The sequence below is a fragment of the Eleutherodactylus coqui genome, chromosome 1 (assembly GCF_035609145.1).
Source record: "Eleutherodactylus coqui strain aEleCoq1 chromosome 1, aEleCoq1.hap1, whole genome shotgun sequence".
Lineage (NCBI taxonomy): Eukaryota > Metazoa > Chordata > Amphibia > Anura > Eleutherodactylidae > Eleutherodactylus > Eleutherodactylus coqui.
The window spans coordinates 225,435,758-225,579,936 of NC_089837.1; the positions used below are offsets into that span (position 1 = coordinate 225,435,758).

Here is a 144,179-nt window from a genome sequence, read left to right on the forward strand (position 1 = left end):
CCACTCCACGCACATCAGGGACTATACAACTGTAAGCGAGACACCCATCTACAACCAAAAATGTAATATTGAGCTTGGTCTCCTTAGGCCATTTCCTGCCAGACTCCCCCCAACATTATCAATTCCCCCCTTACCTTTAACTTTATAAACTATGATGAACATCAAAAATTCCAACCAGCAGCTTCACTTTATCATTAACTCTTTCCCGCTACAACCTGCTGTTTTTCTTTCAATTTAATTTCTTAAATTCTAACATTTTTTTTTTCAGTTACATAGCTACATGACAGCTTTGTTTTGCAGGATGAGTTGTATTTTTCAACGGTACAAGTTAACATACTTTATAATGTGTTGGAAACATTTTTAAAGATTCTATGTGGGGTGCAATGAGAAAAAACACAATTGCTCCCTTTTTGGGGATGTTTTATTTTTACGGCATTCATGATACAGTATAAAGGGCATGTTATCTTTATTCTGTGGGTCAGTGGACTTACGGCAATATCAAATTTCTTAATTTTTTTTTTATGTAGTACTGCTTAAAAAACCCAAACCTTTTTTTGCCTTCCTTCAGGGATGTGAGGCCGACACATCCAGGAGCTTCTACATGTTCTCAATTGAAAACAGTGGGAGAACATCACGATCCCCTCTCGCGGCTGTGACAGCTGCGGCGGGAATGAAGGGAACCCCCACAGGGATACAAGGTTGTTTCCATGTGAAAACACTTCGCATCCAGGGGTTTTCAGAAGGATGGCGAGGGCAATATCAAGCCATGAAACACAGCCTGATATCACCTTAGCCAGTGTGAAAAAGCCCAGAGAGATTTCCCCATGGCAGGGAGAGAGAGAGTGGGGCTATGGGGGATTAACCCATAGCCCACTCTCTCTCTCCCTAATATGGGTTAATCCTTCATAGCCCCACTCTCTATTTCCCTGCTCTGTGGATCCCTGAGGAATATCCCCATAGCGCAGAGAGAGGGACAGACCTAGAGAGAGGGGGTGGGGCTAGAGATAGGGGTATGGCTATAGGGTTTTTCACAGAGATTCCCCATAGCAAAGAGAGGGGGTGGGGCTAGAGGGCAGATCACTCTAGCACCCTTCTCCCACCACGCGCTCAGGGAAGCCCTGTAACCCCACACCACTCTTGGGAAATCCCTTGGGGAGGTGAAGCAAGTCCCCCTACTGCCCTCACTGCTGGGGAATTGCTGCCCAGAAGCACATTTTAAATGTGCCACTGTAAATTTCTGTTAGTCCCCGTGGGAATTAAGGGAATTCTTGGGGCTTCTCCTCACCCCCGTGGCGACTAACAGGAGTTTTCAGCGGGACATTTAAAATTTGCTTCTGGGTGTAGTGGCGCCACTGAAGTTGGAAATTCCCTCGGTTGGCAGAAATTCTTCAGAAATGAATTTTCTTTTCCTGCACAGGAGTTTCCATAGACTTCTGCTCCCATAGGAGGCAGTGAAAACTCTTGCACAGCTCGCACCAAAGATAGGTCAGGTCTTATCTTTTCTTGCACCACGGACTTTAGATGCGGGCATTGTAGCCATGCATGTCCTATCTTTTGAAGGTGCGAGTTTTTTTTTGTGGTTCTACTGTAAACCATTGGTTCTATTAGAAGCGTTTTTTTCCCGAGCCTACTATGTGTGAAAACGACACCCATGTGAATGAGGCCTTAAAGCAAGGATAAGGTTTCATAATCACACAATTAAAGACAAGTAGTCTCATTAACTGTGCTTAAGAACTGTTGTAGTCAAGGTCACAATGCAGAACATATGAGAGTTGTTATATTATACTTTCTATGACAATTTAAATATTGTTGCCATTTGGATAATTAAACAGAATCGTCCACTTTTAATTTGTTATTCTAATAATGCCCTGCATGTTCGCAGAGAAACTGTTTTTTGTTTTTCTTTCCCGCATGCTTCCCGGGTTTCAATCCACATAAGTGGATTTTCCTTTTTTCTTTCTGTACCCACCCCAAAATTTATAAATAAAGAATTTATGCAAAAAGAAAACAGAAAAAAATAAATAAAAGGTAACTTCTAATCCCAAAGAGACAGAAGAGTGTGGAAATGCAAATTTAGTACTGTCTTTTTGATACTTTTAATACAGGACTGCATTTGTCCCAAGGATTTATATAATGCTGCAACATCTAAGGAACCTACCGTGTTTCCCTGAAAAAAAGACACTGTCATATTAATTTTTGCCCCAAAAGAGGCGCAGTGTTTTATTTTCAGGGGGGTCTTATTCTCACCTGGCCCGCGGCATCTGCGTGCCTGATGCGCTGGTCCCTGGTGCTGCGGCAGGCAGCCATGTCCTCAGCGTTGGCACAGCACTCTCTTTCTGGTGATGGGGCTTAGAATACCCCACCTCCAGCAAGCGAGTGCTGTGGTTGGATCATGGGCACCACTGGCTCAGCCAATCAGAGCCGGTGCTCGATGAGCCAATCACAGCCATTTAGTGATTGGCTGGCGCTAAATCACAGCTCTGATTGGCTGGCGCTCAATCCAATCACAGCACTCGCTGGCTGGAGACGGGGTAATCAAAGTCCCGTCACCAGAAAGAGACTGCTGTGTCAATGCTGAGGACATGGTAGCCTGCTGCAGCACCAGAGACCAGCGCGAGGGACTCAGACTCTGCCGGCTAGGTGAGTATTGCTGTTTTTTTTGTTTTCATGTAGTGTAGCTAGGGCTTATTTTTTAGACGAGGGTTTATATTTCAAAAGCCATCTCCCCTTAAAAATCGGTGTAGGGCTTATTTTTGGGGAAACACATTAGTCCAGAGACAGTGGGGACACCAAGTCTCTGTTCTAACATTAATTTGCAGATAATAAACTCTTATCTGTGACTTATTAAGCATTTATGGCCCTTTTACACAGGCAAACAGTCATTTAAAAGATTGCACGAGCGCTGAAGTCCCCACTAAGGTTGTTAGTGCTTGTGCAGAGCGTTTACACTGAAAGCCTTATCGTTGGATCGCGGGCTTCTTGCTCAGCGCTATACCTTCTATGCAAAGCATTGATCGGGGAGCATTTACCCAGAACGAGAAGCCAGCTATCCAGCAATAGTTTTTTCGCTGACTGGGAATCAGCAATAATTGACAAGTGAACTAATAGTGATTTGTTTGCATTCACACTGCACGATTATCGCTCAAATTTGTTCTTTTGAGAGATAATCGTTACATGTAAATCATTTTTTTTAAAGTTAATTTACTAAACTGTCTCTGCTCCTTTGCATTGTGTGTATGTATATAATGCTTCTTAAGATACTTTTTTTAAAAGTATGGCTGATGAGCAGATCTAAGTAGTCTCGAAAGCTTGCTGTAACATCAGTCTTTTTTGTTAGCTATTAAAAGGTATTGTATGTCCTACTAGTGATTAACTGTACGAACTTACTACTTAGCCAACCAAATATAATGGTTAGTAAAACTATGTATAGTGAAATCCATCCTGCACAATGTTATTCAGCTTCTCTAATTCAGGATGCACTATCTTGCTGGTTGCTTGGCACCACCTCATATCCCATAGTCTTCTGGACTGTGAGCAATGGAACATGTAGATGTCATCACTGTTTATCTTTTGTGACACAGGGACATAACTTGTGGGTAATTGACTCATTGTCTACGTCATATTGTGCACCCCTCATGCATAACTTGCATAATTATGTTGCTTAGCAAGTTGCACAGTGGGTCTGGAAATGCACAGCATACTACTTCTATTCTGTATATGAAACGGATGTAGTGAGAAACCTATGGTATATGATCAGAGCGATAATAAAAATCCTTTGGCACAATGTTGATGCTCTTTTAGAACAATGATAGGGAAATACACAACATTTAATGACTGCACATTTATGGTGAGAGTATACTGATCTAATCCACCTGCATTGGTGTAGCTGCTTCACATATAGTCTGCTCATTTGTTTCTAAGCCAGTGCAGTAATACAAGCCTAAGCACAGTGCAATACTACCATATGTGCATGGACCTTGCATGGTGGTATATATAGTCCTTATATGGACCCATAGGTACACTATATGCTATCATATGTTGCCTCTATAGACACCATACACTATGTGTTTGAGAAGCTATGCTCCTAGGTAAAAATATCTCCATGGAGCATATTTAGCTGGCAGAGTGAACAGGCTGCGATGAGTACAACGCTGCTGGACTCACAGCATTGTACTCATACACCCTTGTGAACAGGGGCGTAACTTGAAGCTTCTGGGCCCCAATGCAAAACCTGGAACAGGGCCCCCAACTATAATGCTTTACTCATAGTACTGGGTTCCCTATATGGAGAAGAGAGGCCTTATGGGCCCCCTAAGGCTTCTGGGCCCGGGTGCAACCGCATCCCCTGCACCCTCTATAGTTACGCCCCTGCTTGTGAACGAGTCCTAATATGGAACATATTTTAGCAACTTACAGCCTCGTTTTGTAAGTGATTCATACAAAAACCTCTGTAGTCATCTGTATAAAGTCAGAGGTAAACTAAGGTTTAAGTTGCGCCGTAGCAGGCTATGGGCACCCTATTGCAGATTGGCCCAAACAGAGCCATCATGTTGTGATGCGCTCATTTAATTAGCATGTAACTTGCTATTTTCCGTAGCAAGGAAGAAAAAGTGCTGCATGCAAAGTCTTTCTACATGACACAGGGAGGCATCCATCATCAAAACTGATCCATTGGATGCCATGAACTATCCTATAGAAAACAATAGGATCAGTTACGGCACCAGTTTCTGCATCGGCAGAGGGAGACAAAGCCGAACCTCCAGATGAATGAGAACTCAGCCGTCTAAACTTTTTAAGAAAGGTTATGGTTATTGTAAACTATGGAGTTGCTAGAAGTCAATAAATACATATTAGTGGGCCCCATTTCCTCCATAACCACTTTCAGCATCAAGTGGGTATAAGATGTAAAAAGCGTGTGATTATTTTGCTATCTGCTTTGTGCCTTGTGTCTTTTCCCTGTTTTCTTGCTCCCCCAGTGACCTCCTTTCACTTTTTCCTTTCCACATTAATCACCAATTGAACCTAAATTGTCATAAAAGGAGGCCTTCCCCTTCTAGGCCCGTAAAATCTGCTATGCCTGCTACTGTGGTACAAACACCCATTCTAAAGTGTGTTAAAAAAGCCCAAAAGTTTTGTTATCACTCGTTATAGAAAAGGGAAATGTTGGTGCTGAGATATGGTGGTAAGTGATATAAATGAACAAGACTAGTAAATGACATTTAAAAGAAGATTTGGTGTATATTGTACATGGTAAATATGCATATCGTGTAAGCTGAGCTGGTTAATAAAATCAGCTGCAAACCGGGTGATCTTTAACATTCAATGTCTGCTGCAAAGCCGCTAATGCAAAGTTCTAGTTAAACATTGTCTTGCCGTGTGCCTTATACCGTCTGTTGTTTTTACTCTAAAGCCTTAGCAAAGGTTGGAGGTGGTATTGACTTAGTAATTAAACTATTTTAGCTTCAGGATTTTTTGTAATCACTGCATTTAACACCATCTGTTATGGTATAAGGGTCATTTTTGCCAGATGGAACAAAAAATATAGTCCACTATACTTTTATAGCTTATATCAATTTTGTAGCTTTGGTAATTACCTATTACAGTAGGGTGTCTTTAGACCAGATAAATATATTGTATAAACCTAACTTAGAGCTTCTCAGCCCCAATGTAAAATCTGTAACTGAGTCCCCACCTGCCATGTATCACTTAAATGCAGTGTATTTCTATGTAACATAGTATGCAAGGATGAAAAAAGGACAAATGTCCATCCAGTTCAGCCTATTACCTCCCAATGTTTATCCAGAGGAAGACAAAAAACAAACAAAAAACAATTAGGTAGAAGCCAATTTTCCCTATTTAAGGGGAAAAAAAGTCCTTCCTGACTCCAATCTGGCAATCAGAATGATCCCTGGATCAACAACTCTTTTGAAGTTATTAATGATTATAACATATAATATTGAATCGCTCAAGAAAGACGCCAGGCCCCTCTAGAACTCTTTTATCGAATTCACCATCACCACGTTATCAGGCAGAGAGTTCAATAGTTCCATTGCTCTTACAGTAAAGACCCCTCTTGTATGTTGGTGTAGAAACCTTCTTTCCTCTAGACGTAGAGGATGCCCTCTTGTTACCGTCACAGTTCTGGGTATAAACAGATCATGGGCGAGATCCCTGTATTGTCCCCTGATATATTTATACATAGTTATTAGGTTGCCCCTCAAATGTCTTTTTATGCTATTACTAAATTTTTATCATGCACTATGCACTCATATATATCAAATAGGTAGGGAAAAACTGAGGCTTGTGTGATCTCATAGCTTAATGTATTGAGTCCTCAGAAAACTTTAGATATAAATGAATTGAGAGTTTTATTTGATGATATCAGCACATTTCAAGACCATCTTTTCTTCTGGACAAATGGACACCTTAACCCTTCCCTGCCCAAGTCATATCTACTATGTCCTAGCAGAGATGCACTTCAGTAGCCAAGGGTTTATGCTCTTGCTTCAATTTGCCATTAATCAGGCTTTAAAACAAGACCAAAATCAAAGCTCTATCTGCAATACATCCTGAGATACAGTAATTTTAGTTTGACCTTTTATGTTTAAGAGGTATTGTAAGCCTAATTTTCTTCTTTGCTACAGTTTTAGTCACTAAAAAAATAAATAAGGGGGTTTAGTATGATTTTTTATTTTTGTTTACTTAGTTAGAGAGGTGCGCTATGCTACTTATGTAGCGTGCACAGCCAACCAAAGTAATTGGCAGCAGTTGTGCTATGTAAACAACATAGCTGCACCACAAAGCCATAAAAGTTTAGCGCCAAATTTTGATACTGCTACATCTGTATGGACAGCTTCATGCCTTTTTTAAAAAAAAATATATATATATATTTGTGTAAAAATAATTTTTTGAATGAAATCTTTGTACTATTTTTCACCTACGCTTTGCAGTATACAGCTGTGCACTACAAGTTACAGGACTGAATTTCTTGCAAAAACCGTAAGTGAAGTGAGCAGGACATTATTGATTTTGTTTGTCTACTGCACTCTCTGGTGTCTCCACTGACCAGAGATTGGGTTGTTGAGGGGGAAGGATCCAGGCTATGGGCAACAGCTGCAGCAGAGTGAGCTGTCAAAAAATAATCAATAATGTCCTGGGACAGGATATAGCTCACTTCACTTCCATAGATTTTGAAATTAGTTTATCTTCTACTTTACTACTGCTGCGATGCAAATAGACAATGTAATTCTTCCTCTTCAGTTCGGTTAGCAGTTGTAATCTGATCCCTCAGTGAGATGATAATTTGTCTATATTTCTGCTTCTCTAATGATGGATTTTACCAATGAATTGAGAGTGAGTGATCAGTGCATGTGAAAGAAGGTGATGTGTCTGATGCAGAAAGAGGCAATTTCGTCTAAGATATATTTCATGTTTCCTCTATTCATTTATGGGAGAAATTAATTGGAATGACAGTTACTCTTGAAAGGCTCCCACAGAAACACAGTTGGTCCCCATTAAAGTTGACGGGGTCCTTCGGGGCACAGTTTATGTTTGGCATGCACAGCATCCAGTGCGTGTTAGCTGTTTTCGTTGTTGATTTGCTATGATGGAGAAGAATAATAGAAAATCATGATGCAGCTGTAAACAGTGAGAGGAATATAGGGTGTAAATAGTCTAATCATTCTTCCTCTCAAAGCAGGGTTTCAGGTTGAGAACCTCTTCAACTTTGAAACATTTGGAAAGCAACATTCTATCCTATAAAAAATGTCCAGAAATCTTTGCATTTTAATTAGTGTAGTTTTGTAAAGGAATATTAAAACAGGATTATTCTAGGTCTTTTTCATGTCCCTCTGTAACTTTCACACTTTTGAACAGAAACAATAATGAACATAGAAACATTGCAAATTAATCTTGTCGAAATTAACCCTTTGCAATCCAATTTGGATTCAGGGTTTCCTAGGGAGCTTTTTCTTTCTGCCATAATACAATGGCACCATCTGCAGGCTAGAGCCAGTACTGCAGTATGGGACATGCTGGAGAGGCCCCCCGACAACATAGTAACATAGTTCCAAGGCTGAATGAAGACAATGTCCATCTAGTCCAGCCTGTTTAGCCTCCTTTTTTGTTGATCCAGAGGAAGGCAAAAAACCCCAAGAGCAGAAGCCAATTAGCCCTTTTGGGGAAAAAATTCCTTCCCGACTCCCTAATGGCAATCAGACTGTTCCCTGGATCAACCCCTAATAGTTCCTACCTGCCTGTATACCCGGATTAACAAATAACCTTAGATTTATAGCCTGTAATATCCTTCCTCTCCAGAAAGACATCAAGTCCCCTTTTAAACTCCTTCATGGATTTTGCCATCACTACGTCCTCAGATAGAGAGTTCCACAGTCTAGCTGCTCTAACAGTAAAGAACCCTTTTCTATGTTGGTGATGAAACCTGCATTCTTCTAATTGTAGCGGATGCCCTCTTGTTACTGTCGTAGTCCTGGGTATAAACAGATCCTGGGAGAGATCCTTGTATTGTCCGCTCATGTACTTATACATGGTTATTTCGTCGTCCCTTAACCTTCTTTTTTCTAGAGTAAATAGTCCCAATTTGGATAGCCTCTCTGGGTATTCCAGTCCCGTCATTCCATGTGCTAACTTAGTCGCTCTTCTTTGAACCCCCTCCAATACCGTAACATCCTTCTGGAGCACCAGTGACCAGAACTGTACACAGTATTCCATGTGGGGCCTGACAAGTGCCTTATATAATGGAAGGATAATGTTCTCGTCCTTCGACGAGCGGTAATATACAGTAAGAATACCCTGCCGAGCGTCTTCCGACATCGGAGCTGTACAGCCTTCATAATGTCAGACAGTGAATTGGAAAGCAGATTAAATCTTACAATTTCCATACTAGATTAACAAATATTGCAAATTGATGTATGTAATTTTTAATAGGCCATAAATAAGGCATCATCCAAAGATAAAAGAATCCTTTGCAATTTATATTACAGCATTTTTCTGAAATAATATTGCTTCTATTTAAAACATATAATATAATTATTTGCTGTATGCGCATTGATTTTTTTTTCCATTTTTGATGCTAAATAAAATTTTGTGCCATCAGTTTTTTTTTAGATGTTATATTTATTGCTCTGTCAATCTTTGTTGTAGCAACCACGACTGAAGGATGAATGGAACATGTGGTCCATTATTTGAACAAGGATAATAATCAACCAAACCAACAGGAAAGCAAGTCGGTTTTCCGATTTCAGATATTTATTATACTCTTTCACGTATTCTAGAAGTGTATACCCATATGTCCCTTAGAAGGAAAAGCAAAAATATATTGCCAGAAACCATATTTAAACATAGGGAGACAAAATAGAACAGTCTAGCATCATAAGTGTTGAATCGGCATAGATATTGGTAGAAAACTAAGAAGCATCCATACTTAAGAGTGTTTTCATGGACATAAGCATTATGGACTATATTCAGGATAGGCCATTCATGATTAATCATTGGGATTCTGAACCAATTAGCAAAATGAAGGACCAATTTACGGTCTCCATTGTTGTTTAGAGAGGCACAGTAGCTTCTCCATAGTGTAGCTCAGTCCCATCCAACACTCACCTGCATCTACAGTACCATGAAAGGATGTTATTATGAGTTATACCTTCCAAATTTTATTTTCCAGCATTACTACCATTCATTTGAGATCTCTTTGTGGTTCTTTTTGGATGTCACATTGTTCAATAACATTTTTCACATATTATTGCTCATGGTATATTAAGCTATTTATGCTGTCGTATTTAGCTTGTCATATTCTTATTGATTAGCGTGGTTTCATACTTACAACGTATTTTGGCAATCTTCCAGCTGCATATCGTCTTTCCTCCAAAAATAAGACCGATGCCCTATCCCAAAAATAAGCCCTAGCATGATTTTACAGGATTTTCAGGGAGGCTTGAAATATAAGCCCTACCATGAAAATAAGCCTTAGTGACATTACATTAAAAAAAATACATTACCTAGCAGACTCGGTCCAGGTCTCTTCCACTGCCCTCCAGATCTCTGGTGCATTACTGCAATCCTCGGCCGCTCATACAAGATCACTTCCTAGTTACAGGATTCATAAATCCAGCCTCCAGGAAACAATAGCTGTGATTGGTTCTTCGAGGACTGCATTGATTGGTTCTTTGAGCGCTGCGACTCAGCCAATTCATAAATCCTGCCTCCACAATGGTGATTGATTGAGTGCTGCCATCATATTGGTTCATCCAGTGCTGCATTGATTGGCTGAGCAGTGCATAAAGAATCAATCACAGCCATCGCATTGTGGACGAGGGATCTACGAATCGGCTGAGTCACGGCATGCTCCTCTGGGTAATACACAAGAGAAGCATGGATGGCCCTAGGGATCTCCTCACTCACCTTCTTGGTTCTCTCCCTAAGGAGAGATGTTACCCTTCCCGGCCCACGTTACAGGCCTCTCACTGGCCAAGCCAGGATTTTACTGCACACTGATTGGGGCAAGTACCCTGAAATAGCTGTTTGTGTATGGATTCTGGCTTGGTTTTAAATTCCCAATCATTGCTCCACAGACCTGTATAAAGGGTCAAGTATTGATTTTAAAGAATGCTGCAATCCAATAGGTGGTGCTGCACTGGTATTGTTCAATTTTCCTTATTTGCAAATTACCCAGAAGGGCATGGATGGCCTTATAAGTCTGCTCACTCACCTTCTTTGGGCTCTCCTCGAGGAGAGATGTTACCCCTCACTACCCACATCACAGGCCTCTCACTAGCCAAGCTAGGATCCTACTGCACACTGATGAGGGGCAGGAATCCCAAAACTGCTGTGTGTATGGATTCTGGCCTTTATTTTCTTTTCAGTCCCCTAAGGAGACTTAAATTGTGATCATTTGATTGCTTATACAATTGCTATTCTGCAGACAGTCTATTAGGACATACCACTGACGTGGCTTGATAAGCAGAAATGCATGGCAGCCCTGTGGGCCTTCATAAGGAAAACCTCTATGCCCGATTGCTGATTGGAGGTCAAGCAACTTTTGATCAAATATTGATAGCCTATTGTAAGGATAGTATAAGGACAAGCCACCAACATTTAATTCCTGGAGATCCTCTTTAATACTTAGCTGCATTGTGGATCTCAGCTAATGTACATTGTAGAGTGCTGGTCGACTAGCAGAAGCTAATGTGATTTGGGGGATGTGCTCACTGCTGGGACCCCCACGACCCCCATTCCCACCCCCCTTTCCCTAGTCAGCTGTTTTTAGAAGAGAATAGCATATCTTGCAAACCAATCTGATCAACTTCTATGAGGAGGTAAACTCTAGACCGGATTGGGAAGAGTCATTGGATTTCGTGTATGTGCAATTTTCCAAAGCTTTTCATAATGTGCCACATAAAAGGTTGGTAGATAAGAATGCTTGGTTTGGGTGAGAATGTGTGTAAGTGGGTAAGTAACTGGTCAGTGATGGAAAGCAGAGGGTGGTTATAAATGGTACATACTCTGGGTCACCGTTACTAGTGGGGTACCACAGGAGGTGGTCTTGAGCCCTATTCGTTTTAATATATTTATTAATGACCAGATGATTCCACAGTAAAAAAAAAAAAATCTATATTTGCAAATGATACAAAACTATGTAGAGAAATTAACATAAAAGAGGACATAAGGAGATTGTAAGAATCTGAATAAGTTGTGGGCAGAAGTGTGACAAATGAGGTTTAACACTGATAAATGTAAAGTTATGCACATGGGAAGGAAAAATAGATGTCACCATTACACACTAAATGGGAATCTAAACAATAATTGTTCCGTTTAAATGCATGCACTATCTGACTTAAGTATGAGAAGTCTGCTGGCACTGCTCTGAAGCACTTTCGGCTGGCCAGGGATTTAAAAACCCTCTCCTCCTGAAAGTGCTGTGTCCAATCGGCTGAGTGCTCAGCCAATCACAGGCAGTGCTCAGCCATTCATTTAATGACAGCTGAGCACTGCCTGTGACCAGCGCCAGTGGTCACAGCGCTCAGCTAATCAGAGGCAGTGCTTGGCTATCATTGGCTGAGCGCTCAGCCAAATCAGACACAGCCCTTTCAGGAGGTGAAGATTTTTAAATCCCTAGCAGGAGAAGAAGCTTCAGATAAGTGCCAGGGAGATCATACCTACAGTAGCTAGGTATGATTTTTCAGGGAAGGGCTTATATTTCAAGCCCTTCCCTGAAAATCATTGCGGGGTTTGCCTTTCTCCCACTGATTTTAATGGGGCTGGCAGCAGTAGCGCCGGCCCCATTGAAAGCAATAGGATGGCATTGTGGTCCTTTGCCACAGCTGTGGCAGGGGATTCCTTCATCCCTGCAGAAGACCCCTTGTCACTGAACACTGTAGCAGTGCTGTCAGTGTTTAGTGATGAGTGGACTCTCTGCGGTTATTCTTTAAGTGCAACACAGACCTTCCCATCGCAGTGATGTCCTATCTTTTTCAGGTGCGAATATTTTGTGCATGTACAAGATGGGCATGTGAACACACCATAGGAAACAAATGGTTCCATCAAACGTGCTTTTTTTTGCATACATAGGCGTGTGCAAAAAATGCTCATCTGACTTCACCCTTAATGCGGAAAATTGGCTTCTACACTATTGGTGTATTTATTGCCTTCCTCTGGATCGACATTGATGGATAATAGGCTGAACCAGACGGACATATATCTTTTTCCAGCCTTCCGTACTATGTTACTATGTTGCAGCAGAATAAATGGAATGTCAACAGTTACCTTTGCTTTTCACATGGACTGTGCATATGGGCCTGCAGCAAAGAGAGCAGTTCAGACCATTGATCTCGGCATTAGCTAATTCAACGGTGGATACAAATAGCCTTGTGAATACTGGTTATCTACAAGCAGATGCCCCTTTAGGAACCATTATTGGACAATGGTATTTAGATTTACGTTTTTTGGAAAGTGTAGTATCAGAGCTGACATGTACATCTAAAGTGATACTCTATTGCAAACTATCTTTTCAGATTTTTGTAGTGGAGGGGTAAATTTCCAATGAAAGAAAAATCAGCAGAGGCGATAACTACTTCTTGCAGTTTGCATTTCTTTCATCAGTCTGCGTATTCTAGTAATAGTCAGATGTCTTGGCAAATTCAGAAAATAACATGCATCAGATAATCAGCAAGTTTTGAGCACAAACTTTTAATCAACAGAAGTAAAGGTGGACATTTATTGTTAGATAATATTAATCTTGTAAACATTTCCACAGGAGGTAGAATACAATAGGTCCTGACTGTCAGGTAAACTCTAGTAAACGGATACTCTTTAGGAACAATAAATACAAAAGTGATATAATACAGATATTTAAATATGAATCTATATTTACAAATAGACATTTACAAGTATACGATATGTACATCGGAAAAGCAATATTACCATGGTATGATATGGCCAGCTGATACTTCATTTAGTGGAATGTACATCTCAGATATTCACAACGGTTATTTTTTTTTAAAAAAGGCCTGTAAATTCATGGATTAATCTGTTGGATAAAAAACCTATTCCAAATGCGTATGTATTTTTCTTGCCTGGCTTCCAAAACACAATGGGGTGGAGTACAGGACAGGGAAGCAAACAGATAGGGATCTTAATACAGAGATGATAGTCCGATTTGCTGTAGTGCTGCAAATATACTCAAGTTTGGTTGCCCCTTCTGGTTCTCTCTTTATCAGCTCACATATGAAGTCATAGAACATCTTGTTAACTGCAATATCAGCAACTACTATTCATTGGAATTTATTTGGGATGTCACCAAGAATAGTCATAAGAAGTAGTGCTATTATTGAGTATGCTACACATCGGGTTTGTGCAACCTTCAGAAAAAATGTGCTTTTGTTTCTACACTCAAATCCATATAATTCATAGTAGTGAAAACATTTTGACATTTTTATATTAGATTTAATTTCTTTACCTCCGGTGACACACAGTTATTTAAAACAAGACTGGAAGATTTGGAAAGTATCTCAACAGAAAATTGGAATGGTTTTTTGGAAAAATTTCTATTTACCAAGTTTAAACAAAAGTTACAAGCGTGTTCCCAGTCTTTAATAGGCCAAAATTGCTCTGGGAGGTAAGGTAGCTAGAAAACTGTTGGGCATTGTTTATCTGTGTAATGTATTAAGGTTTCAAATCCCCTCCATCCCTGGACTGCTTCCGAAAGTAGAATTTCAGAAACATTTCTCATGAGATCAGAAATTTCTGTTTTGGGTGAAATTCCACTCAACAACAACAAAGCCGATGCATTTGTAATCATAAATCTTATCATTATTCTTTTTCACAATATTTCTGCCTTATTGATCTGCAAGTGTATTACAACGATGCTGAATCATGTGTTTCCTGAAGCAGCTCCCATAAACACTGTGTTGATAGGAGGCAAAGAGGAGACCATTTCCCTGGCTTCACTAGCATCTACAGATCCTTGTGTGGCATACTGTCCAGATGGTCCATACATGCACTGAGATGTGGTGCCTGATACTGCACCCTGATTGCCAGAAGCTGTAGATCAAAGACAGAAGAGATTAAATTAGACAGACTTCATAGGGCGTATTTCCAGAGATTGGAGCATGGGAATATAAGAGTATGATACATAAATCTGAGACATAAAAAGGCAGCAAATAATAATTACTAAACAAATAGAATACCTTTTATGCAGAGTTATGTGCAAGGGTTGATTAAGGTTACAATGGGCCCTGGCCTGTATGAAGATTGTGGGCACCACCAAGATAAGTTTCTTAAATGACCTGACACAACATATATACAGTATCAGAACCAAATGTACTGCATTGATACGGTACCAGAACCAAGTTCACTGCTTAGATACAATATCTAGAACCAAGCTTATGACATAGATTCAGTACCAGAACCAACCTTACTGCATACACTGTTAGAAACAAACTTACTACATAGATACAGTTCAAGAACCAAGCTTACTAGATAAATATCTTACCAGAATTGAGCTTATGTTTGCCTATGTCAAAGAAATAATATCCACTGCCAGTGTAAAAAAACAAAACAAAGTAAAGATGGGTTCATCAAGAGCAGCATACTAGAGACATAAAGAGGGAGATTTATGAAACTGTCTAAAAGAAAAACTGACTTTGTTGCCGATAGCAACGAATCATAGAGCTGTACTGTGATTGGTAGCTATGGTCAACAAAGACGGCTTTTCTTTCTTAGATTTCCCCTATACTTTTTTTTTAAAATCTGTTTTTATTGAGATTTTCTTTTTCAGTAAATTATCGTTCAACACAAACTGTCATACATCACAGGATAGACTATTAACATAGAAAACATGGCAAGCTTTGTATCCTGCTTAACTCATTTAAAGGGGTTGTCCCGCGGCAGCAAGTGGGTCTATACACTTCTGTATGGCCATATTAATGCACTTTGTAATGTACATGGTGCATTAATTATGAGCCATACAGAAGTTATAAGAAGTTTTTCACTTACCTGCTCCGTTGCTAGCGTCCTCGTTTCCATGGAGCCCGTCTAATTTTCGGCGTCTAATGGCCAAATTAGCAGCGCTTGCGCAGTCCGGGTCTTCTTCTTTTCTCAATGGGGCCGCTCGTGCAGGATGCCGGCTCCGTGTAGCTCCGCCCCGTCACGTGCCGATTCCAGCCAATCAGGAGGCTGAAATCGGCAATGGACCGCACAGAAGCCCTGCGGTCCACCGAGGTAGAAGATCCCGGCGGCCATCTTCAGCAGGTAAGTAAGAAGTCACCAGAGCGCGGGGATTCAGGTAAGCGCTGTGCGGTGTTCTGTGCGGGGGGGGGGGGGGGGGGGTTGAAAAAAGAAAACCCGTTTCGGCGCGGGACAACCCCTTTAACAGAATAAATGTTAACTAATTGTCTCTATCATTGGTCCGCTTTTCATTTCTCGCCCTCGATGGGCGACTTAGTATGTTAGCCTATCTGCTTCTGACTAAATGAAAGGAGGACCAATCCTATCTAAGAAAACGAAAAAAGAAAAAAGGGGGGGTGGGGTATGTTGGATGGGGTCAAAAGGAATATTAGGCGAGTAGATTCTGGGTAGTGGGGAGGGGGGGGGGGGGATAATGGGGGTATTTTGGTAGAGAACTGCTCTTCCAGTCGTCCACCTCTTTCTCACCTTGACCATCAGCGACTCGGTCCTCAGTTCGATAATATCATGCCTGCGGGGTTAAACACCTGCATCTCTCATCTATACGCACTTTGTATAAGTACAAATTGCAAGTTGGCATCTGCAAATTACACCTAGGGGATTCTCCTGGGTTTTTCTGAAAGGGGAGGCTCACAGCTCGTCAAACTCCATTCGGGGACTGTGACCTGCATCCCCTTCTCAGTTTCCCCAAGTAGGCCAACGGAATAAACCGTATTCTAGCCGGTGGTCTTATGGGGTCCTAAAGTGCACGCTTCCACAACTCCCATTTTTTGATAAACCTCTCGTGAGTACCTCTTTTCCAGCTGGTCAGTTCTTCCAGGTTATACAAGAGGTCTACCCTTTCCCTCCATTGGCCCAGGAGGGGGGGTCTTTTGTAGCCATAGGGTGGGGATCAGTGATTTAGCTGCATCAAGCATAAGAGCAATCAGACTGTCCTTCATGGGGTGGAAAATATCAGCCGGTCTCCCTAGGAAAATAATTTCAGCTGAGAGGGTAAAGTCTTGTTTAATGCTTTTGATTACCTCCTCCACTCCCTTCCAGAAATGGGTGAGAACAGAGCATTCCAACCAAATATGTCTGTAGGAACCCACCTCTGCGTCACATCAACATCTTTCATGTGTGGCCAGGTTATGTTCATACAGCCACTGTGGAGTCCTATACCACCTGGAAAGTAATTTATAATGACTTTCTTGGAGAAGAACGCAGGGCGAGAACCCAAAGGCGATTCGGAGGATGAGCTTTATTTCCGTCGTCGTGAGGGTGACCTTCAGTTCCCTTTCCCACGACGTGAGAAATGCGGGTTTTGAAACTCTTGGGGGGGGGGGGGGGGGGCAATAAAGTTCCACAGGTTATTTTTGTAATAACTTTTCGAACGCGGTGTGGGGTCTACTCGATCTGAACTTCTTTTGGAAGTTAGCAATCATTTTTGAAGTGTGCGCTTTTTGCAGAAAAGATAGCTTTAGGTCCGGTTTCAGTGCTTGGAACACTTCTGACTCTTTTGTTGGTTAAGTTCTGAATATCCTCTATTTTGAGGTGGGAAGTTTTTCCCAGATGCTTCTGGTTGCCGGATCTAAGGGGATTTTTAGTAGAGCTCCTATCATTTCCACTGGAGCCATCGGAGAGGGGTCAGGCGCCAATGTATTGCCCAGCTTCTCCCAGACCTCGCAGGGGCCCCTCGTCAGTGGGCTTGAGTTTCTAATTTTATTTAGGACTCTTGCAGGGTGCCATAGATCCACCAAAAGTGTCTCCCCATGGGATGTTTTCGCTAGTAGTTGTAAGAGTGGGTCCCGCTTTGGGTTGGCCAGATCAAACCAATAACTAGGCTGGATTGATCTATAGATATCCCGCAAACAGGGTAGATCTATGCCACCCTCCCACCTCCTCTTTATCAATAGGTTCTGAGCTAAACACTGTCTTTTCTGTTTCCATATATATCCTGTGAGATTTCCCCTATACTTTTTACGCAGTATTCCTGGATGTGTTTGAAGGTGTGAATCTAGACAAAATTTGATTGGGTTCGCCCTTACGTTAATATTTCCGTCATCCAGATCCATCATAGGAACTGAATCATGAAAATAACTGAAGGGTTGAAAACGACACTTAACTGATATGGACAGTGCTAGGCAGACCACACCCGCTGCCACCTGCTATTCGGAGAAAATGATAGTAGCCATGGCTCTGTTCCAGATCTGCACCGGAGACCCCAAATGGAGCCTCCAACAGATGTAAACAGAATCTTACGCCTCATTCACACCAGTATATGTGCGATCAGTATTATATGTGTGTTTTTTATGCATGTAATATAGAGAGCTGAAACATCATTGATTTGCATTGGAGGTTTCAGACGTCTTTTTTTATGCACATAGAAAAAAAAGGAAGCATGTCCTAGTTTAGTCTGTATTACAGACCAAAATAACCCATAAAGGCCCATTTACACGGGAGGAGTGTTGGGCAAACAATGTCCGACACTCGTCACTGTGTGTCCTCGCTCCCGTGCTCCTGCATGGGAGCTACTATTGCTGGCTCACTCACAGAGTGGCCGATAGGGGGGCGGGGCAGCTGCAGGAGATTTCTCTCCTCTCGCTCTCCACTGACATAACATAGCGGCCGTTCACTACTGAACGACTGCCATTTACACTGAACAACAAAAAATATATTTTGGAATGCTTCCTTATCTTCATGAGTCAAATCTTACTAATTTTGGGGTGAGAAAAATGAATATGACAAAGAAAAATTTTTATTAGTTCTAGTTTCTGTGATATTCAATAAGTGGAAGCATGTTATTTTAAAGGATTAAGAAAAATGATACATAATTACATATGTTAACAACATTGAAAGTGCATTTGATATTTTTTTTTAATGACAGTTACATTCTAAATTGATGGAAGAATTCCTGGCGGGTGGTTCGGTGTGAAGAGAATCACGTGGTGACTTTATGAGATCGTTTTCTATTGGCTTGCCTCACGTGAGGGAGTTCTGAAGCATCGCTACTAGAGATGAGCGAGCACCAAAATGCTCGAGTGCTCGTTACTCAAGTCGAATTTTCAGTGATGCTCGAGAGTTCGTTTCGAGTAACGAACCCCATTGAAGTCAATGGGCGACTTGAGCATTTTGAGCAACATTGTGTATGACTGGTGCTCCGCTAAGGTTTTCATTTGTGAAAATCTTAGCAAATCACCAAAGTCAAGTAAAAAACACAGAAATGGATAGGGCAGGCGAGGAGCAACATGCAGGGCTGCATTTCGGGCTCCGAGGTCTCACTATTAAGCCACAATAGTGGCAAGAGTGAACCCCCCCCCCCCCCCCCGCACTGTCAGCATAAAGATCGTTCTCTGCCACAGCTGTAAGCCATTCCCTGGAAATGAATTAAAAGTGATTTAAAAAACAAAAAAAATAGATACTCACCTCCCTTCAGCTGCCGGGGCACAGCAGTGTCTTCTCCTGCTGTCCCCTGCACTGTGGTGCTGAACTGTTGATCTATCACCAGCCGGGGATTTAAAATCCCCGCCCGCTGAATGAGCTGCCTCTGATTGGTGAGGCTGTGACCAATCAGAGGCAGCTCATTCAGCAGGCGGTGCTGAATACTACTCAGTGCAGTTCAGAAGAACTGCCGGCCAGACGCGGCTGAACTCCGGCTGCAGCGGAAAGGTGAATATACTTTTTTTTTTTCCCGCGCGCTAACATCGTTCCTCTCTGCCACAGCTGTTACAGCTATGGCAGAGGAGAACGATCTTTATGCTGACATAAATATATATATATTTTTTTTTTTTACACATCTTAGGATGATTTTCAGGTAAGGACTTATATTTTTAAGCCCTTCCCAAAAATTCATCCCGCGCTCGCCGGCAGCCCATTGCTTTCAATGGAGCCGGCTGTATAGCCGGCTCCATTGAATTCAATGGTCAGTGCTTGTTTAATCGAGACGAGTACCGCGTGGTGCTCGTCTCGAGTAACGAGCATCTCGAGCACCCTAATACTCGAACGAGCATCAAGCTCAGACGAGTATGCTCGCTCATCTCTAATCGCTACACACAGACCAGCAATAATCCGCAAGCATTGCTTCATTCCAACGGCCCTGATATCTTTGTTCCATTACAGAAATATCCTGGTGGAATCTGTCTCCATGTTCATCACTGACAGTGCCACAACTAAGAGAAAAAAAGTCTAGGAGGGAGTGGAGAACATGGATTTTAAGGGACATGTTGCATCCGAGTGGATGGTATTTTTCCAGAAGTGCTGTCACCAACTGAGTGTAGTTATCATCTCTTTTGTTGCCTAAGAATCCATGAATAACGCTCTTTAAGGCTTGCCAAGCTTCAGTTTCTTTTCCCTCCAAAACTTGGTCAAACGCAGGATCCTTTACAAGCTGTCGAATTTGTGGGCCAACAAAACTACCTTCCTTGAAGGGGTTGTCCCGCGCCGAAACGGGGTTTTTTTTTTTTTTCCAAACCCCCCCCCCCCCCCCCCCCCCCCCCCGGACTGCGCAAGCGCGGCTAATTTGGCCATCGGAGGGCGAAAATTAGTCGGCTCCATGGGAACGAGGACGCCAGCAACGGAGCAGGTAAGTATAAAACTTTTTATAACTTCTGTATGGCTCATAATTAATGCACAATGTACATTACAAAGTGCATTAATATGGCCATACAGAAGTGTATAGACCCACTTGCTGCCGCGGGACAACCCCTTTAACCTTTGCATCACTCAATCAAAGAAATTTGCCTCTTAAGTACTTAAATGCCTGTCCTTCCTGGTTCATAGCTTTGACAAAAAATTTCATTAAACCCAGCTTTATATGAAGGGGAAAAAGAACAACATCTTTTGGGTGCACGAGATGTTCGGCATTACATATTTCTTGGTAGAGTCAAGATTTCTTGCAGGCCAGTCCACTTGTATATAATCTGATTTCCTATCCTTACTGTCCCACATACATAAAAAGCAACAGTATTTAGTGTACCCCAGTTGCATTCCTAAGAGTACAGCGATGACTTTTAGATCGTCACAGATTTTCAAGCGGTCTGCTCTTTTTTAGTGCTTTTTAATGCCTCTCATCACCCATTACAATGATGAGGTGCATTAAAAAACGCTGGCAAGTGCAATGGAATGCGTTCGAAAATGTGGTTTCAAATGTGCCGTTTTGGTAACGCATGACAGAGCAGCCTAAGAGCAGTCAGCAGATTTTAATAGGGGCAATTTAGGTGGCCATGCTCCCCATATTGCCCCTATTGTAATTCAATATTAACATCAGCTGAAATAGAAGCTCAGCTGCCGTTTTCACTGCACTGTACACAAGCTAATCTTTTAATGTTAACAAATGCCCCTTTTACAAGGAAATTGTTCTTTTTTGTTTCCTAAACAGTAAATCAATATGCATGAGCCTTACCCACTGAATTGCGGCCCAGGATAGGTGGTGATGAATCCGTATAGTAAGGTCCCATTTGTTTTCTTCCACTGTCATCTAATATATGAAGTGGATCTTGGATATCATTAAATGAATGCAGAGGTCGAATGGAACTAACACTACTAATAACCGATACATGCTGATCAATCATAGAACTAAGCCGATGGGATTCGGAATAGTTTAAATGGTTTCCAAAATAACCTGTGAAGAAACAAAAAGGTTTTACAGTTTGGATGTGTTCTATAGAAGCCAATTTTATAAGATAGCTGTGTCAGAGGTTATCCAAAAGGTTTCAAAAACTATATTTAGGTATTCGTTGCATCAGGTTTGTCTGGCCAGACATTTCCCCAACTGCTGCACAGAATGGGCTAATCCATGTGGGATCTGCTACATCATCATGTGCAAATCTGCAGCAGAAGACCATGGTTCAGCCATTGTTTTTCCGTTGCGGATTATGAAGCGGATCCACAGCAGATTTCTTGAGCTACAGATTCCACTGTGTGAACAGGGCAATATACCACAAAGTTAAAACTTGGCTATTTTGGGAAATATCATGGATCATGATATGACTAATTCATAGGTACAAGCTATGCTCCAGGACTGACCTGTCACACACCCATTCTGTCTTTCGACATTGGTAAATGTTTTACTTACCTGTGTCCATGCGCACAAGCACAATTCATAAGTGTCCATATTGAGAGAAATAATGCCAATTTCATAAATACAGCACGTCACTTACAGTAGGTCAATTTTCATTACCCTTTTAATCCAGAGGTTAAGTTACCACATTTTGATAAATGTACCCCAAAGACTTGCTCTCCTGAAACTTTCTTTAGTATACTACTAGTTAATTTACACAACAAATGCAGCACGTTTTCTTCCGGTATTTTGTGCCTTATCTGCGACAGAACCTCCGACCAGAGGTTATGACGCCCATGTCAAACCACCCTCACTTTCCCAATAGGAATGATGTTTTACTGCAATTTAGACTTATTGTACTATTGTTTAAATAAAAAGGTAAATAAAATACAAGGTGTGATAATAATAGGGGAAAAGAAAAAGGTGTCAATATGCATTTTCTGTTTTGTTTGAACGGAAGTTTGCAATAAAAAAAAAAAAAAAAATTTAAAATTTAAATAAAAAAAAAAAAAAAGAAAAAGATTTTCTAAACTACATTTGCCAGAATTACAGCCCAAATTGTGGCATGCCTTGCACCACATGATGTCCTTTAGACACTTTCTGTGTCTTTGGGGCCCTTTTACACAGGACAATTGTTGGGCACTAAAGAGTCAGTAGTCCCAGCAATAATGGATGATCGCTTAGTGAATGTAGGTGGAGGGGGCCGGTGATCACGGTATTATTGTACCTTGATGCCACCAGGAAGTAGTGCTGGAGAGAGAGAGAGCACTGACAGCCTGTGGACGCCACTAGTACCTCATTAGCTGCAAAGATGGCTCCCCTGCAGGTCCTGGAAGGTGAGTATTATTCTCCCCTCTGCTCCCGGCCAAGAGTTGTCATGCCCGTTGCTGCTGTCAGTCTGACTGGCTCCCGGGCCACATGTTAACCTCCCCGATGCTGCGTTCACTTTTCCAGCCTTCCTGGCCATTACATTATCTCCCCTCTGCTGTTCTCCGTTTGCCACCCCTTCCCTGCAGCTGATCCACAAGGTAGGTCTCCCAACCGGTGCCAGCAGCACATGGATCGTATGCTCAGCCAGCGGCAGGAGAGTGGCGCCGCCCCGTTCCTTGTTTCCGCAGCGGCGGCTGCAGCACACATGGACATCATGCTGATGCTGCAGCGGCAGGTCAGTGCAGTCCGGCCCTTCCTGGGTGCTGCTGCTCCCAGGTCTCCATCTGCCTTCTGTCTGGAGCCAGCCCACATGGAAGGGGGACCGCACATTGCAGCATTGTGTTGCAGCACACTGTTTAGAGATTAGTGCTGGCCCTGGACTGTTAGGGTTAGGGGTTATTTTCTAGTGAGGGTTACATTTTTAACTGTAAATACTTGCATGTTACACTTGTAAATAGAAGTGTTTACAACTAATGTTACCCTCCCTGGAAAATAACCCCTAACCCTATCCGCCCAGGGTCAGCAATAATCTCTAAACAGTGTGCTGCCAGGACCTTACTGACGTCAGCCAATCAGGAGCTAGGGGTGTGACAGGGGCGTTCCTGCATGCAAGCCATGTCAAACCCCTAGCTTCCTGGTGGCATGAAGATACAATAATACCGGTGATCACTTCTGGCTGCCCACCTCCATTCACAGTAAATTGGCCTTCGTTCGTAGATGAATGACTGCTTGTTTACATGGGCTGATCACCCTTTGATTTTTATGCCAGCTGAAAACGATCGATTAAGAATAAGTAAACGAATTATCTTTTCGGCGTTCAGTCACTGGCAGCATTAACACTGAACAATTATCGTTCAGATTCTCCTGTTCCAGAATCTGAACGATAAACATACCGTGTAAAAGGACCCTTAAGGGGGGGTTCACACAGGGCGGATTTGCCGCGGAAAAAATGTCAGTTTAAAAAAAGTCAGTTTAAAAGAAAAAGAAAGAATGAATGGATTTCCTTGCTGGATTCATTCTTGGCCCATGAGGTACCATTTAAGTTTCATCGGCTACTATTGGATCCAGGGACTGAAACTCTAAACATTACCCCTGATGCAAAGGATTAGATACGTATACATTAATTTTCAATGTGTTTCTTAGATCCCGCTACATTTTTCTACATTATAGTACTGCTCTATCTAAATCAATGGGGGAAAAGCCAAAGTTTCATTGTGCCGTTTTTTTTTAAGGGGGGAGGGGGGGGGGATTAATAAAAAAAACCTGCATGAATCTGTCATCAAACCGATAAGACATCAGTCTTTCATTCTCCATGGATATATTGTTTGATGTACTTCCACCCACAGTGCCTTCATAGTGACCCAACAACAGTGACACTCACTGTACCCTAGGGTGGCCCAAAAAACTCAACTTTCAACTACAAAGCAAGACGCCCCCTAATTCTTTCCTTTTAGCAAACCTTTATTTGGGGCAGTTTCAGGTTCTTATGTCTACGATAAGGTTCTGCTCAAAGACCATGAATTTTCAGACTTTTTACTAAAGACGAAGAAGAAAAACAACTGTAGCTTCAAGTCGTAGAAGCAAATCGCAAGGCTGTTCCAACACACATTACCAAGAAGTCTGCGGTCCAGTCCTTAAGCGCTGACTGACAAGGATTTGGATCGTCATTTTGATTTTATATATTTGGAGGTATTTTTGGAGGAACAGCACAAATGTGTAGATTGTCAGGACAAATGCCATTGTCAATGTTTTAAAGTATATTGGTTCTATTGCAAAAGCAAATTGTTAATATTAATGCTGTAGCTGGTGTAATGAGAAATCTTGCGCATAAGCGCCATTTCTCATAATATACATCAGTTTAGCAACTTGGGAAGCTGTTTTGCTGTATAGCTGCGACTTTATGTTTTTCCATATCTCTACGGGCCAGCCTGGTGTACCCTCATGTGGCAGTACAGCAATAAAAGTGATATGCACATTTTCACTTTCAACACAGTTGGAAAAAATGCTACTATAGGTAGAATAGGTGACAAGTGACACTGTACCATAGTACCCCATTAAGTGACAAAGTGCCCAGTGCTTGCGTTATACAATTCTGCATAGTGCAGCCTTTATTCACCACACCCAGTAACTTGGTATCCGGCTGGTGGCCTCTCTCTATTTTCAACCGCCTGCAGCTCAGGTAACAGTACCAAGAAATATGGCCTCTTGCCCAGTTGTGGGCACACTTCCAGTCATAATCTTCGATACTAGCCACTCTGCTGTAGGGAAGGACATATGCCAGACGATCGCTCTGGCACTGGCTTCTATCCTGGTGTTACTGCATTACAGTTCTCTCACATCTGTCACACTGTCTCCATCAACTGCACACATTCTTGCCAGCAAAATACCCCTCTAATAGCTGTGCCACAGCTCCACATATATGAACATCCAAAAGAAGAGAAGGGTGGGGCGACTCCTATTAGGGATGTGATCCAAATAGTAAAGTAGTTGTAAGATAGTTAGAATGGTGCTGCCAGTCCAATTACCATCACCATGCTTAATGGCGCATGAAAATGTAGAGGACTGTCCATCCTGATCAGCAAGTGGATCCTTCTCCCCCAGGCCGCACCCCACCACTTTCCTCTGATATTATGTCTGAGGAAGGGGCTGTCTTCCTGAAACGTGACATATGTGATGGCTGTTAAACAACTGATTAATAAAGAAGAATCAGGTTAATCCCTTTGTCTAAATGTGCCTTACATTATAAGGGTTGTGCCTCTAGTCCATTAACTTCTTTCTCTTATGATTAGCACATATATGGACATGGAGTGCTCACACCCTTATGTGCTCATGCTGGTTCGAGGCTACCACCCTAGTGTCGTATTGGTGAGGACATGGTCACTAATTACAGTCCTGAGAACCACTACAGGTCATAATCCAGCATGGGAGCCTTTTGCATAGCTTCGTAAGATTACATGTGTTAAAAGCAAAAGGCTTTCTCCCGAGCTCCACATACAATATAAATGCATACATAAAGCAAAGCACCGTCATGCAAAACACAGAGTGTACTTGAAGCTGCATGTAAACGTTAGATAGCCGTTTGGCCTATTCCTCCTGGCCTCCACATACACATTCAAGTGTGAATGTGTTCTTCATAGTGTGATTGTTCTCAGCAAGAGAGATGACGTAATCTTGTAGATATGATACCTTTTAATGGCTAACAAAAATACATGATGTAATAATAGCGAGCTTCCGAACCAACGCAGGGTTCTTCTTCAGGCTTATGGATTGGATCTGAAGAGGCATGGATATTTATACACACTTATAACATACATACTTATGACAAGGCACAGATATGGATGGGATTCTGCAACAGGACAGAAACTGAAAGCCAGGATGAGATCTCATCGCCACACGATTAAACACAGAAAAAGAGAATTACCTGTGGCCGAGCACTTCTCTAACCGTGGACATGACATAGGAGATATGAGAGTTTTGATATTGAAGGGTGGTTTCAAGTCACAAAACCACAGAAGAATTTGGGAATATAAATTGATAACAACCTTTGACACGCTGAATACTGGGTTAAATTATTCCCCAGGATTTATGCGTGAATGGGAAGTGTGAGACATTATACAGATAAGACCCCCATCAACAGTAATTCAGGGACCATAAACTTTCACTCCCTTATCAGTGTTTAGCTAAAAATGTCAGTGTACCTCTTGTAGCATTTCTAGCCTGCCCGACCTTTCCCCCCCCCCCCCCCCAACAGTAATTTAGGGACCATAAAACTTTCACTCCGCTATTTAGGGACCATAAAACTTTCACTCCGCTATCAGTGCCTAGACAAAAAAAAGTTTGTTTGCTGTTGCAGAATTCCTTTTAAAGGAGATGTCCCGAGGCAGCAAGTGGGTCTATACACTTCTGTATGGCCATAATAATGCACTTTGTAATGTACATTGTGCATTAATTATGAGCCATACAGAAGTTATAAAAAGTTTTATACTTACCTGCTCCGTTGCTGGCGTCCTCGTCTCCATGGTGCCGACTAATTTTCGCCCTCCGATGGCCAAATTAGCCGCGCTTGCGCAGTCCGGGTCTTCTCCTCTTCTCTATGGGGCTCCGTGTAGCTCCGCCCCGTCACGTGCCGATTCCAGCCAATCAGGAGGCTGAAATCGGCAATGGACCGCACAGAAGCCCTGCGGTCCATGAAGGCAGAGGATCCCGGCGGCCATCTTCAGCAGGTGAGTATGAAGACGCCGGACCGCCGGGATTCAGGTAAGCGCTGTGCGGGTGGTTTTTTTAACCCCTGCATCGGGGTTGTCTCGCGCCGAACGGGGGGGGGGGGGGGGGGGGGGTTTAAAAAAAAAAAAACCCGTTTCGGCGCGGGACATCTCCTTTAAGTGCGAACCAATCACATCCATATCTGTGCCTTGTCATAAGTATGTATGTTATAAGTATGCATAAATATTCACGCCTCTTCAGATCCAATCCATAAGCCTGAAGAAGAACCCTGCATTGGTTCGGAAGCTCGCTATTATTACATTATGTATTTTTGTTAGCCATTAAAAGGTATCATATCTACAAGATTACGTCGTTTCTCTTGCTGAGAACAATCACATTTTGCTCTACTGGCGAACACGGTACCAGATCTTTGTGTTCTTCAAAGAGAAAGGGAAAAAGCACTTTGGTAGCAGCTTATCTCCCTAGAAAACAAAAGGATCGGGTACTGGACAAGTTGAATTTCCACATTTCAATCGACCAACATCATTTTTCAGGGAAGAGTCTGGACACCCCGATAAATATTAGTCAGTTGTTTCTTTTGAAGGGGGTGATCCTACAGTTGTATGGGGCTGGTGCTAAGCTGAAAAGACATAAACATGCTGATGCTAGAGATGTGCAGAGAAGTGGGAGGGACAAAAGTCTAGACTGCAGGGTAGTACCCAAAATATCCAACGTTCTTACTAAATCTAGGATACCCAGAAGTTAAAAAAAGTGATAGGCACTCTTTTCTTATCTTCAGAATATCTTACCTTAAAGAAATAGGATGGTGGCTTGGTATTGTATGTATAAAGTGACCCTCCCCGCTCCTGAACCAACCAAGATGGTTGCACTGCTTCTCCGACTAACTGATGGGCTCTATGCATGGGCAGTCTAAGGCCTCATGTCCACGGGCAAAAGAAGAATTAAAATCTGCAGCGGATTTTAACTCTTCTTCTGCCCGCGGATCCGCACCCCATAGGGATGCATTGACCACCCGCGGGTAGATAAATACCCGTGGATCGTCAATAAAAGGGATTAAAAAAAAAAAAGGAGCATGAAAAAATCTGGACCATGCTCCATTTTCGTGTGAGTCTCCCGCGGGGACAGCTCCCGCGGGCTTCTATTGAAGCCTATGGAAGCCGTCCGGATCCGCGGGAGACCTAAAATATGAATAAATTTACCTCTCGCACGCTCCGGATCTTCCCTTCGCCGCGGCTTCATCTTCTCTCCGTCGCGGACGGATCTTTTTTCTTCAAGCCGGCGCATGCGCGGGGCACGCAACCGACGTGCCCTGCGCATCCGCCGGGCCGAAGAAAGAAGATCCGGCCGCGGCGAAGGGAAGATCCGGAGCGTGCGAGAGGTGAGTTAATTCTTATTTTTATCCCTCATGTCCGCGGGGCAGGAGGGACCCGCTACGGATTCTACATGGAGAATCCGGAGCGGGCCTGATTTTCCCCATGGACATGAGGCCTTAGGCCTCATGTCCATTGGGAAAAGATGATTTTAAATCTGCAGCGGATCACCCGCACGCGGATCCGCACCCCATAGGGATGCATTGACCACCCGCGGTTAGATAAATACACGCGGATGGTCAATAAAAGTGAATTTAAAAAAAAAAAAAATGGAGCATGAAAAAAAATGGACATGCTCCATTTAGGTGCGGGTCTCCCGCAGGCTTCTATTAAAGCCTATGCAAGCCGTCCGGATCTGTGGGAGATCTTCTTTCTTCGGCCCGGCGTGCCGAGCACATCCGCCGGCCAAAGAAAGAAGATCCGGCCGCGAAGAAGAGAAGACCTGCATGGTCCGCTGCGGGTAGGTTTATTCTTATTTTCAGCCCTCATGTCTGCGGGGCAGGAGGGACCCGCTGCAGATTCTCCATGGAGAATCCGTAGCGGGCCTGATTTTCCCCGTGGACATGAGGCCTAAGACACTACATGCGACTCTGATTGGTCAGCGCCACTTTCGTGGACAGGACTAGCCAGTAAGAGCAGCATGTAGTGTCTTAGACTGCTGTACAATATGCATCAGATAGTCAAAGTAGTGGTGCAGCCAACGTAGTTTGTCTAGGCTCGGAGGGTTGCTTTAAAGGGGTTGTCCCGTGACAGCAAGTGAGGTTATGCACTTCTGTATGGCCATATTAATGCACTTTGTAATATACATCGTGCATTAAATATTGGCCATACAGAAGTTATACACTTACCCCCTCCAGGGCTGGCGTCCCCATGGCGACGATGAAGCCTCTTCTCTGGTCGCACGAACAGTTGCGCTTGCGCACTGAAGGATTCCTCTTCTGTCTCCCTCCGGGCTCACGAGCTGCGTCCTGGCTCCTCCCTCTTCTCCACATCATTGTAGCTCCGCCTCCGTCACGTGGTGCCGATCAGCCAATGAAGTGGCTGTAATTGGCAGTGGAACGTAAGACTGGAGAAGAAAATCCACGGTGCACCATGGGAGAAGACCCGCGGTGCACCGTGGGAGAAGACCAGCGGCGCCATCTTTGAAAAAAGAATCTTCAAAGCTGCAGAACGGGGATTCAGGTAAGCGAATTTAAAAAAAAAAAACAACAAATGGATTCCTTTTAACTGTGCACAATGTGGGGGTCTGTTGAAAAAAAATTTTTTGATTTCGGCGCGGGACAACCCCTTTAAGACTTCTTTTAAGTAGCTTGATCTAATACTTATAAATGACTTCTATACAGTATTTTATTGTGCATGCTAGTTGCATCTTCTTTACTTGCCAGTATTCAAAACACTCAGCATTTGCTTGCTACTAACTTGTTAAAATAAATATTATCTTATACAATATGTTAGAAAATTAGGGTGAAAAAAAATCAGCTTTTTATAGAACAGGCACATAAGCATTTAATTACTGATACTAGACCTTATTTCACACTTTACAGGCATATACTCAATTAGGGCCCCCTGCACACGGGTAGGTAGGACCCCGCAAGTGCTTATCCCGCGATACTTCCGCAGTGCTCAATGCAGAAGTGCCATGGGACGGATGGCTTCCATTGACTTCAATGGAAGTCGGTGTGCATAACACGCACAAAATCGCAGCATGCTGTGATTTATTCTCCGCAAGTGGAAAATTGCAATCGATTTCCGCTCGTGGAGATGAAATGGCATTTTGCAATTGAATACTATGGGCTGTATTTGCTGTGGAGTCTGGAGGCGGACGCCCGCCGCGGACTCCGCAATGCATATACGCCCATGTGCAGGAGGCCTAAGCATGGCTCTACTCATAGGGAGGCATGCGGAAGGTTCCTCCCGTTACATTTTGCAAAAGAGACCTTAAAGAGGAAATGAAACCCCCTTGGTGACCAGATGACAAAAAACATGAGAACCAGTATGGCAGATATTGGTAACTGTCCAGCATCCAGCATCTACTTCCTTTGCAAAAAATCTGTAAGACTGCATATTGTAGAAGCACGTGAGCATATGCAAGTACAGTTAAAGAAGTATGCTTTCAATATATACATTCTTCAGGCTCATTCCCCAGAATGTGTGTAAAAAATAGGACCTGCTCTATTTTCCTGCATATTTGCGCACCAAGAGCCCCATAGAAGTATATGCGAGAACACAAAAGCGCATTTATGACACATTTAGACAAGTTATTAATATTAAGAAAATCATTCAAACCAGTGAACCTGCATGATAAATCAGTTTAAACACGTGTGGTTCTCGCTCTTAGCTCAGTCTCAGCGCCCATAAAAACCACCGCCGGCTCGTGCATTTATTGTGCAGTTTAAACACTGATCGTTCAGTCTTTCACATAGGGATGTGAAATACTGAATGAGACGCGAACTTCTGGCTTACCTTCTGACTTTACTACCCGCCTGATCCCTCTGCACTACAAACCGAGACCTCTCGTTGCCGACTCCTGCCTTCCTTTCCAACGTCGCTACCCGCCTCACCCATCTGTACTACAAACTGAGACCTCCAGTTGCTGACTCCTGGCTCTTCCTTGACTACTCTCTAGACCTGCAGCTATTACAGCTTAGGTTCCCCCTTAGTGCCTGAAATCGATACAATCCCCCTGTTTCCTGAAAACATGTAAAAAGTATGTTTAAGAACTTAATATGTTGGGCATCTGAACAGTTTTGACTTGCAAGGCACTGAAAACTAAGAGATTCTCACCTAACAGTATAGAGTTCCTACATTATGGTATATTCTCTACTCATCTGTCTCAGATAACTGAATGTGATGTAGACCAGATCGGGGAAAAATGAACCACATTTGGATGACCTCATGGCTGGCATGCCCGTAACCTCTGATAAATTTGTTAAAAGGAACCTGTTACTCCAGATGTGATAATTCAGGAGCAGCTTCATTTGGAACTTTACATCGTGCCCAGAAATTTATGAATAAATGGGCAACTAGGCATACCTATTTTCTTGTCAACAGTTTATGATTCTACACAGTTTTATATTGCCACCAATTATTGTGCAGTGTCACGCTGTATTTCCTAAGTAGTGTCTGAATAGTTTGTGGTTGCTGGCGAACAACAAATACTGTACAATCTACAAGCCATATAGTACAGACTTTCCTATCAAAGACAGCTGCTAAGCGTCTCCATTCAGAGAACACGATAGCCAAGTAAGGCATTAAAGTATGTGTTAATATCAGCATGTATTCAACAAAAAGTGAACATATCTTCAACATCAGAATTTGGGCATATGCATACAGCTCACAGTATAGAGCCATGATGTGGTACCAGTAGGGGTATATGAAGCAATACTGCAACTTTATACACCTCCTTTGCCATATGAAATCCAATATTCTATATGCTCCATCTTCCATTTAACATCATACTACTGGCAACTAAAAGTCATAGATTTTGGCACACAATACTTTGTGTGCGAGAGTGTGCAACTTTTTGTTATTTTACACCAGCCTTTTCTAATGCTAAGCACTGCCCACTTTTCTAAAACGTGGGAGGGTCTAGGATTAGAGGAAATGACCCCCCACTGCCCATCAGATTAATTTAAATTACGACAGAAACCGGTACAAATAATAGATAAGATCTGCCAGCTGACACATATTTGAGTTCTGACGCATTGGACGGGCCAGAGATAAGTGCAATGTAATAAGAAGCTTATATCTGTTAATACATTTGTTGTAATTCTCTTCTGTGAAGTCTAAGTAAATCTGCCCCAAAGAATAGAGTGTACATAGATCATGAGAATAGTAGAGGACAACCTCCACACTATTTACCTATCAGGTACAACACAAATGCATTGTCAGAAAAATTATTATCTGCATATGTTGCAGTCAAATTAGTGCATTGTGGGAACTTAGATTATCTACCTAACTACATGGTGTTAAATCACATGATTATCTCTGAAACGCAGAAAGACAATTCAGAATTTTGTACTTTAACTTTGGGAGTGAAAGGTGAACCTATCTCTAACTTGTCTAACTAATCATTTCCTCTGGGCTGCTGGGCAATACAATATTACATACCAGCCATTCGAATGGATGGCCAACCAGGTAATATATGGAAGGGCTGGATCCTCCAGAATGTTAGACAATCTAACTTACTGGCTCTTAGCACGGGCTTTCTGGCTATAGGAAATCACAAATAGTATTCAGGTGTGGTGTATTAAGATTTTGTCATGATTGGCGGATCTAATTATTTCTATTTTTTTGTCCGATTAGTTAAAAAAATATATAGTAAAGAAATATAATTTCACAGGTGCGCAAAACTATTCCCCCATCATTTAAGGTTACAGTGGGTAAACTTAAAGGGGTTGTCCCGCGGCAGCAAGTGGGTCTATACACTTCTGTATGGCCATAATAATGCACTTTGTAATGTACATTGTGCATTAATTATGAGCCATACAGAAGTTATAAAAAGTTTTATACTTACCTGCTCCGTTGCTGGCGTCCTCGTCTCCATGGTGCCGACTAATTTTCGCCCTCCGATGGCCAAATTAGCCGCGCTTGCGCAGTCCGGGTCTTCTTCTTTTCTGAATGGGGCTCCGTGTAGCTCCGCCCCGTCACGTGCCGATTCCAGCCAATCAGGAGGCTGGAATCGGCAATGGACCGCACAGAAGCCCTGCGGTCCATGAAGACAGAGGATCCCGGCGGCCATCTTCAGCAGGTGAGTATGAAGACGCCGGACCGCCGGGATTCAGGTGAGCGCTGTGCGGGTGGTTTTTTTAACCCCTGCATCGGGGTTGTCTCGCGCCGAACGGGGGGGGGAGGGGTTAAAAAAAAAAAAAAAAAAAACGTTTCGGCGCGGGACAACCCCTTTAACATAATTGCGGGACCTCAAAGCAATATGACATTCAATGTGTGCCAGTATATAACAATTTTTTCTGTAGTTTTTATTGGTACCAATTTGACTGCATATGACTTTTTGCAGGTTATGCAATATTTTAGTAGTTCAAACTTTTATGGATACCAATTATATAACTTTCTATGGCAATGTATTGATACCCTTGTGGGAAGAACAATGGGACACCACAGGAGACACCCATCTAAAAGCTTGGCTTTTAAGTGATTAAATGGCCATGAGCAGAACTTCCCAGGTCATGGCTATTGCTGACAGGGGTATGTAATGACTGCAACTTAGACCTAAGCAATGTCAAAGATAGCTAAACTTGGTGACGAGGGGCATACAAGTATGTCCTTGGTCATGAAGGGGTTACATTAAATAGTCAAATAACATTTCTCCATTAGCAGATAGACTTTTAAGTCTAAACTCCCCCACCTCCCTCATTGTCAGGCAGCCATAGGTTGTCTATGGTGTCTCCTCACCCCCCATTGACAGCAGTCATGCCTTGCGTCCTCCCTTACCCTCTTTTTCTCATCTGCTAATGGGCTGAGGCTGGGTAATGGGGCAACAGCATTAGCTGAGGTAGTTGTGAACTTCCAAACCAGGGCAAGCATCAGTATTATCCTGGCAAAGGTGTTTAGAAGGCGCTTTGCATCATGTTAGCAGAGATCCCCACAGAGGGGAGCATGAAAGCCTCACTTTATAACCCAGTCTGATAAACACCTGATGCAGGGAGGGGAGCCGCAGGAATGGGCAGTGGAGGATGGCCCCTCCTTAAATGTTGTCCCTCGGACTGGAACCTCCAAGACTGTGGGCCACTGTGGTTGCCATGGCAGTAGTTCTGCCACTGGATGGAGGGTGACTGGCAATGTGTGGCTATCTCTCTGCGGCACATTATCTACACATAAAGCTAGGCTGAACTCCATGTGACATACAACAGTCTGTATAGGCATGGAAGAGGGACAGCCAGCGTTCCAGGACTTCATCATCACATAAACTTCCTATCACACAGATTTCCATCACTTTTAATTAAAACACCAAATTCTTTTTTCAGTTAATGTAATGAACACAAACTACCCAAAGCAAACATTCCACTGTGCATCTTAAATCAAATGAAATTTGAGTAATTCCCTTGTAGTATATAGACGTCCTACTTAAAGGCAACATGTCATTGGAAAAATCAAGTTTTTAGGGCACACATTTTTAAAGAATTTTGGGTGCTTTTTAAATTTTTTGATGTTACAATGTATAGTATTAAAAAAATGTTCACACTGTTCACTAAGCCTTATAATAGTCTAATACTTGCTGTTATGTGGAGAAAACTTTTCAGCAGTCATCTCACTAACATCACAGGCAGGATCACAATAAAAGGTAATGGCTCTTTTACATGGGGCGACAGTCATGTAAACCAGTGTTCCCCAACTCCAGTCCCCAGGGACCGCCAACAGGTCATGTTTTCAGGATTTCCTCAGTATTGCACAGGTGATGTAATTATTGTCGGCGCCTCAGACATTGCCACAGGGGTTCTTACCATAGGATATCCTGAAAACATGACCTGTTGGTGGTCCCTGAGGACTGGAGTTGGGGACCTCGATGTAAACGACTGCACAAGCGCTGACAGCACCGCTAAGGCCGTTAGTGCTCGTGGAGAGCGTTTACACTTACAGACTTCACCACTGGATCGCAGGCTTCTTACTGGCTTCTATGTGATGCACTGAGCAGGGACCATTTACAGTGGCTTGGCTTGTGATTCTAGCAGTGATGTCAGCCCTTGTGCAGTTGTTTACCTGACTATCAGCCCATGTACAAGGGCCATTAGACAGCATGTCTAGAACAGTCTTCAATAGAAGTCAATGAGTCACCTACTTTGCACTGTGTGAATGGCTTCTGTAAAGCATATCTCTATAAGCAGCTATAAAGCATATCTCAGCATCAAAAGCAAGACGGCAGCCCTGATAGTCAAGTACATGCAATAGAATAAGAAATCTACCATCAGAAAATAAAAACAGATTAGAAACATTTCAAAATGTTTCACTATCTGGTTTTAATAGTAAAAAAAAAAATTATAGGTGATACATTGTCTTTAACCAGCCCTGAAAAGCATATTTGCCCAAGGTTATGTCTGCAATGATTATTTAATCAATACTTTAAGGACACTCAAATATCTAAGTGCAAAGATTGATAGGTGCAGTAAGACACACAGTATTAGATATTGTATACAATACCGCTGGATGTGTTTGGTGAATATGCCCCTCCTTGGCAGTTTCCCGGAGCTGCACCATTTAAGAAGTTGAATCCATTTGAATTAAAGAATTGCATGCCTTGTATTTCCGATGGATTTGATGACCCGTAGTTTGATGGTGGGCGGGTGCCAAATGGAGTCACTGCACAACTGTTGGTGAAGTAATCCCGTGTAACTTGGTGGTCATTTAACTGTTGGTATCTACTCTGATCCAGCCTATGTGGAAAGTTTCCAGACTGAGCATGAGTTCTGAACATGGCCTGATAGTTGGAACCATTTCCAAAATAGTTCTGGTTAGGTTCAGAAAGATTGTGGTACAGCGTCTCAGAATATGAAGAAACCTGGGAATGGCTTGTTAATCCTGTACCCCCACTAGAGGGCCTCAAAACCATTGGTCCTTGGTTTATAACACTTCCTCGGTTGAGGATGGCAGGTGACATGGGTGGAGTCATAAGATGAGCTGTGCTTTGGGATACCTCCATCTGATCTAGAAAAGGCAAATTTTACATGGAAATTTAGTTTTTAAGACATTACATAGTTAACAAGGATGGAAAAAAGAAACAGATCTGGCATGGCTATTTATTCCTAAATTTTACCAGTATTTTAATATATCTTATGCATTTCTAGTAGAGATGAGCGAGCATACTCGCTAATGCCAATTGCTCGATAGAGCATTGCCCTTAGTGAGTACCTGCCCGCTCGGGAGCAAAGATTCGTCTGCCGGCAGTGGGCGGGGAGCGGCGAAGAACGGAGGGGAGATCTCTCTCTCCCTCTCCCCCCCCCCCCCCCCGCTCATGGCCGCAACTCACCTGTCACCCGCGCCAGCAGTCGAACCTTTTCTTCCGAGCAAAAAGATACTTGCTAAGGACAATGCTTGATCGAGCAATTGTCCTTAGCAAATATGCTCGCTCGTCTCTAATTTCTAATCTATGGCTAAGGAGTACCTCTATTTCAATAGTTTTATTGGTTTTCAAAAAAAGAATACAAAATAATGCAATATCTCAGCATCATTAACCCCTTAATGACGCGGCCCTTATTTTTTTTCATTTTCATTTTTTCATCCCCCCCCTTTAAAAAATCATAACTCCTTTATTTATCCATTTACGTCGCTGTATGAAGGCTTGTTTTTTTGCGGGGCGAGTTGTAGTTTTCAATGGTGCTATTTAAAGCACCATACAATGTACTGAAAAACTTTTAAAAAAATCTAAGTGGAGTAAAATGAAAAAAAAAAAAAAAAAAAGACATTCCACCATCTTTCAGTGCGTCTTGTTTCTACGGTGCAAAAATGACATGATAACTTTATTTTATTGGTCAGTACGATTGCTACGATACCACACTTGTATAGTTTTTTTTTTTTTTAACTAAACTTTTTTTTTTCAAAGACATTTGAGTTTTTTCAATTATTTTCTGCCGTCATCTTGTGCGCGCAATAACTTTTATTTTTCCGTCGACGTAGTTCAGCGAGGGCTCGTTTTTTGCGGGATGTACTGTATTTTCCGTTAGTACTAGTTCGGAATACATACGACTTTTTGATCGCTTTTTATTGCGCTTTTTCTGGGAAACAGGGTGACTGAAAAAGTGCATTCCTGGCATTCTTAATTTTTTTTTCCGGATGACGTTCACCGTGCAGAGTAAATAATGTGCTGCTTTGACACGGCGATACCAAATATGTATTGTTATTTTATAATTTTGATTTTTTAATTACAGATATGGTAAAAGGGGTGTGATTTAAACTTTTATTACTTTTTTTTTAACAAATAAAAAAAACCTTTATTGATCTTTTCTTTCACTTAACTTTTATATCCCCTGGGGGACTACAATATGCAATGCTTTGATCGCTCCTGCAGCATGACGTAATGCTATAGCATTACGTCATACTTAGAGATGAGCGAGCACCCAAATGCTCGAGTCCGCGTTATTTGAGTCGAACTTTTCGTAAAATTCGAGAGCTCTACTTGAGTAACGAATCCCATTAACTACAATGGGAGACACGAGCATATTTGTATGTGGGACGCCAGGTGCCGAGGGTTTTTTTTTCCCTAGGTTCGTTGCTCTCACTTGCTTTCGCCAGCCAGCCAAAAAAATTGCCAATGACGCGCGCTGCGTCGCGGCGGGGAGGGACCAAAACAGGCACGTCACAGTGGGGAGGAGCCAAAAACTGGGGCGGGGTAAAACACGGCTTGATGCTCGTTCAAGTTACAAGCACCATAGAGTACACTAATGCTCGAACGAGCATCAAGCTCGGCAGAGTATGTTCGCTCAACTCTAGTCATATTGCATTCTGACAAGTAGCCTATCAAGCCAACCCACGGGGATGGCTTGATAGGCAGTCTCTTAAGGCAGCCCTGGGGCCTTTCAGAATGCCCCCGGCAGCCATGACACCCGCACGGCTCCCCCAGCCTCACAGCTTTAACCCCTTAATGATGCGGCCATTTTTCTTTTTCCATTTTCGTTTTTTCCTCCCCCCTTTAAAAAAAATCGTAACTCCTTTATTTCTCCATCGACGTCACTGTATGAGGGCTTGTTTTTTGCAGGAAAAGTTGTATTTTTCAATGGTGCTATTTAAAGTACCATATAATGTACTGAAAAACTTTTAAAAAATTCTAAGTGGAGTAAAATGAAAAAAAAAACCGACATTTCGACATATTTTAGTGCGTCTTGCTTCTACGGCCCACAAACGGTAACAAAAACGACATGATAACTTTATTCTATGGGTCGATACGATTACTACGATACCAAACTTGTATAGTTTTTTTCTTTACTATACTCTTTTTTTTTTTTTTTTCAAAGACATTACATTTTTTTCAATTATTTTCTGCCGTCATTTTGTGCGCGCGATAACTTTTTTATTTTTCCGTCGACGTAGTTGAGCAAGGTCTCATTTTTTGCGGGATGTCCTGTAGTTTCTGATAGTACCAATTTGGAATACATACGACTTTTTGTTTGCGTTTTTTTGCTTGCTTTTTATTGCGTTTTTTCTGGGAGACAGGATAACTAAAAACGTGCATTTCTGGCGTTCATTTTTTTTTCGAACGACGTTCACCGTGCGGGAAAATTAATGCGCTACTTTGATAGTTCGGACTTTTACGGACACGGCGATACCAAATACATATTTTTTATTTATTATTTAGTTTTTTTAATAATAGATATGGCAAAAGGGGAGTGATTTAAACTTTTACAACTTTTTTTTTTTTTCAATTAAAAAAAACTTTATTGATCTTTTTTTTTTTACATTACTTTGAAGTCCCCCTGGGGGACTTTAAGATGCGATGCTTTGATCACTCCTGCAGTATGACGTAATGCTATAGCATTACGTCATACTGCTTTTTGACAGGCAGTCTATCAAGCCACCCTGTGTGGATGGCTTGATAGGCAGTCTGTTAAGGCAGCCCTGGGGCCTTTCATTAGGCCCCCGGCTGCCATGACACCTGCACGGCTCCCCCGATCTCACCGTGGGGGGGGGGGGGGGGGGGGATTTAAATGCCGCTGTCAGAATTGACAACGGCATTTAAATGGTTAATAGCCGCGAGCAGCCGATATAAACAGCTGACGCCCGCACTGTATGAAGAGAGGTTGCATCGCAACCTCTTTTCATACATACCCCGCGGCCACAGGACGTACCGGTACGTCCTTGGTCGTGAAGGGGTTAAATGCCGCTGTCAGAATATATATATATGTGTATATTTATATATACTGTTTGTAATATAACACAATTTAAAAAAAATTGCTAATAAAATCATGATGCATCAATAAGAACTGGAGAGTGTGCAGGTGGCAGGGAAATTGGACTGGAAAGGGTTAAAAGAATATAATCCCAAACCAGATAATAAAAAGCTTTATTACTATCTAGAGACAGGAGAAAAAAATTTCAGGCCTCTTTTTAGACATATGTAATATGACCTAAATGCATAGCTCTCAGTATGCGGTCCCCGGCCTGGTGTGAAGCCCATTTGGTCCCTGTGAATGAGATGCGGTAGGAAAGTGTTTAGGTAGAGTACTTGCCATTTCAAGTCCATTTACATGTGACTACTGTTGGCAAACGATGCCTGACACTCCTGTGTGTCCGCGCGCTCCCATGCTGTCACACAGGAGCTACTGGTGCAGAAGCGGGGCGGGGCAGTGCAGGAGATTTCTCTCCTCACTCTTCCCTGCCCCTCTCCATTGAGATAACACTGCGGACGTTCATTACTGAAAAGCCATTATTTAAACTGAACAATGAGCAATGAGCTGATCGTCCATCAATTATGCTGCATTGAGTATGAGCTGACCGCTCATCGTTCAGTGTAACTAGCAGCCATTCAATAGTGAACGGCCGCTATGTTAGGTTAATGGAGAGGGGCAGGGGAGCGAGAGGAGAGAAATCTCCTGCACTGCCCCACCCCCCCGCTGGCTGCTCCATGACCCAAGCCAGCTCTAGCTCCCATGCACAGGAGCGAGGAAACACAGGGGCGAGTGTCTGGCATCGTTTGCCTGACAGTCGTCCCGTGTAAATGGGCCTTTACTATATTGTCCCCAGTTATACACCCAACATCTAACAGATAGGAATTCTTTACGACTAAATCAGTAGTTTCATTTTTTCCAGGCTACCTGTGAGTGGAATAGTTTCGTTATCTTCGTTTGAGAAGGAGTGTAAGCTCCGAACAAGGCCAGCATGCTGATCCGGGGATAAATCTGAGTAAGTGTGTTCTTGAAGGCATTCATTTTTCACTGCTGGGTCATTTGAAAGTCCTCCAGACTTGTTTCGACTTGCAAGAAAGCAGGAGCTGGGTGATGCAGTAAAGGTAGCTTTGCTAGCATCTATAAAGATACAACAAAAACTTACTATACATTAAAGGTTCGTTTGATCGTTTGAACAAGCAAATGATGTCAGAGTTCGCTCCGGCAGCCTGTTTATTCAGGCAGATACATCGTCGGCTCGTTCACATGAGAAATCATCACTGCATACGTGATTGAGAACCACTGAACGATCGGGATTTAAACTGAATGATTAGCGAATGAGCAATGATGATTTATATGGCTGCATAAAATGAGCAATAATTGAAAAACAGTTTATCATTCATAGTTCTATCGTTGGCTGTATTTACATTGAACGATTATTGTTCCTTTTCGCTCGTTTTAACCATTTTTGGAACAATAATCGTTCCATGTGAAAGGGCCTTTTTAAGCATTGTGCCTGTAACGGAAGCATGAATATGGCCGCTTGCACACGGCTGGGTCGGATCCCGCTGCGAGAATTCTAGCAGCAGGATGTGACCTGTGCCCCGGTATTGACCTTATACTCACCCATGCGGCATCTTCTCTTTCTGCACTGCGATGTGCCGGCTCGCACAGAAATAAGACATGCCACAATTTGTTTACCGCACGAATTTCCACGCAGTCAAATTGCGGCTGACTGCATAGGATTGCATTATCTAATGCAATCCCATGGCAGCGGGCAATGTCTTCATTGAGGCAGACTTAAGCAAATGAGAAACGTTTAGACTGTTACGTTGTGCTCCTGGGACCTGTAGTTCTATGGGCTTCGAGGAGCACACTTTCACAGATGTGGGATGATTTAGCCGGCTGGGTGTGTATTGCTCCAGTCAGCCAATCAGCACCAGTCTGCTGCACATAAATGCCAGCTCCTCTTGCTATAAGGTGCTGGTCATTTATCTTTTTCCTCATTCCCTCTCAGAACCCTGGTGTTTGGAGTCATGCATGTTTGCTTGGTGTTGCTGGATGCATAAGGTTCTGGGTGGGGTTCCCTCGTCTGTTAGTGTCCTATTCTGCTTGTATGTCGTTTACCATGTATGGCGAGTCAGGCCCCTAAATTCCAGCATGGTGCAGTCTCCATTGGGACGATCACCCCGCTTTTAGACAGTAATCATGGGGTTAAGTTGTCTTGATAGAGTAGGGACTCACAAGACAACAAGGACCCTTGTTGTGGGCTCACAAGCTGAAGTATTTTGGCCAAAATACGAACAATTACTTCGTAGTATTTTAACTATTCCATCTGCTTGTGAATGTTGGTATTCTTGGTTAGTGTTTTGGCATTTGTCAGTTGTTGGATGTCTGCTCACAAGCCCCGTTTACTTGTCTGTTTCAATGTCTGTTTGTATGCATTCCCCTTCTATTCACGTTCCTACTGGGCCTGGTGTGCATTATGCTCAGGTAGACCTTGTTTTAGGGAAGCTAGAAAAATCTTTAGCTTCAGTTTATTTTTATAAGGTTAATTGGATATAGCGCAAATAAAAGATGTGCAATACACAATAAAAGGATAGTCCAGTCACCTTTTAGGGAGACTAAACTATTCTTTCAGGATGCAGGGATATAATATTTAGCACATTGCTACCCACATGCTGTACCTTAGGGTCAAATTACTGCGCTGCCCAATCACTTGGCAAAACTCCAGTAGTGCTTTCTTCCAAACAACAACTGTTTACACCTACACCAGTTGCCTTTGCCCCACGCTGAGTAGCACAAATGTCCTATGCTTTTCATACATGTCAGATTCAAACATTTTTTTAACCCTTTCAAGAATGTGGGTATTTTGGTCTTTCATGTCAAGAGAAAATTTCACATTTTGGAATGCTACATTCCCAAAGTGTATTGGTATGTTTATGCATTTTTATTTCTGCAGGAAATATAGGAGATTCTTAGGCCTAGTGCCCACGGCTGTGACATGTTCCACAAGCGGGATTCCGCAGCGGAGTCCATCACGGCGCCCCCCAGACACCCCATACTCACCTCCGGATCTGCTGCCCAATATCCCGCATCCTGTGCTGGCGTGCATGCGCAGTACAGCGCATGACGCACCGACAGTGTCATGAGACGCGCCAGCAGCGTCATATGACACGCCCACAGCGTCATATGAAGTGGGCATTGGCAGGCGGGGAAGTATTTTCACGCTATCTACCACTCTGCTACAGCGGAAGATAGCGTGACGGACGGCTTCCATTGACTGCAATGGAAGTCACCCGCACATACGCCCACGGTAAATAGAACATGCCGCAGGCGATTACGGTTGATTTCACGGGACGGAATTCCACGGTGGAATTCCGCACTGTGAGCATTGCGCTATTAGGTTCAATAGAGCCTAATAGCTGCAGGGGAACGCTACAGATTTCCGCCGTGTATCCGCCTGTGGGAATTAGGCTTTAGGGTAGGTTCACATGGCAGAATTCAACACAATTGCGAATTTTGCCTCTAACACCACAACAGAAATCTGCAGCTAAGCGCTCCTGCAGACAAGTGTAGGCATAGATATGATGCAATTGCGGTGTGAATGGTGAGTGCTATCGCAGGCTATTTGTGCGTGAATCTGCCCATTCTACTGTACTTCTCTACGCTGCTGGGACTGTTCACATCAGCGGGAAACATACCCGCACCGTGATTGAACAGGCTGCGCAGCCTAATTAGTCCCCAGTAATATCGATTTGCCAGCGAAATCGAGCAGTTCAGTGCACAATTTTGTGTGGATTGGGATTTGCACCCCCGTAGATTCATATGATGTCTTAGGTCACAAATGCACACAAAATTAGAGCATGCCACGTATATTTTTGTGCACATGAAAATTGAGCGCAAAGACGCCGAATCTAAGAGAAGCATTTGAAATCAATGGGTTCTATTATCTGTGTTTTGTGTGAGCGAAGAATTTCCAAAGCCAATTCCACATGGATCCATATAAACAAGTGACATGTCACTTTTTCTGCAAAATAGATTTCAAATCTACAACGGAAAAATCTGCGTCATGAAAGGAACAACGCAGATTCACATTGACATGAATGAGATTCAGAATGTGGTACAGACTTGTACTTGAACTGTAATCTGGAATAAGGCCGGCTGCACACAAACAGGAGCTAGCAGTGGAATCCGACCTTGTGCCTGGCTGGTGCCCGCGCATACCTGTATTTCTCTACATTGCGGATGGTCCGGACGGCTCGCCGTCAGACATGTGCAGTACAGTTTCTTTTTATTTTTTTAAATCCCTGACATTTCCCAACGTCAATTGCGGGTGGGCAGTAGGTCAAACGGCTTCCATTGACTTCAATGAAAGCCGTCCGTGTGGAATCGGAATCCAAGCAAAAACAGAACATGCTGCAATTTCTTTTTCCATGAATGGAAATGGCAATCGCTGTCTGCTCGCATGAGCGGACATGTGAATCTTCTATTCTTGCTTATAGTTGCAGAATGTGGCTGATCACAATAGCAGATTCTGCAATCCAAAAAACGCCGTGTGCAGCTAGCCTAAAGGCCCATTTAGACCCAACGATTCTAGCTCAAAAAACACTCAAAGCTGTCGTGCAGTTTTCATTAACGAGTCGTTCATCATTGTCTTTCAGCAAGCTAAAAGAGAATGATGAGCCTTATCAGGACCGCGCGCTGAGTTCTCAGCGGTATACCACTGATACTATTGTTTCAGCTGGTATCCCGGGCAGAGCACTCAGCTGTATACCAGCTAAGCGCTCCGAGAAGAAAACAGATGTATACAGAAGACAAGTGGCCCTGCTAATCTTCTGCATCCCCCGCTCAGAGCACTTAGCTGTATACCAGCTGAGTGCTCCGAGAAGACAACAGCTGTATGCAGAAGATAGCAGTCCCACTTGTCTTCTGCATACAGCTCAAGCCTTTATTTACACACTTATGCAAAGTTTGAGTGATCATCTTGCCGTGTAAACACTCAACGATTATCGCTCAAAAGATGTCTTTTGAGCAATAATCGTTGCGTCTAAATGGGCAGACATTTCTACAAAGAATATTCCAGAAAGGATATTATAGAGTCTAGAAGATGTGATTGTTGGGGCTCTCAGCAACATATCTATAATATCTTCATCAGCCCTTGCTAAGATTAGATCTGTTACACATTTCTAAATGCTTGTTTTAGGCAATCTCTGTTTTTGAATATTAGTTTTCGTTTTAGAATCTTGCAGAAGTTGAAAATATAAAACCATCTATAGAGTGTACGATACAGCAATATATATCGGCTAAATAGCCTTGAGCACTGGCGTAACTATAGGGGGTGCAGGGAAGTACTAGGAATAAAGCATTATAGTTGGGGGCCCCGTTACAGACTTTGCATTGGGCACAAGCTTCAAGTTACACCTCTAGCCTTGAGGACCTAATAATGACGATGATGATAGTTTTAGAATTGCTTTATACTTTACACTTCAACTAACCTACCTGCATTCTTCATGTACTTATCCAACAAATTCTGGAGGTCTAGTTCCTTATCATTGTTAAACTGTGTTTCCACTGCCAGTAGTATATATTCATCAAGCAGCATGCGTATTAAGTGGAATGAACCTGTGTGCAAACATAAGGAAGAGTGACGGATTATCTACATGACCATCTAAAACACTCTTTAGTAGAAACATTGGGAAGACAAAAGGGAAAAAATAAATAATTGTTGGACTTTAAATGACCTACTTAAATCAACAAAAGAGGATTTCGGCCACCTCTGCTTGAATGAGACATGTAGCTCAGTATATGTACTGCTTGATGGTACACAACTCAGATGAAAGAGTACACAGATGAAAGTAAGATGTCATTTAATAATGAAAAGCAAATAGATCAGATTCACAATAAGCTTCACTTATCTCTGTCAGTTCACTTTAACTCTTGTTTAAATATAAAAGTGAACACAAGCTTTCGCAAGTCAACTACAAGTAGATAGTGTAGATAGCGGGGGAGGAATGCATTAAAGGGCTTGTCCAGTTGTAATCTATTGATGGTCTATCTTCTGCATAGGTCATCAATAGTAGATCCATCAGCTGTTAACCAGTCCAGCTGAGCTGATATCTGTAGGAAGTAGACAGCTTTGTTCTTATTGCAGTGGCTAGGCTTCGTACTAAAGGCCAATTTCCTACTTATTTTAATGACAACTTGGCCTGTAATACCAAAGCTGACCACTGCAGTAAGATCAGAGCTGTCTACTCCCTACAGGAATCAGCTCAGTACATGAGTGCATTGGCCCAGCAAACAGCTGATTGTTTGGTGTCCTGGTCAACATCCCCTGCCAATCAACTATTGATGACCTATCCTGAGGACAGACCATCAATAGTTTACAACTGGATAACCCCTTAAAGGAGATGTCCCGAGGCAGCAAGTGGGTCTATACACTTCTGTATGGCCATAATAATGCACTTTGTAATGTACATTGTGCATTAATTATGAGCCATACAGAAGTTATAAAAAGTTTTATACTTACCTGCTCCGTTGCTGGCGTCCTCGTCTCCATGGTGCCGACTAATTTTCGCCCTCCGATGGCCAAATTAGCCGCGCTTGCGCAGTCCGGGTCTTCTGCTTTCTTCTATGGAGCCGCTCGTGCCAGAGAGCGGCTCCGTGTAGCTCCGCCCCGTCACGTGCCGATTCCAGCCAATCAGGAGGCTGGAATCGGCAGTGGACCGCACAGAAGAGCTGCGGTCCACGAAGGTAGAAGATCCCGGCGGCCATCTTCAGCGGTAAGTATTGAAGTCACCGGACCGCCGGGATTCAGGTAAGCGCTGTGCGGGTGGTTTTTTTAACCCCTGCATCGGGGTTGTCTCGCGCCGAACGGGGGGGGGGGGGGTTTAAAAAAAAAAAAAACCCGTTTCGGCGCGGGACATCTCCTTTAAACAACTTACCTGGCCTCATTTAATCATGTACACGAAAAATAAAGAGGAACTATACAGGAATTACATATCATTGCTAATAATTTTGCACTATAATGATTTACATCAAATAGAGTGATACACACAGCCACCTATATCTACACCAACGATCATGTCAAAAAACTTTATATGAGAATTGAGAAATAAATAAACATACAACTTGTATTACAGCTACGTAATTATTTATATTGGTGCTACTAATATAATCTACGTATTACGGGAAGCCCTTTCACAGAGTAGACATTTACTAAAAATTCATTCTTTATTAATACAGATATTAAGATACACAGGGCACTGAAGAAAAGGTCTTGTAGCCCTCACTGGATTGGGAGGGGGACCAAGACCCAACACATACACACACTTATGACTCAGACACAAACAAGTAAATCGCACCTAGGGTACAGTAACCACTCTGGTGGAGAACAGACGCCGATTTGTAGGTCTATCACAATGCAGCCGATGGCAGATAAATCTACTAAATATGCAGATAGGGACTAGATAGTTTACAATTTAAAAGTGAGCTATTCATTATAGCACTTACCGTATATACCGGCGTATAAGGCGACGGGGCGTATAAGACGACCCCCCAACTGTCACCTTATACGCCGGTATTCAGTGGAGAAAAAAAAAAAAATTTTATTACTCACCTCCCCCGGCGTCCTGTCGCGCTCCGGCAGGATGTCGCTCGCTCCGGCAGGCTGTCGCTCGCTCCTCGTCCCCGCCGCAGCATAGCTTTCTGAATGTGGGGCTTGAAATCCCCGCTTCCAGAAAGCTAATACACACGCCGGCAGCCATGACATCATTGAATGGCTGTGATTGGCTAAAGCACACGTGGCTTCAGCCAATCACACTATTCAATGACATCATTGAATGGGTGTGATTGCTAACACGTGCGCCTTCAGCCAATCACAGCCATTCAATGATGTCATTGAATAGTGTGATTGGCTGAAGCCACGTGTGCTTTAGCCAATCACAGCCATTCAATGCTGTCATGGCTGCCGGCGTGTGTATTAGCTTTCTGGAAGCGGGGATTTCAAGCCCCGCATTCAGAAAGCTATGCTGCGGCGGGGACGAGGAGCGAGCGACAGCCTGCCGGAGCGAGCGACATCCTGCCGGAGCGCGACAGAACGCCGTGGGAGGTGAGTAATAAAAATTTTTTTTTTTACACTTTTTTTTTTTTTGTATTACCGGCGCATAAGACGACCCCCGACTGCAGAGCAGATTTTTCGGGGTTCAAAAGTCGTCTTATACGCCGGTATATACGGTAATTGCGTTTATTGAATGATTTAAGCTGGGTTCACATGGGACAAATGTCTGCACGGCAATTTCGCCTGCGGATCCTAATCCCGGGATTAGCCAGCAAAGTGGTTGAGATATGGCAAAAAACTAATCCACACGCTGCGGCCAATCTGTTGTGGCCAAGACGCACGAAACGGACATGCTGAGACATGTAAATTCTTTTTTTCATTTCTGCAGCGGCCTCTCAACGGGGATTATAATTTATTTATAATGGCATCTGTGTACTGACTACTATATAACATGAGGCCTCTTTCACACAGGTGACAGCGATATCGCTGCTATGTACACGAGATTTTATAGTGACAGTGATACTTTTTTCTTGGCAGTCACTGATACCGGCGATTTTATAGCGAGAGGGTTAATAGGACTTACTAATGTTAAAATCACATCGACGAAAAACGCAAGTTTGTGCGATAAACAAGGAGGCTCCATGGAGAAGCATGGGCTACAAAACATTGCTCATATGAAAGAACCTGTTAGAAAACATGGGCATCACCTACATGTGTTTTGTAGCCCATGTGAAACCAGCCTAAGGCCGGCTGTCCACGGGCGTTGCAAAGTCCCGCGGCAGATTTTCGCCGCGGGAGCCGACGCCCGGGAGCAGGAGCCGCACACGAATCTTCCATGGTCAGCCTCATCTAATAGATAGGCTGGCCAAGGAGAATCAGGGCAGAAGTGAGCAGAGAATTTCAATGATTCCACAATTCCTGATTTATTGGCCTAAAGTGATTTTAATTTATCCCATATGATAATTAGCTCTTCTAGTAGGATTTCCTCACATCTTCTTAGTTGCATTTTTCAGGAATAGCCATGGTTTGTACAGACCTTACAACACATCAAAGGGTACCTAACATTTCCAAGGCATTACTAGAACACAGTGAAGATGGTCATATAGAAGTGGATTAAATTTGGCACAACAGTGACATTACCAAGATTTGGATGTCCCTTAAAAATTGATGAAAAGGCCAGACAAAAATCAGTCTGGGAGGCTACCAAGAGGCCTACAGTATTAGTAAAGGAGCTGCAGGAATTCCTGGCAAGTACTGGTTGTACTTGTGACAACCATCTCCTGTGTTCCTCATATGTCTGGGCTGTGGGTTAGGGGTGGGCAAGACGGAACAAAGAAAAACATTCAAGCTCGGCTACGTTTTGCCAAAACCCACATCAAGTCTGCCAAAAGCCGGATGAGATCAAGATTGAACTTTTTGGCGATAATTCCATAAGGTATGTTTGGTACAAAGCCAATACTGTAACACCAAAAGAACATCATACCTGGAGTGAAGATGGTGGGACTGATTTTCTGCTGCTGGAACTGGGGCTTTAGTGAATGTGGAGGGAATTATGAACAGTTCCTAATATCAGTCCATTTTGGCACAAAACCTTCAGGCCTCTGCTAAAAAGCTGAAGTGGATTTTCATCCTTCAGCATGACAATGATCCAAAGCATACCTCCAAATCAATAAATGGCTTTGCCGGAAGGAGATCAAAGCTTTGGAATGGCCCAGCCAGAACCCAGACTCATTGAAGATCCGGAAGAGGGCAGTACACACGAGATCCCCTCACAATCTGACCGATTTGGAGCGAAAAAACCCGCAAATCCGCACCCCATAGAAATGCATTAATTAATTAATGATTAAATTAATGATTAAATAGCCACGGATGGTATTTTAAGTGATTTGCCGATTTCACGCACGGGAAAAAAACGTGGCATGCTCCATTTTAACGCGGATCAAGCGTGCAGGAGCTCTATCTCAATTGATCTCCCGCATGAAAAAAAAAGACAATTTGTAAATTGTAAAGACAATTACAGTGATCCCTGATCTATCAGGGGGGGTTACGTTCTGGAGACCCCCGCGATACGTGAAAATCAGCGAAGTAGCAGTGTTATATTAACGCAAATGAATCTGTAGGGTGAACAATCGCAAAAGTGAACAAACAGACAGATGCTGCGATCAGTGAGCCAATCAGCGCCCCATACAGAACACATGTCATCAGCCAATAGTGTGCCGAGTACAATCTCACGTTGGCAAGCGCTAGTGACGTTCTGTATTTCCTGCATGTACCGCAAAATTCCACCATATAGTGAAAAACTCTGCGAAAATAGAATTATATATGGTCTAAATCCGCGATGCACTGAAGCCGCAATCATTGAACCATGTTATATATAATGTATAGTGCATCGGCAGCAGAAATCTGCAGCAGAAACCCACGTGGGGCTGATTTTCCCCGTGGACATGGGGCCTTAGTTTTAGGTAAAGTGGCAAGAAGGACAAAGGTGTGTGGTCAGTGGTGGGGCTTATCACAACATATGATTTTACAGGGCCAGTTCAGAAAAAGGCAGGGAGCAAATTCCACAGGCCTCATGTCCACGGGATAATTGTCATTTTAAATCCGCAGCGTTTTTCCCGCGCCCCATAGGGATGCATTGGACACCCGCCGGTAGTTAAATACCTGCGGATGTCATTTTCCCCTTCAGGCGCAGACTGCGTGTGCGGGAAAAAAAACGCGACAGGCTTCATTTTAGTGCGGGTGTCCGGCAGGGACGGCTCCCGCAGGCTTCTATTGGAGCCTATGGAAGCCGTCTAGATCCACGGTACACCCGCGCCTGAATTTCTGCTCTACGCGTGCGGGAAAAGAGGAGTTCAAAAAAAAAAATGAAGTGGCAGAGCACATCTGCCGGGCCGAAGAAAGAAGATTCGGCCGCGATGGAGGGCAGGTCCACAGTGTCCGGACAGGTGAGTAAAATCTTCTTTTTTAGCCTCATGTCCGCAGGAAAGGAGGGACCCGCTGCGGGATTCTCCACGAAGAATTAAGGCCTAATTCCCACGGGTGGATTTCTGTGCCGTTGCCCCGCAGCTATTAGGTTCTATTGAACTTAATAGCGCAATGCTCACGGTGCAGAATTCCACTGTGGAATACCGCAACGTGAAATCACCCGTCATAACCATGGCATATTCTATTTGCCGCGGGCGTACGGCTCCATTGCAGTCAATGGAAGCCATCCGTCACGCTATGTTCCGCTGTAGCACCACATGACACTACTGCGCTGGCACGGGATGCAGGACATCGGGCAGCGGAACCGGAGGTGAGTATGGGGTCCAAAGACTTCCCGCTGTCAGCGCTACCCGTTCCCAGCAACAGCATCGCCGGGGAGCGCTGACAGCTGGAAGCCCTCAGAGGAGGTAAGGGGGAGCGCCTTAATATTTGACTGTTATTTTTTTGCTGCGGAAATTCTGCAGTGTTTCTGCCACGTGTAAAAACATAAACAAAGTCAGCTTGAAGTACGCTGCCACATGCAGAGCGGCCTCAGTAGGGATTATTTCCCATATTGCCACAGCATAATAGTGATCCCCACACACACACAGTATCTACAGCAATAATAGTGACCCCACAGAAGCCCCAGCAATAAGTGACCCCACCGTATCCCCAAAGATAATAGTGACCCACAAAGTATCCCCAGCAATAACAGCGACCCCACCGAAGCCCCAGCAATAACAGCGACCCCACCGAAGCCCCAGCAATAACAGCGACCCCACAGAAGCCCCAGCAATAACAGCGACCCCACAGAAGCCCCAGCAATAACAGCGACCCCACAGAAGCCCCAGCAATAACAGCGACCCCACAGTATCCCCAGCAATAACAGCGACCCCACAGTATCCCCAGCAATAACAGCGACCCCACAGTAGCCCCAGCAATAACAGTGACCCCACAGTATCCCCAATAATAATGGTGACCCCACATTAACCCCTAGCAATAAGTGACCCCACAGTATCCCCAATAATAATGGTGACCCCACATTAACCCCTAGCAATAAGTGACTGACCCCCCTCCCCCCATTATGCCCATCAATAAAAGTGACCCGCAAAGTCTCCCCAGTAATAACAGTGATATCCCTCACAGTATCACCAGCAATAATAATAACCCTGCACGAGCATTTACCTTATTGTGCTGTCTCTCGTGCGCGTCCTCATGCTATCTCTCGTGCAGTCTCGAGCGCGTCCTCGTGCTATCTCTCGTGCGGTCTCGAGCTGTGTCTCGTGCGCGTCCTCGTGCGGTCTCTCGTGCGGTCTCTCGTGCAGTCTCGAGCGCGTCCTCGTGCTGTCTCTCGTGCGGTCTCGAGCGCGTCCTCGTGCTGTCTCTCGTGCGGTCTCGAGCGCGTCCTCGTGCTGTCTCTCGTGCGGTCTCGAGCGCGTCCTCGTGCTGTCTCTCGTGCGGTCTCGAGCGCGTCCTCGTGCTGTCTCTCGTGCGGTCTCGAGCTGTGTCTCGTGCGCGTCCTCGTGCAGTCTCGAGCGCGTCCTCGTGCTGTCTCTCGTGCGGTCTCGAGCGCGTCCTCGTGTTATCTCTCGTGCAGTCTCGAGCTGTGTCTCGTGCGCGTCCTCGTGCTGTGTCTCGTGCGGTCTCGAGCTGTCTGGCGCGCGTCCTCGTGCGGTCTCGTGCGCGTCCTCGTGCGGTCTCGTGCGCGTCCTCGTGCTATCTCTCGTGCGGTCTCGAGCGCGTCCTCGTGCTGTCTCTCGTGCGGTCTCGAGCGCGTCCTCGTGTTGTCTCTCGTGCGGTCTCGAGCGCGTCCTCGTGGTGTCTCTCGTGCGGTCTCGAGCTGTGTCTGGCGCGCGATCTCGTGCACTGTCTCGAGCTGTCTGGCGCGCGTCCTCGTGCGGTCTCGTGCGCGTCCTCGTGCGGTCTCGTGCGCGTCCTCGTGCTATCTCTCGTGCGGTCTCGAGCGCGTCCTCGTGCTGTCTCTCGTGCGGTCTCGAGCGCGTCCTCGTGTTGTCTCTCGTGCGGTCTCGAGCGCGTCCTCGTGGTGTCTCTCGTGCGGTCTCGAGCTGTGTCTGGCGCGCGATCTCGTGCACTGTCTCGTGCTGTGCCTGGCGCGCGGTCACGTGCTGTGTCTCGCTCTAGTGCTGGCGCTCGCTCTCTCCCTGCACAGTACGGCATGTGAGTGACTTCAGAGGCATTGTCTTGTTCCAGTCTGTTTTTGTATGTTGGGAAGATTTTAGGCTCACCCATATTTTTCCTCTTTGGCTGTATATGAATACAGTCTGGTGCAGGGTCTGTGCGCGGCCTCGTGCGGTGACATAAGTAACAAACAAACATAAATACAGCTGTTTTTACACACAAAAAATGAGGGCTGTAAAAACCACAATAAAGAATATAGTGTCAGTCATCCGGGCCTGTAGAGATAGTCTAAGGAAAGAGAAGGAGTCTTCAGATCACTGATCAGATATTCTCCTTAACCCCTTAGTGACATCTATAGATGTGTATGGAGGGAGATGACACCTGCGGGCAATAGCTGCAATCGGACAAGGGGCTGATCGCGGCTATTAACCCTTTAAATGCCACTGTCAATTCTGACATTGGCATTTAAATCCCTCGACCGATGTTCAGGGGTTCCGCAAAAAAACAAGCCCTCATACAGCGACGTCGATAAAAAGGGTAATGATTTTTTAAACAAAAAGGGAAAAAAGCTCAGTCATTAAGGGGTTAAGAGTACAGATTCCCAGGGGTTGCCCAGCAGCTTTGTTACACACTTAAAGGGGTTGTCCCGCGCCGAAACGGTTTTTGTTTTTTTTCAATAGCCCCCCCGTTCGGCGCGAGACAAACCCGATGCAGGGGTTAAAAAAAAAAAACGGATAGTACTTACCTGAATCCCCGCGCTCCGGTGACTTCTTACTTACCTGGTGAAGATGGCGGCCGGGATCTTCTCCCTCGGTCGACCGCAGGTCTTCTGTGCGGTCCATTGCCATTCCAGCCTCCTGATTGGCTGGAATCGGCACACGTGACGGGGCGGAGCTACGAGGAGCCGCTCTCCGGCACGAGCGGCCCCATTCAGAAAAGAAGAAGACCGGACTGCGCAAGCGCGTCTAATCGGGCGATTAGACGCTGAAAATTAGACGGCACCATGGAGACGAGGACGCCAGCAACGGAACAGGTAAGTGAATAACTTCTGTATGGCTCATAATTAATGCACAATGTACATTACAAAGTGCATTAATATGGCCATACAGAAGTGTATACCCCCACTTTGTTTCGCAGGACAACCCCTTTAAGGACTCCCACACACTTGCATTTTTTAACGCAAATGTCAATAGAACTTTTATTTTGTTAAAAACGATTTTTGTGCGATGTGTTTAACATTAGAAAGTCCCACTGACATTAGCGTTAAATAAAACGCAGCGATAAAAAACCCCAAGTGTGTGCGAGCCCTGAGACAAATAAATACAATGCATTAGAAAGTGGTTAAAAACTTTTTTCAGTATTGTACAGCAACCACATGGCTTACTCACACAGCCGTAGGTGTTTACATGCGCCAGCGGGCGCCGTGTGAATGGGCGTACAAATCTGTTTGTGTGCCCGTTCAGACAGCCTGAACCCGGCACATATACGCCAAGCCTGGATTGCAGGGGGCATGCGGGGGAGACGGTTTGTCCACCTGCAGACAGCCGGGTCGGATCCCACTGCGAGAATTCAGACCCAAGCCCCTGCAGGGATCAGTGTGGCGCTCACCTCTCCCGCCTCTTTGATGTTCCGGCTGCCGGCCAGCGGATGCATGCGCAGAGTGAAGCCGGCTGCCAGGGAGTGACATTTCTGTGCGTGGCTCTGCTAGACCTGCACAGTAATAGAGCATGCCGCAATTTGTTTTCCGCGTGCATTTTCACGCGGACAAATCGCGTCCGTCTACATAGGATTCCGTTTTGTAATGCAATCCTATGCAGGAGGGCATGGGCGAAAATTCTGTGGGAAATCCCGCCGCAGAATTTGCTCCCATGTGCAGGCGGCCTTAAGCTCTGCTTAAAGGGGTTGTCCCGCGCCGAAACGGGGTTTTTTTTTTTTTTTCAACCCCCCCCCCCCGTTCGCCACGAGACAACCCCGATGCAGGGGTTAAAAAAGAACACCGGAGAGCGCTTACCTGAATCCCCGCGCTCCGGTGACTTCTTACTTACCTGATGAAGATGGCCGCGGGGATCTTCTCACTCGGTGGACCGCAGGGCTTCTGTGCGGTCCATTGCCGATTCCAGCCTCCTGATTGGCTGGAATCGGCACGTGACAGGGCGGAGCTACACGGAGACGGCATCCAGCACGAGCGGCCCCATTGAGAAAAGAAGAAGACCGGGACTGCGCAAGTGCGGCTAATTTGGCCATTAGACGGCGAAAATTAGTCGGCTCCATGGGAACGAGGACGCCAGCAACGGAGCAGGTAAGTGAAAAACTTCTTATAACTTCTGTATGGCTCATAATTAATGCACAATGTACATTACAAAGTGCATTAATATGGCCATACAGAAGTGTATACCCCCACTTGCTGCCGCGGGACAACCCCTTTCCGGCCCCTCGACGACCTTCGGCAAGGGAAGGGGGCGGGACAGGGAGGGAGCTAGTGTGCTAAGTTCCCGCCCCCTCTCTGCCCCTTGTTTGATGCCAGCAATGGGAGGGCACAGTGTAGGAGTTTAGCAACTAGCTCCCACCCCCTCCCTTTGCAAACATCTGGCAAGGGGTCGGAGGGAAGGGGGTGGGAGTTTAGCAGACACTATGCAGCGGCCGACGTATTCTGGCCAGGAAGATAGTTCCTGATCTATCTTTCCTGGCTGGCGTAAACGCATCTGGCCAAAATGTACTCCTATGCGCTATCTTGGCCGTCCGGGCGCTTTTATGCCACGTGTATATATAGATGGGCAGCGTATATTGTCCGGGGCGTGAAAGCTGTGGCCGATATACGCGCGTGTGTAATTTGGGAGGTGACCGTTTCCAATGAGTAATTTTCTATACTATAGTATTTATGCTATTGCGGATATATTAGTATTTACCAAAGCTGGCGGCATTGTTTAATGTCAGGTTGTGCATCACCCGGGCTCCAAAGAAACTCCATTTCAACAAAAAATCCTGAGCTCTCTTCTTCAGTGATTTTCCATTTTGCTTGCTGGCCTAGAAATGGAAACATTATACAAAATAGTTACACCATTCAGCAGCACATCCTATTTCTACATTGCCTGATAGAAATTGGAGTAAGGCCGCCTGCAGATGGGCGGAAATTCCGCGGTGGGATTCCCCGCAGAATTTCCGCCCGTACACGCCTGCATAGGAGTGCATTACAGCACGCAATCCTATGCAGACAGCCGCGGTGTGTCTGCACGAAATCACGCGCAGCAAACAAACCGCGGCATGCTCTAATTCTGTGCGGGGCTCGCAGGTGAGTTCGCGCCGTTCTCTGCAGGCGCTCAGGTCGGGTCCGGCTGCGAGAATTCTCGCAGCCGGATCCGACCCGGCCGTCTGCAGGCGGCCTAAGAGTGTCATATTTTATTATTGGAGATTTATTATTACCTGCTGGCTCGTCCCTGAAGATTCGGAGGGGTGCGGGGTGGAGAGTGAAAGAGATCTCTCTCTCCCTCCCGATCCCCTCCGCAGCCCCCCACTCACCCCCGCGGCCCCCCCAATTCTTAAGTAAATCGCCTATATCGCAGTATATGCTCCCTCATCTCTATTTATTATACTAAAACTAAAAAAATAAGCAATATATAAAAAACACAAGTGTGTGGGAGCCCTGAGTATAACATTTTCATGACAAATAAATAAATAAAATGCATTAGAAAGTGGTTAAAACCTTTTTTTCAGTGTTGTAAAGGGCTTATTCACGCGGCCGTAGGTGTTTACGTGCGATGTAAATAAATAATGTAAGAGGTGGTAAAAGTAAAGTTTATGAAAAAACAATCCTGAAAGGGAAATTATTTTATAAGTTTCACTGTGGATTTCTCCAGTCTACAGAGGATACAATTTTTGTCCCACATGCAACCTGTAGTGGGGACAGTGGCAGCGGGGTCCTCCAGCGGCTACACTGAGAGCTGGGGCCCAAGCAGCTGGGGCGCCACAGCACATGGCGGAGGTGCCGCAGTACATTAAAGCTCCAGCGGGGACAATGGCATGGCAGCGGAGTCCGGCACAGGTCAGACTGACAGCGGGGGCAGCACAGCAAAACACTCCAATAGTGGCAGAAGTGCAGACTACCAGGACCTATGAGCCTGAAAAAGTGGAGGCACAACTGCAGCCTTCCCCTCTGGTACACCCACCAGTTCAGGTGGCATCAAGGTACCCTTGACATGTTCATTCTTTTATACAAACTTCATTTGATCCAGTGGAAGGCAAGAAACAACTTTGAATGACATAACCATTTTGTCATAATGTGGAAAACATTTCTTCCTCGTATCTACTGGTAAGGAAGAAATTATAGCCCCACCTTCTCTTCTGCATTGTAAGTGGTACAGGCCTTAGAGATATTCTGAAAAAATCTAAGGAATTTTCAGAATAAACAGTCTTTAAACTCTTAAGGCTGCCTGCACACGAGCGGAAATTCCGTGGCGGGATTTCCTGCGGAATTTCCGCCGCCGAAAGCTGCCATAGGATTGCGTTGACAAACGCAATCCTATGCAGACGGCCGAGACTTGGCCGCGCGAAATCCGTGGCAAACAAATAGCGGCATGCCCCGCACAGAAACGTCACTGCCCGGTCGCTGGCTCCGGTCTGCGCATGCGCCGGCTGCCTGGCAAGCCGGCACATCAAACAGCCGGAGGCGCGGGTGAGTACGCGCTGCTCTCTGCAGGCGCTTGGGTCGGGTCCCGCGGCGAGAATTCTCGCCTAAGAGTACAGAATCCCAGCGGTTACCCCGCAGCTTTGTCATACTCTTGACTACAAAATTTTCATGGTTTTGACAAGTGTGTGACAAACTTTCTTCATAACTAAAATCTGCCTGATCAGATTTTCAAGGCTGTCCGCAACGATGTGAGGACTAAAAACTCGTGAATAGGCGCACAAATCTAACGTTTGTGCACCCATTTAGATGGTATGGGCCTCGGCGCATATACCCCGAGGTCGCCTTGCTGTTGCCCCTTCCCTGCCCCTCGCCGGCTCACCTCCTCTCTCCTCTACTCTGGCTGTTTGCAATGGGAGTAGGTGGGATGGGGGTGGAGCTAAGCTCCCGCCTCTTCTCGCAGCTAGTAATGGGAGGAGGCGGAACGCGGTGGCACTTAGCTCCATCCCCATCCTGCCCCCTCCCATTGCAATCAGCCAGAGGGAGGGGAGAAGGGGGACGGAGTTTAGCATTCACGCTGCTAAACTCCCTCCCACTTTCCTTCTCTGGCTGCTGTGATTATCTCCCATAGGAGCCTATCCAGCGGCCAACGTATTCTGGCCCGAAAGATAGTTCCAGGACTATCTTTTGGGCTCGACATAAAAGCGCTCGGCACTATATTGGCCCAGCCTTTTGTGTCACGAGAATACGGCCATGTGATATGATGCAATTGAAATCCAATGCATCAGATAGTAGCGTATATCGTCCGACCGTGAAAACGGCGGGCTGATATACACTCGTGTAAAAGAGCCCTCAACTTGTATATTTTTGTGTGTAAAGATTATAGGTTCCGTATTTGAACAGAATCTTATCCATATATAACAGTAAATTACCTTGATAACTCTTTGCTCCACAACATTATCCAGCCACTCAATAAAGGACTCCACAGTGGCATTTTTCTTTAAAAGATCTTTCAGCTCTTGGAATACTAGAATAAAAGAGAAAGATGGTTTCATTCTATGTAGGCTAAGAGCGATCAAAAAGTCATTTCACAAATATTAGACAGCTAGCCATTATATGCATACTGAGAGGGAATCTATGACTTGGCACTGATTTTTCTTATTCAGTTCTTAGAGTGAAAGTGAAACAACTTTTAACCCCTTAAAGGGGTTGTCCCGCGGCAGCAAGTGGTGTTAAGCACTTCTGTATGGCCATATTAATGCACTTTGTAATATATATCGTGCATTAAATATTGGCCATACAGAAGTTATACACTTACCCCCTCCAGTGTTGGCGTCCCCGTCTCCATGGCGCCGACCGAAGCCTTCTTCTCCCTCGATTAGACGCGCTTGCGCAGTCTGCTCTTCTGTTCTGTTGAATGGAGCCGCTCCGGCATGCTCGCGCCGCACAGGTCTTCTGCGCATGCTCCATTCTCCATTTTTTTTAAAAAGCCATAACTTTTTTATTTTTCTGTCGACGCGGCTGTATAAGGGCTTGTTTTTTGTGTGGCGAACTGTAGTTTTTGATGGTGCTATTTTTGGGTACATAGACTATATCGTAAAACTTTTATTATTTTTTTATCATAACAGGGAGAGAAAACGCATCAATTCTGCCATAGATTTTTTTCTACAGCGTTATTCATGCAGCATAAATGATACAATACATGTTATATTTTTTTTAGGTTTTTCCACTTTTCTGCAATAAAACTACTAACTACTCGAGCGAGTAGTGCCTTAGTCGAGTATCTGCCCGCTCATCTCTAAAGATTCGGGGGCCGCCGCAGCTGACAGGTGAGTTGCGACGGTGAGCAGGGGGGAACGGGGGGGGGGGGGAGAGAGGGAGAGAGAGATCTCCCCTCCATTCCTCCCCGCTCTCCCCCGCCGCTCCCCGCCCCCTGCCGGCAGCCGAATCTTTAGAGATGAGTAGGCAGGTACTCGACTAAGGCACTACTCGCTCGAATAGTTAGCCTTAGTGAATATACTCGCTCACCTCTAATAAAAACACTTTTTTCGGAAATCTTTTTTTTCAAAATCACTGCATTTAAAGTCCTGTAACTTTTTTTTTTTCTATGTACGGAGCTCTGTGAGGGCTTATTTTTTGCAAGACGAGCTGTAGTTTTTAATGGTACCATTTTGGGGAATACACGGCTTTTTTGATCACTTTTATTGCATTTTTTGAGAGACAAAATGCTAAAAATTAGCATTTTGCTTCTGTTTTTTAGCGTTTTTTTTTAAACGTTTTTTTCGTGCAGAATAGAAAGCGTGTTCATCTTATTGTACACGTCGTTATGGACGCGTCGATTCCAAATATGTGCAATTTTATTCATTTTTTTAACCTGTTTTAAGCTAATATGAGAAAAAGCATTAAAAAAGGGTTTGTTTTACTTTTTTTTTTACATTTTTCTTTTTTGTACATTTTTATTATCTTTTTTTTTTTACACCATCTATGTCCCTCTGGGGGACTTAAAGCACAGCACTGATGATTGCTGTGATAAGGCATGGCAGGACGTCTGTCCTGCCATGCCTTATTGCTTATACAGCGATCATAGGCTCTGGCAACACAGGACGCCGGTATGTGGCGTCCTGTTGCCATGGCAACCAACCGGGCTCTCTGAGATTATATCGCGAGAGCCCGGCGACTTCACGGTGTGAGCGCGCAGGAAAGGGATTAACAGCGGGGGGCTCATCTCCGATGCATCCCCGCTGCTGCAGCCGGAGGGCGGCTATGACTGACAGCGCTATCATGATCTCGCGCTATCCCTATGATGTAAGGGTACGTCATTTTGCGGGAAGTACCCCGCTCCCATGGCGTACCCTTACGTCATGGGGAGGGAAGGGGTTAAACAGTCTGCATTAAAATGTTCTGCTATTTGGTTTTTGTAGAGTGCATGTAACTCCTATACATGGTTGGCTAGGGTCCTGTCTGCTTACAACACCGTTGGCAACAGCCAATAGCTCTTGGCTCCTGGTGGCTCCAAGGCAAATGTCATCTTTCTGCTTTGAGTTTGCAGAAGGAAAGAGGGAAGTGATCACACAAAAATGTTATCAGAGTGGAAAGGCAAAGGAAAGAGCACACAGTCCGCAGAGGGAATAGATCACACAAGCCCCAGCCGCGGTGTGTGCAGTGGGCAAAGGAGACAAACAGAAACAGGGAAGTTTCTACAGAATTTGGCCAACAGGGCTACATGAAAAAAGCCTCCCAACCCGTCCATATAAAATAATGCTGACAACATTAGTAATAATGCTGCACAACTAAATCAATGCAACTAAATATGCTTAGCAGTTTTTATGTTGATCTTCAAGGCATCAAAATTTTTAAAAAGCTCCCCTCAGCCTCAGCTGCTGCAGAACCACAATTATATACACAATTCACCTTCTACAGATCATCATAATATATCTCAGCTGATGCAGAAGCTTATAGTACATATTTCAGCTGCACATAAGCGTGAATTTCTCCCCTTATACAGCCGTCATAATCACAGTCGTATAACGGGACAAAATGAAACCACTGATCTCAATAGGAGTTCGTCGGTTTCGCTTTCACTGTTGGGATTTTTTGGCTGTGCTTTGTACGGCCGAGAAAATATAGGACCTGCCCTATCCTCCCCGTCATAGTGAATACATCGTGCGGGGAAGATCAGGCAGCCGCTATCTTCCTGCCTCTTTTTTGAAACTCCTGCGCTCTGGTGCAAAGTTTGAACTGCCGGTGAGGGAAAAGAAATCTCCCTCGTTCGGGTGCAGCTACTTTTCGTACTGTGGAGCATAGTTGTGCCAGCGGCTGCATGTTTTCAGCCTCATACACATAAAAAATTAAAGTAAGCTATTTAATTCAATTCCCATAGACCAGTTACCTATACTTGGAGTGTGTATAAAAAGGAAGTTAAGGTTAGTACATCTAATTTCTTTACACTTCTGCATATGCACTGGAGGGGGTTTGTGATGATGTATTCCACCTATGTTATCCCAAACGTCCCAGAATATAGAACTACATGACTGTAAACCACTCACCATCCATCATAAACAGGCTGGTGTGGGGTTGTGCCAGAATTATCACAGTAGTTCATGCTGGATGATAAATACTGGATATCTTTGGACTATCTAGTCTAACTTTATATTACCCATTAGTTGGCTGAGTTTACTCAAAGACACAAGTTTGGCACAATTAGGCCATGACCTCTTCAAACGAATCTGTGCCCCTTTTTCAGAAATTGTAAAAATAAGTGTCCAAAAGCATCTAAAAACACATCACAAATGTGGTGCACAGCATGTACAACAATTTTCTGCAGCAATTTGCGTCAGAAAACTGGCAAATTTTCAATACTAATTCTATTGAATTGCTGTCAAAAACATGCATAAAACGTCTCCTCTCAGAAATGGATGCACTGCATTTAGACATGTAAGTACCGCCTACGAAACATATTGAGAGAAGATGAACTCACACTCAGTGTAGACATCAATATCTGAGTCAGTTCCACTGCAACTGCTAAGAAGAGCCTGAGAACCAATACTATACAAGTCTACTTTTTCAATGTCCGATATCATGGCGTTCACTATGTTCTGGTCGAATAATGCTGGTCGAGCAATCTGCAAGTAAAGATATAAAGAATATTTATTAGCATTTTTATTATGTGCAGTAAGAGACATTTAAATTGCAGGTTTAGGCCAAGGTCACACATTCGGTATGGATTCTGCATCTAATTCCTCATCAAATCTATTAAAATTCGACATTCAATGCAAATGAATAATTTGTACTCCATTCTGCGCTACACTTTTTTTTTGCAGATCCTGCTAAAAACACCTGCAAAGATTAGCCTGGCAAAAACATAAGGGCTCACGGGCAACTACGCTCATCATTACGCCATTTTTTTTCTCCTCTGACTTTTCAAACTCCATGCTAGCGCACACGAGTTTGAAAAAAACAGCAGGAAGATAGGAATATGTGAAGTACAGATAGGGCAAGTCCTGTCTTTTCTCGCCCGTACAATTAACTGGCAAGAATACCGCTAGTGGAAATAAAACCATTGAAATCAATGTTTTAGTTTTCTCCCGTTACGCAGCTGTGATTTTCACGGCCGCATAACAGGCCTAAAACACGCCCATGTGACACAGATTTATCCAATTCAATATGGTTCATCCCTGCGCAGACCTATCGGCACATGTGCGGAGCATCCACAGCAGAAGCCCTGTGGATGCTGCAGAGTGATAGCTGGGGACTTGTGCTGTGAATCCTAAGGGCTATTCCACAATTTGTGAATTTAGCCTTATTTTTACAAAAAAGGTCATTTTTTAATATCAATTTCCATTTTTTATTTTCATTTGATTTCCATGATATATGGTATAGAGAGTTGCTGAAAATTGCAACAAATGCATCCGCACTGTCAGGATTAAACATTTACCTGATGATCAAACTTGGAGGTGTTTAAACACAAAGTAAGAAACAAGAATTAGCTTGAAAGAAATAAAGGCCAAACAAAATGCATACATGCGCAACGATGACAAATTGTTTTCTGCGAGTTGATATTTTCTATTTTACAGAGGGTTTGGGTTAAATAACCCTTCATTATTCATTGATTAGGCTTTATCTGCATGAAACCAGTAATCCCTGTGAAGGGACACAATATAAATAGCACTATTCCCAAATATTGTGCAGTTGAATATGGTATATTGCTAGCAGCCATTATACACTGGTAGTGTTAGGGCGCTTTCACACGACAGTAGTGGGTCCAAAATACGGAAGACGTGCACCTTTTCATTATTCTTTCTCTCCACTCCTGGTTTTAGCTCACAAAAAAATGAACATAAAAATTGTCGTGTGAAAGCGCCCTTGGGCTGGGTTCACATGCGGCGGATTTGCCGCAGTTTTGCTATGGTTTTTCCGTTGCGGTCTAGCTGTAGAAGAACCACTTGTGCGGCAAAACCACTTTAGAGCTTATTTTTGTCTTGCATATTTTGTTGCGGATTTTTGGTGCTCTTTCGGCTCGGAAAATCCGCAAGCGTTTTTTTCCCCACAGCGCTTTTTACTTTTTGCAGCGGATTTTAGTGTGGATTTTGCTGCGTCCTTGGAGGTCTTAGGCCAAAATAGCGCTGTGGAAAAGCCCAAAGAATTGACATGCTGCATCTTCAAAAGCCGCACCGCAGCAGCATTTCCGCACTGCGGCAGTGCGGAAAAATTCTGTCCTGTGAGAACAGCTCTTTGCCAAACACATTGACTTTGCCTTGTACTGTAAATGCTGTGGTTTTTCGCAGCTGCGGATATGCAACGGCAAACCACAGCAAATCCACCCCGCGTGAACCCAGCCTTAAAGGTAGAGAGACTCAGTCACCTACTTTTAGTCATATTAACTAAGCTTATGGACTGTAAGTAGGTGACCCCCTGCGCCTAGGGATGTATCAGGGCTCCTGCACACTTGCGTTTTTCTTGTACGCTTTTTTCACGCGGTTTTGCTGCGTTTTTTTAACGTGAAAGTCAATAGGACTTTCTAATGTTAAAAAAGCATCACAGGAAAATCGCAATGTGTTTTTAACATTAGAAAGTCCTGTTGACATTTGCGTTAAAAAAATGCAGGAAAATTATGTAAAAAAGACATACGAGACAAACGCAAGTGTGCAGGAGCTCTGATACATACCTCCCTGTTGTTCCCCCAATGATGCCGTTATAAAATACAACAGGCAGACTACTTACCTCGCCACTCAATGCATTGAGCCCTGGCTTTCTGCATTCACACCAGGGGAACATCAGGGAAGGTAAGTATACCACTTTCACCCCTGAACACAGCAGGCCACAGTGTGCCATCTAACATGAAGCCGGCACTGGTCAGTATGATCCCTACTGTATCTCACGAGAGCCTTCAGAAATATGTACTATATTTTTGGACTGTAAGATACAGTTTTAGCAAGGCAAAAGATACATTTAGCTCTCTATATTAGTCAGTGTGAAAAATGTTGATCCAAGGATTTAATCTGATTACCAGATTTGGAGTCTGAAAAGAATTTTTCCCCTAAAATGAGGAAAATTGGCCTTTACCTCATTGGGTTTATTTGCCTTCCTCTAGATTGACACAGCAGGATAATAGGCTGAACTGGAAGAATGAATGTCTTTTTTACCACTACATACTATGTGATGTTTTTTACTGGGACCAGAACTTACTTGAGCCAAATGCAAGAATGAAGTCTGTCTTTTCAAGGATGACACAAATCTTCGAACAATTGGTAGTTTCTTTTCTGAGAGACATCCTGGAAGGTTTTCCAATGATGAAATGACCCACTGTTCCCAGTGTTTAGCAAAGTTTCTTATATCTGCTAGTAAACTAACAAACCAAATTAGATTACTAAACTAATGTAGTACTAGTCAATAGTTGTGTATCTGTACATATACAAGTACTATATAGTCTAGAATACGCACTCGCACATACACAAATATAAAGACTTGTAAAACCAATAAGAAATTGGATGATACAAGGTTTTTAAAGGCTCTAACAAATTAATATTTGAAAGGAAAAATACAATGTACCCCCTCATTCAATTTTAAGTTTCTGTTTATGAGAACCTACATAACTGACATTGTGCTGCAGCTTCTATAGACATGTAACCTCTGGGGACAACAAAAACACAACAGATTTCAAATATGTAGTTATTTTCAAAATAAAAAGAAACCAACATTCAGAGATCTGGTACTTGGCATGATGTAGAAGCGCACCTCTAGAGTGCTCTGGAATACCAAACTAACAAGGTTTCTGCATTAGGCAGTTTCACCCTACAGTGTTTTTGGTGGAGTATTTTACAACGTTTTTTGTGAGTTTTTTCTCCCCCCCCCCCCCTTCCCAAAAAAAATATTTACTTTAGCCTACAGTAAACTACTGTAACGTCTACATAAACAGGCCGCATTTATTAAGAAGATTACATCACGAGACATAAAAACACTATTTAAAATCCATAGCATTTTTAGATGCATTTTAAAATGTAGTAAAATCTATGTGACCGAAAATCACTTTCATCTGAATAGGGCCTCTTTCACACAAGTGCCATTAAAAAAAATCGCATTTAAAAGAACCTATGGTTTCTTATGGGCTCTCTCAGACAAATTATTTTTTTACACACCTAAAAAATTGTACGCCAAAAGACTAATCCTTTGAGCACAACGTCGGCACCTCCATAGAATCCTATGGGCTGGTAAAGGAAGATGAAGGGAGTCCTCCGCCGTGGGGAGGAAGGCAGTACCCGGTCATGTGTACTCCCTTCATCCCTGCGGGGACTCCCTTTATCTACGCGGCGGGGGATTCCCTTCATCCCCACGGTGATGCCTTTCATTGTTCTGGCAGCCAAGGGATTTTGGGGCTGCGGTGTCAGTGCACTGCAAACAGCACAGCCAGCCATGTTAAAGGGGTTGTCTCGCGAAATTAAGTGGGGTTATACACTTCTGTATGGCCATATTAATGCACTTTGTAATATACATCGTGCATTAAATATGAGCCATACAGAGGTTATTCATTTACCTGCTCCGTTGCTAGCGTCCCCGTCGCCATGGTTCCGTCTAATTTCGGTGTCTTCTTGCTTTTTTAGACGCGCTTGCGCAGATGGATCTTTTTCCTTCGTCTCGTCTCGGAAGCATCGGCGTTTTTGCCGGTTCCAGCCTCCTGATTGGCTGGAATCGGCACGTGATGGGGCGGAGCTACGTGATGACGCGTACAAGGGGGTGGAGCCAAAACGCCGATGCTTCCGAGACGAGCCGAAGGGAGAAGATCCATCTGCGCAAGCGTGTCTAAAAAAGCAAGAAGACATCGAAATTAGACGGATCCATGGCGACGGGGACGCTAGCAACGGAGCAGGTAAGTGAATAACTTCTGTATGGCTCATATTTAATGCACGATGTATATTACAAAGTGCATTAATATGGCCATACAGAAGTGTATAGACCCACTTGATTTCGCGAGACAACCCCTTTAACTCCTGGAGAATAGGTGTGACTTGGTCACGGCTATTCTTTGTTCACACACTGCCCTGATAGCCACGATTTTTTAACGCTACAATGATGTTTGTGTGAATAAGGCCTAAGATTGTTTCAGAAGCAAGCACATGGATTTCAGAAAACCCTTACATGAGTGCCTTTGTGGTCGTAAAATCTGTGCCCGCAATGCGCAGCAAATAGAACCCATTGACTTCAATGGGTTCCTTCACATGTGTTGTTTTTCTGTGTGCATTTGGAGCACGGGGAAAAACATGCAACATGCTCTAATTTTCTGCACAATTGCGACTGGAAGGCCCCAGTCTGCCTGTAATTGCGCAATTTCGTCAGATGAATCCACCCTCAATGAATGTTGAAGTAGGAAGATTGAAATTGTTTCTACACACTGAAATGTTAATTTTATTTCTTATGTTTCCTATTCCTTAAAGTTTAAAGCCGCTAGCCTACCACAAAGACTGGTGATTAGAGATGAGCGAACGTACTCGGTAAGGCCGATTTCGCAATCGAGCACCGCGATTTTCGAGTACTTCACTACTCGGGTGAAAAGTACTCGGGGGTGCTGTGGGTGAGCGGGGGGTTGCAGAGGGGAGTGGGGGGGGAGAGGAAGAAAGAGAGAGCTCCCACCTGTTCCGCGCTGCTACCCCCCGCTCCACCACGCCCCGCCCCGCCCCCCGGCGACCCCTGAATCTTTTCACCCGAGTAGTGAAGTACTTGAAAATCGCGGTGCTCGATTGCGCAATTGGCCTTACCGAGTACGTTCGCTCATCTCTACTGGTGATGCTACCAGTTTATTATTTTTGTTCCTGATAGGGATTGGGGTAGGAGTTGTGCTCGGGGATATAGGCTTCAACCTTATAGTTGTGCTCCTCACTCTCTACCAGTCGAGACGGCAGAGACTATTAGACTATCTAGCCTGTCTAATTAAAAGGGTGGTTTATCATCATTTATTATCTACTACTGGAACCTGGAACTCATGTTTGAAACTGGAATTTCTAAATCCAGTATATTGACAATGCTAAGTGGAACATTTATCTTTTAGATTACCTAAGGATAATCACCAGAAACATTATAATTTGGATTTAGTGTGGGATTGGACCAAGCTAACCTGGCAGTGCTCTACCATACATGTAGCATCTATTATTATTACTACAAGGGTACCTCACAGAGCTATACAATTCTTCTAATATACTTCTAATATACTTAATCTTTTTTGTGTATCTGTCAGATTTCTATTAAAGAATTTTATTATCATAATTTCAATAAAGGTTATATTTTAGAGATACAGAATCCTTACAGTGAAGAAAGTTTAAAAGAACCAACTATTGTACAATACATTCTTTTCAAACCCTCTTCTATAATAGTAAACCCTTTCCAATCCCCTGTCTGATGTCTAAAGACGTTCTGATTGAAGGCTCTACAGCTCCGATATCGGCGGACGTCCTGTAGGGTATTCTTACTGTATATTACTGACCGCTCTGTTATCAGGGGCCTCTCCAGCATGTCAAATACAGCAGTACTGGTTCTAGCCAGCAGATGGTGCCATTGTATAATAGCAAAAAGAGAAAAACCCCTAGGAAACCCTGCATCCAAAATTGGATTGCGAAGAGTTAAAGGATTCTAAACGACTTTAATTACTTTGAGTTAAATGACATATATAGTTACCATTTTAAATCATAACAAACTGGAATATTAAGCTTAAGGCAAAGATGACAATCTTATAGAATTTCACCTTTCGGGCATTTCCTGCATTGTTGCTGGTATGAGGACATCTGTAAAAACCTAAAGCAAATGATAAAAAAGGTCATTTACATTTTAAAATTTCCCATGGAGGCTTCATAAAAGAATAAAACTTACCTTATAAAGAATTGAGTCACAGACACAAAAAATATCAATGATTACAGGATTTTCAAGCAGGGGTAGCAAATGATCAGGCATTCCTTGCCAAAAATGCAATAAAAAGTGCTGGATCTAAGTAGAATACAAACATAAATAGTGCATTTAACTATGTAGCAAAATGAAACTGAATGAATATACACAGAGTAAAAAAGGAATTAGTCATAAATACCTCCTCAAAATTCCCATTGATAGCATTATCAAGTACACACTGGCAATGGGTTTTATACATCATGATGAGGGTGTCCACCTGCAAGTAGAAGTAGCAATGCAATAATTAATGCACAGTTCAATATGAACGTTATATCACATAAAGTCAACATTTTTATGGACAAATTAAAGATTATAAATGCAGTAATGTATATCTACAGTGTGAAAACATTGATAGCATTTACTGAGACCTGTACAATTATGACAATTACAGTCACAATAACATGTACAAGTCTCGCAGCTTAAAAACACAATTATGGACACATCATCCTACTTTAAAGATAGTCTAGACAGTTGAAACTCTTGTAACTTGATGTAAAGTTGAACGTCAATGTCCAACTTCTTCATAAATGCTCAAAAATAATTTCTTATTCAACAAACAGGGTTCCAATTTTGTTCCCATTTGGCAAACCAACCTCTATAGAGTCCGCTACAGTAAGAAGTTTCAACTCCTAAACTAGAAGCATGCTACAAAGTCAAATGGTTTTTTATCCTACCACCATTACCAAGATCACATACAGCTACCCTGTTTCCCTGAAAATAAGCCCAACTCAGATTCTCGGGGAGTCTTGAAATATAAGCCCTACCCCAAAAATAATCCCTATGTTTGTGGAGGCAGGATTTATGAATTGACCAAACAATGCCACGGATCAGCCAATTCATAAATCCCGCCTCCACAACGTGATGACTGTTATTGGTTCTACGATTGCTGCTCTGCCAATCAATGCAGAGCTCGATGAACCAGTCACAGCCATTGCATTGGTTCGAGTGCTGCACTGATTTGCTGAGCTGTGCTCGATGAACCAAATAGAACCATCACTTCCTGAAGGTGGCCGAGGACTGCAAGAAGCAAAGAGCAGTAGGAGGAACCTGGACATACTCTAAAAATAAGACACTCTACATCTTATGGGGCAAAAATTAAAATAAAACAGGGTCTTATTTTCTGGGAAACACGGTATGCAATGTGTAGGACTTTGACTTCCAGGAATCCAACAGATGCACAATTAAAGGAATCTAACAGCTAGTTAAGCCTCATATCTCCGTTATATTTTTTTCTGCAGAGTGCTATTCCATCCGCCCTCTTTGCATGGAACTGTAGTATGACCCCAATCAATTAAACAGATGTTGCAGTGCACCACTGTGCAGGGGAAACATTGCAGGTATCTTGGTCCTGCCAGTCTCATGACCATCAGGCTTCCTAGAGTATGGAGTACCACAGATTATAATGTTATGGCATATCCTAGAGATCACACTATAGCAACTCCCCTTTTAGGCTAGTTTCATGCGGCCGAGCACAATATCGGTCTATGAAACTTTGCCCGATATCAGGCTCATGCACGTGCGATGTTCCCCCAGATGCAAAGTGTTTTTGTGTCAAAAATGCCCTCATCACTTCAGTACAATTGCGTTTCAATGGGAAACCTCGCATCGCACTTGCGTGCACATCGCACGACATGTGATGTATTTTCTATCCCCATTAAAAACAATGGGCGATGCATTCTGATTAGAGATGAGCGAACGTGCTCGGCCACGCCCCTTTTTCGCCCGAATACCGCGATTTCTGAGTACTTCCGTACTCGGGCGAAAAAATTCGGGGGGCGCCGTGGCGGCACGGGGGGTAGCAGTGGGGAGTGGGGGGGAGAGGGAGAGAGAGAGGGCTCCCCCCTGTTCCCCGCTGCTACCCCCCGCACCGCCACGCCTCTCCCCGCCCCCCAGCGCCCCCCGAATCTTTTCACCCGAGTACTGAAGTACTCGAAAATGGCGGTACTCGGGTGCGTAAGTACTCGAAACGAGTACGTTCGCTCATCTCTAATTCTGATGGAATGCCCAAAGATAAGACATGCCCCATTTTTTTCCCGCATCACGATGCAGGAAATACAACTCACTGATATATAGGGCTCCATTCAAAAGAATGACGTACACATTCGTGCGAGATGTGTGCGTCTCGCAACGCACAAATATCGCACGATTTTTACAGCCATTTGGAAGTGGCCTTACACTCATGTGATATGTTCTTGTCATCAACACAGCTTCCAGATAGCAACCCTCATTCTCACGCTTCAACTGCAAACAACAAAATCTGATCTTTTATATTAACCCCTTAGTGACCAAGCCTGTTTGCGCCTTAATGACCAGGCCAAATTTTGCAAATCTGACATGTGTCACTTTAACATGGAAAAACACCAGAAAGGTTTTGCATATCCAAGCGATTCTGACATTGTTTTTTCGCCACATGTTGTGCTTCATTTAGGCGGAAAAAATAGACCGATAGAAATTGTGTTTATTTATTAAAAGCGCCAAAATTGGGAAAATTTTGAAAAAATCGTCATTTTTTCACATTTCCAACTGCAATATCTTAAATATGTGCAAACATAATATAGAAATTTTTGCTAAGATTTATATTTCCACCCGTTTACTTTATTTTGGGCGCACATTGGAAAAACTTTCGTTTTTTTTTAACTATTTAGGAGACGTACAAATTTAACATTACTTTTTAGCATTTTGAGGAACACTTTGTTTTCCTATACCAAGCCGAGATTGGAAAGGCTCATGAGTGTCAGAATAATAGATACCCCCCCAAATGACCTCATTTTAAAAACTACACCCCTTAATGTATTCACTGAGGGGTGTCATGAGTATTTTGACCCCACAGTTTTTTTTCAGGAATTAATTCAATTTAGAGGAGAAAAAGTAAAATTTCATATTTTTGCAAATCTGTCATTTTAAAGACATATTTTTTTCCTATAGTTTACATGAAAATCAGGATTTACACCCCAAAATGGATACCCCTATTTCTCCCGTGTTCAGAAATATACCCATTGTGGCCCTATTGTTATATCTGAGTCCACAACGGGGCCCAAAATGAAAGGAGTAGTCAGTGTCTTTCAAAACAGAAATTTTGCTTGAAGTCCTTTTAGGCCCCATAGCACACATGTAGAGTTCTTGAGCGCCCAAAACCATAGAAAACCCCCACAAATGACCCCATTTTGAAAACTAGACCCCTTAAGGAATTTATCTAGGGGTGTACTGCATATTTTGACCCCACAGTTTTTGAATGAATTCAAATCAAGCAAAAGGAAAAAATTGTGATTTTCGTTTTTTCGGCAATTCTGTCATTTTAAAAACAGTTTTTTTTGTACAGCACACATATGAAGGAAGACTTGCACCCAAAAATGGATACCCCTGTTTGTCCCGTGTTCAGAGACATACCCATTGTGGCCCTAATCTTATGTCTGGATACACAACGGAGCCCAAAATGAAAGGAGCGACCGGTGGCTTTCGGAACACAAATTTTGCTTGAAGTCCTTTTAGGCCCCATTGCCCACTTGTAGAGTTCTTGAGCGCCCAAAACCATAGAGAACCCCCACAAATGACCCCATTTTGAAAACTAGACTCCTTAACGAATTTATCTAGGGGTGTACTGCGCATTTTGACCCCACAGTTTTTGAATAAATTCAAGCAAAGCAAAAGGAAAAAATTTGGATTTTTGTTTTTTTGGCAATTTTGTCATTTTAAAAACAGCTTTTTTTGTACAGCACACATATGAAGGAAGACTTACACCCCAAAATGGATACCCCTGTTTGTGCTGTTTTCAGAAATATACCCATTGTGGCCCTAATCTTATGTCCGCATGCACAACGGGGCCCAAAATAAAAGGAGTAATCGGTGGCTTTCAGAACATAGATTTTGCTTGAAGTCCTTTTAGGCCCCATTGCCCACTTGTAGAGTTCTTGAGCGCCCAAAACCATATAGAACCCCCACAAATGACCCCATTTTGAAAACTAGACCCCTTAACGAATTTATCTAGGGATGTACTGCATATTTTGACCCCACAGTTTTTGAATAAATTCAAGCAAAGCAAAAGGAAAAAAATAGGATTTTCATTTTTTGGGCTATTGTGTCAATTTAAAAACAGTTTTTTTTGTACAGCACACATATAAATGAAGGCTTTCACCCCAAAATGGATACCCCTGTTTGTCCCGTGTTCAGAAACATACCCATTGTGGCCCTAATAGACTTACAGGACCCATGGCTAGGCCTACAATGAAAGGAATACCCGTTGGATTTCAGGGTACCACTGAATAAATTTCAGGCCCCATTGCCCACTTATCGAGCCATTGAGCGGCCAAAACTATAAAGAACCCCCTCAAATGACCCCATTTTGAAAACTAGACCCCTTAACGAATTCATCTAGGGGTGTACTGCGTATTTTGACCCCACAGTATTTGAATGAATCTAAGCAAAGCAGAAGGAAAAAGTTACGATTTTCAATTTTTTTGGCAATTTTTTCAATTTAAAAACAGTTTTTTTGTACAGTGTACAGAGGAATGAAGACGTTCACCCCAAAATGGATACCCCCGTTTGTCCCGAGTTCAGAAACATACCCATTGTGGCCCTAATCTACTTACAGGACGCATGGCAAGGCCTATAAAGGACGGAACACCCGTTGGATTTTAGGGCACAACTGAATACATTCCAGGCCCCATTGCTTATTTGTACAGAATAAAGATTGACTCCCTAAAAATTCCCCCCCTCCCCCTCCACGCCCTTTTTGGCGTTCGCAAATCTTAGATAAAAGTAAAAATGTGAACTGTGTAGTATTTCCGAAGACAGGGGTAATTACGGAGGCCGGTTGGAATGGGCCCATGGGGCAATAAAACCGGGTATCCCCCCCCCCCCTCTCATGCTTTTTGGGGGTATTTCATGACCTCAGTGGCGGGTATGGGGTGTAAAAAGTGGCGTTCCGTGAGTCTCCGTAAGCTTGATGAGGTGCGGCGGTCTCACACAGAAGGCGCTCAACAAGGTGCTCCTGGAACTGCAGGAAAGCGAGCGTTCCCGGGGCTTCTTGTAAAATACGTATCACAGGTAGCTGTCTGAATAACGCCGGGTTCACGCGGGTGCAGGCGGAATCCGCTTGCGGAGGGCCCGGCGGATCCCATCTGTGAGCCCGGCTGTGACCCTGCGTACGGCTGCGTAATGTACTGCGCATAACTGCCTACTCACACAGGCGGTCATGCACAGTACACCTTTGTTTGTATTTCCTGCACCGTCGCTTAGCGATGACACGGGTACCCGCAGCCCGTATACAAGGTAGTTGCGTATGGGCAGCGGGTATATCCGCGACCATGGAGCACAATGGGCTCTATGTTGCCGATTCCGCAGTAAAATAGAACCTGCTGCGTTCTCTTTTCTGCGAGTGGATTACGCAATTCTGACCCGCTAATGTGAGCGGAATTGTGTAATCCAATGCGATTGATCTGCGTATTACCACGGATCAGACGCATGCGGAATCCGTCATTCCTATCCGGTCATGTGAGACCGGCCTATGGTAGATCGCTACCTTTTTATCACGTGACCGGGGACCGCTCAACGAGGCCACCCGTCACTGCTCCAGGCTCTCGGCGACCGTTGGTCGCTGGGAGCAAGGAGATTTTAAGTTTCCTGGGCTCCCTGACTCCTGCGCATGTGTCCGGCTTTTTGCCGGCAATCGCATGTGCAGAATCCTGGAAGGTCCACGGAGGAAGATCGCGTCGGGGTTCAAATACGCAGGCCTCCGGTAAAAAGATTCATCTCCTCTCACCGATCGCATCAGTGAGGGGAGATGAAACTTCAAATTTTTTTTTTTACTTTTACGTGATCGCCATTATTGGATAATGGCGAACACGTGACCAGGAACCGCTCACCGCGGACCCCCATTAAATCTCCATGCTCTTGGCTACGTTTTGTAGCCAGGAGCAGGGAGAATTTAAATTATACTGGCAATCCACAGCTTTTGCGCATGCGCCCGCCATTTTGGCGACGGGCGCGTGTGCAGAAGCTGTGGTAAGGTCCGCGGATAAATCTGGGGGCCTTAGGTACGTACTTTCATCCTCCCTCACGGATATGATCCATGAGGGGAGATGAAACATACGCTTTTTAAACGTTTAAAAACTTTTTTTTACTTTTTTTTTTTTTACTTTTTTACACTTTTTTTTCACTTTACATGATCACTGTCATCCATTGGATGACAGTGATCATATCCCCGGTATAATCTCTCTGCTCCTAGCTACACATGACAGCCAGGAGCAGAGGGATTTTAAATTCCCCGGGGCTCGAGCCCGTCTGTGCACGCGCCCGATGTCAATCATCGGGCGCGCATGCGCAGACGGGGATTCGGGTCCCGGGACATCGGGACACCGCTGAGGACTGGGGGTGAGTATTTTCACCTCCCCTCATGGATCCGATCCATGAGGGGAGGTGAAACTGACTTTTTTAAAACTTTTTTTTAACTTTTTCGCGATCGCCGCTAACCATTGGATAACGGCGATCGCGGTACCGGGGACCGCTCACCGCAGTCCCCGCTGACATCTCCTGCCTCCCGGCTACCTACAGGAGCCGGGAGCCAGGAGATTTTAAATCTCCCGCGCCGCCGGGCCTTCTGCGCATGCGGCTGACGTAATGCCGCCTGGCGCGCATGCGCAGAAGACCGGCTTCGGGCCCCGGAGCGGCAGGAGAGCGGGGAGCAGCGTGCAGGACCTGGGTGAGTAATTTCAGCTGCTCCGATGGATCCGATCCATCAGAGCAGCTGAATCTTTAACTTTTATGTACTTTTATTTACTTTTTTTGCGATCGGCGCTATACATTGCATAGCGCCGATCGCAATGCCGGGGGGGGCTCCGAACAGCCCGGGATGACAGCTCCATGCTGTCAGCTACCTGCGGACACCGACAGCATGGAGCTGTCACGTCCACAGCCCGAGGGGCACTATTCTCTGCAGGAAGCATGTTTTTACGTCCTCAGAGAATAGAGCCCACTTCGGGAGGACGTAAAAACACTATGGGCTGGTCGTTAAGGGGTTAATAAAATCAGACATTTTATCATTTTGGAAGGCTACCTTCACGTGAATCACACCGATTCTGTGCTTGCCAACATGTAATTTCACTGTGGAGTTTTTGTTTCAGAATCGCTTCACATCACTTCGGGGAAGAAGCGATCTAGCACACGGTGCGATGATGCCGCCAGCCCCATTGGGAACAATGGGAGATGCGATGCAAGAGCATACGCAAAGATAGGGTGTGCTGCGATTTGTTTCCCGCATCGATTATGTGTGTGACCCCAGTCAAATGAATGGGGTGTATATTTGTGCACGACTTGTGCATCTGGCAACGCGCAAATCTCGCATGATTTTCTTGTCCGTGTGAAGCCGGCCTAAGGTATAAAATTTAGGAAGTTTGGACTTATTTCAGTTTTACCTTATCTTTGGACAATGTGCCTTGTAAAACGAGATGTTGGGCATTAGGAAATTCTGGAAGAAGCGTTCCTGTCTTCGAATTAAGAGAATATTTTCTAGTGAAGCCACCCTGTAAGAAGCAAAAGGAGATATTTTTGAATATAATTACCACATACAGCCAAACAAAGACATTAGTTATCAATATGTTGTAATGTGTAGTATCTATCTTTCTAGCTATCTAAATATATATATATATATATATATATATATATATATATATATATATATATATATATATATATATACACACACACACGACACTGGGAAGTTAAAGAAATAGTGGCGAGTCAGTCAGTAAGGGCTTTCACCTATGTATATAGGTGAAAATGTGAAGTTTGGCAAGACCATTCTTTAGGTCGTAAATAGGAAAAGTAAAGGGCTCGCAACTTGATTATTCAATTCTAAGTGCAAAAGTAAGTGAACCCCAATGTTATGTACCTAATCTAATTCTCTAACTTCCCGGTGTCATACAAACTTGAAATCTGGCACAACCATTTTTTAGGTCCTAAATAGGAAGAGAAAAGGAGTCACAAATTGATTATTCAATGCAAAGTGCAAAAGTAAGTGACCCCCTATGTAATCTAACTAATAACACACATCTGTACTGCACAAACCTGAAATTTGGCAAGACCATTCTTTAGGCTCGTAAATAGGAAAAGTAAAGGGGTCACAACATTAATATTCAATTCAGTATGAAAATCCATGATCAGCGGCGTAACTATAGGGGATGTGGTTGCACCTGGCCCAGGAGCCTTATAAGACCTCTCTTCTCCATATAGGGAGCCCAGTACTATGAATAAAGCATTTTAGTTGGGGGCCCTGTTACAGGTTTTGCTTTGGGGCCCAGGAGCTTCAAGTTACGCCTCTATCCGTGATGCATGAGATAGTATTTTTCTCAGAAACCATAGTCCTAGGGAAATGATTTGTATACTGAGAAGACTCTAACACTCCTCTGTGTATATATATTGTGAAGCATATAACTGAGCTCTATGTGTATATACTGAGGAGAATGTACCTCACTTCTATGTGTAAATACTGAGTAGAATCTAACTGACCTCTGTGTGTATATACTGAGGAGAATCTAATGCTCCTCTATGTGTATATACTTAGGAGAATGTAACTGACCTCTATGTGTATATACTGAGGACAATCTAACTGACGTCTGTGTGCATAAACTGAGGACAATCTAACTGATTGTATATACTGAATGTTTATATATGCTGTATGTATATTATATATCTGTATATACTGAGAACAATCTGACCTCTGTGTATATACTGAAAAGCTGTAAAGTACATAATGAAGTGGCCATGGGCTGCAGGAATGGAGCATGCCTTTAAGGCTAAGAGGGGGCTGCACCCTCCAGTCTGGGGGTAAATTTGAATAAAAAAGGGGCACTTTAGGGGCAAAAAGTGAGAAGAGTGTGAAGAGTGGCACATTCTGCAAAGGGACATCGGTACATGCAGTCTGAGGAGAATCTAACTCTCCTCTATCTGTATTCATATTTTATTCTTCGGTTCCTCTGAAGTAACCACGTAAACACCTGTACTAAATTAACTCAGACAAAGCAGGACATATCAACTTTTCTATATATATAAATCTGAAACCCCTCACTGACTGACTCACTGACTGATTGTTCACGCGCGGAAATTTGTGTAGCCAAGTTAGCCTCGACTATTAGAACCAATGGTTTCCTATGGAAACATTCAGGCTAAGAAATTTTAGGAGTGCAAAAAAAGCTGAACTTAAAAAAAAACTGAGATTCAGCAACTGAAATTCCCTGCTGCGCAAAAATATAGGTCTTAACCTAACTTTGGTACGCAAAACGCAAGAGTGTCCATAGACTTCTATGGGAGCTGGAAAAAAAGGAGGGGGAGGGGCAGTGAGATTACCAGCGTTAGGTAAACATTGCCATGGTTTAGCTAAAACTGTTAAACATGGGCATTGGCAGAGAGAGAGAGTTTGTGAACCAATGCGAGAGGGAGGGGGGAGTCAGATTAGCAGCTGGGAGTGCTGACAAAGAATGTTAGATGGGTGTATGTAGTGAGTTGAAGGTTTTGTGCTCTCTCTTTCAACAGCAGCTTTTTTGGCAAAATGCCACTACCGATGGGCAGATTTTAATCTAATGAGGCTTGGGACTTGATCGTGAAAAATCGTCCATTCACGCGATTTATGCACGATTTTGATGCAATTTCTTTGTGTGGCCATCTTTTGTGTGATTTTCACGCCATGTGAATGAGCCGTTAGTATAGACTAGTGTCATATTTTCTATGTTGTGTCCGTGATGAGATCTCATCGCCACACAATTAAAGAGAGAAAGACAGAATTACATGTGGCAGAGCATTTTTCTAGTCATGGACACAACATAGAAAATATGACAGTAATTATATTCAAAGGCAATTTCAAATCCCAACATTAAAGAAGAATTTGGGTATACAAATTTATAACAACCTTTGACACTGTCAAGACCGGAATGAACCTCGGAGGGGGCTTCTTGCATCAGTGGAAAATATGAGAAATTTGTAGCACAGATAACAGAGGCTTGGTGATCCCCTAACACAGGTTCAGAGACCATAAAACTTTCACATTCCTTATCAGTAGACTAATTTAAGGCCCATTTACATGATTGCTCAAACCACAGTTTGAGTGACAGCTTTGAGCGATCATTTTGCATAAACTATTAAGTAGCTACTTAGGAGCAATTAAGTGTGCAAATGAAGCCTTCACTGAATGCAGTTAATAGCCCTAGGGCTCTTATCTGCATTCAGTTCCTTTGTTCTTCAGAGTGGAGAACTGCTGATAAGGCTGACTGACGATTTTTAGGTTGGACTGAATTTAACGATCAGCTAGCAGTGCACGAAACGTGCACGATGGGCGCACATTTAGATGCAATGACTATTACTAAAATGATCGCCTTCTAGCGATTTTTTTTAAAGTGATCATTGCTCCGTGTAATTGGGCCTTAACTCCTCTACTCATTCTGTTCTGATATTGTTTTAAGTGCAAATTTGCAAATTAATCAGATCATGTCTGTGCCTTGTCAGATGTATGTGTGTAGGTATATGCATGCCTCTTCTGATCTATTCCATTTAAGCCTGAGAAAAAACCCTGTGTAGGTTCGAAAGCTCGCTATAATATCATGTATTTTTGCTACCTTATCATATCTACAAGATAACTTAAAACATAAGCGCAGAGTATATCAGCAGCTTTCATTGTACACCATGCTTTCAATGTGTTCTTGTATGTTCACATTGACATTACATAGCTTAAAGGGGTTGTCCCGCGCCGAAACGGGTTTTTTTTTTTCTTTTTAACCCCCCCCCCCCCCGTTCGGCGCGAGACAACCCCGATGCAGGGGTTAAAAAAACAAACCGGAGAGTGCTTACCTGAATCCCGGCGGTCCGGCGTCTTCATACTCACCTGCTGAAGATGGCCGCCGGGGTCTGCTCCCTCCGTGGACCGCAGCTCTTCTGTGCGGTCCATTGCCGATTCCAGCCTCCTGATTGGCTGGAATCGGCACGTGACGGGGCGGAGCTGCACGGAGCCGGCATTCTGCACGAGCGGCCCCATTGAAGACCGCAGAAGACCCGGACTGCGCAAGCGCGGCTAATTTGGCCATCGGAGGCCGAAAATTAGTCGGCACCATGGAGACGAGGACGCCAGCAACGGAGCAGGTAAGTATAAAACTTTTTATAACTTCTGTATGGCTCATAATTAATGCACAATGTACATTACAAAGGGCATTAATATGGCCATACAGAAGTGTATAGACCCACTTGCTGCCGCGGGACAACCCCTTTAAGGCTCATTTGCATGTAATTATTGTTGCTCAAAATTCATTCAAACAAACAAAAGTGCGCAATAATCCTTACATCTAAGCCATCGTGCACTTTTCATTTGCTTTTCAATTGTTGCTCAGTTTCAGCCAATATAAAAATCATTGCTGGTTCGCTCACTTTTCGTTACACCTATACGCTCCCCGCTCAGTGTTTCAGGTAGGGATGTGAAGCATTAAGCAAGAGGTTAGCAATTCTCAATGATAATCTGCCTGTCTAAACATTCTGCACAAGCATAAACAACTAGTGGTGACATCACTCCCTTGTGCACTCGTTTATCCCATGTAGAAGGAGCATTAATGCTTGTGTTATTGTTCTTTGAGATAAGAAATGTTAGTAGTCAATTCTCTGCCCAGCATCACAATGACAATGAATCTAGCAAGGAAAACCTGTTTATCAGATCAATATTTTATAGCAAATCAATTGACTGTAAATACTGCATTTTATGTGCTTTGATAAAAAAATGCAATTAAGCTATTTTATTACCCATTAAGTGTAATAAAGCCAAAGAACTCTCAACAATAATGCCCTTCTTAATGAAAAGGAAACTTTTGCATCATTTCGTAAAGCTAATGGACTCGCTTTGAATGTTTATTCTGTGTGCTGTTAATATGAGATTTCTGCTAAGTAAGAAGCCATCTGCAGAAAAGTGTTAATTAACTTTAAGTGCAGGGAGATAAGATTATCATTCTTTATATTACCCAATAAATTCAGTAATTATCAAAGCTAGCCATAAGCATAATATTTTCAACTAAAATTTTCAGGGCAACCACACGGCAACCCGCAATCTGATCTCAGAGGCCCATACAGCACCTCCGAACACCAGCCGGAACATTTAAATGCGGATGTCAGAATTGACCTTGGCATTTAAAGGGTTAAGAGTTTCGATGAGCGTCGCGGCTTATCAGAGCTGTCGCTGGCGAGTGTCGGCTGTAAGAAACAGCTGGCACCCGCATTGTATGGAGCGGGATCGACCCACAATCTCCCTCCATTCATAGCCTGAAGCTGCAGGATGTAACTGTACACCCTGTAGCGTTAAGGGGTTAAGTAAGACACACAGTCGAACTCTGTTTTTTATTGAGCATACTGAGTAAACATCGACAGTACAGGGAGAAAAAGTGACTGAACTTTGGTGTTAAAAGGGTTTTTGAGACTAAAATATTAATGACCTATTCTCAGGTTAGGTCAACAGTATCAGATCGGTAAGGGTCCTATTCCTGGCACCACTTCCAATTAGCTAATTAAAGAAGCCATAACGCTCTGGTCATTGTTGCGGCCTCTTCAAAACACTAACGACCATCTGTCCGTTCGTGAGTGAGTTACATGCTCTGCCCCCTGATCACATGACAGTGACATGATCACAGGTCCTGTAAGCACATGGCTGCTATCCGGCTCTGTGTTCATTAGCATTCTATAGCAATTGAGGCCAAAGGGGAGTTGTAGGGAATGTAGTCCGCCCATGAAGATTCACAGGGATGAAGTCAACATCATGTAATCAGGGGCGAAGCATGTAACTCACTTGGAATGAAGGACCTGTGATGACATAACTGTCATGTGATCAGGGGCAGAGCATGTCACTCAGAATGAATGAAAGACCTGTGATGACGATACCATCATGTGATCAGGGCGGAGCATGTAACTCACTCAGGATGAATGATCTGTAAAAACCTATGACCTCAAGCTGAAGATACATTGGATGATGCAAAAAGACAATGACTTAAAGGAGATGTCCCGCGCCGAAACGGGTTTTTTTTTTTTTAAACCCCCCCCCCGTTCGGCGCGAGACAACCCCGATGCAGGGGTTAAAAAAACCACCCGCACAGCGCTTACCTGAATCCCGGCGGTCCGGTGACTTCAATACTTACCGCTGAAGATGGCCGCCGGGATCTTCTACCTTCGTGGACTGCAGCTCTTCTGTGCGGTCCACTGCCGATTCCAGCCTCCTGATTGGCTGGAATCGGCACGTGACGGGGCGGAGCTACACGGAGCCGCTCTCTGGCACGAGCGGCTCCATAGAAGAAAGCAGAAGACCCGGACTGCGCAAGCGCGGCTAATTTGGCCATCGGAGGGCGAAAATTAGTCGGCACCATGGAGACGAGGACGCTAGCAACGGAGCAGGTAAGTATAAAACTTTTTATAACTTCTGTATGGCTCATAATTAATGCACAATGTATATTACAAAGTGCATTATTATGGCCATACAGAAGTGTATAGACCCACTTGCTGCCTCGGGACAACCCCTTTAAAGTACACAAGTACAGATGTAGAAGAGCCATCCTTGAAGGATGGCACTGTTACATCCACAGGACAGACCACCCAGGGCCTGTAAGCTAGGCTAATTGCTTAGTGCAGCTGCTGCCATGCTACGCAAATAGTGTAGCTGTGTCGAGTCCCGCTGAGCTACAACGCATTAACTCAGTAGTGGACTAACACAACATGCGTTAACACTGCACATTGGTAAACCAATTAAAGAACAGTTGAAAACGAAGATCTGTGTATTGGAATGGCCAATAAAGTCAGAGTCCTTATTGAGATCCTGTAGCATGACTGGAAGAGGGCCATGCATACAAGGCAACCAAGAAATATTGATGAATTTGGACGGTTCCTGCCTGCACATTTGTAGGCAGGAACCATCCAAAATTCCACCTCAGCATTGCGCAAATCTTATTTGCTGAAACATTTGGTGAAGGTGGTTACTGCTACAGGTTATTAAAGCGCGTGTATGTACATGAGGACTACCACTATTTCTGGCTATTATATGGCTTTGGCTTATATATGACCCCTTTCACAATTTTTCCCCTATGCAATTTTCCATTGTCTTTCAACTGGGAGGAATCTAGCCGTTGTGCTGAGATTTCTACACTGTGCACAGTGAAAACTGCAGATTCTACTCTCTGTAACACAAATACCTAAATAACTGCATTAGGGAGGACACTAGAGAAGTAATAAGCAGTGTAGATCTGATTCCAGTAGCTGTAGGATTTTAGGAACAGCAAGTGTGGACCCACTGTGCCAATCAACCTGTTTGACTTTGGGCTAATCCTGAGGGCGTTATCCTGGTATTCACCCTTTAAGCCCTGTACAGGGAAGACACCGAAGATATGAACAGGAGACTTTTGCTAGGTGACAGGCGAACATACACCAACACTCGGGCAAAGAGAAGGATCTCTCGCTCAGCTAAAATGGGAAGGTAATAGCCAATTACCTGCAGCTTGGCTGAGAGCACTGGAGAGGATTAACTCCTGCAGTGCTGATGGAAAGCACCCAGCAACAGGGAGAATTAACTCCAGCAGTGCTGATAGAAAGTACACAGCTAAGAGGTATTCATGCAGAAGGAGTAGAGCGACGCCCGTGTCTGCCCACAATAGCCAGAGGGCGCAGACCCGGGTAGCCAACCTAATGTAGGACACTAAATAACTAAACAATTATAATCAAAAACATATCTGTGTGAGTCTTTCTCCCTCCAGCACCACTCTTCACCTCCCCTCTCCATACACTTCTAATCCTCCTTCACTTCCTGTTCTCCATTTTGTTATCTCTGTAAACAGCAAAGGGAATTAGCTGGCAACAAGCAGTGGAAATCAAATTAGAAGAAAGGGAAACCCCTAGTAGCTACTCTGTTTTCAGCAGAAATATTTTAGGTAAATAAAATGATTGGTAATTTTACCAGTTATCATATTACGGTAGTTATCACATAAGCACTAGTTATTTGAAAAGTTAATGACCATTTAAATGCAGTAGTTCACTTACTTTTTCTCCCTGCACTGTGAATGCTTACTCAGTGCCCTCAATAAAAGATATGAAGATTACAACCATTTGTGCACCACTGGTTTAGTTAGATTGTGTTTGTCTATAATTGTGATCATAGATAACAATCAGTTAACATTTTATTAGTAATCAATGCAGAAATCCAGATAATTCCAAAAAATTCACTTACTTTCACTATTGTTAGCTGTATTTGTAAATACAAGCATCCATCTACTTTGTGTTTTGACTCTTTCCTAATATGGAAATGGGAAGTTGATCCAGAACCTATACCATACCATCTATTGGAAGGTAGCATTCTTTCAGACATTTTAACAAGCCTTGTTACAATGACTGGGCATTGTGTGCCAAAGCCAAAATCTTCCCCAGAAGCAGATCACCATGTACATGGATCTGTTTTGGAGTGATTGCCCCTCATCAGTATGCAGCAGGTTTCTGGCTTGGCTAGTGAGAGGCCTATAAATAGGGGATTGGATTGGTATAGTTTCTCCTTAGAAATGATACCCTAGAAGGTGAATGAGGAGACTTATCAGGCCATCCATGCTCCTCTGGGAAATATGCAAATAGGAAGATGTAGCAATAACTCTATAGAGCCACCTATTGGAATGCAGCATTCCTTCAAATCAATGTCAGACTTTTTAACAAGCATTGTAACAATGACAATTGTGAGGCAAAGCCAGTCCTGTCATGGACTTTTTAAGGAATTTGTACTGCAGTAGCTCTACTGTGGAATTGGATGAGACAGGCTAGCCTTAACTGCCCAAGCACCACAATGACCTTTGAAACCAATACACAAGTCCTTGCTTGGACCTCTTTAGGGATGTACTAATCACTTCATAGCAGTAACACCACACAATGACTGGCATCCTGGAGATGCTCTTATCCACAGTCATAACAATTTGTCTCTTGTCAAAGTCGTTCAGATCCTTATATGAGCCCATTTTCCTCCTTCCAACACATCAACCTCAAGAACTGACCATTCACTACCTACCTAATATTTTTCACCAGAATTGATTCTCACAAGATAATCTAGTAATACAAACAACATGCAGAGTTTTCAGAAGCTGGACCGCAAACCTCCAGTCAAGTACATCCAAAGTGAAGAAGCACTCTAAATAGGCTAATAGTATTTTAGTTAGTATTTTGCATCAGCATTTGTAAGCTAAAAGCAGGAGTGGAACCTACAGAGAGACAGTATAATGGAAAGACTGGCACTTCTATATTTGGGACCAACGTCTTGCTTTGCCATATAAAGAGTGATGCAAAATGCTGACCAAAATACTGTTGGGTGAAAGTAGCCAAAGCTAATGGTTTATCCAGCAGGAACGAGAAGTATAAGTTCCTCCTTTATAGTTCCCATTCCTTTTTAATCAACCCTCAACCTTAGCTCAAAAAACACATTATAAAAATCCTCAAAAACTGCAGTGGCATTTTTCAAAAAAACTTTTTATATAAACCCCCCCCTAAAGCTGGAATCAGGATGGAGGAGAAATTTGTGCAGGTGGTTTGGAGAAAGAGAGAGAAAGAGAACCTGACAGCATCTATGCATTCAGCACACATGGGAATTTTAAAGGGAACCAAAACAAATATGATGAATTTGTTTTACAAAGAATACTGGTAGACCACAATAAGTTATAATGGCTGAGCAGCATGCAAATTAACAATTTCAGACGACTGATAGTCCTGCATAGAAGTCTATGTGGAGAAAGAAGAGTAAAGCCCCTGTATGTGTGCGAGGAAAACCAGGAAATCTGGAGAGAAATGTAATGCTGCTCAATATTTTTTACAATGATAAGCCAAATGATTCTGTGCCAATAATTATACTACTCCTACTAGTAGTCCACTCATGTAAGGATCCTAAGACTCACCTCACTCTTTAGCTTGCTTCCAGAAAACCTGAAAATAATGATACACACTATAACCCAACAATAATATAAGAGCATTTAATATCTATTACAGCATCATTTGAAGGAATATGAAAAAGTTGAGTACTAGTGTTACACATGCTATAAATAAATACATTTAGGCAAGCTTCAAAATTTGCAATGCGGAGAGAATAGAACCCATCAATTTCAATGCGTTCCTTCACATGTGCGTATATTTCAGTTGCACAAAAAAAAAAAACACGCAGCATGCTCTATTTTCACCAAAAGTCCCCATAGAGGTCAAAGGGGATGCGCAAAAGCGCATGCAATCTGCTAGGAAATGAGTGAAACACTGCATATTTGCACAGGAAAAAGAACACATCTTGAGCTTATTAGGCTAGTTTTGGCTGGGAGCATCAGTGTGTATCTTTTTGCATGCACAATTAAACATGACTTGTGTGTGCAAAAAGTACAGTAAAATATGCCGGTGCGCAGAAAAAAAGCAACGTTTGTTCCCCAATAACACTGTTTTCATGCATGCGCAAGTGTGCATACGCCTGTTTGAATCCGGCCTAAGGGTGACTACCCACTATAGTTTTTTTTCACTGCGAAATTCGCAGCCTTTTTATTTTTCTGCAGGGGTCTATGGGACTTGTAATATTAAAATCGCGATCGTGCAAAATTGTGCTTTTGTGGTAAATTGCGATTTTGCGCGATCGCAATTTTAACATTACTAGTCCCATAGACCCCTGCAGAAAAAAACAAAACACTGCGAATTTTGCAGTGAAAAAAAAACTAGTGGGTAGTCACCCTAAGGCCGACTTCACACGAGAATAAGCACAATTGCATGTGCCTCAGCAATGCAGTTGTGTACTGAAAAAGACTTTTTTGTGTGCGCATCGGTGTATTCTACTGTACCTATTCTACCTGCAGAACATGTTGATTTGCATGTGCAAACAAACGCACCTATTGAAATGGCTAAGTAATGCGCAAATATGACCGTGTGAAGCCAGCCTTATTAATAAGAAAACATAATCTGTCCATACATATTAGATGTATATTGGCCAAAACACTCAGTTTTTGTCAGGATTGGACCAGCTAATGTGTATGAGAGCTGAGAACAAATGTCAGGGGAGATAAAATACTTGGTTTGGGATTTCAACATGCCTGATGCTTTTTGTTCTTAGAGAGTCAGGGCTTAAACAGACAAGCATATGCGCAAATATGCGCACGCCTAAGTGTGGCTTCATTTACAAGAGCGTATATCGGCCACGCTTTTATGGCTGGTCGATATATGCTACCCATCTGATGCATTGGTTTCCAATGTCTCAGTTCAGATGGCCGTTTTTTGGGGTGTGTAAAAATGGCCTGCAGGAAAAGATAAAGCATACAGTGCACATTTTGGCCGGCTGTTTTTATGCTGGCCTAAAAAGATAGTTCTGGAACTATCTTCTGGCTGGAGTACGGCGGCTAGTCCCATAGACTTCTATGGGAGCTGCTGAAAAAGTGAGGTGAGAGGGAGTTTAGCAGCATCTCTGCTAAGCTCCCACCCCCCTTCTCTCCCCCTCTCTGCCCCTTGATGGCTGTTGGCAAAGGGAGGAGGCGGAGAGGGAGCAGGAGCTTAGAAAACTAACTCCCACCCCCGCTCATTACAGACAGCTGGCAAGGGGTGGAGACGAGGATGGAGTTTAGCAGAGCTGGTATCCTGGATGCGGCATATACATGCGCACTCGGGCTTCTGAATGGTCGCATAAACGGGAATTGCAGCCATGACTTGGTCAAGGCTGCCTCTCGTTCATGCGATTTTCGGTCGTGCTGTGGCCATGAAAAGAGCCCTTCCTTTGTTATTCCACCTAGAAATTAATGAATAAATTGTTAACTGGGTATTATGAGTTGGAGGGGTGTCCCAGCACACTCTGACTTTATCCAATCAATGCTTCCAGTGCCAGCCTGTGAAGGGACATGCCCCATTGTCAAAGAGAATGGTAACACCCAGTTGTCAACAATAGGAATAACAGAGGAACCACACAATATAGAGCTCTAAGAAAAGATGCTTCAGAATTATCATTGATGGGGAAAACAAGCATTTACTAAAACAGACATGTAAGGATTGGTGACAGGTCTTCTATGATACTAATGTTTACTAAAATTGTTTACATTAGTGAAACGCATACACCATACTGACTTCATTTTACACCTTTACTACATCAATTACATTTTTAATTTTTTGTGTTTTTGCATGAAAGGGGCAAAGAATATATTCTGTCCCCATTTCGTACTACTTGCTGAACACACCAGTCATAATTTCAGTTAGGTTCAATGAAGAGCCTCATGATTTTGAACATACTACAACTATTGTAACTACTATTGGAACAGCTGGAGACTACTTGTGTAGGCAGATGAATATACCATCTTCTACCTTGTTAGTCCTTTTCCCGAGTAAACCGAATGGTAGTAAGCACTGCTTTCCTTTATTCCAATGCCATAATAATGGTACCTATGGAAGAGACAGAACAAATTACTGGCACATTCCAAGCAATAACATGTTACAAAATTGTTCCTTCAGTTTTCCATTTTAATTCTATCAGCATCATTCCACTATACTTGTTAAAAATGAAAAACAGGAGCGTGTAAGCTTACAGAGGAAACATAATGGTTCTCTTAGATGTGTAGACCAAATGCCAGTATGAGCATTAATGTATGATATAAGAATCAACATTTTTTTAAAAAAAAGAGCTATAGACAGGATGAGGACATGGATAGTGGATGAAGAATCGTTGGCTACTTATGACTGTTCGCACAAACGTTCAATTCCATGTTTTTCAGCACTCGTCCCTTTTTATTCAAGGGGATGTGTTACCAACAAATAAGGTTATCATGCGTGCATACACAATCTCATCATCCTAAAAACGAGCGTATGATCATTTGTTGGCTAATTGTCGGCACATTTACATATAGCAACAATCAGGAATGATGTGCTCATACAAATGCTTGTTTGATTGACTGTAGGTAAAGTAGGTAAAGTCCCCTGGTGCAAGCACCGAGTCATGACTGACTCCTAAGGAGACGCCACATCATGACATTTTCTTAGCAGACTGTTTTTGCGGGGTGGCTTGCCATTGCCTCCCCGAGTCAACTTTTACCCCCCAGCAAGCTGAGTACTCATTTTACCGGCCTTAAGGCCCATTTACACAGGGCGATGATTGTTTAAAAATTGCTCAAAAGCGATCGTTTGTGTGATAGTCGTTGCGTCTAAACGCACACCCATCGTGCACTTTAAATGCACTGCTAGTTGATCGCTAAATTCAAGCCAGACTAAAAATCGTTGTGTGGGCTTCTCAGGACCGCACGCTGAGTTCTCCACGTGTAGTGCTGATAGCATTGTTACCCGTCAGGGAACAAAGGAGCTGAATGGAAATATGAGCCCTTGGGCTATTAACTGCATTCAGCTAAAGGCTTCATTTGCGTGCTAATAAGCTATTAAGTAGCTGAGTAGCTACTTAATAGTTTATGCAAAATGATCGCTCAAAGCTGTCACTCAAACTGTCATTTGAGCGATTTTTGAGCGATCATTGCTCTGTGTAAATGGGCCTTTAGAAGGATGGAAGGCTGAGTCAACCTTGAGCGGGTTACCTGAACCAAGTGGGGCTTGAACCCGCAACATTCAGTTTGTAAGCGAGAACTATAGGCCAGTGTAAAAGGGCTGTTGAGATGATTTACACTGTACAGACATAGATGCACAGAGGGGTGAGAGATGGAAGGTTTTGTTACAGTCAGTGACTGACTGAAAAATGGAGAGAGGGGGAAACTTTTGGGCGACAAGGGAATCAACTTATATGGGTAAAGGTGTAATTACACAAACAATTTTCCCATGTGAGTTCCATCCGACTGTGATATGGAATGGGAATTGATTACAATGGGTTAATCAACATGAGTGATATTTCACTTGCACTGATATTGTGAGATCAAAAAATTACAGCAAGTCCTATTATTTGAAAATTATGTTCCAGAATTGTCCAGTATTTTCTATGACAGCCCAAATAATGGCATTGCACTCGCCGGTAAATGCGATTCACATGCAAGTGCAATACGATATTCTATTTTTATTATTGGACCAAATGCAATTTTAATATGTGTGAAAATGGTATTTGCAGTGATGCATTTTTCTTACAAACTAATCGCAATCACGGAAAAGAAATCACAGTTTCACAAGTGTGATATCCGTTTAAGTGTCTCAGACCGATATTGCACTCACCTGTGTGAATACAGCCTATGGTGGATTTTAGTAAACTTAAGCCTGGAGGGAAGCAAACAGCTACAATGCAAGGGGATCCTAGCATTTATTACCTTTGTACTGTGACATCATTCTGTGTGTTATCTTTGTATTGTGATCCTTTGTTGATTTTCCCTGTATTGTGACTTTACTGTGTTTATTTTCCATGTAGTGTGACGTTTTACAGTGTGCTTTATCACTGATTACTACTCCTGTGCTGTTACTTCACATTAGTCATTACCCTGTCTCGTAACATCACCATCCTTATTATCCATGTTTGTATTTATGGCATCGCTGTGGGCCTTATCTTTAGGTTATGACATTATCCCGGTACTGTCTTCCTTTTTCCCTATGCAGACATGTCACTGTTTATTATCCCTGTACTGTGACATCCCTACATTTATAATGAATACACAAAAAGAAGCATCTGATGTGTCACGGCTCCCCCTGAGCTGACAAATATAATACTCGACTCGCTCCAAAAGGAATTCCTTCTTATTACAAATAAAAGTAAAAACAGTGGCTACACGTTTCAACCCTGGAGTCTTCTTCAGGCATGGGAGAAATGATCTAAAAACATTCATTCATATTTCAAAGAACAAAATGGAATGCCTCAATATGAGTGAAGTATGAATCAGGACATCTAACTTCATAATAAACATAAAATAACACATAAAACAGCAATATTAGGCAGGATTATCGCAATAATACAAAAATCCAAATAGTATGCAGACTCCATTCCTATGTTCAGCTAAAGGACTTTTAAGGGATTTAACCCATGTGGTGGTTTTACTGTCCTATTTTTTTTTTAACCTACCAAAATTATTGGTAAAAAGCTAAAAAAAAAATATTTTTTAAAATCATAGTTGTTTATTTTTATAATTAGTATATTTACGCTTAAATAAAGTACAGGATAGTACCTCATTTTGATTCAGACGTTTTGTCAAATAATTTATATAGTCTCGGATTACAGGCTGCACATGGCGATGGCTTTGGTGGGCATTCTTTTAAAGAATTTTTTTAATTTTATTGTTTAGTTTTTTTAAACTTATTTTAGTAACTATTTTCTTTTAATATCTGTGTCCCATCATTTTGTTATGTACTTCATGACGTCCCTCATAACATTATATAATAAAAATCACATTTTTTTTTATTTTACATTTTCCCACTGTAGCTGGGGCATCCATAGGAGTCCCAGTTACAGGGAAAAACATTCCCCTGTAATGACAATAGTCACTGACAGAGGTGATCTGCGTCTCCTAGGACTCTTCAGCTCTACTAAACAGGGGGCTACCTGGAGGTCATGTGATCGCTGGATTGAATAGCAGAAGTAAAACTTCTGCTTTCTCTCTGCACTACGTAGCACAGAATGAGCACTATGCAGCCTATAAAGGAGAAGGCAGAAGTGGTTAAAAACAGTTTCTGCCTTCTCCTCCAGGTCCTCATCATATTTTTCTTGAGCAAGATTTAAGCCCAGGATCATGAGTCGTTAATTTATTGTGCTTGGTCGATAAGGTGTTAAACTACAGTATAAATAATAAAGTGACACATCATCTCAAATGATCAATAATTAAATCTAAAGTGATATACTTACATATAATGCTCAGTAAAAATAATTGAAACCAGGGGGTACCAACCCACAATATCACAGTCACATAGGAAGTCTGCAACTAGTAACACAGCGTTGCTTTTAATGGCTGATAACTGTATACTAAAGAGAGCAAAAACAACCCTAAACTATTTTTCAACTATATTAACAGCAAAAGGATTTGCACCGAGAGCACTGGCCCTTTAACAAATAATGCAGGAGAAATCATTGAAGATGATGAAGGGAAGGCAAATCTATTAAATAGTTTTTTTTTCAAGTGTATTCACAAACGAAAAGGAAATGCCACACAAGATGCAGGGGAATAAAATGAACCCTGCACAAAATATCTCATACCTAACGGAGGTGTGGAACCGGTTAAAGAAGATTAAAATCGCTAAATCGCCAGGCCCAGATGGAATACACCCAAGGTTACTAAGGGAACTAAGTGATGTGATAGCTAGGCCGCTATATCTAATATCTGTGGATACTATCAAGACCGGGGTTGTACCATTGGATTGGCGCATTGCCAACGTGGTTCCAATTTACAAAAAGGGGACCAAAAGTGAGCCTGGTAACTACAGGCCGGTAAGTCTCACTCAAGGAGAACAATGGAATAACTCCTCACCAGCATGGGTTCATGAAGGTTAGATCATGTCAGACCAAACTGATCAGCTTCTACGCGATGAAGTAAGCTCTAGGCTGGGCCAGGGAGAGTCTATTGATCTCGTATATCTGGACTTCTCTAAAGCATTTGACATCATGCCGCATAATAGGCTGATATATAAAATGAGACAGCTCGGATTGGGTGAAAACATGTGTATCTGGGTAAAGAATTGGCTGAGAGATAGAAAGCAGAGGGTGGTTATAAATGGTTCATACTTTGATTGGGCCACCGTCGCTAGCGGGGTGCCACAGGGTTCAGTATTGGGCCCCATTCTGTTCAATATATTTATCAACGACCTGATAGAGGGGCTGCACAGCAAAATATCAATATTTACAGATGACACAAAATTATACAATATAATCAATGCAACAGAGGACAATGTACAGCTACAAAAGAAACTAGATAAGCTAGGGGCTTGGGCAGAAAAATGGCAAATGAAGTTCAATGTTGAAAAATGTAAGGTTATGCACATCGGCAGGAGAAACGGATGTCACCAATATACACTAAATGGGGTACTGCTAGGGAAAAGTGACATGGAAAAAGACCTGGGGGTACTAGTGGATTGTAGATTAAAAAGGAGTAACTAATGCCAGTCAGCTGCTGCAAAAGCTAATAAAGTCTTGGGATGCATTAAAAGAGGTATAGGGGTGAGGGACGAGAACATTATCCTCTCACTATATAAGGCACTTGTCAGGCCTCACATGGAATACTGTGTACAGTTATGGACACCGGTGCTCAGGAAAGATGTTACAGTACTTGAGGGGGTTCAAAGAAGGGCAACTAAACTAGGTTAGAGGTTATCAAAATTGGGATTATTTACCCTGGGAAAAAGACGGCTAAGGGGCGATCAAATAACTATGTATAAATACATGAGGGGAATATACAAGGATCTCTCCCATGATCTGTTTATACCCAGGACTGCGTCGGTAACGAGAGGGCATCAGCTACGTCTAAAGGAAAGCAGGTTTCATCACCAACACAGAAAAGGGTTCTTTATTGTAAGAGCAGTGAGACTATGGAACTCTCTGCCTGAGGATGTGGTGATGGAAAAATCCATAGAGGAGTTTAAAAGGGGACTTGATGTCTTTCTAGAGCGGAAGGATATTACAGGATATAAATCTTAGGTTAATTGTTAATCCAGGTATACAGGCAGGTAGGAACTATTAGAGGTTGATTCAGGGATTAGTCTGATTGCCATTAGGCAGTCGGGAAGGAATTTTTCCCCCAAAAGGGCTAATTGGCTCCTGCTTCTTGGGGTTTTTTGCCTTCCTCTGGATCAACAACACAGGAGGACAACAGGCTGGACTAGATGGACATTGTCTTCATTCGGCCTTACATACTATGTTACTATGGACTATGTTACACATTGATACAATAATACATTATATGTACCCCAAAATCCTGCCACTAAAAATTCAACTTGTCGCACAAAGAATAAGCACTCATACAGCAAGGTCAACATGGAAATAAAAGACATTACGGCTTAAGGGCTTAGTCACACAGGCGCATCCGGGCGCCGATCCGCCCGTCTTCCTGCATGAAGAAGACAGCCGCACTGCAGGTTTGGACGACTCTCCACAGCGCCAGAAGAAAGAACACATGACCGGCAATGGAGCCGGTCATGTGTTCTTTCTCTGCACCTGCAGTGCGTCTGTCTTATCCTGCAGGGAGACGGGCGCATAAAAAAAAAATCCCCAAACTAGGCAGGGTATATACAGGATCAGTGAATGATAGACTAAGAAGCCTGTCCTGGGCGGCTTACAATACATGTAATAACATCTGAAGTTGCACATATTGATAAATATACACTGTGTACTTATAAATCCTTACTGTTTTTAGTAACATAATATCTCAATTTAGCCAATTGTTGGTCTTACAAGGAGTCAGATACTTAATTTGTTATATTTATGGCTCCTTTATTTGAAAGATACTATACATTTCCTGCAACATATGTTCACTTCTTGTGTGTGCACCCATAAGACCTAGTGTTATCATGTGGAGCCACAAACAATGACTGATAAGCAGATTGATATAAGGAAGCTATCTCAAGCCTGCAATAACATGTTATCTTGACGCCAGCTGTCATCAGGGTTCTTTTCTTCCACCTAAATCAGAACTAATATATAAGGTTGATGTTACATTTTACTCTTCATCTCTTTACAAATTATGGATTTTCTATGGGGTGTAATCATACTGTTTTCTGGTTATCCACTTCATTCCCAGAATATACATAATGACTAGGAAACCAGATAATTTACACGGTACAGAAACTACTGGTCTTACTTTGAATGTCCTCTGGTGCCTAATCTTCTGGTGGTCAGAAGTGGAAACTTTTGACGAATTGTCTGCAAAACAGCAATGAACAAATTGTATTGACCTCTGTGTCTCAGAAATGAAAAACTTTAAACACAATGCAGACTTGATTTTACATTTAATTTGCTATTATGGCTTTTAGGCCTCAACAGAATTAATTACACCATCAAATTACCCCTGCATATGAAACATTTCTATGTAAATAGGCTGCCATCATTTTCATGTTGCTAAAGAGAATGATCATAAATAACTCTTTATTGTAACTACATAATTTTATTTGGTAAAACCAGATTAGTGCTTTAAGGCCTTCTTACACACAACGATTATTATTCCAAATTCATTCAAAAGCCATCTTTTGAGCGATAATCGTTGCGTGTAAATGTGAACATCTTTCGCTTTTCTGCCGAATGATGATTTTATGTTCAGCATAAAATCCATCGTTTGGCAGAAGAGCTGATAGCAGAGACTTCACGCTGTGTTCTCCGCGGGAACGCTGATAACATTGTCTCAGCTGTAAGCCCCGCAGCAGAACTAAGGGAATGTATTCTGAGAACAGACCAGCCGCTGTTCTCTGAATACAGCTCCCAGCGGCTCACAGGCATTATTAAGCTACTAATTGGCATTAGTACCAATTAGTATTTTATGCATAATGATCGCTCAAAAGCCATCTTTTGAGCGATTATCTTTGTGTGTATATGGACCCTTATTCTCATGTTGGTTTACTAAGTATGTATACTTTAGGGTGCTCTCAAACATGGCGGAGTTAGTCCGCACAGATATTTATGCACATAGTGTTATCCCCATAACGGGAAGAGAGAAGTTTCCCTGCAGGGGAGAATAAGAAAATGCCCTGCAGTGGGGAATTTCCTTATTCTCCCCCGCAGGGCAATCCCAGGTCTCGCCGCTGCTGGGGGATTCTTTTTTCTCCCCTGCATGTGTAGTACCCCGAGTTAGTTATGTGTATTGCCAGGAGGAACCTGAGCCAGGGCAGATCCCGCATAATCAGGAGAGGAATCAGGCATTGCTATTGTGAGTGTAACTTGTCCCTGCAGCCAGAAGTCAGTGTGTCCAGAGGAGAGCCTGTACTATTCCCTTCAATCCTCAACAAATAACCTCCTAGCATGCAACCACTTAACTCTGCCTGCAGCCTTACTCTTCAGGAGGGAACCAAAGTGTAAATGTTCTGCATTCCATATGCGTAAAAAGTTGTTGAAGTTCCTACTGCCTGCTACACTGCCAAGTATGAATGTTGCATCAAATCTGCGAGTTCCAGTAAACTGTGTGCCTTCAGTTTTACTGATGCCTCCCTGAACTGGTCTCTTTTTTATTTCATTGTCGCAACGCATTAAAGGCACTGGCATCACTCCGAATTTACATTAATGACTAATTGCACTCGCCAAGAGTCCTATTGCAATCCCACCTACTGCAAAAAGTACCATTTTAGGCCGAGGTAGCAACCACTGTGACAGAGTCAGAGTTAGCGCATCCACTCAGGCTACTCCCGAGGCTTCTGCTTACTGCACAGGAGAACCTCTCTCTTCCGGCAGCAGGGATATCTCTCCTTCCCTGCTGAGATGAAGGGAAGCCCGGAGAAGGGGTTCCCTGAGGCTTTCCTTCATCTCTCTCTCTCCTGCCAAAGCAGCAGTGCTTTTTTAAAGCAACACGCAGCTCCCAATCGTGTGAATGGTCATTTTCACTGCTAATCAAGATCAGGACTTGATAGCGGGAAATCATCCATTCACACGATTTTCTCACAAGTTAGCCGTGATTTTCACACCCATGTGAATGAGCCCTAAGGACGTCTTGCAGAATTGTTGTGGATTTTTAAAGGAGATGTAATTATGCAATTATAGTCTGCAAAAAAAAAAAAACACAAGAAAATCAGTAAAACACATTCTTTAGTTAAGGGCGGTTTTAGGCAGTCATATGCGCAACTACGCTCGGTGACACTGAGTGTAGTAGCGCATGAACGAGGATTTCAATTGAAATCGTTATGCAGTCATGATTATCATAGCTGTATAATGGGAGAAAAACCTAAAAAGACCTATAAAACGCAGCAAAATCTAAACTAATTTTATAACAAACACAGCTGTGCTATATCCTGTGGAAAAATTCCACCATTGTGAAAGTACCCTTAAATGTGGTATTAAAGGTGAAGTATCTTTAAAAATTGAAGTTACAATGTGGAATAAAAATCCTTTTTCTATATTACTATTCACAAGGTAACCTTAAAGGCTGTGTTACCACAAAGCAAAAAAACAAAACCTCAGCCATCCAAGGTAGCCAATAGCAACACGATCTTGCCAACAATGGCAGCACATAAGTGTAGTCAATGGCTGGTCTTAGTGGGCAGGTTTTTGGCCGCAAGCAGTTTTTTCACTTTGTGAATGCACAGACATATATATTTGTGTAATTTATAATTACAGTAAAGCACACTTTATGCCTCACAGAAGGATCTCTGGAAAAGAATGACAGAAACAAATGGCACCAGACAGAGGCCTTCACCTATCCCAGCCTCCCCATCACTTATCTTAGGAATGATGAGCCCCCAGCAGTGACAGTGCCCCCCACAGCAGCCCCCCACAGCGGCCCCCAGCAGTGACAGTGCCCCCCACAGCAGCCCCCCACAGCGGCCCCCAGCAGTGACAGTGCCCCCCACAGCACCCCCCCAGCAGTGACACTGTCCCCCGAGACCCATGTACAGCTAGCCCCCAGCAGCGACAGCGCACCCCACAGCGGCCCCGCAACAGTGACAGCACCGCCCACAGCAGGCGCCCAGCAGCAACAGCCCCCCCAGCACTGTCAGCGGCCCCCCAGCAGCGACAGCGCCCCCACAGCCACCCCACAGCAGCGACAGCGGCCCCCAGCAGCGACAGCGCCCCCGACAGCTAGCCCCCAGCAGCGACACCGCCCCTCACAGCGGGCCCTCAGCAGTGACAGTGCCCCCCACAGCGGCCCCCAGCAGTGACAGTGGCCCCCCACAGCGCCCCTCCCAGCAGTGACACTGTCCCCCCGAGACCCATGTACAGCTAGCCCCCAGCAGCGACAGTGCCCCCCACAGCAGCCCCCCAGCAGCGAAGCGACCCCCCCCCCTCCACAGCTGGCCACACAGCAGTGACAGCGCCCCGACAGCAGGCCCCCAGCAGCGACAGCGCCCCCAACAGCGGCCCCCAGCAGCGAGAGTGCCCCCCACAGCTGCCCCCAGCAGTGACAGTGCCCCCCAGCAGTGACAGTGCCCCCCCCAGCAGCGACAGCGCCCCCCACAGCAGGCCCCCAGCAGCAACAGTGCCCCCCAGCAGCAACAGCGCCCCCCAGCAGCGACAGCGCCCCCACAGCCGCCCCCCAGCAGCGACAGCGGCCCCCAACAGCGACAGCGCCCCCGACAGCTAGCCCCCAGCAGCAACAGCGCCCCCCACAGCGGACCCCCAGCAGCGACAGTGCCCCCCACAGCGGCCCCCAGCAGTGACAGTGGCCCCCCAGCAGTGTCAGTGCCCCCCCAGCAACCCCTTCCCCAGCAGTGACACTGTCCCCCCGAAACTGAGGTACAGCTAGCCCCCAGCAGCAACAGCACCCCCCACAGCGGCCCCCCAGCAGCGACAGCACCCCCCCCCCCCCACAGCGGCCACGCAGCAGTGACAGCGCCCCCCACAGCACCCCCCAGCAGTGACACTGTCCCCCGAGACCCATGTACAGCTAGCCCCCAGCAGCGACAGCGCCCCCCGCCAGCGGGCCCCCAGCAGCGACAGCGCACCCCACAGTGGCCCCGCAGCAGTGACAGCACCGCCCACAGCAGGCGCCCAGCAGCAACAGCCCCCCCAGCACTGTCAGCGGCCCCCCAGCAGCGACAGCGCCCCCACAGCCACCCCACAGCAGCGGCAGCGGCCCCCAGCAGCGACAGCGCCCCCGACAGCTAGCCCCCAGCAGCGACACCGCCCCTCACAGCGGGCCCTCAGCAGTGACAGTGCCCCCCACAGCGGCCCCCAGCAGTGACGGTGGCCCCCCACAGCGCCCCTCCCAGCAGTGACACTGTCCCCCCGAGACCCATGTACAGCTAGCCCCCAGCAGCGACAGTGCCCCCCACAGCAGCCCCCCAGCAGCGAAGCGACCCCCCCCTCCACAGCTGGCCACACAGCAGTGACAGCGCCCCGACAGCAGGCCCCCAGCAGCGACAGCGCCCCCAACAGCGGCCCCCAGCAGCGACAGTGCCCCCCACAGCTGCCCCCAGCAGTGACAGTGCCCCCCCCCAGCAGCGACAGCGCCCCCCACAGCAGGCCCCCAGCAGCAACAGCGCCCCCCAGCAGCAACAGCGCCCCCCAGCAGCGACAGCGCCCCCACAGCCGCCCCCCAGCAGCGACAGCGGCCCCCAACAGCGACAGTGCCCCCGACAGCTAGCCCCCAGCAGCAAGAGCGCCCCCCACAGCGGACCCCCAGCAGCGACAGTGCCCCCCACAACGGCCCCCAGCAGTGACAGTGGCCCCCCAGCAGTGTCAGTGCCCCCCCAGCAACCCCTTCCCCAGCAGTGACACTGTCCCCCCGAAACTGAGGTACAGCTAGCCCCCAGCAGCAACAGCACCCCCCACAGCGGCCCCCCAGCAGCGACAGCACCCCCCCCCCCCACAGCGGCCACGCAGCAGTGACAGCGCCCCCCACAGCACCCCCCAGCAGTGACACTGTCCCCCGAGACCCATGTACAGCTAGCCCCCAGCAGCGACAGCGCCCCCCCCCCAGCGGGCCCCCAGCAGCGACAGCGCACCCCACAGTGGCCCCGCAGCAGTGACAGCACCGCCCACAGCAGGCGCCCAGCAGCAACAGCCCCCCCAGCACTGTCAGCGGCCCCCCAGCAGCGACAGCGCCCCCACAGCCACCCCACAGCAGCGACAGCGGCCCCCAACAGCGACAGCGCCCCCGACAGCTAGCCCCCAGCAGCAACAGCGCCCCCCACAGCGGACCCCCAGCAGCGACAGTGCCCCCCACAGCGGCCCCCAGCAGTGACAGTGGCCCCCCAGCAGTGTCAGTGCCCCCCCAGCAACCCCTTCCCCAGCAGTGACACTGTCCCCCCGAAACTGATGTACAGCTAGCCCCCAGCAGCAACAGCACCCTCCACAGCGGCCCCCCAGCAGCGACAGCGCCCCCCCCCCCCCCCCACAGCGGCCACGCAGCAGTGACAGCGCCCCCCCACAGCAGGCCCCCAGCAGCTACAGTGCCCCCCTCAGCGGCCCCCCCAGCTGCGACAGCGCCCCCTACAGCGGCCCCCAGCAGCGACAGCACCCCCGACAGCTAGGCCCCAGCAGCGACAGCGCCCCCCACAGTAGGCCCCCAGCAGCGCCAGTGCCCCCCACAGCAGGCCCCCAGCAGCGACAGCGTCCCCCAGCAGCGTCAGCGCCCCCCACAGCGGCCCCCCAGTAGCAACAGCCCCCCCTTACAGCGGCCCTCCACAGTAGGCCCCCAGCAGCGTCAGCGCCCCCCACAGCAGGCCCCCAGCAGCGACAGCGCCGCCCACAGCAGGCCCCCAGCAGCGTCAGCGGCCCCCCCAGCAGCGACAGCGCTCCCACAGCGCCCCCCCCAGGCAGTGACACTGTCCCCCGAGACCCATGTACAGCTAGCCCCCAGCAGCGACAGCACCCCTCACAGCGGGCCCCCAGCAGCGACAGTGCCCCCCACAGCAGCCCCCCAGCAGCGACCCCCCCACAGCGGCCACGCAGCAGTGACAGCGCCGCCCCCAGCAGTGACAGTGCCCCCAACAGCGGCCCCCAGCAGCGACAGTGCCCCCTTCAGCGGCCCCCAGCAGTGACAGTGGCCCCCCAGCAGTGACAGTGCCCCCCCAGCAGCGACAGCGCCCCCCACAGCAGGCCCCCAGCAGCGACCCCCCCACAGCGGCCACGCAACAGTGACAGCGCTGCCCCCAGCAGTGGCCCCCAGCAGCGACAGTGCCCCCTTCAGCGGCCCCCCAGCAGTGACAGTGCCCCCCCCAGCAGCGACAGCGCCCCCCACAGCAGGCCCCCAGCAGCTTCAGCGGCCCCCCAGCAGCGACAGCGCCACTGACAGCTAGCCCCCAGCAGCGACAGCGCCCCCCACAGCGGACCCCCAGTAGCGACAGTGCGGCCCCCAGCAGTGACAGTGGCCCCCCAGCAGTGACAGTGCCCCCCATCCCCCCCGCCCAGCAGTGACACTGTCCCCTCGAGACCCATATACAGCTAGCCCCCAGCAGCGACAGCACCCCCCATGGCGGGCCCCCAGCAGCGACAGCGAGCCCCCCCTCACCCCCAGCTGCCACGCAGCAGTGACAGCGCCCCCCGCAGCAGGCCCCCAGCAGCGACAGCGGCCCCCCAGCAGCGACAGCGACCCCCCCAGCGGCCCCCCAGCAGCGACAGCGACCCCCCCCCACAGTGGCCACGCAGCAGTGACAGCGCCCCCCACAGCAGGCCCCCAGCAGCAACAGTGCCTGCCACAGCAGCCCCGAACAGTGACAGTGGCCCCCGAGCAGTGACAGTGGCCCCCCAGTAGTGACAGTGCCCCCCCAGCAGCGACAGCGCCCCCCACAGCAGGCCCCCGGCAGCAACTGTGCCCCCCAGCAGCTTCAGCGGCCCCCCAGCAGCGACAGCGCCCCCACAGCCGCCCCTCCAGCAGCGACAGCAGCTCCCAGCAGCGACAGCGCCCCCGACAGCTTGCCCCCAGCAGCGACAGCGCCCCCCCACGGCAGACCCCCAGCAGCGACAGTGCCCCCCACAGCGGCCCCCAGCAGTGACAGTGGCCCACCAGCAGTGACCGTGCCCCCCCAGCACCCCCTCCCCAGCAGTGACACTGTCCCGCCGAGACCCATGTACAGCTAGCCCCCAGCAGCGACAGCACCCCGTACAGCGGGCCCCCAGCAGCGACAGCGTGCCCCCCAGCTGCCACGCAGCAGTGACAGCGGCCCCCACAGCAGGCCCCCAACAGCGACAGCAGCCCCCCAGCAGCGACAGTGCCCCCTTCAGCGGCCCCCAGCAGCGACAGCCCCCCCCCCACAGTAGGCCCCCAGCAGCGACAGTGTCCCCCAGCAGCGTCAGCACCCCCACACCGGCCCCCCAGCAGCGACAGCCACCCACAGCAGCCCCCAACCAGTGACAGCGCCCCCCACAGCAGGCCCACAGCAGCGTCAGCGGCCCCCAGCAGCGACAGCCCCCCACAGCTGCCCCCCCACCAGTGACTGCGCCCCCCACAGTAGGCCCCCAGCAGCGACAGCGCCCCCTAGCAGCGACAGCGTCCCCCCAGCAGCGACAGCGTCTCTCCAGCAGCGACAGTGGCCCCCAGCAGCGACAGCGCCCCCCAGCAGTGACAGCGCCTCCGACAGCTAGCCCCCAGCAGCGACAGCGCCCCCCACAGCAGGCCCCCAGCAGCGACAGCGCCCCCCACAGCAGGCCCACAGCAGCGTCAGCGGCCCCCAGCAGCGACAGCCCCCCACAGCTGCCCCCCACCAGTGACTGCGCCCCCTAGCAGCGACAGCGTCCCCCCAGCAGCGACAGCGTCCCCCAAGCAGCGACAGCATCCCCCCAGCAGCGACAGTGGCCCCCAGCAGTGACAGCGGCCCCTCAGCAGCGACAGCGGCCCCCACAGCGGGCTCCCAGCAACGACAGCGGCCCCCAGCAGCAAAAGCACCCCCCCAGCAGTGACAGCGGCCCCCAGCAGCGACAGCGGACCCCCAGCAGTGACAGTGCCCCCCCCAACAGCAACAGTGCCCCCCACAGCGGCCTCCAGCAGTGACAGTGGCCCACCAGCAGAGACAGTGCCCCCCCCAGCACCCCCTCCCCAGCAGTGACACTGTTCCGCCTAGACCCATGTACAGCTAGCCCCCAGCAGCGACAGCACCCCCTACAGCGGGCCCCCAGCAGCGACAGTGCCCCCCCAGCTGCCACGCAGTAGTGACAGCGGCCCCCACAGCAGGCCCCCAACAGCGACAGCGGCCCGCCAGCAGCGACAGCGGCCCCAAGCAGCGACAGCGCCCCCAACAGCTAGGCCCCAGCAGCGACAGCCCCCCCACAGTAGGCCCCCAGCAGCGACAGCGTCCCCCAGCAGCGTCAGCGCCCCCACAACGCCCCCCAGCAGCGACAGCCCCCCACAGCGGCCCCCAACCAGTGACAGCGCCTCCCCACAGTAGGCCCCCAGCAGCGTCAGCGCCCCCCACAGCGGCCCTCAGCAGCTACAGCGCCTCCGACAGCTAGCCCCCAGCAGCGACAGCGCCCCCCATAGCAGGCCCCCAGCAGCGTCAGCGGCCCCCAGCAGCGACAGCCCCCCACAGCTGCCCCCCACCAGTGACTGCTCCCCCCACAGTAGGCCACCAGCAGCGACAGCGCCCCCTAGCAGCGACAGCGTCCCCCCAGCAGCGACAGTGGCCCCCAGCAGCGACAGCGCCCCCCAGCAGTGACAGCACCCCCCACAGCGGCCCCTCAGCAGCGACAGCGGCCCCCACAGCGGGCTCCCAGCAACGACAGCGGCCCCCCCAGCAGCAAAAGCGCCCCCCCCAGCAGTGACAGCGGCCCCCAGCAGCGACAGCGGACCCCCAGCAGTGACAGTGCCCCTGCAGCAGCGACAGTGCCCCCACAGTGGCCCCCTAGCAGTGACAGCACCCCCGCACAGCGGCCCCCCAGCAGTGACAGTGCCCCTTACAGTGGCCCCCAGCAGCGACAGCAGACCCTCAGCAGTGACAGTGCCCCCCCACAGTGGCCCCCCAGCAGTGACAGCAGCCCCCCACAGCGACCCCCCCAGCAGCGACTGTGCCCCCCACAGCGGCCCACCAGCAGCGACAGTGCCCCCCACAGTGGCCCCTCCAGCAGTGACACTGTCCCCCAAGACCCATGTACTCACCCCATCCACGTCCTGGAAGTCTGCTCTTCCGCTGCCCTCCGCACCGCTAGCAGAGATGATCTCCAGTGCACTGAAATGAGTCAGTGTGCTGCCGGACGCCTCCTCTGCCGGACGCTCTTGCAGAACTAAGTGGTAAGAGACGTCGTGGGAGGGGGGAGGAGGATCCCGGCTGCACACTGACATCACAGTGTGTGCCGGGATCAGCGTTGCTACCGGTAGAAGCGCTGGTTAGTGAATACCAGCAGGGGAGCTGTGGCCCCTGCTAGTATTCACTAACGGGGTGAACGGCCGACAGCGAACGCATGTCAGTGCTGACACACGTATCATAGGTTCGCCATCACAGTACTAGATTGTCCTAACATTTGCTACTCTAACATAAAATGTTTGGAAAAATGGTTGTTGTGTATCTCCTCCTCTTCCCCTGTCTCACTCTCAATGCCACTTCTCTCTCTCCATGTTGCTTCTCTTTCTCTCTCTGTCCCTCTCCATGCCGCTTTTCTCCCCCTCTCTCTCTATGCCGCTTCTCTCTCCTGCCTCTCTCTCAATGCCGCTTCTCTCTCCTTCTCTCCACCCAGCTTTTCTCTCCAACTACCCATCTCTCTCTATGCCGCTTTTCTCTCCAACTACCCATCTCTCTCCATGCTGCTTCTCTCTCCCACTACCTCTCTCTCTCTATGCCGCTTCTCTCTCCCTCTTTCTTCATGTCATTTCTCTATTTGTTTGTGAATGTGTGTGTGCATCTGTGAGTATGTTTCTCTCTCTGTCTCTCTCTCTCTGATACTTCTGTCTCTCCAGTGCTTCTCTCTCTCACCGACACTTCAGCCACCAGTTCATAGTCTTATGAAGGTGAGAGACCCCGCGAGACCTTGAACATTGCTTAGCAACGCTTGAATCTCCCTTACGGTGCTCGCCCCTGTACTTTGAACTTTGATGTGGCCCGACAGGTCACTCAATGTATCCACATCAAATTTTCGGATTTTTCGGCGGTGGGGAGGATCTAAGGAATCAAATGACACCAAAATCATCCTCCTAAGGTGAGGCAAAGTGCTCAAAGACTGGTGCAAGAAAAAGCCTGTAGGCTTTTTTTATTAGATTTTATAGTGGTCGCTGAGCCTAATGTCTGACACAGAGCTCCATATCCCCAGTATAGACATACATGTAGATCTAAAACACACATTGAACCAAAGAATAAGAATATGATTATGTGGAAAGTGCCAAAGCTTCCGTCACAGTTAATGTGGTCTTCTGAAAGCAGCCATGTTTTTTATATCCTGTACAATCCCTTTAACTATCATCATAATGAAAAAAGTGATATAACCTAGTATGGGAATGTAGGAGACTCAAAAAGTTTTTTTTTTCTCTTGTGGATTCAAAGTTACAAAGTGCTAAACTCTGAATTGTTCTCCCTTTCAAGTCTGACTAGTCAATAATGTCAAGTTATCAAGTCTTCAAGAGATAACTCCAGAGTGACTATCAGTATATAAATGGTCAAACAATCCAGGTAAACATTTCATGTAACAATGGTGCGGACTACAAACAGTCAAATTATTAACAACAGGCTGGCATGGATATATATGTATAGTATCGGGGGCATAGTGCGCCTTGGAAAATGATCCCTACTCTAATAAATAAATTGCAATATTCCAAATACACGGTATATTATTGGGGAATGTAATTACAATTTTTTGGGATGTAACAGTAAGGCCAGGCTCACACTTGAATTGTGTTTTAGGTGTTACACTCACACTAGCATTTCTTCAATGCGTATTATGCGCGATAGAGCCCTATTGTTCTCTATTGGTCCATACTAAACGCTGTACATACGCAATTACATTGCGTATGTGCGGCGTTTATACATAGCCTCACTAAGTGACAAAGCAGGTAATTAAAAAAATATATCAACCCAGGAAGACTGTGCATGATGGCATGCGTGAGACATGCTGTCATGCTCAGGCAAAAATCAGTCATACACGGCGATATGCTGGTCCACACAGCGGTAATGCACTGCGTTATATACACTCACTCATTTGAGGCCGGTCTAATATTCTATAGAAAATTTACAAACTTCTGTGTTTTCCTGCATAAAATGTTTAACTGGATTGCCACACTATGTGTAAAATTACATAAGCATACAATATCTACCTGCCTACAGTACTCACACTTGATAATGCATACTAAGTTCACCCATTACATGTAGATCTATATGTCACATTTAGTACTATAGGTATGCACAGCTGAGCAGTATGAAAAGGATGGAGATTGGAAATTCTCACAGCTATTTAATACATCCCTCAAATAAAAGGTAAAGGTATAGTACCACACAGGCAGAATACCTGAACCAAGCTCACAACATAAATACAATACCATAACCATACTTAATGCAAACACTGGATACCCAGTCTATAAATACAGGGCCAGAATCAAGCTCGTAGCATAACTACAGTGTCAGAACCAATCATATTGCATAAATACAGTACCAGAACGAAGACCATTAGATTAATATAGTACCAGTACTAAACTCATTTTATAAATATATATATATATATACACATACACTCCCTGTACGCAGCCACCTGACATTCCCAGTGCACGATACTCCCAGTACTGAGGCTGCAGTTGTGATTCACTACAACTGAAGTCTGTTAGTGGTGGTAGCCAGCGCATAATTGGTCTGTGTCCATGGTGTAGAAGAAAGGAGAGCATGGAATTGCATGCAGCTTAGACATTCCCTGATGATGTCATTCTGGAGCCACCTGGATGCATGCATGCCCTGCTTTCTCCATGGCACTTGCCAGCAACCCAGCACCATGTTTATTTGCACACAGTGCACTTGGTCAGATTATCAGATTAAGAATAGTCTGTTCCTGTTCTTGAGGTGTTCTCCCACCCCTTGGATTGTGTCCAAGTCTTGCTGTGTGTTGTCCATGAAAAAGAAAAAACTAATTATTATTTACCCCCAATGCTACCTGAGCTAAAGGCCCATTTACATCAAACGACAGTTTGAGCACCAGCTTTGAGCGATCATTTTGCATAAAAATTAATTGGTATTTAAGTAGCTACTCAGCTACTTAAATACCAATTATGTAATGTTATGTAATGTTAATGAAGCCTTCACTGAATGCAGGCTAACAGCCAGAGGCTATTATCTGCACTCTGATCCTTTGTTCTCCACAAGGAAACAATGCCATCAGCAATCCCCCCCCCCCCCCCCGTGGAGAACGACTGATAAAAGTGAGCAATGATTTTTATGTTGGACTGATTTTAACGATCACCCGAAAAGCTGACGATGGGCCCAGATTTACACGCACCGATTAACGATTTTTTGAAGGGGTTGTGTGATTATAAGAAAAAAAAATTAATGGCTAGCAAGATTATAAAATTTAAAAAAGACAGTATAATCTCCTATCTCCAGCCCCCAGAACCCAGCTGAACTGCTCCCACTGCCACGTTCTCATCCTTACACGGTCTCCGGAGGTCAGGTGACCGCTGTGGGCTATCAGAGGCCACAGCAAACTCATGGTATCATGACACCCAGGATGTGAGTGCTGATGCCAGGAGTTCAGATGGTGACACTGCAGCCTCTGATTGGCCGCATCGGTCATCTAAACCTGTAGTAGCTGTCCGAGAATTGGCACTTGGAGTAAAGATAGAGGAGTTTACCGTCTTTTTTATTTTATGATGTGCCTGATCTTTAAAAAATGTTTTCTTATAATCATACAAGTTCTTTAATGCTCATGGGAAAGGCGGTGGCGCGGGAAGGACATTAACAATTTTTTTTATAGGTGGTAAGGGCACAGGGGGGCACTATTATTCTAGGAGCACACAGGCTGTATTACTTTAAAGGGGCACAGGAAGGGACGCAGGAGGGGTCTATAGGGGGCTCTTTTACTTTAAATGGGACATGGGGACCCTATTACTTTATAGGAGCGCATGGGTTTTGTAACTATATAGGGGCACTGTGGGGCTCTATTGCTTAAATAGAGCATAGGGGGCTCTATAACATTAAAGGGTCACCAAGAGACTGAATATAGAGAAATTGTTACTGTGTGTGAGCAATATTACTTCGTGGGGCACAAGATGAGGCCTTTTTTCTGTATGGGACACTGTGAGAGGCATTAGGGTTAGCAGCAGGATGGAACAAGTGTGCAGAGACAAGTCATAGCTTTAAGAAAGCTATTCATGGTAGTCTGGGCCGAATTAAGAAGAAAACTGAAAGTAGACGACACCAGTCAGAGAAGATGCCACTTGTGATTCCTGAGGGTTAAGGTGCATTTACACACAAAGATGATCACTCAAAATATGGTTTTCGACCGATCATTTTTGCATAAACTACTACTTGGTACTAGTACCCATTAGTACCAATTAGTAACATGTGAGCTGTCAGGAGCTGTATTCAGAGAACAGACCACCTGCTGTTCTCTGAATAAATTTCCTTTGTTCTGCCGCGGGGCTGACAGCTGAGACAATGTAATCAGCGCTCCCGGGCAGAACACCGCATGCAGTCCTTCTTACCAGCTGTTCTGCTGAACAATGGATTTCATGCCAAACTGAAATTCATCGTTCAGCAGAAAAGTGAAAGATGGACATATTTACACACAACGATTATCACTCAAAATATGGCTTTTGAGCGAATTTTGAGCGATAATCGTTATGTCTAAATGGGCCTTAACTGCAATGTAATCAGCATTGCTGTGTAGAACTGATATCATACCATTATATGCTGACTCTGTTATATAGAGCTGAGCAGCTGTGCAATCAATGGTCACTTATAGATATTCTATCTGATTATATAAGGTATTTTCTGGGGCTGCCATGCAAGGTGTCTGCAAGGGAGGGTGGTCGGAGTAGGGGAGCCCTAGCTGAACTTTGCACTGAGGTTTATGAGCCTTTAGTAATGCCCCTGTGCCAGCTGTCAAGGTAGTAATTCCAGATATTAAGCTATATTTGGAGATTACTCAGAATTCTGCATGCATTTCACACATTTGTTCAATAGAGCTCATGCACACAGCCACATCACTGCTCTGCACAAACTCATAAAAAGCTACAATAGATCTATATAAGTCCTATGAGTTCATTCTGTACCTCCATATGCCTCCTATTTCATACTTAGGCAGGTTAATTTGTCTACTGCCCCCTAGTATAGTATCACAGGGAGTCTATGTGGCATTACATGGGTGCCTCTAGCAAGGTACCTTGTATAAGTCTGATTTCAAGTGCCTTATACTTAAGGTATCTACACACGGGATGACTGTTGGGAGCATAAGCGCCTGACAGCTGTCCCTCGGGCTACTTCCAGACTATTGTTCCTATCTGCTCGCCTTCATTCACAGTAAACAGGAGTTGCTCAAGCATTGAGGTGGGTCCTTTTTACATGGTCGCTTGCTTTTTAATTCTGCTAAAAACTAAGTGACTCTGACAAGTGAGTGATTTCTCACTCAGTGCCCCGTTGGTGACCGCATGTACACAGAAAGGTAATCACCCGAGTTCTCTGAAAATGTCTCTATTGGTTATGTGAAGAGTTTATAGCTGATCAAACGTTCTCCAACAGAACTTGGATTAGAAATATACATAAATAGTGCTTTAAATGGCCACACAATTTCTGTATAAGATAAGGCTTTAAATGAAAATCTGAGCTTCCAGATACTGGAGGAAGGGTCAGCTTTAGATTGGATGGTGCAATGTATAGCACCTCTATGCACCATCCCAGAGCCCTTAAGTTGTATTACATAGTGACAAAATCATATGTTAAAAGAGTATATAAATACCATGTTTGCTCCCTGCCTTTCTATAAATTTGAGCGCCAAGTATAGAATTGTGGATGAACGGTTCAGATATTCAGGCTGTGATGGCCAGAGGCTGCCACCATCACTAGTGTCACAGCCAACACAAAAGGATACAAGTGCAAACTATAAACTGCAACTGCATTTTCACATACAGGAAAATTACTTCTTCACTATCAGCAAAAGAGAAGAGGAGATCATTTTCAGATACCACCAAGTCAAGAACTGGTTACATACCTTTCCAAAAGTTGCTGCACATGCTGGCTCCAATTTCTCCTTCCTGCAGAAGTCTAAATAATGTGCGTACAGTATGCATCGAGGCAGGCAAACTCCTTCACATACAATATAATTTTCCTCTAGCCTGCAAGGACAAGTCACTTCTGTAAGTATCAGAGCTGTTCACATCCTAATAATGGCTTACAGGCAATATAGAAAATTATACATTGTTTATTCAGGCATAGTGGCAAATTCTATTAAAAAAGGGTTTTCCTGGTCAGACCCTTAAAATCTAAAAAAGGACTTTCCAAACCAGACAACCACTAAGGCCACTTTCACATAGGCTTATTTTGCAGAGTATTTTGTGAGCCCAAACCATAGGGCTGGGTTCACAAGGGAGGGAACTGCTGCAGAATTTCCATGCAGACTTTCTGCACTGAAATTCAGCCAGCAATTTCCTATCCAGGGACAAAGCCTTTCAGCAAAGTTGGCAAGATTTGCAAAAATCTCTACCACACGCTGTGGATAAGCCGTTGCGGCCAAGCCGCGCGGAACTCAAAACCGTGGCATGTCAGTTTTATCGCCGTCTCCGCTGTGGCCATCTCTTCTGTCTTTGCCTCTCCCACGCCGAGCGGCGCGAGTTTTGAAGCTGCATTTCTACAGCAGAAATCTTGCGGTATTTCCATGCGGTCCTGCTACGGTCACTGCACAGGATTTATGCCCCATGTGAACCCAGCCTTAGTGGGTCTAAACGCAGAAGAGGTACAAATCTTTGTATAATACTTCTATGTCTCTGTTCCTCTGTTAGTTTGGCTTACAAACACTGATGCAAAATACTGTTTTGCGAAAATGTTAGAACTCAAAACAATCATGATTTACAATTTGAGCAAAGCAGAAAAAAATTGAAATAACACACTCAGCTTTCCAACATCTGAACAGACAATTTTTTGTAGCTGTACTGTTTTGGACCTATTGATATATGCTGTACTTTGAGACTCTGTCTACCTCATGTTTATGGCCTCGGTTTAACATTAAGGCTGCCTGTCCACGGGTGTTGCGGTATCCCGCGGCAGGGATCCGCCCGGGAGCAGGAGCCGGCTGACGGATCTCCGCTGTGAGCCTATCTGACAGATAGGCTGACCGTGGAGAATCGCGGTAAATTCGCAGCATGCTGCAATCTGCTGCTTTCACTGCATTCCCCGCGGCCGGATTATTGCCGCGGGGAAAGCAATTCAAACCTGCCTGGTGACAGGCAGCCATAAGCTAGGACAAATACATTAAACAAATGCTTCCATGCAGCGGAATCCACCACCCATAGGGTTCTATTGTAAAAATATATATATATATATTTAACATATACAAGGGGGTACCCGAAATGAACAGGAATTCATTTATTAAAAATAATCTATCTAATTGTAAATTTTTAAACTTCAGTCTCCCTCAAAGTTCTCCCAATGTGGAGCAATATATTTCTCCACAGGTTTATTCCACTGTTCAAAGCTTTTTTTTAACTTGTGTTATTATTGTCTTTTAGTTCTTGTTTCACCTCTTCAACACCAAAACTGTTTCCTTTGAGGTTTCTTTTAAACTGAGGAAATAAAAAAAAGAAGTTGCATGGAGCAAGATTGGGTGCAGCAATAGTGTCATCCCATTGCCACTGTGTGGGCAGCTGCATTATCATGATGGAAGTACCAGTCAACTGTTACAAAACATTCAAGTAAAAACTTTGGTTAGCTGTTTGATCGTGTTATAAAATAACTCTAACATGAAAGAAACAATAAACTTTGTTTTCACCTTTGACTTGACTTGTATGAATCATCCATCACAAAATAGGTGAAAAACTGAACAACTTGTTCGCAGACATTCACTCAGCAACAGAAGCCTGTAGTAGTAACACCCCACCCACCAGAAATAGATTACAGTTTTTTTTTGGGTACCCCCTTTGGACATTTTTTTACTGGATACTATAGTGTAGTTTACTACACTACCTTGTCATCTTTTTTTAGTGGTACACTGGCTAAACAGAGACTAAAAGAACACTCTTTTGCACTCCTTCAGACTAATGTAAACCTATGGTCACATTTAGCATGTATACTGGGAGCTTTATCAAGATACATGCTGTGAAGCCAGCCTAACTGTCCTATCGCTCATAGAAACATAGAAGACTGAGGGCAGAAAAACACCACATGGTCCATCTTGTCTGCCCTTCTATTATTTATTTTCCTCTTAAGATAGATATACATTTATCGCAGGTACCTTCCAACCACGTCTGCTGGAGGTTTGTTCAAAGCATCTTTTACTCTTTCAGTAAAATAATATTTTACAAAATTGCTTTTGATTTTTCCCAAGTTTTATCAGATTGTGTCCCCCTGTCCTTGTGCTTAGTTTCCTAATCAAAGCACTCCCTCCAGAGCATCATTTATACCTTTAACTTATATAAAGATTTTGATCATGTCCCTCCTCTCCCTTCTTTCCTCCAGACAATACAAGTTAAAGGGGTATTCTGGTAATGAAGGTAATTTTGAAAAATTCAAGACATGAAAGGTGTTCGTACCATATTTATGCACATCTGGTTGGGGTATAAATCGAGCAGCCATTACCTTTTTATCTTGCCCTCCATTTATATTTACTTGTATCACTATGTTCCAAGATGCCTGTCACATCCCCAGAAATATACAGCTTGAGACTACATTTTGCACAATTATCCACCCTGTACTTTTTGTTTATGTCCCCACTATATATATATATATATATATATATATATATATATATATATATATTTATTTATTTATTTATTATATAACTTACCACTGTAAAGTAAGTTGAGTCTGCTTCTTTTTGTCCTTGATAATCTGTGTGATTGATTTCTTCAGAGAAGTCTTGTTACACACTGCACTGCTTCTCCTATAAATAATATCCAGATCTTCATCATCTGATGAAAATGTATCATTTGTCATGTGCAACTCTATGGAAGCAATGACGAAAATACAAAGTCAATATATTCACTCAGCAGAAGTTTCTTTTACATCCTCGTATTCACAAGCTAATTTTTATGTGTATTTCTATACTATACCCAGATATAGTATAGAAATATATACTGAGCCTGTATGGCCATTGTATATATCTGCAGAGCACAGAGGTTCAATGGCCATACAGGCTCCGTACCGGTGGACAGGGCTCCTGTACACTGGTACTGAGCCTATATGGAGATATTTTTCTGTAGAAGCAATGTGAATATGGCCCCAGAATGGCCATGTGTATGAGCCCTCACATGGAGAATGGTAAGCAAGAGAAATCATTACTATGTAATTATATATTGCAAACTTATAGTAGCACTGATACAATATTAGATATACTTGTAATAACAATACAATATTTGATAAATATAATATTGCTGTTAATACCTGTTTTTATTCCAATGCAAGTTGATGTTTCTTCTTCCTCTGGAGTAAGCATAATTTGATCTTCCCCTTTAGTACATAATCTCTCCTGTGTGAAAGACAATTCTTTTGCCACCATTGTTCCATAGCAGTCCTCTATCCTTGGATTATTCTTCTTGTGGGAATCACCATTCTGGAAAGAACACTCTCCCTCCTGTCTTTCTGAAAACTGCTCATTTGGCATTATATGAGCTGCAAATTTTCCAAGTCATGAAATGTATCGAAAGTAGTCCACCGCACAACTTCAGAAGGAATGGAATTCAGTGATCATCCCGAGAAAGCATGGAAGTATGCATCTAGATCTAGAAAATGTATTCCTAGAAGATCCTGGAAGTTATAGATTATCTGGGATTTTGCTTTCTCCTTGTGTAATCGTCCTCCGGCTTCATGGACTATTTGCTTCTCAGGTCTGACAAAGACCATACAGAGTGGTTTGACATTACCTGCTATTTTAAAGTATATCTATAAACACGCCCTCTTGTTGGCATAAATCTCCTATCAAATGAAAGGCAGTTGTTCATCAACAGGTTGCTGCCTGGTATTCCAGGTGCTTTTATTTTGACAAAAAGTCAAGTAGGGGCAGAGATAATCGTGGTGGATGCGAGGTAGCAGCAGTGAATTGGGTTATCTGTTGTCTTAAAAAGATAGAAAAAATGGTGGTGAGCAGATCAGCGTTGTTAATGTTTAACAGGTTGGAACAATCCTGTCTGATCGTGTGAGTCAAAGTGATGTTTGTTTATTATGTGCCAGCCCGCATGCTGAGTCAATGATGAAGCCTTTATTTCTGACTACGTAATCTAATGAAAGTGATTACAGTGTACGTTTAAACAGAGGCTGATATAAAAGATAGGTTTTATGGCGCTTTATATGAATAGGAAATAAAATATCAGGAAAATAAAGTATTCTATATAAACATCATTGTGATTCTTTTAATTGTTGCAAAGCCATATTCCTTCTTATTAATTGGGGTCATTTACTTTGTACTCTTGTTTTCGTCTTATCTATAGAGTTTGCTGTTAAGGGGGTCTCACACGAACTGATTTTAAGTGTGAAATCTGTGATCGCCATCCGCACTGACTTTCCGCAGGCATTGAAAGACATAGTTTTGATTTTTCCAGCACGCTCGCGGGTACAAATTGCGTGTTCCGCAATCAGAAGAAAAATCACATCAAGCTCTATTTTGCCGCTTACTCTGCGTGGTCGGCCTCTATTGAAGTCAATTAACATTGTGTATGAGTTGTTGGTACCTGCGTCATCACTAAGCGAGGGAAATACGAACAAAAAAAACCCTGTACTGCGCATGACCCCCTGCGAGCCTAAGTGGCCATACACAATATAGGTTAGTGCTATACACAAGTTCAACGATCAGCCTCGCAACCTGAATCCACTGCAGGCCTCCCGCAAGCGGAATCTGATCCTGTCATGTGAGCCTGGCTTTAAAGAAAATGTTCTAAAAATTAGAAAGGTAGCGGATAAAAAAATATATACGAATGGAAATGAAATACTAATTTTATTAATATAGCACTGACATATTCCCCAGTGTTTTACAAATTAGAGAGAACATAGACAAAATAAGGCATAACATACAGTGTTAGGCCTTAGTCAGACGGGCGTTTTTTCGCGCGATTTGCGCAAGTGTCCGGCGATTTTTTTAAACCATTGCTTTGCAATGGTATCGGACACATGAGCGCTTTTTATGCGCTCGTCCGATAAATTATAGAACAGAAATCGCAGATCGCACCTATCTGCGATCTGCGATTCCTGTTCTCTTCACTATATGCGCTCAATGAGGCCAGCGGCAGCAGCGCCGACCCCGTTGAGAACATATAGAAGACAAATCATTCTTCTCTGCCACAGCTGTGGCAGAGAAGAACGATGTTTGCCCATTGAATTCAATGGAGCCGGCAATACAGCCGGCTCCATTGAAAGCAATGGGCTGCCGGCGATCGCGGGATGAATTGTCGGGAAGGGCTTAAATATATAAGCTCTTCCCTGCAATTCATCCAGAAATGTGTAAAAAAAAAAAAAAAAAAAATATATATATATATATATATATATACTTACCTTGTCCCGGCAGACGGAGTTCAGCGCGGCCAGCCTGCAGTGGGTGTGAAGGGGGTGTGAGTGAGACCTGCCCCTGATTGGCTCAGCGCTGAGCCAATCAGAGGCAGGTCTCACTCACACCCATTCATTCATGAATGCACTACTTTGTTTACAGGTTGCCATGAAGACCATCGGCTTTGTCAGAAGCCAGCTGATGAACTCTGTGGCAGGGAGAGCTGGTGCTTAGCTGTCAGAGGATAGCCGGGCACCAGCTCTTACAGCAGAAATCAGAGAAAACCTCCAATCTCTGATGTGTTAACCCTTTACATGCCGTGGTTTATGAGACCGCGGCATGCAAAGGGCTGATGGTGGAGGGGACTCCCTCTGTCAGAGAATAGCTGGGCACCAGCTCTTACACAGCAGAGAATTAAGAAAACATCAGATCTCTGCTTTTTAACCCTTTACATGCTGCAGTCTATGTGACCGCAGCATGTAAAGGGCTGACACCATCGAACCCACACAATATGATCAGGGGGTCCTGATGGGTCTCTGTGGAAGTCCCCAACAGGGACAAAAAAATTTAAAAAGTAAAAAAAATTAAAAAATTATAAAAAAATAAAAATAAAACACCTTCCTCCCTTTACTTTGTAAAAAATTTAAAATTAAAAACAAAATTACACATGTGGTATCCCTGCGTCCTAATGACCCAGAGAAGGAAGTTAGTACATTATTTAACTGCTTCATGTCGCGGCCCCTTTTTTTCCGCCCTTTTCGTTTTTTTCTTCCCCCTTGTAAAAAATCATAACTCCTTTATTTATCCATCGACGCCGCTGTATCAGGGCTTGTTTTTTCGCGGAATGAGTTGTATTTTTCAATGGTGCTATTTAAAGTACGATATAATGTACTGAAAAAACTTTTACAAAATTCTAAGTGGAGTAAAATTAAAAAAAAAATTGACATTTCGCCATCTTTTAGTGCATCTTGTTTCTACGGCGCACAAACTGCAACAAAAACGACATGATAACTTTATTCTATGGGTCAGCACGATTGCTACGATACCAAACTTGTATAGTTTTTTTTTTTTTGCTGTAGTACTATTTTTTTTTATTTTCATTTTTTTATTTTTTATGTCCTGTAGTTTACGCTAGTACCAATTTGGAATACATACGAGTTTTGATCGCTTTTTATTGCATTTTTTCTGGGAGACAGGGTGATTGAAAAAGTGCATTTCTGGCATTCTTTTTTTTTTCAGACTACGTTCACCATGTGGAGTAATTAATGCACTACTTTGATAGATCGGACTTTTACGGACGCAGAAATACCAAGCATGTATTTTTCTTTTATGATTTAGATTTTTTTTTAATAGATATGGGAAAAGGGGGTGATTTAAACTTTTATTACTTTTTTTTTTTTTAAACTGTGAAAATGTCACGAAAAAGAAAAAAATATTACAATTTGGTATTAGCATAATCATACTGGCCTGTAGAATGACTTTAATACATTATTTATACTGCTCAGAGAATGCAGTGAAAAATAAAAAACATACCAGAATTACAGATTTTGCTAATCTTGCCACGAGAAAAAATGGAATAAAAAGTGATCAAAATTTTACATGTTTCTAAAAGTTAGATAAATGAAGACTGGAGTTCATCCCGCAAAAAACAAGACCTTCCAGAGCTCTGGCAATGGGAAAATACATTAATACAGCTCTTGGAATGTGGCGACACAAAAGCTAACCTTTAGGGCTTAGTCACACGGGCGGATCTGGGCGCCGATGCACCCGCCTTCCTGCAGGATAAGACGGCCACATTGCTCCATTGCTGGTTATGTGTTCTTTCTTCCGGCACTACAGAGAGTCGTCCGCACCTGTAGTGCAGGCCCGTCTTCTTCATGCAGGAAGACGGGCGCATCGGTGCCCGGATGCGCCCATGTGACTAAGCCCTTAAGAAAAAAAATGTTTTAAATGTACAAAAATAGCAAAACATTAAAAAACTGTATAAACTTGGTATTGCCGGAATCGTGTTATCACATTATTTATTCTGCACGCTGAACGCCGTAAAAATGAAATCCAAAAAAGAAGTGGAAGAATTTCTTTTTCCCCCCAGTCTCCCTACAAATTTTTTAACATCATATATACCCAAAAATGTTGCTATTAAAAAATACAACTTGTCCCGCAAAAAACAAGCACTCATATCGCTGTGTCAATGGAAAAAAGTTATGGCTTTTGGAACGCGACGGGAAAATTAGTTGAAATTAAATGATTGGCTCATTTAAAAAAACCTGCCCTGGTGGGTACGACAGGGTGGTAAGAAACCCGCCAGTGAAGGGGTTAAACCTAATGATGAGCTTCATTGCTCATCTTTTATGCTGCATAAAAATGAGCAATGAAGCTTATCGTTAAGTTTAAACAGCCCCCGTTGCATAGCGAATAGAGATGAGTGAACGTACTCGGTAAGGCCGATTTTGCAATCGAGCACCGTGATTTTCGAGTACTTCACTACTCGGGTGAAAAGATTCGGGGGTCGCCGGGGGCGGGGCGTGGCGTGGTGGAGCGGGGGGTAGCAGCGCGGAACAGGTGGGAGCTCTCTCTCTCTCCCTCTCCCCCCCCACTCCCCTCTGCAACCCCCCGCTCACCCACGGCGCCCCCCGAATCTTTTCACCCGAGTAGTGAAGTACTCGAAAATTGCAGTGCTCGATTGCGAAATCGGCCTTACCGAGTACGTTCACTCATCTCTAATAGCGAACTTTCGCTGTGTATCTCAATGAAGAGGGGCGGGGGAGCGAGATGAGAGAAATCTCCTGCACTGCCCCACCCCCCACTGCTGGCTGCTCTGTGTGCAAGTCAGCTCTGCTAGTTCCCATGCAGGAGCACGGGAGCGCAGAGACACAGGGATGAGTGTCGGGCATCGTTTGCCCGACACTCGTCCAGTGTAATTGGGCCTTAAGACAGGATCCACTTTGGCAGGGCTCAGCTCTTCACCCGAATTTGCATATGCTACATTGGACAGCGCAGCTGTTGAATCAGTCTTGAAAGATCAGGGATTCATGGACCTCATTGTCTGGACCATGCTCAGATCCAGGAAACCACCTTCCTCTCGTATCTACCATAGGGTGGGGAAGTCCTTCTTCTGATGTAGTGAGCAGTGTCATTTGAAAGGCATGTATTTTTCTGTTCCCAGAATCCTTTTTTATTCAAATAAAGCATGGATATGGGATTGAGCCTTAGCTCATTAAGGGGTCAAGTCTCCGTGCTATTGATCCTTTTCTAATGCCCCTTGGCTTCCAAGTCCACGGTGCATACTATGCTTCAGGGAGCAGCACACGGTACCCCTTCGTACCATTTTCTGTCAGTAGCTTAGGACCTTATTCTGGCCTTAGATACTCTACAATTGTCTCCCTTTGAGCCAATGAATGACATTTTTCTACAACTGCTTTATTGGAAGGTTGCCTTCTTGGTGGTCATTACTTCCATGCATGTTTCTGAGCTTGCCGTGTTATCGTTTAGGTCTCCTTTTCTGGTGTTTCACCTGGACCATCACAAGGCAGTCCCAGTTTCATCCTTTCTTCCCAAGGTGGTCTCATTCTTCCACCTCAATGAGGACATCGGTCTGCCTTCCTTTTGTCCATGAGCCTTCCCTATGGAACATCATCTTCACAAGCTTGTTGTCATCCATGCACTGCGATCTATCTTGCACATAAACAATTTTTCCGCTGCACATGTTCTCTGTTCCTTACCCCTGATGGACCTCGTCAAGGTCTGGAAGCCTCCAAGTCCACCATCGCCTGTTGGATCAGATCGATAATAACGGAGGCCTACCATAGCAAGGGCTGGACTCCGCCCATTCAGATAACAGCTCACTCCACATGCACGGTGGGTGCCTCTTGGGCGGTTTCCCATAATGCTTATGCTCTCCAAGTCTGCAATGCTGTGACCTGGTCTTCACTTCATACCTTTACAAAGTTTTACAGAGGGCATACTTTTGCATCCTCTGATGCTGCTCTTGGTCGCAGGATTCTGCATGAGCTTATCCCAACAGAGCTACTTTTGGCTCACTCCTAGGGACTGCTTTTGAATGTCCCAATGTCTTTGCTGTGTCCCCAAATGACACGGCCTGGAAAACAGGATTTTGTTACCATAAAATCCTATTCTCTGATGTTCATTAGGTCACATAGCACCCACATATTTTTCATCTGTTTCTCTGTTCTGCGCTTTCCACTATAATTCTTTGTTTGTTTGTGGTTTTCAAGCTATATATTTAGTTAGGCTGAGGGCTTTTCCTCTGCTACTGCCTATATATATACAAACTGATTTAGCTGAGTGGCTTTAGGAGGGGTATAGCTTGTAGGAGGAGTCAACTCTTCCTTTGCTTATTGTCTGCCTCATAGTGGTAGGAGTAATACTCAAGGTCTTTGCTGTGTCCTCCAATGAACATCAGTGAAAAGGATTTTGCAATGACTGACAAAAAAATCTTGTTACACTATTTTGCTTAAAAAAAAACATTTTAAAAAATGTGACCTCTGTCACCATCTTTTATCCCTTTTTTGTTCATGGGGTTATGTGAGGGGTCATTTTTTGCAGGGAGACCTTTTAGTTTTTATTAATACCAATTTGGGTTGAATACAACTTTTTTGTAAAATCAATAGAGAACAAATGAAAAATTATACCGAATAAATAACAAATCTCTTATAATAAAAGGCGAGTTTAACAGAATGCTTCACCATTATTGAGCATATGTTACCTTGTTGGATCTGGATGAGCTAACAGGTATATTCAGATCTGGTAAAAAAAATTAGTAATAAACCAGCGGGGATATCTTTTGTGTTTAAGACTAGAACCAATAGCCTGTGTGCACCACTATACAATATACAATATATACTTTACAACTTAAGGGTCTATAAGGAAGACAGAGAGTTCAAAATTGTTCAAGACATGCGAGACAAAGATAAATTTGAAGGGGAGGACTGATGGGGGAGGGCAGTTTGTGTGTTATATGGGCGAGGGAAAACAGGTTAACCATATATAAGTATCCAGTTTTCCATTTTGGATTACCACTATTTTTTAATAGATGCAGTTTGTTGAGACTGTGGAGATTATTTCTTCTATGCAAGAAATCTTCGAACTTTTCCAGTTGCGAGGGATTGATAGGTGGGTTGCATGTAGTATATGGCATACAATGGTTCTGCAATCCTTCAGGAAACCATCTATCCCCAACAATAAGAGAGTAAGACCAGGCATGGTTTGAGTTGTAAAGGCCGAAATTTTTTTTACTACTTGGAACACGTGTTTTACAAAGAGTAGAGATACGGAGGCAGCTCCTGGAATATGAAGGCGCGACTCTAAATGGCTGCAATTTCTCCAGCAGTTTGGAGATATGTTAGTATACGTTTTAGAAAGTTTTAAAGGGGTATAGTACCATCTAACAAGTAACTTATAGTATTGTCCACAATGAGAGGCCCAATTTAAGGCAATCTGCCATTCCTTTAAGGGAATTTGTCACGCAAAGTCAGCCTAACATTTCTATAATTGAACAGCATTTTAAGGTGAAGGTTGTTAGCGAGGAAGGCGTAAATAGGTTTTGTGTGTTCTTTGTGTTGGTTGAGAGTTCTAGCTAATTTAGCTTTTAAGATCGATGGAATATGGGCATATGAAGCTGAGTTTGTGCAAAGGAATTTTCTGATTTGAAGGAATGTATAAAACTCAGTGGGAGGGATTTTTAATTTTTCCTGAACAGTGGAGAATGGCAAAAGTTGTCTGTTTTGATAAAATTTTGCAATTAGCTGAATATCTGTGTTCAACCAACTGTCTTGATGAAATTCCAGAATAAGATGTGCAAGTGTTGACACAGGGATTGGAACCCTCTGGCAATCTTGAAATACGAGATCTCTTGTGAAGCAAGATTTCCATGCTATTATGGCTGAAGTGAGGAAGAGTGTGGAGAGGGTGGGTGGTTGGGAAAGCTCGATAAAGCTATAAAATATTACTACCAATCTTATACTCGTGAGTGGTAGGATTCGAGTGAAGGCCACGTTTCACAGAATTTGTAGCGCAGAGAAATTTAATTTGATCTAACAAGAATGCAATACAGTAATTTTGGAGATTACGTTGACTTAAGCCGACATGTTGTTTTTTGTTTTTGGTCATGATCGAAAGACAAACACAGGATTTTGCATTTTTCCAGAGAAAGCAGTTCATATACCTATGGAGGGAAACAAAAGTTGAGGATAGTATGGGGATTGGGAGTGTCCTTAGATAATAAAGGATTTTAGGGAGTATAATCATCTTATAAAGGATGATCCTGCCCATCCATCCGAGCTCCAAAGAGGCTAACCTATTCAGTTCTTTTTGAATTGATTAAAAAAAGTTAGGGACATTCATTTTTACTAAATTAAATGTTTCCGGGGTTAATATACCTAGGTAAGGAATTGAATTGGGGAAACAGTGGAATGGAAATTTGGAGGACAAGATTTGTTGTATTTTTATTGTTACGTTGACTCCCATCATCAAAGATTTTGCAGAGTTGACTTTGTAAAAGGATAATAGACCAAATTTGTCCAGTGGTTTAGTAACGGCTTCTAATGAGGACTCCGGGTTTGTGCGTTCTGCAACTTGCAGCCACATCCAGCAGATCTAATAAACGTCTAGTGCCGACTGAGGCTTGGCAGCCCATAGTGAAGCCCACCTGGTTGTCTTTTATCAAGCTGGACATTAAGGGGGACAGTTTGTTTGCTATGTAAAATTTGAAGTCTGAATTTAAAAGGGAAACAAGGTGAAAATGATTCGGAATGTTTGGTTCCTTTTTTTTTTTAAACATAATTTTTATTGAATTTTGACAAAATTTTAATAACGAAAACGAAGATTTGACTATAGGTTTATGCATTAATGAAGTCTTAAGTTTTACTGCTAAAATTAAAGCAATCAAACAATTTTAATAGAAAGGTAAGTAAAATTAAATTTAACCTGGTTAAGATGTGTTTTCAGAAGTCATGTAAAGTGATTATCTTAAAAGGTCAGGGGTGGACAAAATATCTTAGGGTCCATTTAGAAGGGACAAATGTCAGGCAAATGATGCCTGACACTTGTCCCTATGTGCCCTGGCTCCCGTGCTGGCTCACTCACAGAGTGGCAAGCAGGGAGGCGGGGATGCTGCAGGAGATTTCTCTCCTCTCGCTCCCCTGCTCCTCTCCATTGAATTAACATAGCGGCTGTTCAGTACTGAATGGCCGCTATTTACACTGAACGATGAGCGATGTGCTCATCGTCCATCGTTTATGCTACATAAACGATGGATGATGAGCTGATCGCTCACCGTTCAGTGTAGATAGCGGACGTTCAGTATTGAACGGGGTGGGGGAGCGTGAGGAGAGAAACCTCCTCCAGCCTCCCAGCTGTAAGGCAGCAATGGTAGATCCCGTGCAGGTGCACGGGAGATAGTATGTGTGGGGACGAGTGTCAGGCCTCGTTTGCCTGAGATTTGTCCCATCTAGAAGGGCCTTAAGAGTATCAGGTCAGGGAAACAACAGTAGGAGCTCTGGAGCCAAGCCGCCCAGTCACGTCTGAACCTTTCTGTTTTTATTGAAAGCACTGGAATGCATGCCCTGGAACCAGCAATTGTTGTTAACTGATTTAATTATGTCAGAGATAGAGGAAATGGAATTGCCATTCAATGTTGGGCAATACTTGTTCTACAAGCAATCAGGATGTGCATTATTAGGGTGCATAGAATATTTGGAAGTAGGTCTACATCTAAGTTTAAAAGAGTCAAGGCAGGGGTAGGTAAAATTTGAATATTAGTGATTTTTGCGACAAGCTGGAAGGCCTGGCCCCAGAGACTGGAGACATATGGGCAATCCCACTACAGATGCAACAAGGTACTATTGGATGCTCCGCACCTCCAGCAATTCCTGGAGAAACAAGGAGCCATTTGTTCAAAGAGCATGGGGTTAAGTACCATCTATACAGTATTTTGCTGGAGTTTTCAAAATGGTTGGCACACTTAGAAATTGAACCAACTACAGAGTTTGGCTCATTACACTGATTTTCAGAAATCTGAATTTTTCAATCTTTCTCCCATTTATTGTTGATATTTTCCATGGGATCTATTATAGGATTGCTTAATATGGTATAGCAAGTGGATAATCATTTATTTGATTCCTGTAAGGAGGAGAGCCAAGCACCAAGCTTAGTTAGCTTCACTGCAAAATTCGCAGCGTTTTTTTTCTCCAGTGGTCTATAGGACTTGTTAATGTTAAAATCGCATTGTGCAAAATCGCGATTTAACATTAGAAAGCCCCATAGACACCTGGAAAAAAAAAAACGCAGCAAATTCGCAAACGCTAGTGGGTAGTCACCCTTAGAAGGCACGTTAATTCTCGTGTGGGTGAAGGGAATGGCTTCAGAAGATGACTAATCTGTAAGTGTTTGAAGTTTGAGTCTAGTTTGGGGATGTTGAATTTGTTTGATAATTCTGAGAATGTTAGAAGACGTCCATCTTCCCAAAGTTGACTGATATGGGTTAGGCCCAATTGTTTACACCTGGAAAGAGAGAGATTCTCAATTGCTATTTCCAATATGGTTATCTCAGCTTTGTGTAGAGGGAAGAAAATTAATCCTAAATCTCATTTACGTGGGCCGATGATCGCTCAAAGATCGCTCTAATGACAGTTTCAGTGACAGCTTTGAGTGATCATTTTGCATAAACTTTTAAGTAGCTACTTAGCTACCTAAGAGCAATTAAGTGTGCAAATGAAGCCTTCACTGAATGTAGTTAATAGCAGGAGGGCACTTATCTGCATTCAGATCCTTTGTTCTCCAGCGGGAAAAAATGCTATAAGCACTCACCATGGAGAACTTCTGATAAGGCTGAAGGACGATTTTTAGGTTGGACTGAATTTAACGATCAGCCAGCAGTGCATGAAAAGTGCACGATGAGCGCACATTTAGACGCAGCGATTATTGCTAAAACGATCGCCTTTTAGCGATTTTTTTTAGTGATCATTGCTCTGTGTAAATTGGCCTTAACTTTTGAGTCACTAATATCCAAACATTGATGGTCACAAGGACAGTGGCCGAGGAAAGAGAGAGTTTAGAATTGAAGTATAATTGAGCCAATAAGTGGTGCCTTAGGGAATAGTTGTTCAGTCTGTACTTCTGAATAGATACCCACACTTTCATAGGATCATTTAGCCATGAGAAGCTAAGTTGGTTTAATATGGTTGGTTTGTAAAATTGTATAATAGAAGGAGACCCAAGGCCACCATTCTTCCTGTGTATATATAGGATGTCTCTGCTAACCCCGGATTACCTTTTCCCCAAATGAAGGCCAAGAGTGTGGATTAGATACATTTGAGCTAAGAAATTGCCCTTCACAGTTACAGACAATTAAAATACAAAACTTTATTAAGCTTGATTAAAATAATTACTGGTCCAATAAAAGCAGACAAACAGAAAAGGAGACACCAAGCATATATCCCTCACAGCTCACTGTTTGAAGTTGGATAGGTCACTATCCGTATAAGGATATTGCTTGTATCAGCTTGCCTCGTGCAGAGTTTGTTGTGGCAACCTAAAGTCAATGGAGACTTTAGACTGGATTTATCCAGACAGAAAGTGTTGGTGTATGATGTCCACAACAACTCTGTTATTTGAAAAAATGAAGCAAGTGAGAGAAATAGTAAAATTCCTTCTGATGCAAAAACTGACAGTAAAGAAGCAGAGATTAAATAATACTCTGCTCAGACGGTGTGAGGTAGCCAGACTAGCAGAGAGGCCTGTCTGGTTACTCAAAAAACGAGTTCTAAGTTCCCACAGGGGCGCAGGGTATATAATGCCTCACTGTTGGAGATGTTGGAAGATCGAACTATTGTTTTGATAAGCTGATTCCATTAGTAATTGTTCAAGGTTCGATGCGTTTCTGTGTCTAATAGAGACATTTCATCAGGAACCCTTAAAGCAATCACACCAATCCCAATGTTGAAATACACAATGGGTTCAGAACATTGAAAGTTGAATTTTAGGGAAGAGCTGTCATTAGGGAATGTGCAGCATGGATATCTATGCAGTACAGGCTTAGGTAAGTTGCCTGACCAGCTAATTTGTACAATATATCAGGGTGTTAAGAACCTAGTGCTATAGCCGTGGCTACGAAAAGCAGCTTGCAGCCATTAATTCACTTAGGTCACAGAGCAGCCTATGCTACACTAGCTTAGATGACTAGCTACGGTATTTAAGGTTTTAAGATTTGGAGGCTATCGACCTATCCCAGAAGCTGTGGCTAAATACAGAGTCTGCTGACAAGTGATTAGCTTAGGTCACAGTGCCATCAGATGGTTGCTGTCTAATGCTACCTAAAGGCTAAGTCTCCTGATTAAAGATGTGTAGGTAACTGCAGCTAGAACCATGTGGCCTAAATACCCCACAATCAATTCTCAATTCCCTCTTAGATATTCAGAAAAATAAAAAAAAGGTTGAGTGAGAGATGGGGCCTCCGGCCTTGGTGGTAGAGACTTAGCCTTTAGGTAGGTGCATTCATCCTGAAACATGACTCTTTAGGTTTCTGGTGAGATATGTTCTTGATTCATATTGGTTTGTTGAGGCGATGTATCAGTTGGTGAAGCACTTGGTAGCTTACATGGAGAATTTCCATTCTTTTCATTTAGAGAGTTCAGAGGGTGAGGTGCTTGACCTGGAGTATTCAACTCAGTGAGATTAGAGTTCTTCTCCTCTTGATGTGATGAAGCCATAGATCCGTAGAAAGAAATGAGTTTAGAGGGGCCAGCGCCACTTTTTTGCCTTTTGTTATGTTACTGAAGGCTGGAATAAATGGAATGAATTAAATATTGTCAGAGGGTAAAGCTGATGGATCTGGAGAAAGCAGAACTTTCGTTTAAAATGAATGAATAATGATTGCTGAGTATATGTGCCCTAGGCCATTATAATAAACCTTCAACTGGAAAATTCTTCAACCATTGTTGAAGTGTGGTTTTAGAACAGTAGAGCTTTAGGTGAACCACTAGGTGGCAGTGAGCAACTTGATACAGTAGATAAATGATATGAGAGAACCATTACTAGGCTAGACTAGTTCAGTAGCTTTTTAGAAAGTGTAAATAGCAAGGCCAGTTTACAGTTCCTCTGATAAGATTTGGTCTGCAGTGCAGGAGAACAAAATGCAGTAGGTCTGCCAGAACTAGCTGCAGAACTTTATTAATCTATAATGTCTTTCTCCAGCAGGTAGGAAGCCTATGGGTGTAAGAAAGCTGTGCCAGCGATCCCCACTGCTTGCTCTGTGTGGCTTCTGCTGTATCCGCCTCCCCCCCCCCTTTATAGATCTCAGCTCCCGTTGTTGATTGCAGCAGGGGAAAGAGGATTTTCACTACTCCCCCAGTTCAGCAAGATGGCAGGCGCTCTATATATAAAGCCCAGTAGCCTCAAAATGGCAGCTACCGGGGCCACAGGGCACGTGACTGCAGTCCCAGATGTGTGGAGGGCTACTACTCCCACTCCGCTCCCAGCAGGTTACACGCTCGTCAGATCGCTGAAGCATTCCCCTCTCTTCAGTGCTGTGGCCAGCCGCGCCGCAGGAAGGGAGGAGGGAGGGAAGGAACAAACAGCAACCGGGCCTCAGATGTGAAGATGGCTCTGCAGGCGGCTGGTCCGGTTCTCACCCAGGGCGATCTTTTAGGAGGGTCGCTCTCCGCGGTCTAGTGAGTGGAAGGGGGGCCTGGGTTCCTTCTGGCAGCTTCTTGTGGCAGCTGTTGGCTGGCAGCTCTGAGTCTTAAGTAGCAGGGGTACTGTTGTATTATGTCGCCACCGGAAGTTACTACTCACTATTGATCCTCCTCGATCTCTATCGGCCTAAAGGACACTGCTCTCTCCTCGTTCTCCTTCCTATCTGACCACTCATTCCGCGTTTTCTTTGCTGGCTCTACCTCCCCTCCTCTTTCCCTTGCTGTTGGGGTCCCCCAGGGCCCGGTCCTTGGCCCCCTGCTTTTCTTCATCTACACAACCCCTATTGGACAAGCCATCAGGACATCAGGAGTTTTGGCCTACAATACCACCTCTACACTGACGACACCCAGTTATTCACCTCTACCCATGACATCTCTGCACAATTCCTCCAAAACATCACCGACTCTCTGTCCGCTGTCTCTAACACTGTGTCCTCTCTCTACCTAAAACTGAACCTCTCAAAAGCTGACCTCCTGGTGTTTCCGCCCTCTACTAACTGACCTCATCCTGACATCTCCATCTCAGTGTGTTGCACCTTCATAACTCCCAGACAGCACGCCTGCTGCCTTGGGGTCATATTTGACTCTGATCTCTCCTTTACCCCGCACATCCAATCTGTGGCCTGAACATGTCAGGTGCACCTCAAGAACATCACAAGAATCCACCCTTTGCTCACCATTGACACGCTAAAAACGCTTATTGTTGCCCTCATCCACTCTCGCCTCGATTATTGCAACTTGCTGCTGATCGGCTTCGCCCACGCCAGACTCTTCCCCCTCCAATTCATCCTGAATGCTCCAGCCAGGCTCATCTTCCTATCCAGCCGCTACTCGGATGCCTCTGTCCTGTGTCAGTCACTACACTGGCTGCCTGTTAAATACACAATTCAATTTAAACTCACTATCTTCATCCATAAAGTCCTAAACAGCACAGCGCCGCCCTACATTGCCTCCCTCATCTTAATCCATCACCCAGCCTGGGCTCTGTGTTAATGAAATCAGACTGCAGGCCACATTAATTCGAACCTCCCATTCCCGCCTCCAAGAGTTTTCCAGAGCAGCACCAGTCCTCTGGAATGCGCTACCTAAAACTATCCGCTCAATCCCTGATTCACAAAACTTCAGGCGTGTTTTAAAAACGCACCTCTTCAGGGAGGCATACCACATCCCCTAAACCAAACCCCTCTGTACTCCAACTGATAACATGCTCCCTGTCCTAGTGACACAACGCCTGCTAGCCGCCCTCAACCACCCTCGGCAATCACACCAATTCAGCCACCACACAGCTTAAAGGGGTTGTCTCGCGGCAGCAAGTGGGGGTATACACTTCTGTATGGCCATATTAATGCACTTTGTAATATACATCGTGCATTAAATATGAGCCATACAGAAGTTATTCACTTACCTGCTCCGTTGCTAGCGTCCCCGTCGCCATGGCTCCATCTAATTTCGCTGTCTTCTGGCGTTTTTAGACGCGCTTGCGCTGTGCGGTCTTCTGCCTGGTGAATGGGGCCGCTCGTGCCGGAGAGCTGGTCACCACGTCGTCATCGTAGCTCCGCCTCCGTCACGTGGTGCCGATCAGCCAATGAGGTGGCTGTATCGGCAGTGGAACGCGGAAGACAGAAGAAGAAACTCCACGGTGCACCATGGGAAGACCCGCGGTGCATTGTGGGAGAAGACCCGCAGCGCCATCTTTAAAAGAAGAAATGAAGAAGCTGCAGAACGCTGATGCAGGTAAGTGCAATGTGCTTTTTAAAAACTAACACATGCTTTCTTTTTCACAGGGCATAATGCAGGGGTCCATTTAAAAAAAAAAAAAAATCGCTTTCGCCGCGAGACAACCCCTTTAATGTCTGACCATTGTCTATGCGTACAGCATCCCACACTCTCTACCCCGCCATACTGTGCACTATTTGAAGTATGTAAGCTCATTGGAGCAGGTCCCTCACCCCTACTATTTCCATCAACTGATTACTGTGTAACCATGGTTTTGTACATTTGTCCTTCTGTATCCCCCTGTTTTAGGGGATACAGAAGGACTGTATTCCCCTGTAAGCGCTGCAGAATATGTTTGGCACTATATAAATAAAGATTATTATTATTATTACTACAGCAGTGTTCTAATTTAGTAACGCCCCCAGCTTCTGGTTGGCTGGGGGCATGTTTAATCAGCCAAGTACCGTCCTGACACAGCAGTCCATAGGGGAGGACGGCGGCAGACCCGAGACCCAGGCAGTATCGGCATCAGCATTGGCACAGCGTCGCGAGGTAGAACCAGACCCATCAGCGGCATCGGCACAACGCCAGGAGACCCAGAGGCAGAGGCAGGCAGCAGGATCGGCACCTCCAGAGGCAGAGGCTGCACCAGACGCAGGTGGCGTCCTGAGTCAGTCAGCAATCACAGCGGAAGACAGCGGCAGTTCTTACACGGCAGTCTGTCGGGGAGGACAGTGGCGGGGGCAAAGGCAGAAGCTGTCCTGACATGGCAGTCCTTAGGGGTAATGTTTGGCCAGGGAAGATAGAAGGGGGGCACCTGTTCCAGGGAGAGTGATAGATGAATCGTGTGTATTGATTTTTTCATGGCCTGGAGGATTAGGGTTACATTTCATGTTAGGCTTACATTATTAGCTGTAAATGCTTCCAGTACAGCTAACAAAAGTAAGCTTAACAGGAAAAAGTAACCCTAACCCTCCAGCCCAAACTACAATCAATACAGACACTCCTAGGACCTTCAAGATTTCAGCCAATCGGGAGCTAGGGGTGTGACAGGGGCATTCCTCCATGCAAGTCCTGTCAAACCCCTAGTTTCCGGTGGCATCAAGGTAAAACAGTACCAGCAGCAGGTCAGCGCCGCTGCTCAGCAATGAGCCTGGTTCTCGCAGTGCAAGGTGAAGGAGGCTGGAATGTCAGCGCCTGGAGCTTTTGGGTACCTTTGGGTGCTGTGGTGATCAGGTATTCCCTGGTTTTCTGCAGCTTTGTCAGGAGCAATGGAGTCTTGCGACTTCTCTATTCCTGCACTAAGCCACGACCCCTTGGTTCTTTACCTGGCTTTAGGGAGAGCTTTTAAGTTTTCTTCTATGGCTTTTAAGTTTTCTTCTGGGAACACGCCTCTGGTCATTGCTAGATTTAAAAAATCACGGATCTGATTTGATGTACTCATTAGGAAGTCCTTTAGGACCAGGAGTCTTTTCTAGTTTCAATCCCTGGGTGCCTGAGGTCATCTCTCTTGATAGGATATTGGCCTGTTAAGGTGTTGAAGTTTTTTTTTGATAAGCTGGGTAAATGTAGCATTCTAAGGAAATCTTTTATCATTGTTTGTTGGGGTTGCGGGGAGGAGGTGTCGAGCTTTAACCCCTTAGTGACCAAGCCTGTTTGCACCTTAATGACCAAGCCAAATTTCGGAAATCTGACATGTGTCACTTTAACATAGAATAACTCTGTAAAGATTTTGCATATCCAAGTGATTCTGACATGTTTTTTCGCCACATGTACTTCATTCAGGTGGTAAAAATAGACCGATAGAATTTGTGTATATTTAATAAAAGCATCAAAATTGGGAAAATTTTGAAAAAATTGTCATTTTTTCACATTTTTATTTGCAACTCCCAAATATGAGCAAACATACTGTACAAATTTTTGATAAGATATATATATTTCCACCTGTTAACTTTAGTTTGGATGCACATTTGAAAAACTTTAAGGTTTTTATAACCATTGAGGAGACATACAAATTTAACATTGAACATTTTGAGGAACGCTTTGTTTTCCTGCACCAAGCCAAGAATGCAAAGACTCATAGATGTCAGAATGATAGATACCCCCACAAATGACCCCATTTTAAAAGCTACACCCCTTAATGTATTCACTGAAGGCTGTCATGAGTATTTTAACCCCATAGTTTTTTTTCAGGAGTAAATGCAATTTAGAGGAGAAAAAATAAAATTTCATATTTTTGCAAATGTGTCATTTTAATGGCATTTTTTTTTCTATAGTGCACATGAAACTTAGAATTTACACCCCAAAATGGATACTCCTGTTTTTGACCAGTGTTTAGAAACATACCCATTGTGGCCCAAACAATGGGGCCCAAACCAAAAGGAGCAGCCGGTGGCTTTCAGAACAGAAATTTTGCTTGAAGGTGATTTAGGGCCCATTGCACACTTGTAGAGCCCTTGAGCGGCCAAAACTATATAGAACCACCACAAATGACCCTATTTTGAAAACTAGACCCATAACGAATTAATCTAGGGGTGAACTACATATTTTGGCCCCACAGTTTTTGAATGAATCAAAGCAAAGCAGAAGGAAAAAATTACGAATTTCATTTTTTTGGCAATTGTCTCATTTTAAAAACAGTTTTTTTGGTACAGCACCTATATGAATAAAGACTTGCAATGCAAAATGGATACCCCTGTTTGTTCTGTGTTCAAAGACATACCCACTGTGGCCCTAATGATATGTTTATATGCACAACGGGGCCAAAGGGGCAGCCAGTGACTTTCAGAGCAGACATTTTGCTTGAAGGTAATTTAGGCCCTAATACCCACTTGTAGAGCCTTTGAGCCGCCAAAACGATGGAGAACCCCCACAAATGACCCCATTTCAAAAACAAGGCCTCTTAACAAATTCATCCAGGGGTGTACTGCATATTTTGACCCCACAGTTTTTGAATGAATTGAAGCATAGCAGAAGGAAAAATTACAATTTTTCATTTTTTCCCCAATTGTCTCATTTTAAAACAGGTTTTTTTGTACAGCACACATATGAATGAATACATTCACCCCAAAATGGATGCCACTGTTTGTTCTGTGTTCAGAAACACACCTGTTGTGGCCCTAATCTTCTATCTGTATGCACAATGGGGCCCAGACCGAAAGGAGCAGCCACTGGCTTTCAGAACGGACATTTTTCTTGAAGGTTATTTAGGCCCCATTGCCCACTTGTAGAGCCCTCAAGCGGCCAAAACGATAGAAAGCACCAACAAACGACCCCATTTTAAAAACTAGACCCTTAACAAATTCATCTAGGGGTATACTGCGTATTTTGATCCCACAGTTTTTGAATGAATCTAAGCAAAGCATAAGGAAATAATTACATTTTTTATTTTTTTGGCAATTGTGTCATTTTAAAAACTGTTTTTTTTGTACAACACACATCTGAATTAAGACTTGTACTACAAAATAGATCCCCCTGTGTTCAAAAACATACCCATTGTGGCACTAATCTACTTACAGGACACATGGCTAGCCCTATAACGGAGGGAGCACCCATTGGATTTCAGGGTACAACTGAATAAATTTCAGGCCCGATTGCTCACTATGGGGTGTGAACAGTGGCACCCTATGAGGCTTCGTGAGCTTGCTGAGGTGCAGTGGTAACATCACACAGAAGCTGCTCAACAAGCTGCTCCTGGAACTGCAGGAAGGCGAGCGTTCCTGCGGCTTCTTGTAAATTATGTATTACAGGTAGCGATCTGAATAATGCTCACACGGCCGTATATAAAATCAGCTTGCGGAGGCCCACAGCAGATAGTAGCTGTGAGCCCAGCTATGGCCCTGCGTACGGCTGCGTAATGTACTGCGCATAACTGTGTACTCACACAGGCGGTCATGCGCAGTACACCTTTTTTTGTTTGTATTTTCCGCGCCGTCGCTTAGCAATGATACGGGTACCCACAGCCCACACACAATGTAATTACGTATGGGCTGCATATATATCCGCGACAATGGAGCACAATGGGCTCTATGTCGCTGATATCCGCAATAAAATAGAACCTGCTGAGTTCTGTTTTCTGCAAGTGGAATACGTAATTCTGACCCACTAATGTGAGCGGAATTGTGTAATCCATGCATTTGATTGATCTGTGTATTACTGCAGATCAGATGCAATTTCTATCCAGTCGTGTGAGACCAATCTAAGGTAGATCGCTACCTTTTTATCACGTGAACAGGGACCGCTCAAAGAGGCCACCGCTCACTGCCTTTCGTCGCTGGGAGCAAGGAGATTTAAATTTCCCAAGCCCTTCCCAGGTCCTGCGCAGGAGTCCGGCATTTTTCCGGCAGGGGCATGCGCAGGAGTCGGGAAAAGTCCATGGAGGATGATGGCATTGGGGTTCAAATGCAGAAGCCTCTGGTAAGATTTTTCATCTCTTCTCACTGATCGCATCGCTAAGGGGAAATGAAACTTCAACTTTTAAAAAACTTTTACATGATCACCATTACCCATTGGATAACAACGATCATGTGACCAGGGACTGCTCACCGTGGTCCTCAGTGACATCTCCAGGTTCTTGGCAACCTTTGGTAGCCAGGAGCAGTGAGATTTTAATTTTCCCCAGTAATCCTTGATTTTTGCACATGCGTCTGCCATTATACTGACGAGAGCATGCGACAAAGCCGGGGTAAGGTCTGCGGATAAAGATCCCATCTGGGGACAAACCTGGGGCCCTTAAATATGTCATTTCATCTCCTCTCACGGATACGATCCGTAAGGGGATATGAAGCTTCCTTTTTTATTACACTTTTTAACTTTCCATGATCACTGTTATCTGATGGATAACAATGATCATGTGTCTGGGAACCGCATACAGTGGCCCCTGTTGACATCTCCCTGCACTTGACTATCTTTGACAGCGGAGTGCAGGGAAATTTTAAATTTGCCGGGCTCTCTAGCCTTCTGCGCATGCGCGTTATATTGGCGCATGTGCAGAAGCCTGCGGCAGGTCCTGATTGCCATGGGACATCACAGAGGACCAAGGTGAGTATTTTCACCTCCCCTTATGGATTTGATCCATGAGGGGAGATGAAACTTTAACTTTTTTAAAACTTTTTTTTCACTTTTCTGTTATTGCCGTTGGATAATGGCGATCACAGGCCCAAGGACTACTTACTGCGGTTCCCGGTGACATCTCCTGCCTCTCGGCTACCTTCAAGAGCTGAGAGCTAGGAGATTTAAAATTTGCCAGGGCTCCTGGCCTTTTCCACATGCACGTGACATCATATGTCTGGCGCGCATGCGCAGAAGAGCGGGGGATCAGATCTCCGTGGAACAGCACAGAGGACCGAGGTGATTAATCTCAGCTGCCCCTATGGATCCGATCCATCAGGGCAGCTGAATCTTTGACTTTTTTTGCACTTAAATGTGATCTGCGCTATTGGATAGCCAGGTTACGTCCGGGCACCGACAGCATGGAGCTGTCACATCCATAGCCCACGTGGCTTCAATCCCCACAGGAAGCATGTTTTTATGTCATCAGGGATTAAAGCCCACATAGGCAGGATATAAAAACACTGAAGGTGTTAAGTTAAAAAGATTATAGAAGTAATTGCTAAATTTGTGGGCCATGGCTTGTGGGCTTAAGATTTTTTACCAGACCCCTAGGATCTTAAGTACATTATTCTAGTTTTGTGTCAAGCTATTTCTGCTTGATTTGCCATTAACTTGCTAGCTTTGTTAGCTAGCAAGTTAATGAACTACTAAAAGGAGGTGCAATCACACAGGTGCATGGTACTGAGGAACAACCTCACTGCATGTTACTGATAGAAGGTAAAGTGCAAGCACCGAGTCGCTAGGGTGACTCCTAGGGTGACATCACATCAAGATGTTTTCTTGGCAGACTGTTTTGGCAGGGTGGTTTGCCATTGCCTTCCCCAGTCGGAAGGATGGAAGGCTGAGTCAACCTTGAGCCAGCTACCTGAATCATGTGGCGATTGAACCCGCAACCTTTAGGTCATGAGTGAGAGTTTAGTACTGCATACTGCTGCCATAACACTCTGCACCACACGATGTTACTGATATGTACTTACAAATATGAGTTATTGGTTAATATTTTGGACAAAATACACAAGCAGCTTTGAACGCTGTGGGAGCCCAGGGTGCCAGTGTGGTTCACCTATGAGGTGCAGGGCAGTCCGCTGGACTGAAATATGGTATCACTAATTGGTTGTAAGCCTGCTTGGTGCACTACATGTACTATGTTAGGGCAGTAAATATGAACCCATTTTGTATCTGTCTTCCATCTGGTATGCCTCTGCCTTTGTCATATCATATTGTTGTCATTTTCCTTTAACAAGAATTTTGTAGATGTGCACTAACACATCGAAAGTCCTTGGTTGTCCAGAATGTACTAAGCTGAGGAGATAAAGAATCCGGACTGATGGTCTAGTGTCAGCACAACCTGTTTGCCTGAAAAAAGCTATATCTTATTGCTTATACATTCTGTACATTTTGTTTTGAAAAATCTATTACGCAATCCGCTTGAGAGAAGTTTGCCTGGCAATTAAGACATTAATATTCTTGTTTAGTTTTACTAACCAATGATAATGAATGAATTATAATTAATTATTACAAGTGAGGCGTGTTCTAGCCTCATAGCAAATGTTTTTTATATATATACTTCCACTTCTTAATGGAATAAACAAATTACTTCCAATCACATCAAATGCGTGTGTGATCCATAAGCCGCTTCAAGCTTGAAAATAAACATTTAATTTGGAAACCTAAAGGCATACCTTTTATACACTTGGTATACTTTGTCTAAGTGCTAGTATAGTGCTAGACAGCACTTATACCTGCCCTCTAGTATTAGTAAGTTTATGGCCATTTTCTGTGATTTATTTCTTTCTTCTTTGGTCATGGGCTCAGAAGTCATGCTGCACGTGCTAATTAGACAGTCTAGCCAAGCCATATAACCCAGCTCTCATAGAATCCTCTTGGAAGGTATTATATCTTCTGTATTCACACAGGGTCATTGAGGTGCAGTAAAAAAACACTTTTGGTTTCACTGCTGCTGTTTTGTTTTCTGAACCTTCTTCTGGATTAACCCTCCCTAGTTATTTGGTATCTGACTCCAGACTGCCTGACATTGCTGCCTGATGTGCTTTGACCTGTAATTTCTCTGCCGTGTTCTGACCCAGCTTGTTCCTGACCTGGATTTATTCGTCTGATTTGGCTGGTATGTATATTCTATATACTCGGTATTTACTACTGCCTTCCAGTGGTTTATGCTTTTCTTGTCTGCCCAGTCGGTCAGCTGTTGGCTCTGCAGCTGTAACCAGGATACTCCTTGCAGCCAAGTCCAGCCTTTGGGAGGAATGCAAGAGTAAAAGCTAGGTGCTAACAAAGACTCTTCCAAGAAGAGCAACCGGTGACCAGACTAACCAGTGAGGCTTTTTAGTTGGACGAGCTAGACCTATCCATGACAAACGTAAACTATGTGATGGTATCTTGGTCTGTAAACTGGATATACTTTATGTTTTTTCTGTGTTGTCTTTTGAAGCTCAAATAAAAAGATATGTAATACAAACCTCCAGCGTTCCTCTGGTAAGCCCAAATTCACATGTAACTATGGAAAACGATGACCCCATTTGAACATCATTTTCTAATTTATCATTTGCTTACAGGGCAATTTTTATGGGTTAGTTCATAAATAACTTATTAAACTGCATTAATTATATGTTACACGTGCACAATTATAACTGCATAATTAAAATATTTTATTTAAAGAGCAATGGATACTTGTAACATACAGATGTGGTTGGAAAATAAAAGTAAACAAGTTCACACATGCCTGCACTGCCCCCTAGCACGGGTTAACTTTCCTCTAGCAGGAAAAACACAGACCTGCAGAGCCGACAGCTTCCAGGGCCTCCGATGATGTCATGTGATACCCTGTGTGGGAGGAGTCAGGGATCACATGACTATGGGGGCTAAGTAAATATAGGACTCTGCAGCTGTGTGTGTGTCAGTCAGGATGGATGTAGTGGAGCTGTGTGTGTTGGAGCTGTGGGGTTCTGGATGGATGGATTGAGTAAGTGAGTGGAGTTCTGTGTGGGGGTCAGGATGGATGTAATGGAGCTGTGTGTGTGATGTGTGTGTGGGTCAGAATGGATGGAGTAGAGCTGTGTGTGTGGAGGTCAGGATTGATGTAGTGGAGCTGTGTGTGTGATGTGTGTGAGGGTCAGAATGGATGTAGTGGAGCTGTGTGTGTGATGTGTGTAGGGATCAGAATGGATGTAGTGGAGCTGTGTGTGTGATGTGTGTGGAGGTCAGGATTGATGTAGAGGAACTGTGTGTGTGATGTGTGTGAGGGTCTGGATGGATGTAGTGGAGCTGTGTGTGTGATGTGTGGGGGGGGGGGTCAGGATTGATGTAGTGGAGCTGTGTGTGTGAGGGTCAGGATGGATTTAGTGGACCTGTGTGTGTGATGTGTGGGGGGGTTAAAATGGATGTAGCGGAGCTGTGTGTGTGAAGTCTGGGGATCAGGATTGATGTAGCAGAGCTGTGTGTGTGATGTCTGGGGATCAGGATGGATGTAGCAGAGCTGTGTGTGTGATGTCTGGGGATCAGGATGAATGTAGCGGATTGTGTGTGTGTGATGTCTGGGGATCAGGATGGATGTAGCAGAGCTGTGTGTACGATGTCTGGGGATCAGGATGGATGTAGCAGAGCTGTGTTTGTGATCTGTGGGGGGTTAGGATGGATGTCTGGCCGGCACTGCAATTACAGTGTCGGGACCTGAGGAGGAGAGCGGAGGAGCAGTACATGTGGTACGAGGTATGTACTATGTACTGCATTTGATCTTTAGGTGGTATACGTTATACCAGCTGTACATATAATTACATACAGGACATATCTAACTTACATCAGCATCACTATATACAGGGGAGATAAATCTCCTGTATATAGTGATATGGAGCATACTGGGGTAACCTGGGGATCTCCTGTATATAATTATATATGTGTAGATTGTATGTGATGCGAGCGAATCACACTAAACATCATCTACTCGCGAGAACACGCTGGACAGGATCCAGGAGATAAAGGAGGTAAAAAATGCCACGATAAGCCACACCCCCAAGCCACCCCCTCCCCCGACACGCCCCTTTTAAAACCACGGCTGGTATTTTTTCATGACAAAGGTGGCAACCCTACTTGCGCGGGACCCAGATGGCGCAGCCAGAAGCTCGCAGGGAAGCTGATCTGTATTTGAACATGTGGAGTGTCTGCAAATTCCGAAGGGTTGAGGTAAAGATGCAGTGCAGACAAATTGATTAACAAGGACTTTCAGCTAAACTTCCCAAGTTCTCTCAGAAACCCAAAAGGAAAGTGCTACAAAAGCCAGGCAAGAATTCTCACAATGCTACCCTCATCATCTCTCTGGTCACATGGCGAACACAGCCTCCTAGGCCAGTCCAGCAAAACGAAAACGGAAAAGGAAACTTCTAGAAGGACAACCTGATGCAGGAATGAGTGACTATACCTTTTCTAAAAATACATCACCTGTCATTGTGGACATTTTCCATGATATCTCTGTTAGTGATACATCAGTTATGGATATGTTAAAAGCACTGCAAATTTCTTTGCTCAACTTATCCAACCCCTTAACTTGGCCATAGCTGAAGCTGAGAAAAGAATATCATGTGGAGACTAAAATGGCTAAATTTGCATCATCACATAATATGCCTTATAGATTTGCATTACAACTTGAAATCAGAACTTGAGAGACTTTGAAATGAAGTGGTGGACTTGTAGGACAGGTCATGTCACAGCAAGTTCCAAGTAAACCCAGAAATAGTCTCCACCTCTGAGTTGATGCATTATTTGCAGAATCTCAAAATCACTGTTACCAGAGTGTTTCTTGCAGGATCTTATAATGGACATGGTGCACAGACTTCCGCGCCCTAAACATCTAGCGGATCACTTACCAAGACATCTTCTGCTTGGGTTCATTTTTTCCATATCAAAGAAAACCTGTGGCTAGGAAAACAGTCTGCCAAGAAAACGTCACAAAGTGACGTCCCCCTAGGAGTCAGTTATGACTCGGCGCACCAGGGGACTTTATCTTTACCTTTCCTAAAGGAAATCAACTAGCCTTAATAATTACCCTTCCTAAAACAGGGAAGCAACCAGAAAACCCCCAGAACCCCTGGCCAATTTCACTATTAAACACGGATATCAAAATCTATGCAAAACTTATGGCTTCCAGACAGGTACCTCTCTTGCCTTATTTTGATTAAAGAAGATGAAGTTGGATTTGTGAAAAGTTGACAAGCATCAGATAACACTACCGTGTTTCCCTGAAAATAAGACAGGGTCTTTTAAATTAATTTTTGCTCCAAAATATTTCTTTTTTACATTTATAGCTGCCGGGAAACTATTTAAAAATCATGTTAGGGCTTATTTTCAGGGTAGGTCTCAATTTCAGGGAAACAGGGTAGAAGGGTCCTAACTCTCTCACATTATATCAAATGCCCCAAAGTCCTTGCAGTTTTCCTTACCCTGGATGCCTAAAAAGCATTTGACTATATAAACTAGTCAAATGCCTTCGCAGTTCTAGATAAAATGGGTTTTGGTGGTCTTTTTTTCAATGCCATATCTGCATTATAGTCAAACCCTTCAGCACAGGAATTCACCAATGGTGCTTTATCAGATGATTTCAAAATTATCAATGGTACTAAACTGGGTTGCCCTCTATGCCCTGCTGATCTTTATATTGTCCCTGGTACCATCAGAGCAAACTCTAGAGTAAATGCCTTTATCAAAGGAATACAAATCAGCAATTGTCCCGACTTAATGTCGTTATATGCTGATGATATCAGCCTGACGCTAACGGATCCCATATCCTCTCTCGATAACACATTGGAGATTATAGAAGAACTTGGACAGATTAGCATTATCAAACCTAGTTATACTTAGACATTCACCCTAATTAACATATGCATATGAAAAAATGCTATTTAAAATAGTCTCCACATATATGGAAAGCCTGAATGTCTTGTAATCAGTGCCTAACTGGATAATTGCTATATTTTTCTACCTATGTAGCCTCTGTTGCTTCTACCAGTTTAAGGGTGCGGGCAGACGAGCGCATAAACGGCGCGTTTTTGCGACCAAACGTATATACGTGACCATCTAAGGCAATGGTTTCGAATGTATTCGTTCACATGGGCGATTTTACGGCGCGTAAAAACGGCAATTCGAAAAAAAACGGAACATATGCGACCGAAATACGCGCCAACGCATATTCGATCGTCGAAAAGACCGTTTGCAAAGTAGGAACAAACGAAAATACGCTTTCTAGCTCTGGTCGTGATCGGTGAAAAACGATCGCTCGGGCGATTATACGTTGCGCTCGTGCGAACGTAAATACGCCTACGCTCGTCTGCCCGCACCCTAAGGAGAAGATTTCCCATTCAGGAGTCAGATAAAGCTGGATAAAAACCCCTGTGGAAATTGTAATATTATATTCTTTGAGCTATTGAACATTTTGAATAATTCATAAAGTATCCAGTAGAGGGCAGCAGAGGCCTCGGAAAGAATAACCAAGCTAACTTCTACCGGTATGACTACTGAAAACAAACCAGCAGCCATATTATAGACATGAATCATTAACCATGACTCCATGTTGATATGATACTGTGGTATGATACTTTAGTTTCAGTGGCAATACTTAGTTTCATTTTAGTCCATCGCATATTTAAAAAAAATAACAATTAGAGAAATACGCTGCGGAATAAGTTGGCGCTATACAAATAAAGATTATTATTAAATACAATAGTGACATTTTCTTTGTTCATCAATATTAGATAAAGGGGTTGTCTGGGAAAAACCAGTTATCAACTATCCACAGGGTAGGTGATAACTGGGTCCGACTGCTCAGAAAGCCCTCGACAGACCACCAGTAAAGAGAATCACCTGGCAAGCACAAACAGCTCCAACTATTTCGTTGTCCTCCCTCCATAGACAGGTGGCACCATCATTACAGGCCCCTGTGTCTGTCTAAACCATTTCCAGGCACTTGGCAGGAGGACAATACTTGTACCGCCTTTGATATCCACCCTTGTCGCCTCTGTTTGCAGTGATATCATGAATGAAGAAACTGGACTGCTATGGAGTGGATTCAGTGCCGAATCCAGGTTTCGTTTGAGCACTGACGACGGCCATGTTCATGTCTGGAGACCTAGGGGTGAGCACCTCAATCCTGCCTTTGCTTTGGAGCAGCACATTGCCCTCTGCTGGTTTGATGGTCTGGGGGGACATCTCATACAACAATCGGTCACAATAGAAGTGGTACAAGGGACAGTAACAGTTCAGTGATATGTTCAGGACATCCTGCAGCCACATGTGTTCTCTCATGGCAGCTTCCAAGCAGCATTTCCCAGCAGGATAATGCTTGGCTGCCCACAGCAAGGGTGTTACAGGAATGACAGCCTACGAGTTTGCGTGATCTAGAGTCTCAGTTACAGCAAATGTGGACACATAATACCATATGGAACCTGTATGTCTCCTTGCACACCTGGATCACAATCACACAAAGTCACAATCACGCATGGAAGGTTTTATTCCCACAACTCCTTCTAGGTGCTTGATTTTTCTTTACAGCGAGTGTGTGTATATATCTATATACAGGTGGTCCCCGACTTGCGAACAGGTTCCGTTCCGGGAGCCCGTTCGCAAGTCCGTTTTGTTCGCAAGTCGAACAAATGGTATGGAGCGGGTGGATCCCGCTCCATACAACGTCTGTTGCCGGCTGTTCTTACAGCGGGCACCCGGCGGCAGCAGTTCCGACGAGCCGCGCCGCTTGTCAGAACTGTTAACACTTTAAATACCGCTCTGACAGCGGTATTTAGAGTGTTAACAGTTCCGCCGAGCGGCGCGGCTCGTCGGAACTGCTGCCGCCGGGTGCCCGCTGCACCCGACGTTCAGGGGGCCCGTACAGCGTCCCACGATGAGATCGCGGGACGCTGTGCAGTTGCTAGGCAGCCGGGGACCTCCTGAAAGGCCCCAGGGCTGTCTATGCAGAGTGCCCATTAAGCGCACGGCTTGCTAGGCGCTCTGCATAGACAGCCCTAGGGCCTTTCAGAAGGTCCCCGGCTGCCCAGCAACCGCGATCTGACCGGACAGGCTTCTATCAGGCTTGATAGAAGCTTGTCCAGTCCCTGCACAGCATGATGTAATGCCATAGCATTACATCACACTGTGCAGGACAGATAGTTCGTATCTAGCGAAATTCGTAAGTCGAATGTTCGCAAGTCGGAGACTATCTGTATATAAAATTGAATGTATTTCTGTCTGTGTGTGTCTGTCTGTTTGTCCTTTATGCGCTACTACACCATTCATCCGATCGCCATGAAACTTTGGAAAGTTGTTGAGTACACTTCTGGGAAGATTATAGGCATAGTACATTTATGCAATGATAAATGGCGCACGTGCGAGCGTCGTCGACAGTTACGCCCCCCCCCCCCCCACGTAGATCGTTCGATTTTCATCATTGCCACTAATTCTCTCACTTCCCGATATTGTAGAAACATAAAATTTGCCACGAGCATTGATTATGTCATAAATAGGAAAAGCTAATGGGTCCCGACTCGATTATTCAATTCTAAGTGCCAAAGAATTAGCGTCCAAATTTTACGTACGGAATCTAATTTTCTCACTTCCCGATGTCATAGAAACTTGAAATTTGGCAAAAGCATTGATTATGTCATAAATAGGAAAAGTTGATAGGTCCCAACTCGATTATTCAATTCTAAGCGCCAAAGAATTAACGTCCAAATTTTACGTACGGAATCTAATTTTCTCACTTCATAATGTCATAGAAACTTGAAATTTGGCACGAGCATTGATTATGTCATAAATAGGAAAAGTTAATGGGTCCCAACTCGATTATTCAATTCTAAGCACCAAAGAATTAGCGTCCAAATTTTACGTACGGAATCTAATTTTCTCGCTTCCCAATGTCATAGAAACTTGAAATTTGGCACGAGCGTTGATTATGTCATAAATAGGAAAAGTTCATAGGTCCCAACTCGATTATTCAATTCTAAGCGCAAAATAATTAGCGTCCAAATTTTACGTACGGAATCTAATTCTCTCACTTCCTGATGTCATCTATATATATATAAAAAGGAATGTATGTCTGTCTGTCTGTCCTTTTTGCGCTACTACACCATTCATCCAATCACCATGAAACTTTGGGAAGTTGTTGAGTACACTCCTGGGAAGATTACTGGCATAGTACACCTATCCTGCGAGCATCGTCGACAGTTATGCCCCCCAGACAAAGATCGTTTGATTTCCATCTCAAGCACAAAAGCAAAAGGCATTACAAGCAACGGGATGCGTGTTCAACTACAAAATGATGCATCCGCTGAACGTTTCGCAAGACAATTGCTAGATATTGAGAATGCTGAGGTAAAATGAAAGCTGTGCTGTGATTGGTTGCAATTTCTTATACTGCTGAGGTAAATGAAAGCTGTGCTGATTGGTTGCTATTTCTTATACTGCTGAGGTAACATGAAAGCTGTGCTGTGATTGGTTGCTATATATTATACCGCTGAGGTAACATGAAAGCTGTGCTGTGATTGGTTGCTATATATTATACTGCTGAGGTAACATGAAAGCTGCTGTGCTGTGATTGGTTGTTATTAGAGATGAGCGAGCATACTCGGAAAAGCACTACTCGCTCGAGTAATTCGCTTTATCCGAGTATCGCTGTGCTCGTCCCTGAAGATTCGGGTGCCGCTGCGGCTGACAGGTGAGTCGCAGCGGGGAGCAGGGGAGAGCGGGCGGGAGAGAGGGAGAGAAAGATCTTACCTCCGTTCCTCCCCGCTCTCCCCTGCAGCTCCCCGCTCCGTGCCGGCACCCGAATCTTCAGGGACGAGCACAGCGATACTCGGATAAAGCAAATTACTCGAGCGAGTAGTGATTTTCCAAGTACGCTCGCTCATCCCTAGTTGTTATATATTATACTGCTGAGGTAACTTGAAAGCTGCTATCTAGATATATAAAAACGAATGTATGTATGTATGTATGTCTTCGCAGCAACGCGCGACGGGTAAGCTAGTATATATATTCATTATCTATACTCGCTGTCTTTCATCAACAGCTTTCTTTAGTATAAGGTCCCACAGTGCAATAACCACAATATGACCAGAGCCCTGCCCGCTTATGACATCAAATGGGTGGAAGATTTTATACAAGCTGCGGGCAGACAGGCAGGGCTTCAGCCGCATTACAGTCACTGCACTGTGGGACTGTAGCCTTACATGGTAGAGCTGATTGGCTGCTGGGCACAGCTATCACATAGTGCAAGTCTACTCCTGTGTGACAGATGCCGTTCCCTCAATATATCTGTCAGGAGTAGCATTACCAGCAGCTTAGACACAGTGTCAAATTGGTTGTACATATAAAGGCAGATCATTAAAGGGGTTTTCCCATGACTTAAAATTGCTTCACAACTGCTCTTATTTCCTGGTTGCTGCTGACCAGGACATGTGACTGCTGCAGCCAATCACTGGCTATAGAAGGTCACTGCTGTGGTCAGTGATTGGCTGCAGCAATCCTATATGCTGGTCAGCAACAACCAGGAAGTACAGAACTGTTGTGAAGAAATTTTAAGTCATGGGAAAACCTCTAAGTTTTCTTTGAAATCCATAAATGTGCACCCTCAATGAGACCCCATGTTCAGCCTTCTCCACATGTCCCTCATCCTGACCTGTGGATGTTGATTACCGATATTTTAAGGATCGACTAATGTCAACCTATGACTAAGCATACTTGTCACAATTTACAGTGCTACATGTCCCTACAATAAAGCATTTAGCTAATACAGAATAACTGAAAGGGAACTTGACATCAACTCATATAAACACCATAAACTAAGTCATGGTGCTTCCATTGTAGTTTAGGTGGCATGGAGTCCGGGGAGCCTCTCTCCATACTTGCCCAGTCCCTCATTCCTGCAGTGTCTTCCTGCAAAGAGAGTGTGACTCTTTTGAGAAAGCTGTGTGCATGCACCCCCATTCATCGTGCTTCCTGTTCATGCGCTGACTTCACTGAAGGACGCCGCAGGAACAGGCGAGGATGAAAAGAGGCTCCCTAGACTCCACGTCATCTAAACTGTAAGCACCATAACTTAGCCGTGCATATAGTTGATGACAGGTCCCCCTTAATATGTTACAGTCATATTTAATACAGCTCCAACTCTGACAGTATTTCATGTGACTAATAACTGTGTATTATTTTTTACTCAGTGGATGAGTTCCTATTCAGTCTTTCACATTTAACCCAACGCTTACTGGAGAGAAGTCAAAATGAAGTTTAGAGGAACATGCACAGTGCATTCATTTAGTTTAACACACAAAGGCCTCTTCCACATAGACCATTTTCTGCAACTAACTTACATGCGTCAATAAATTACGACTAATAGAACCAATGGTTTCCTATGGAAACATTCAGATGAATCACATTAAAAAAGATAGGACATCAGCTACGTGAAAAAAAAATAGGTCTTGACCTACCTTTTGGCAGAAAATCACAGAAACTTCTATAGCCGCCTATGGGAGACTACGTGAGCTGGCCAGCAAAAGGGGATGAAGGGATTCCCTCGAAGCAGGGGGTTATTTGCGCAGCTAGCTTCTGCGTGCTTTTTAAGCCCATGTGAACAAGCCCAAGTAATTGTGAATAGGTTATAACATTGAACCTTTACATGATGAATTAAGTGTTAGTTTTTCTTCAATGTTTATTCTTTTATGTTGCCTTAACTTCTATCTTTTCAGGACAGCTGATTTTCTAAAAGTAAGAC

At 44.4% G+C, this 144,179-nt stretch overlaps 1 protein-coding gene across 1 annotated transcript; it reads right to left on the minus strand.

The window, feature by feature from the left end:
• Window positions 1–13,276: 13,276 nt before the first annotated feature.
• RFX6 (regulatory factor X6) lies at window positions 13,277–112,010 on the minus strand. The gene is made up of 19 exons (XM_066590997.1): window positions 111,791–112,010; window positions 111,195–111,351; window positions 108,408–108,531; window positions 93,520–93,581; window positions 87,131–87,208; window positions 84,715–84,742; window positions 75,208–75,315; window positions 67,938–68,015; window positions 67,727–67,840; window positions 67,602–67,651; window positions 64,058–64,217; window positions 61,350–61,494; window positions 57,805–57,899; window positions 55,158–55,275; window positions 44,592–44,714; window positions 40,020–40,229; window positions 35,416–35,919; window positions 21,083–21,301; window positions 13,277–14,559 (listed from the first exon to the last, which is right to left on the minus strand). Exons 1-19 carry the CDS (start codon window positions 112,008–112,010, stop codon window positions 14,390–14,392), a joined length of 2,763 nt encoding a protein of 920 aa, XP_066447094.1. The 3' UTR covers window positions 13,277–14,389.
• Between the last annotated feature and the right edge of the window lie 32,169 nt (window positions 112,011–144,179).

Coding starts and splice junctions, on each gene's coding strand:
- RFX6 (XM_066590997.1), bottom strand. CDS start 112,010: ATGCCAAATGAGCAGTTTTCAGAAAGACAGGAGGGAGAGTGTTCTTTC. Junction 64,218..67,601: donor ATGCAGGAAATGCCCGAAAG/GTGAAATTCTAT, acceptor TTGGTTTGTTAG/TTTACTAGCAGATATAAGAA. Junction 40,230..44,591: donor TAAGTACATGAAGAATGCAG/GTAGGTTAGTTG, acceptor GTATCTTTATAG/ATGCTAGCAAAGCTACCTTT.